Genomic DNA, 121,896 nt, shown 5'->3' on the forward strand with positions numbered 1-121,896 from the left:
GGCACTGTCCCCGACCGCCACGCGATGTTACAGAGACGTGTCACTGGCACAACTCCCTGTTAACCTTAACATGGACCTTTCAAGGCTTTGTGTTCTAAAGTAACTCGAAGCAGAAGTTCAACTTTGTCGGTTTTCCCGTCTTTTCACAAGTGATTTTCTTTCTTTTCTCAGTGGTGCTAATGTTTTCAGCGAGCTGCTGCTTCTTTAAACATGGCCTGCTCCAGGTGTTCTTCTTCTTCTTCTGCCTTCAGGGAGTAAACTCGCGGCGCCACACCAGGCCAGGCATAGGCACTTCATCGTTTTCAGTCCTTCCCAGCGTAACCGTGTAAACAGGAATGTCTTTGAATACAGCTTTGGGTAAACAAGTTTTTTTTCGAGTGCGGTTTCGAAAAAAAAAAATCCAACTCCGTGTAAACGGCCCCTCACTTACAGGACTGAAATAGCGAGACATACATTCACCCCTGTAGGGAAATTTTAGACTTGCCAGTTAGCTTGTAGTGTTTGACTGTGAGAACCTGGACAGAACCAAACTCCACAGGTTGAGGCTGTTTTGAGGAGCCAGTGCTGACAACTGCACCAAGAAACAACTCAACCTATTGAATGCAAAGGTATACATCCCAAGGAAGAGGCACCTTTACTTGTGCCTGCCCATTGTTTGGCAAAAAAACAACAACCCCCCTCATCTCCCATCCCAAATAATGCAATGTTTTTTATTTTCTCGAAATAACAATAATGAATTTGGTTTATTTATTTATTTATTTATTTTTTTTAACAACAATTCAGGTTCTCATTGCTTCAAGTGCCAATATTTTTCAGAGGGAGTGTGAGTGTGTCAGCATGAGTCGGTGTCTGTGTGTGAAAGAGAGAGACAGGGTGTGTGTGTGTGTGTGAGAGAGAGAGGTTGAGTGTGTTCACACGGACACCACTGAAGAATCTGACTGCAGTGAGAAAAATAAAAAAATAAAAGGGAAGCACATCATCACGGTGAGAACTATGGTTTGCCCGGCGTGTCAATGCAACCTGTTCCTGTTTGCTGCTGCAGGAGACAGACGCTGTGATGTGCAGGATGCTGCCGGGAACACACACATATGGATCCGTCCACTGACGGTGTGCAGCACTGGGTTCCCACCATGACAGCGTGTTCTCCTCACTCTGGTCTAACTAATGCTCCCTCATCCTCTCCATCATGGCTGGTGTTGAAGCCCGATGAGTCCGCTGATGATGGCACATTTTTTTTTTTTTTTTTGACAGCAAGTGCGAGTTCACTTTCTCTGGAGGCTGGAATTTAAGTTTTTCAAACCTGGGGTCCAGGGAAGCAGGGACAAGCAGACTGTGGCACTATGATGATATTTTTGTTGCATTTTGTTCAGGCCGTCTTGTCTTTGGTGTCATGTCCGGTGCTATTTTTTGAGCCTTTTCTGTTAGGTTCTATTCACTTTGTTTTTCGTCAAGTGTGTTTATCTTATTGTAAGTCATTTAAGTCTGGTCTCGTCGTGCACGTCCTGATTGATGTTCCTGTCATGGTTTTGAGAGGTCTGTCAAGTGTTGTCTTGTCTTGTCTTGACTTCTGGTTGCAGTCTGTACCTACCTTCTTCCTCTTGTTTCAGACTCTGAGTTCCCCCCTTTGTTTGATTTCCACCTGCGTCCTGTTGTCTGATTAGTCTCACCTGTGGTCCCCCACCTTCATGTATAAATAGTCCTCGTCTCCCTTTGTCTGGATTCAGGTCATTGTCTTAAATGATCTCAGTCAGCCTCTTGTTTGTTTCAATGTCATGTATTTTTGTGAGCCTGATTCATGATTTTGGAGATTTTGAGCCAATTTTTATTTTGTCTTTTTCACATCAAGTCAAGATTTAAAGGCCCAGTGTGTGAAATTTGGCCTGAGTTACATTTGTTATATTGTTAAAAGCTTACAAACACGATAAATACGGTACACCCACAAATACTGAAATAATGAAAGTGTGTACACACAGTAAAATAATAGTAATTTGGTTTTTCTACCCGTAGAATGATTCTTATTTATATGTAAGATTATACATATACAGTAGCAAGGGTCTTGCTCCGAGTTAACTGCCATCTTACGGAGCCATATTTTTTAGGCAAGCTGGTGCGCTTTTTATATTTAGGGTGAACGTTCACGTCTGCAAATAAACTAATAAAGAACAAGGTTTGTGTGCGCAGGCCACCGTAGTTCACTGGCAAGCTCGGGAGAGGGAGGGTGAGCACTGCAATCTAAAATGTAACCACTTGATGTCGCTGTTTCTTCTGAAATACTCCAAATATTACACACTTAACATTTACATTTGGGAATAAACCGCTCATTATTGCACCTGTCGTCATGATTTCAGCCTTGGGGTCTGTTGACTCACCTAGATGTGACAATTGCAGCCTAGCAGTCGGCTTGGTACGACAGGACCGGTTGAGCCTTAAAAGCTGAACCCTGTATTGACTTTTTGAAGCCTTGCGCCTGTCACGTAGGCGTAGAGGAAACATACGCCCACTCAGCAACACGGCTGCTCTGAGAGCTCAAGGTTTCCTGGTACGGCTCTTCAATCGTGTTTCCACTCCCCAGACTGGAGATGAAGGGAGTGTTTTCCTTGAGGTCTCATCCCAGTGCCATTAGCCTGGACAGCATGCGGTGTGTAATGTTCCCACTAGTACACATACCTTGCACTGGCACGTGTTGCAGTGTGCTCATTTCCCAATGCTTATCTCCGCGTTGGCCCCTCTTCCTCTTGCAGCGTTCCACAGTCACGCTCCTAGATGGCTGTTGGAGGCGCGTGACCTGCACATCTCCACGATGCCAGTCCTTGTTTATTTAGATGACTTATTCAGTGCTGCAGCAATATCTGCGCCCGGGGACGACGACTTCTATCTCGCGTGGAAAAACGTCAGATTTGGCTTTGAGACTCCTTTCAATATTGGCAGCTGTGTGTCTCCTGTCAAGGGCCACAGCTGTCAGGTTGTAGGACTCCTCATTTCGCAGTTCTCCGCAAGGAAGTGGGTCTGTCGTGACGCACGAGCACAGAGCATTTGTGAGCGCAGTGCTGGCAGTCTCTTTCAGGAGGTCCTTCAACTTGCCTGGGATCTTAGTAATAAAGACGCATTTCGGATTCAAAGTGGATATTCAATTTTTTGTTTTGTAGGCACGTCTACATTTTTTTTAAAAAAAATGATTGCAACATTTTCTATGAAAATAGCTCTCCTACCATGTGACCCTGTGACCGACTGAGATTTTTCCGTCATTTATTACCAGTCATTTATAGAAAACATTTTCCTCCTTTAACTTGTGTGAGTGGCAAACAACATTTTAAATGACGTGTCATTTTAATTTGTGTGATGTCACTGTTTTCTCACGATGCCACAGCGATGACTTTGGCTTGCTGTCCCCAGAGAGAATGATGTGCGATTACCTTCTAGATTTTCCTCTCTAATCTTTGCTATTTCAGGCCAATGCTGTTGAAACACAACCTCGGTTACCCCGCTGTGATTGCTCTGCAATGAATATGTTGAAGGCTTCACTCCATATTTGTGTGCCAATGTTGTGCCATTGTAGGTGTGCTGTCATTTTGCAACTATGTTTTAGTTCCGAGTTTGTAACACTTCCACACTATTAACATTTTTTGTGGTTACATTTGGTTTGTCCAGTGTTGCCATCTCCTTCCTGTATTTTTTTTAACCGAGCTTCATGTCTGTTTCTAGGATGCAGTGAACTCACTATGCACAGCAGAAACAACTTGTGTTCCTCCTTCTCCCACCACACCCACCAACTACCCTGCAGCAATTAGATGAGGAAAGTCCATAAAATCCAGTCAGCTGACTGTGCAAGAGCCGCTCTCCCTTCACCCCCTGTCCAAGCCTCTTTTGAATATGCTGCTCAGGAGTCAATCTGTGTTGACTTTCATTTGAATTTGATTTGTTTACCTTTGTGAACTCTAGTCGGATCCAGGTACAAGACACTTTTGTCCTCTTACTCAAAACAAAAATTGTTTTTCTGGGTTGTAAGGGACGCTTTCAGTTTGTATTTATGCTTTCACCACATCATTTAGAGCAGTCGGGGAGGCTTTATTTTCCTGTTTGTTTTGTTTTATGTTTTATTTTTGGGGATTTGGCAGCGCCCCGGCGCCTGTTTTGCTGTAGTTTCGCCTCACTCCTTTGTATTGTATAACTCACAACAAAAAATAACTTTCCTTTGACCATGTCCACCTCCCGGACAAGTTCGTAATAGGTTTTAACAGACAGGCTTTAGCAAAGCTTTCTTTTCCTTTTTTTTTTTTTAATCAAACTATTTGTGGTGCGTGTGAATGGGTTGAATGGGTTCTGGAATCGTTCAGGCAAACAATGCAGCGGTGCCTTGCAAATGGAGTAAACAGGAATAGTGTTGCCTCTTGCAACGACTTCTGCCATGAGCTGTAGCCACTGCGTTCAACTTGCAGATAAATGATGCTCCTTTCAACGGGATCTTGACCAGATAAATGTATAAAGTGAATCCAACAGACTTTGAAAACATTCCTACAGATGTGGCAGGTTAAGGTAATTGTTAAAGGGAGAGATGAAGTAACCTTTTTAATCATAGTAGAAGTAACATTTGCAATCATGCAGTTCGAGGTGATCGAGCCACAAATCTTGCCAAAACTGGGTCTGCATTGCATTTCTGCGGCTGCCCACAGCACTTTCACACGAGACAGCATCCCTGCTTCTGTGAGAATTTGTTTGGTGTTTGGTGCAGACTTATTAGCTGCTGTTTCCTGCAAACGGCTGAAAATGTCTTCCCAGCATATGGCTGGCAATTATGAGAACTAATTTGGAGAAAAGCAATTACTGGCTGTAAATACAGTGAAGGGCTAATGGTATGGAAACACCGACCGTAAACAGAACTAAGAATCAGGCTCAGTGTGAGGACAAGATGATAGTGTAGAGTGCGTGTCCTTAATTACACAGGGCCCTGGTCGCCAAGCACTGGCGTGTTTTGAGCGAGGAGGGCTGCAGATGAGGCTTTCATGTTCTTGTCCACGGTTGACAGTGGCTGTATCCATTACTCACCTGTCACAGCAGATGCTTGCCTCCTGTACCTGTTTGTCTGTTTCCCTCCTCGGTCCAGCCACCATATGCTTCCTGTCCTCCCCCACCGTTGCCCTTAATTCCTAATGACAAGAACAGGAAGGTTAAAAGCAGCGCGAGTGGAGGCAAAGTGAGTGGAGACAGCTCTCGCCCCACAGCAGCAACTGGACTTGAAAGGAGCAAGCCGAACTTTAGTCTCCATCTATCAGGAGAAATATGAGGGATTTTTTCCCCCTCCCTCTTCCCTCTGGTCCGTGATGGCTCAGGTTGCTGGGAGCAACCGATAAGGAAGTAAGTGCAAGGTGGATGGATGTTGAAAAAAAATATCCTGCAATACTTTAAATGGGCAATAAGAAAAAAGAAAGTGAATCTAACATGCTTATTGATGTCATCCTATTGTATAATCCAATTAAGTGTATTTTTTTATGGTTGTAAATTATGTTAAATGTGATTCAGAGATAAAAAAAAAAAAAACAACAATAAAAAACATGAATTCGACAAGAAAATATTTTCACTTTTACGTTATACTAAATGGGTTTTAATTACTGTCCATGTTGTGTGTATGTTGTTTTTACTCTTTATATTGTATTTCATTTATTGATAAACATTAGACTGCTGAGTTGGAAAAGCAAAAATAGGCTTATCTCATCTCATCTCATCTCATGTCTCTCAGGAGATCTACAACACACAACAAATTGGACATTTTTTGAGAAGCTTCGATAGGCCAGGACATCCATTTAATTGCAGCCACTACAAAGACTCAAATATCTGTGTGTCTCTGTGTGGTGTGCTCTCGGTGCTCTATGCAGACACACTGTGCACCCAGACAGCTAGCGAAGGTTGTGTGAATTGAATTGAGATGAATTGTATATGAAATGACAGTAACTCCACCTGCAGAACGAAGAGGTGTCGCATCTTTACAGGTGGGGGAGGGCATAAATGGAAAAAGTAAACAGAGAGACGTTTAGAGCCATCCAATATGGGTGAAATATCTCACGTTGCCCCTGTGGCCACCCACTGGAGCCACCAAATTGCTTTCTCCTCTGAACCCAAATATGCTTGGACAACAATGTCTGACTTCAGCTGGTTCTGTGGCAGCTGAAGGAAAAGCCTCCAAATGGGGAAAAAGACATTGAGACACAGACGAAGAAAATCAGCAAAACCTGACCAAAAGAGGTCAAGGTAGCTGGAGCGAGGCAGGCAAAGCACGCTGCTTGCTGAAGGGCCTGTCACTTGGACAGAGGCAACACTCGTCGTTTCATCATTGTGCTCAGAAGCTGACGAAAACAGCGGGCAAAAAGAAAGAACGGCGGACGCCACCGGCACGGAAAGAAAACACAGGTATCCGCTCGCCCATATCTTCCCCTTTCCCGCCATACAAATTGAGAGTTGTAAGAGTCTGAAATTGGTAAGAAATCTCAGCGGCATCATTGTGCAGGCCATCAGAGTAATAGACTGTCTGGATGCATTATCTGCTTGCATTATCTCCCCCCGCCGGCTGCGGCCAGGGCTTGGACCCGGTCCCGGAGCGAAATGATTGAGAGCGGGAGGAATGAGGCGAGAGGAGAGCGAATCAAACCAGTAAATGTCCGATAAAATACTGCAGTTTGCCCTGCATTTGGAAATCAAGCGGTGCGAAGGGAAGGGATGGGGAGAGAAAAAAAAAAAGATTCTCGAGGAGTCGAAGGCAGAGCGGTTCTGAGAGAGATACGATTTGGCCGCTTGATATAATAAGTTATTCATTAAACGACAGTTTGCGATGGTGGCAGAGTGGTTCCGCTGTCAATGCAGACACCCCCCACCCACACCCCCAACACATGCACCACCCTCAAGGCAGCAGGAACCCACAGTGTGCCCTAGCCATGGTGCAACTTCCAAAATAATATGAGGGAGCGAGAGAAGGTGGAAAAAAAAACCCACTCCTTAACAACGCTTCTTTTGTGAATAAGTTGCACCGCTTTTATAATAACCTGTGTCTACGGCAGGGAAAGTAATAGGACGGAGCCTGTGGACTGAGACAAGCAGCCATTTTATAATGAGGGATGGAGTCGCTCAGCCATACAGCGGCGCTCTTCCTGTTAGGATCCTTAAATTAAAGAAGCAAACGATGCGTGCAGCAAATTCTCCAACCTAAATCTCCTGGGCTACCTTTTTTTTTTTCTTCTGAGCGGAATCCAACTCAGGCTTCTCTCCCTCTCCGTCTCTATACCGGCACGACTCTCATCTGCTCCACTGAACTCCTCCCGGGCGCACGGTCGTCGCTTGTATCATCCAGTTGGAACTGTGTTTATCTTCGCCGAGCGTTTGTCGGCGGCGGCGCGGGAGAAAGAGGCGGTTACTTGTGCGTTTCATCACTCCGGACTTGCAGTGGCGCTCGCAGCGAGTGTTTACCCCCCCGACTGGAGGTTGTCGGCTTTGCCTGTCTAGGATGCGGTAAAATTTGGCTTCGGACGCCCGAGAAAAACAAACAAACAATAAAGCAACAACGCTGTAAACGCAAGGCAGTCGAGTCCCGAGGAGGAGCTGAAAGTGCGGCAATTAGTTAGCATGATAAGAGTTTTAGCTCGGCCATGCAAAGTTCTGAGAGGGCAACACTGATCCCGTCGCTGTGCAAATTAGACGAGTAAGTTGAGATTTTTAGGTAATTACAAACTCAGACAACATTCTGTAGAAGTTAGAAGCCTCACTTTAATTGCTGCTCCAGAGTGTTTGCTGCTGCAAAGAGGCAACACATGTCAAAATTTGAAATTCATGGAACCGTAGTGCTGCTTTGATTTTCATTCCCATCCATCCATCCATCCATCCATCCATCTGTCCATCCATCCATCCATCCATCCATCTGTCCATCCATCCTTCCGTCCGTCCGCCCGTCCGTCCGTCCGTCCATCCATCCATCCATCCATCCATCCATCCTCAATACCCACTTCTTCCTGAACTCAGGGTTGCGGGGTTTCATTCCCATATATTGACATTTTATTTCCAAACCTTGTATTTCTTTTCTCTGTGAGGGTGCTCCTTTTCACCACTGTGACAGAAAGGTGTAGCCCTAACATCCACCGCTTCATTCTGTATCACCGCTGACTCTGCTCTCTGAGTTATCACAGCCTATCACAGCTGTCTCCTGGTGAAGGCGGGTTTACACACTCGACAAGCGATCCGTTCAACACCCACGCAGAACCCTCGCAGACACAAGGAGAGCATGCAAACGGCAAACAGAAAAGCCCCTGCTCAGGAATCAAATCCAGGTTCTTCCTGCTGTGAGTTGACATCGCTGCCGTGCAGCTGCAAACCTCAGTCCGTTTTATCAAAACAGAGTAACCTTCTGCCGGGAAAGTAATTTGAAACTGCCAAAAAGGTGTTTTCTTCTCCTTATTTTTTCAGTCCATGTGGCAATCGCTATGACGGAAATCATTTTGAGTGTAACCAATAGTTAATAGAAATGTTGCTGCAGTTGCCTATCTGCTCTGTACAACATTTTAAATACTTTGCTAAAATGATATCCTTCAAAAGTCCAAGTAAAAGGACTTTTACCTCAGAATTTGATTTCTTTCCTGGGAAGAGACAGTGGAAATTTAATTATGGTTCTTGTAGTTTTGTGTCTCTGCTTTCAAGATACACGCAAAGATGGAAAAATACACTTTTTAAGGCTTGGCTGTTCTGGAGCTGTATTCTGCCATCCAAACCAGACCAGGCCAGCTGAGACAGTCCAAACATTTAGTTCAATTCAAACAAGTAAGAAGGAATGAGGTGAGCACAGAGCAACCAAAGGGAGGAAGAAACCATTTACTTGACAAATGATCAGCCAGGACCAAGCAGGATAGGCTCAGGTGAACAGCAGCTAAACTGAACAACTGAAGTGAATGCACACCTTGTTTTCTTTTCTTAAAAGACCAACACAGCAGGAGGTCAATTACAGCTGAATCTGAAGAAGTGCAGGAATGCACTCTTTATAATTAGCTTAATGGTGAAGTCAGACAAATTTTTGGATTCAACCTTAAACAGCTCTGAAAGGAGCAGCAAAGTGACTTCACCCACTCTGCTTTGAGCCAAGAGGTTGAATGGTAGGCGTGACGGATTTTTCACTCTCACCTGCACTTAATCCACACCCCCTTTGCGCCTCGTAATAAGGGGGAAAAGCTACTTTTCACAAACACAAACTGGCTGCGCTCCAACTCGAGTGGGATAAACCCACAGGCAGTGTGGACTAATAGAAAATCTCCCGGCCATGCATCATAAACTCTGAAAGCTCAAACTGTTGAGAAGGAGGAGAGAATGAAAATAAATGAGGTGTAAACACACCCTGGATAAATGTGTGCCTTCAAATCAGCGTAAACACTAGTTATTCATTATCAAACGGGCAGTTTAATTGGTGGCACAGTATACGCCCGCGCCGTGGCTCCCCGGAGTCATGTGACAAGCTCTGACAGAGGGTCGACTCCTCCGCGATTTTCTTTACAGGACTGAGTTGTGTTGCTGTGAATCGTCAACCCGGGGAGGCCGACTTCCAGCAGGAGCTTGGGGGAGAAAAAAAATAATAAAACAAAAACAACAACAAAAAAATAACAGACGGGCACAACGCGAACATATGGATTATGGGGAATTTGCATCTGTTAATAAAGCTTGTCGGAAATTATATATAAATAACAATTGGCAATGTCTGCGGATGAAACTAATTATCCACCTTCTTTATTAAGCGCTCTTTGGTAATCCCTCCAAAGATTCTCCACGGTGGCATCCCTGCTGCAGTCAGCTCGTCGCAGGAGAGAAGAAATTATTTATAATGCATTCTTCATGAAATCCTGATGGTGCTGGTTGGCTCAGCCGCTCAGTCTGTTTACTGAGCGCGTTTGTGTGTGCGGTGGGGTGGTTTGGTTAAAGAAGGGTTTCAAGGAGAGCAGTAATCAGCTCCATACTCCCGGTGGATTGTTCCACACGGAGTTAAGGCAAAGTGGGTTTAATCTCACCCCCTTTGATGGAAATAAATGTAAGAGGCAGCCACAAGTAACAGTGAAAGTAGACCATCAGGAGAGTGCTATCATTTCAAACTGTAATATATAAACTATATGATTTTAATTGAGAAAAAACATGCCAACAAAATGACAAAAAAGTTCCTCTATTATGTTCTAATAATAACAACAACAATAACTATCAGCAAATGGGATTTTTTTTTCCTATTATCCAAATGGCCACACACAAAACTCTTCCACTGCTGGTTTTGCTTTAGGTGTGGACCAAAACAAACCGGTTCCCTGCACCTCTTCAGCTGCCTCCTGTGTAGCGAGTACTGAGCCTCCACTCAGCAAACAGCATGTCGTGGATATCATGAGGCAAGACAACATTGCAAGTTGGAATACACAGCTGTAGGTATTCTCTTCTGAATCATTTTGTCTTCCTGTAACTTTAAAATGTTTGTCTGTTCATGGCCTTTTGGCTATTTCTCGGGTGTGTGATGTCGCTTTTTTTCGTGTCATGATACTGGTACTTCTGTAGACATCAAAATTTGATTTTCATCTCGGTGGAATAAACGGAATGTCTCATATTGCCCCTTTAATAATGACCTTGGGGATTTGCCCATCCAAACTAGTTGTTTGTCCTGAAATCAACTCTGCCATCAATCTGGTCAACTATCCAATTTATTTGTATCTCACCTGCCCCCACTGTGAGGCTCACACTGAGTCTGACGTTGCGCTGACGCTCGGCGGTGATTCTCATGGAATAAATATGAGAGGCCGCGCTGAGACGCCAACCCTTGCTGTTTGCCGTCTCGCATTTGGTGTCGGATAGCGACGAGTGAGTAGCAGCTCAACTTTCGGCAGCGAACGAGTTTGTGGCGACAGTTGTCATCAGTCACATTGACAACCACTGCGGCGGGACCGCGGGGGTCCCGCTGGAAATGAAGGGCAAACAATGTGTTTCTGCGCGGTGGGAATGTAGCTGAATAAAAGGATGGAATTAATATGTCACTCTTGGTTTCACTACAGACACAAATACTTGATGAAAAATATTTACAATGTCGACTGCTCTCTGCACTAGAAGTAGAGTTGCGCATCATAGATTTTTATTATTTTGATTTATTTATGTTTACATTTTTATCATGTACTTATAATTAATTGCCATTCATTTAAAAACTGCAATGCTTGCAGTCAGCTAGACATCTTAGGTTATAAAAGTTATACAAATATAATACAGCAACATTTTTGGCTGGTAAGTTTGGCCAGCGAGCGCCTGCCAGTCGTCTAATCCAACCACAAATTACTGCGTTCCCACCTCCAGCGGGTGATTGAAATCAAACAAGCAAGGGGGGACGTATACAAACAATGAGTGTCTGCAAGGAGCAGGGAGACCCTTTGACAGAAAGTGAGGGGAGTTGTTAACACAGCAGCACTTAGGCAGCCGCTTTGTGGTTCACTCATTTCCCCGTCGATCATCATGAAAAACATCTCACCCGTGTCGCCTCTCAATGAACGCTGCAAGAGCGATGGCACACAAAACCAAGGAAGAGTGAGCAAAGCTGTTTTCTTCCTCTTCCTCTTCATAAAATGCACTCCGAGGCGTTTGTGTGCCACGGGAACCTCCCTCCGCAACTACCGCGCAGAAAAGACGCACGTGTGTTGACAATTTCGGCCATTCTGAGAAGAAGCCACCGGGCGGCTGACGAGCTGCTGAGAAAAGCTTCGACAAAAGTGAGCCTCCAAGGACATTAAACAATCCCGGCTAACAAGGCTCCTCCTTGGACAAGCACAAAAGCTCCCCGTGCAGGAGGCCGTTAGCGAGACGCGCGGCCACCGTCTCAACGCGTGCACACGCGTACGTCGCGGGAGTTCGAGTGCGCCTTCTCTTGATGAGAGGGGGGCTGCAGAGTCTCAGGCATGCCTGCAATCATATAATCAACGCCACATTCTTTCGCCCTCGTGAGTCACGCGGGAGGATTCGGAGGCTCTGTGTCGTTTGCCTGCCATCCATATGCTGCACCTCTTGGCAAAACCCCTCCGAGTCATTCACAGCCCGATCAATTAAACCCCGTCAAGCCGCTCGCTGGCTGGCGACAAGAAGCAGGGTGGGGAGGACATTCCCTCTCCAAAAAAGGGTCTTGATTCGCCATGATTGGGGCTCACAATGTAGTCAAAGGAGGGAGTTGGAAAAAAAGCGAAATCTTAGGGTTTGTCGCGTCGCAGAGTCAAAAAGGAAAATAAACGTTAGCCAGAAAGTCAAGGCGTCTCTCCACTGGAGAGGCAGGCGAGCGGCACTCTTTGGTGAAGATTGTCCAATTGGTGAGCCGTCGTGCCTTTTACCCATGAGTGTTAGATTTGCATAGCTCTGCAAGCCACCAGGGACAAAATACGATTTCCATTATCTGCGAAAACTTTCCTTAGCAATTCAGCAGACAGATTCAAACAGAATTTGGAATTTCTAATCAAAATAAAACAACACAGAAAACAGAAATAAAAAAAACTTGGGCAAACTACGTCCTGGGGGCCATATGCGGCCCGTTAAGCTTTTTAATATGGCCCTTCCAAACTTGAAGAAATTATATTAATAGTAAGTAAGTAACAAAATAGCTGTATTTCAGTTAAATACCATGGGGCTTCAAAGACAGGTATCTTGTTCTAACACTTTTGTTCAATTTGACATTAAAGCACGTTTTCAACATTTCGCATGGTACATATTTTCTCCTATGAGGTGGGTCAACAAAACACTCCATCCATCTGGTCCTGGTCCGGCCCCTCTGTCAAATTTTAGAACCCATTGCGGCCCACCAGTCAAAAAGTTTGTGCACCGCTGGCCTAATAAGACAACCTGGAGTTCCCTGTGGTAGAGACTAATCAGCAGCTCAGTCATTCTTCCTTGCCTCTGGTTGGGAAGCACACCACCTTTTTACCTTTGAGGTTCTTTACATCAATTACATTGCATTATATCCTCCAATCTCAAGTGAATTCTTTAATTACTGAGGGCCCTCCGGCACTGCGCTAGACCCCTCATGCATCTGGTAAGAGTTGCCGGACACAGCGCTCATGCAGTACTGCCCTGGAAACCATGGTTCAGGGTCCTCTCTGAAGGGAAGCTGCTGTCGCCTCGGTGCTCAGTGGATGGTTGAGAGTTGGATCTCCCCCCCATCAAAACAGCAGCTGTCATCGCGATTAGCATCATACAGAATCTCCCTCCTGCTTCCGGTTCGACCCGGAGCGGAGGTCCCCTCCCCACCGCCTGCGTTTCAGACTCATGCATTTTTCACACCTTGCACAATGACGTGTTCCAACCATCTGCTACCTGTGGGTGTTTTCTTGGGCCCACACACCACCGCGTAGCATCCCTACAGGGACACTCGAGCAAACCAAACTCGATTCCCTCTTCTTATCCTGCCGGGAAGGTCAAAGTGGAAGTTTCAAGGCCGTGTGAGTAACTAGCTGGGAGCGACTTCTTCTGATGCTCGCCAGGAGAGAGGTTCCTCTCGCCGCTTTAATATACCTCCAAGCATGAGCGGGAACAGATGGCGGGGTTTGGCAACGTTTGTTGGCCTGAAAAAGAGTCTTTTGATTGAGATGCAAGTTCGTTCATTTAAATGTTTGGAAAAAAAAATAACGTGAAGAGAGTAAACAGTGAGGAAGAAAGGGCGTGAGCGAAGCCAAATCATATCTTGCTATGTATGCAATGTCTTAAGGACCATCTGGAAGGCACAGTTCAGGGTTCGACTGCACGCAGAAAAACACTGTGATGAGTCAGACGCAGTTTTCTCCATTCATATGGCATATATTTAACATTGAACTTTAGGACCAAGCACAAGTAAATGTGTGTGAAAGTGTGTGTGTGTGTGTGTGTGTGTGTGTGTGTGTGTGTGTGTGTTCTTGTCTGTGTATGTGTTTTAACAGCGTTTCCGCAATTTAGCAGCAAGACTAGGCCTATTTTGCTGAAGTAAGGGGCGGGTTCTTTTTTTGCTGAACAGCTTGTGGAAGTGGTTTTTCACAAAGTCGTGCAGCTTCAGTAGCACCGTGTCTGTGATATTGTGACGGCTGGGAATCTCATACCTCGGCTCTAGTATGCAGATAAGATGTCGGAGGCCAGACCATCGCCTGAGTCTGCCGCTAAGTTGCCGGTGCCACTTGTGAACGCCTGGTATTCTGCGTTGTGTGGAGATTTCAAGAATTGTTTGTGTTGTAAATGGTAGATTTGGTCGCTTCTCTAGACAGTTTTGCTGAGTTTCGTAGTATCGGTATGTAATTTACGAGTGCTTAACCCTGGTATCAGTACCGATGTCCGATACTAGTTATCAATGTAAAAAAATAAAAAATAGAGAGATGTGTAAATGTTCTGCTGAATTAGTCAGGATATGGCATTGGGCCTGGGGCCTTTCTGAATGAGGTTCTCATGTTCTTCTTGTGTCTGCGCTGGTTCTCTCACGGTACTCCGGCTTCCTCCCACAGTCCACTAACAAATGCACGTGAGGCGATCTGAGAACACTAAATTGGCCGTAGGAGTGAGAGTGAGGGTGAGTGGTCGTTTGTCTTTCTACGTGATAAACTGGCGAGAGTGTAACCCCGCCTGCTCCCGAAGACAACTGGGACATGCTCCAGAAACTCCCACTGACCCTGAGAGCTGGAAAACGAATAGAAATAGAAAAGTAAATGAGATGAAATGAGATGAGATGAGCTAATATGTTTTCCACCTTGTGACAACAACCGCATACTCCGTTTATCTCCTCCCAGCTCGCATGTTTGGGTTGGCAGTGGTGGCAAACTCAAATCCTCAGATGACATCATGGAATGGAAGTGCTCCAACAAGGCCATCATCCTGGCTGAGGTGCTGGAGGAGTAAAGCACCCGTCTGGCTTCTGACAGCTGACTGACAGCAGACAGGATATGTTTTCACATGTGAAGGCTGCAGAATTAGTGGTTCCAGAGAGCAGAAGTGGCAGGCAGTGATTGGGTGGCGTAGGTATGACGAGAGGGGGAATCTAAGAATAGCGGGAGACGGTGGCTCCACGGGTCGAGAGGGCAGCGATAGCTTGAATGGCGACTGGATGAAAGCTCACATGGCCACCTTTTCACACTCGCCTCATTTCCACTATTAAAGAGGGTCACACAGAATTGAAATTGTTCACTTCTCACCCGTTCACCTCTCTCGCCGACTGTGGTGACATTTTCTGATACACATGACCATGAGATAAGGAATTCCACCCAGCGGACGCTCACTGCGACCAAGGACCAAGGACTCGTCGACTGTCCTGTTTGACTAACAGTAGCAATGCCAAGTAACTTAAGTAATGGACAGATTGGACTGATGAGTCTTTCAAGTCTCTTGTATGAAATTACTCTCGCGTCATCCTCGACCTGTCAGAAACTTTTCCTCTGTTGCCTCAGATTGGATGGAATTCTCCTCCATCTGTGAAACTCTAGTGTGGTTACATGGAATAGAACATGGTAGCGTAGCTCCATCAGCACCAAGCTATGAGCGTGTGAACTCTAAGCGAACTTCCGCTTGAATGATAAAGCATCGACAACTTTTAAGTCCAAACATAGATTTTTTTTTTTTATTTGCATGCCGCCGTTCAGCCTTAAGCATAATGCACAATTAAAGGCGTGACGGCGCTCAAGAGACAAATCGCCCTGAGCTGTCTGCGAGGCTCAAGCTAATTCTACCATAGATCATTCAGTTCCACCCAGAAACCCACCTCTTTGGCCAACTAATTGATTACACTTGGGTGAGTCCGAGTCGTTGCCAAGAGGCAGACAGTGGGAGCATCCACGACGAGCTTCGCCGCAGCCACTGCAACACAGAGAGAGCGCTCCCACCCTCCCCCACTCCCATCCTCCCATTCATCACCCTAGCGCACCAAGAGAATCATTTATATGCTTTGGTTAAACTGTAGCGCATCAGTCAGTGAGAACTGTTAAACAAACAAACAAACAAACAAAAAAGGGGGGAAATAAATAAAACGAAACTGGACGTCGTTTTTCCCCGTGAATCATAGCGGCCAGTGCAAGAGTAAATCTGGGGAGCGGATGAAGCTCTTTATGTGTCGGCTGCTTTATATAAAGTGCAGTAATCAGCTAATGGCCAACTTTGCTCGCAAAACACGGGGCTCTTGCAGCCTGTGTTACAGCCGCCATTAGCCTTATATTGGTAGTGACAGCGCATGTTCGCCGGGGTTTCTAAGTGACTCCTGGTAGTGCGCCTTCTAATCCCGTAATTGGTAGAGCGAACGAGTGGGAGAGAGGGGGAGAGAGAGTCCGCCGGCACACTCTCTCTCACACACACGCAGAGGATTGACCCTCTTCTCACACACACACACACACACACACACACAGACGCATGCGCGCACGTGCATGCACACACACTGAGGATTGACCCTCTTCTCTCTCTCTCTAATTAGCAGTATTAGACAAAGAGCCCTGGGAGAAGACAGATTGCATCCCATCTACAGTGTGAGATCACTCATGTTGGAGTGGCCCTCCGAGTAAACTCGGCGCAATGTACCACCGTCTGAAATAAAGATGCGAGAACCCCCCTCCCCCCGCCCCCGACACATCTCCATCTCCCGTGGCTGGGTGAGGAAATGACGGGGAGGGGTGGCGGGGGTGGGGTTGGGTGGTAGAACCTTGGGAGACGTATCGACGTCGGCAGCATCCTAGCAGGATGGATGGGAGATGAAACGAGTGGGAAACACTCCTTGTTTCCCTGCAAAAGTGGGGGGGTGTTCACACGGCTGATGGATTTGACGATGGAGTGAGAACTGCAATAGACGGGAAATAATCACTGTCACCTCACGGTAATGCAGTTGTGGAGATTCTATGTTCTCCCTGTGTCCGCATGGATTGGGTCCCGGTATCCTGGCTTCCTCCCACAGACCGACGACAACGACTCATTAGGCTAACCAGCAAATCTAAATGATCTTTCGGTGTGACAGCAGATGATTGTTTATTTCTATGTGGCCCTGCAGGAACCTGCTGATTGTCCATTGTGTTGTGACATCTTCACACCAGGATGGCTGCAATAGGATCCAGCAACACCCGTAGTGAGCCTGAGTGCAGCATAAAGAGCGATTGAAAATGGATGGTTGGATGTGAGTATAACAGCTATTGGTTAGATCAGTATTCTGATGGACGTTCCACTACATTTAAAATACTTATAACCTGGCTCACCTGATGGATGGTTTCCTAAATTGCTCGAATCCATCTCACGTATCCATCTGGCACTTAGCCCGAAGAAAGTTTTGGTAAAGAGGTAAATGAACTGAAACCGAATCAGTCTCTCACATTTAAGTGAATCAATCAGATTTTTTACTTAGCCACGCGCCACCGCCTGTGGCTAGCCGCCATGCACCATGTGTTTAATTAAACTCTTGCTAACTCCAGTTGGGAGAAAAGTGAAAGCGGTGTTGCCTGCTGCCTTCAGTCCTGATTTTTTCCATATTATTTTTTGAACGTGAAAATGCCTGCAGTTTTGATCAAACTGCCACTACAGTATAACCTCCATGCTAATCTCTTAAGGAGCAGCCACTGTTGAAAACATTTTGTAGTCTTTCCTTACTGGTCCTCTAAGAAGATTAATTCCAATTGCTATTATCAAAATGCACTCTTTTGGATTTTGGCAAGACGGATAAGTAAACTTTTTAAGTCAACACAACTTGAATTTGAGAGTGTTCTTAAAATCTAAAGTCAGATTAGGTCAGATTTCAAGTCTTAAATCCAGCTCATCCATCTTGCCAATCTCCCACAGAAACCAATTTAGCCATTTTTAAAATTTCATTTGGCACCATAGTCCAGTCACAAGATGGAGAGCCGGACATTGCAAGGGTGAGAAGAACCAAGCTACTCTGAAAAACCTTGGAAAGTGAAATGACAATGTTGAGATGTGAGTGAGATTTTACCATCTATTCCTTTTTTATGTCCTACAAAACAGGAAGTTATTGTCTAACAAAGAGAGGGAAGAGGCTGTGAAAGGACTGTGACCCTGTAGGAGGAGACGGAAGAGAACAGCTGGTTCTGCTGTAAACAGTTGCCGGTAAACTTGTGGGCAGGACAATGTTGTTCATATTTCACCACTGTGATTCATCCAAATATTTTGTTTACACCTAAGTTGTGTGCGACACAGCTGGTCTTTTAGTTTGTGGTCTTGCAGGGAAAAGCGGCGGTCTTTCCTAAAGAGTGCTGCTGCTGCTTTCAAGCGCACACATCGTGACAATCACTGAGCTCGCTCGTGTTGTTTTATTCTGCTGCTTTTGCTTTGAACATCTTCCAGCACATGCCCTGTTGAGCCAGAGATCCAAAGATAGAAAAAGCACTGTTGACTGCAGGATTATGAATTGAAGCTGGCAAAATGGATTTCCTCACAACCATCCGAGTTCATTTTTTTTTTTTAACTTGGGTTCGTGGGTGAGCACAGTGGAGGCAAACAATCCACTGTCAGTTGTTCTGGTTGTCAAGTACAGTCCACCTATGGGCATATCCCATAAATTGAGACTTATCTTTAATTTATGTAAATTAAACCCTCCGTTGGATTTATTCAATATGCTGTGAGTGTGAAAATGACAGAAAACTGCAGCAACCATGTTGAAAACACACACTGATAAAATATTGACAATTATTCCTGCGACAGCGCCACAATCACTCGTCTGCGTACATGAACAGATAAAAGCAGCACAGTCAGTCACCCAGTGGCCGTCACTTTTTATTTTCGCTTTGCTCCAACGAGCTAAAAGCACATCTGCGTAGCCAGCTGCAAAATGCCCCCCCGCCACCCCCAACACCTCATCCTTTTATTTTACAATATCCTGACAGCCAGTATTCAACAGCTTTTTGCTGCCGGGCAGGAAGTGTGCGACGCTCTGACACTGCAAACAGCTGGCCACATGTGAAAATGCGACCCATGAGACGGAACGCGGCGATCTCGGGATGGGCTAAAAGCGCGGCGCAGCCGTGGATCGTTTTCGTACCGCCGTGCTTCCTGACGAACCTGACGATTGATGTGCGGCAAAAGGAAAATCGGTGTTCGCTGCGTTTGTAACGGGAAGTATGATTTGGTTTTTCTTTAAATGTAGACACGGCAAAAGGATTTAAACATCTCCCCAACTCTTAATCGCGGGCTTTACATCAAAATTCCATAACAAACACCTCCGCTCGCTGAATATGCAAAGAAAAAGGGAAGACACATAGCTTCCCCTCTGCAATGAATTTGTTTTCCAGATTAGCTCATTTATTCTGCTTATGTGTAGCCAAGACACCCAGGGCAATTTCCCACAATGCGCAATGCTTTGCACACACACATACACACGCACACGCATATACGTGCGTGCGTATACACACACACACACCTACACACACACACACACACAAAATATCCTCCTCCTCCTCCAAGTCCTGTGTCATAGCTTTTAGCTGGATGGCTTTAGAGGGAGGGTGCCGTTGATGCAAGGGCGAGATATCTGCTGAAGGTGCCCTCGCCTCTGTGGAAAAAAAAAAAGAAGAGAGAAACAACCGCACTGTTCCAAGACTTGGAAACATCCGAGCCTCCTATTACCATGACAATCAGCGCTTTAAGTAAAAGACTGAAGAGGCGAGATGAAATCATGCGGAATCGCTCTCCGTCCCACACTGCATGAGCAAATGCAGTAATTAAAAGGGAAATGTGGGATTGTTTCTTTTCCCTTTCTGATGATTCTGCATTGAAGAGGCGCAGAAGACGAGGCCTGGGGGGGCGTGGGGTCTGTGTGTGTGTGTGTGTGTGTGTGTGTGTGTGTGTGTGTGTGTGTGTGTGTGTGTGTGTGTGTGGGTCTTTACGGAGGGATCGGCATCCCATACATACCAATAACGCTGATCCATGAGCCGGCCTGCTGAGACGGTGGCGTGCATATATCATTTATTTTTTCTGTCTCTCTCTCTCTCTCCATATTGTCATAAGAAAAGAACTTGATGCTTCAACATTAAAATCGTCTCAAGGCTTTTCTGATGAGCCGGGCCATTTTCTGTGCCCTTCAGCTCTGTAAATGGCAGCGGACCAAGCCGTGGCACCGGAGAAAAGCTCCTTTTATTCTGCGATGTTGCAGTGATCCGCAAAAAAAGAAAAAAAAAAAATAGGGACCCTTTGCAGGACCTTCCCCCAAGGACCCCCTGATTGCAATATTCTGGCTGGGCCTTGAATCACAATGCGTCGTCGCGCTGGCTACCAGAGGGCCTGCTGGGCTCCGAATGCTGCCAGCTTTATTCTAATACACTCTCACGCTTTCATGTATGGCCTTACAAGTGCGTGAGCAGGCTGTTAATATTTCATCACGTTGTATTATCAACCTGATGCAACATTTAGTAGGTGTACACGTTGTTACGGGGTACTTCTTTTTTCTCCCCACAGTCCAGTCTGAGCACATTTGTGGTGATCGGAGAGTAAGATGCAATACCTATGCAAGTGGCGGTGCGGCGGTAAATGTGTTTAAAGGATGTTAACTCTTAAGCGATGTTTGTAGTACACGCTTTCATTGTGCTCCCATCGCATTAGGAGGCACGATAGGAGAGGAGGAGGAAGAGGACGAAGAATAATCCGATATGTATCGGCTGTTTAAGAATTATTTAGTAAACATTATATACACCGTTGAAGTGTACTTCCATTTCCTGTCATTACCACAAACCACATTGGAAAAGTTACATTAGTGCTCATTTGAAAGTCATCGAAATGAAACACAAATCTGCCATCGCTGTTAAAATAGTTCAATCCCCATTTTGTCAAAACATTGCCATAATCATCAGCATCAGCGTTTTTTTTTTTTTTATTGAAGAAGCCATTCTGAACAAAAAGTCTGACACAAATTAAGTGCAAATCCTACAAAGGAAGGACAGGAAGTACAGGTTTACACCAGTTCCATTACTGTATACAAGGGCTGAATGTGATTTAGCCACTCTCTTTTTTTGGAACGTGAAAGCTGCTATACAGCCACTGTGGAAGGGAGAGTAACAAAGAGCGGCAACAACAAACAGCATTTGCAGTAGTTTTTCTACACTAATGCCTTTTCCAATTGAGAAAATGAATCCAGTCCCACCGACATCAAAGTTGAGTTCTTTTGATGAACTGCTTTTTGATAATATCAGTATAATTAGCCACATCCCTGAAGAACTGACACAGAAAGTGCTAAAAGCAGCTTGGTTTGTCTTCCCCCCCCCCTCTCGTCCTCTCCTGTTAGTGCTTAAAAAACTGCATTCTTAAAAGCTGAGGGAAGAGACGCGCTGATGTAACGTCTGCAGAGTGTTATCACACTAGCGGCGGTGGACCAAGTGCAGTGCAGCGGTTGCAACTGTTGCCTTCACTGCACTGTTTCCCCACTGGGGGCCGTGTGAGCGGATCGACGGCCTTTTGGCACAGACTGATGGGCAGCCTCTGCAGAAAAGCTAATGTTAGCACGGCATGCTTCAAGCGCGCACAGACACACAGACACACAGACACACAGACACACACACACACACACACACACACACACTTCCAAAAACATACCTACAAATGTGCAAAAATAAAGGACGACTACAGGCGCTACGGTGCGTCTGCGTGCACACATGCAGACATGTAAACAGAGCCAGTGACACAGCGCCAGCTCAGCACAGCTGTGGCTCCAGTCTGATGTGAGCTCGGCCATCCAGGCAGAAGAGGTCGTTCCCCCGGCATCACGTGGGAACCAAACTCTTTGTTGTCTCCGCCCAGCCGCTGTCCCCTGTCCTGTCTCTCTGCGTCCACGTCACTGCGTGTCACTTTGAATCCGTCCCCGTCTCACTCCCCGTCTCTCTCTCTCTCTCTCCGCATCTCACTCCTCCACTCATTCTGTGTCACTCCCTCGCAGCTGCCGTGTCACCTTGTCTGTCGCAGGCTGCCGTTCAGGCTCATAGTTGTTATTTTACACACTTTGGAATATTGTGCTGGAAACGGATGAAGAGAACAATGTTTTAACAATTAGGTGATCTTGCTATGTCGCTCAGTGCCCACTTTTTTTAAAAAAAGCTGTTTTGTGTATGACTGGTACGTGGAAACCCAAAATGAGGTGACTTTAAGGTTGAGGGTGTAATATTTGGAGATTTTAAGAAGAAACAGCAACATCAAGTGGTTATATTTTAGATTGCACCCTCTCACCTTCCCTCTCCCGAGCTTGCCAGTGAACTACGGTGGCCTGTGCACACAAACCTGGACCTTCTTCTTCGTTGGTTTATTTGAGGACGTTACCAGTCACTCTAAATATGAAACATGCTGGATTGGGGCTGGATTGTCGGGCTGAATTGTCCACACCAGTCTTCCTGAGAAATATGGCAGTGTAAGATGGCAGCTAACCGGGAGCAAGACCCTTGATCTATGTATATTCTCAAATATAAATAAGAATGTGTTCTATGGGTAGGAAAACCAAATTACTTCTATTGCTTCTATTGTGCTGTGAATATACACTTTATTAGTGTGTTTATGGGCAGTAAATTGAGGTTTTAACCAATACAACAATTGTAAATCAGGCCATATATTACACACTGGACCGTTAAGCAAGTGTTACCACCACGGGCTTTCCATTGTGGAGTTTTCATGTCAGTCCCATGTCTGTCTGTGTCTGTGCAGGTTCCCTAAAGGGAAATCCTGCTTTCTCTTTCTGTACAAAGACATGCACATAATTGAAACTGCAACTCTAACTGTCCGTAGGGGTAAATGTGAGTGTGAGACAGAGTCTCTATGCAGCCCTGTGATCAATTGATGACTTATCCAGGGTGCAACCCGTCGTCACCCGAAGACAGCTGGGATAGGCTGCAGCACACACAGGAATGGATGGATGGAATACCAACAAAAAGACACCCAAATATTCCTTGTTCTTATCCATTGAAATAATATCACTAATCCATCCATCCATCCATCCATCTGAGGTGTGTTTGAGGTGGCAGTCGACTTTGCAGGGTTTTCCTGACCTCTTTCTCAGCAGTGACAATTCCAACCCTTCATTGGGATCTCAAGACTCTCAGGCCAGTTTGACTGGTCAGCTGGCCAAACCACCTCAGGTGTTGAAGAGCAGCACTTTGCTCTGACTGAGCCCAGCTACCCTTCAGAGAAGACTTAATTTTTTGACTGCTTGTATCTGTGAACTCCTTCTGGTCCTCTTCCAAAGCTCATGAGCAGAGATGAGGTACAGAACAGACAGCTAAGGCAACAGCTTCCCCTTTTGGCTTCACAACAAGAACAGGGAAGTGGAGCCAGTGGTGGCTGTTAGCAGAAATGATCTATTACCCCCTGAGTCTCCACATGGTTATGCCAGTCTGGGAGGTCTTAACTGACACCGTGTTCCATCACGTTCCAAGACTGAGCACCCTGTGCGGTTGAAGCACGCTCCTTGTCCCGGACTCTGCAAAATTCACTCCACCAGTGTTTTCTATCAATGGTCTCCATGCTGTCTGTGAATTGTCCCGCATTAGAAAAGCCCAACGTGTACTTATTCTACATGCTTCCACCATCTTGAAATTAGCCTATTGTGACACCACAATCTGTACTACGTCAGTGGAAACAAACCCCCCGCCAGGTGTTGATTTCCCCCTCTGAGACCATCCTGCGGCCACCTTGTTTTTGTTCCCCTTCATACATGGGAAAGATCCAACAAAACAACCTTCTTTTTTTTTTTTTTTTTGCTGGAGGCAGTGAACAGAGGGGTAAATATGCAGTTTTGTGGAGATGGTGGCAGCTTTTGGTCATTGAATCTTCTTTTCTATTTTGGTTGGTTTAATAATTAACTTTAGAGCATGAAACAGCCACTCTGCAGTGCAGTGATCGTTCCTTCAGTGTAATTATCTGTAGCTAAATGCTCATGCCTCATAATAATCCCATTACATTGAAGCAACCTGTATTTGTGTTAAGAATGTATCTGATATTTCTTTTTAAACAAAATAAGATAATATAGAATAAATAGGTCACAGTTTATAACTTTTCTGTGTCAAATGAATAGCAAAGTAGTGGAAAGGGTTTTGTCTTTCTATCTGTGTCTTCCCTCTATGGTGTGATTCCTTTTCAAGTAGTCATAAATTAAATACAATTAATACACAGTACGTTCAGTATATGGGCTGTCGTAATACAAAATGTTGACAGTCATGAGAGAAGTATACGGAACACATGTCTGTACGCAGCTATTTGTCTGTGATTTCACAAATCACAAAGCCTTAATTTTAGACCGAGCCTGTCTCATTTACAATTTAGCTAACAGCTTTAGATTGCGGCTGGGGAGAACAACAACAAAACAAGAGAAAAACAGGCAAATTAATATCGATGGATCACAGCGTACGAGCAAGGGATGGAGGGGCTTTGTTTTCATGACAGGCCTCAGGCAGCTTTCAATCCCCACAACGTAGCACAGAAGCGGTCTATGGCAAACACAGCCGCTGAGGTGGTTTACAATCATGTGAATACAGACCCGGACATATGGATGATGCAGAGAAAGAGCCCCGGGTGCTCATTAGTGGCCTCCAAACACACTACACATAAAGGCTTGTCTGCTCTGAGCATCATCTACTGTTTGTGCACTCTCTGGTCAATTATCAATGTCCACTGTGTTGCTAAATTCATGTGTTGTCTATGCCCCCCCCCCACCCCCACCACCCACACACCCCTACTACATTAAAGCTCACGGGAGGCTAGAATTGAGGGAACGCTGGGTAACGAGCTGGAAAACGGCGATGATAATGTGATGTGAACGTGTCAAGTTGGACATGTAATATTGCAGTTGCATTCATGGTATTGCAGAAAGTCGCTCTTGCTTCAGTCCAAGTCCCGCAGAGAGCGTTTAATTATGCAAGAAGCAGACTGTTGTCGTCCCCACAAGGGCATATTTTACTTAAATGTTGTTTTGTTGAATGACATGAGAAAAAAAAAATCAAAGGCTTTAAAAATCAAAAAACAACAACCTCCAAAAATATCCCAGTTTGCAGCCAAACATGAGGCCAATGCTCAGTGAGGCAGCCCCGTTTCCCACAGACTCAAACTGATCAGGCAAATTAATTCATCACGGCGACCTGCTGCCATTTATGTTTTCTCCGAATGCAATAATCAGAAGCTTTTAATTGAAAAATCTTCCATTAAAACCTCATTCTGGAGCAACACTGTTAAAGGGGAATCCGAGAAAAGGGCGTGTAAATGGTATTTGGGTCGATTAAGTCAACGGCAGATATTACATTCCCTGTTCTTGTCTTCTTCTGATCTTGTATATCAGATAGAAGATATTGTTTTTTTCTAATTATGTTATTATTTAAAAAAAATCCAAATCCTAATTTTGATGAAATATTTTGTCAAGCCGACCATTTGTTTTGTTTCTGGCTGGGATTATCTATTTACTCTCCATTTCAATACAGCCATGTCATTGCATAAAGGCGGTGTGTACGTTATACCGCCATCAACGGTCAAAACTCTACCTAAACTAAAGCTTTGACCTTTAATTATTTTTGGGAACTGGAAAATTTCAAACAGACGATGGAAACTGGCTCAAATAGCAGAATCTGAAGTTTGAATCGGAATTTCCTAGATCAAGACATGCGTTTCTTTCAGCCTGTTGGTTTCCTCACAGGCTAAAACTTGGTGTGTTGAATACTGGTCTGGTACAATATTATACTAACTAACTTCATTTATTTCAGTGAAGCAGCACCTTGCATAGTTAATTAAAAACAAATGCAAACACAAATGCTAAATGCATCTTGGCTTATAGCTAAAGCTAACGCGTTGGAAAAGGAAGAAAAATATGATGTTTGAGTCTATGAGGGTGGACTGAACACTTGTGACAGACATTTTAAAAAACGGCATTTAGGTTAACTCTGAAATATATGGAGCCTCTGGTTTTTCTGGAGAGCTGGCGTGCACACTGATACGAATTTAAAAGTTATGTCGACAAAACTAACTGCCTGATTTATCTGGCAACATCTGGGGGAAGTAGATCTTCTCACTCATGTATCTCTGGGACCAGATCATCTCAGCTTGTTCATCCTGCTGTGCTCACACACTTTTAATGGACTTTGCAATGGGTCTTTTGAGTGCAGCCATTAAGTGTGTACAGTGAGAAATAACTGCATGTGAATACATTCTGCAATGTGTAATGCAATAAAAGAGGCTTTCCGTTTTGGGTTTAAATGTGGTAATTATATACACACACATATTGCGTATATACTGTATAGAAATATTTTTGTCTTGACAAATGTCCCATCAGATGCACATTAGAGAACTTTTAAGTGAGTATGTCGAGGGGAGAACAGGAGGAACTATTGAAGGGGCTGTTGGTTGTTTTTCTGTAATGAAGTTTAATCTTCCAGATGTAGACAGAAAATGTCTGATAAACGCACACGCACACACACGCACGCACGCACGTACACACGCACGCACACATGCACACACACACACACACACACACACACACACACACACACACACACACACACTTTGGCTTATTATCAGGGGTGTATCTGAAAACAAAAACACACTCTTGCTAATATTTGATGACATTGGGATATTGTTCAGGAAACAGGCTCAGCTGCAGCAATCTGTCCCAGAAATTGGAAATGCGACGCTCAAAAACAGATTTCTCGACGACACGTGAAAAGAGTAGGAGTACAAGCTTGGCCAGAGTTTTGGGCGATGAAAAAAAAAAAAATTGGGGGGTGCTGGCTGTGAGAAGACGAGAGGCAAGGAAACACGCAATGAGCTTCTGCCTTTTCTTCCGATGAAAGCGACTCCGGACAAGACGGCAGAAGGGACAAGGTTGATTGTGGGTTCAAGAGGTGGGGGTGGGGGGGGGTGGCGGAGGGATGCAGGGTGGAAGAGAAGCACTCGCTTTGATAAATCAACGCTCCTATTTTGGCAGCTGTGACCCACTTTCGCGCCCTCGCTCTGGAGGAGCAAGGGCTTGCGCACGCCCACGCACGCCGCCGTAACGCATCAGTGAAGAGGAAAACAGAGGCATCTGGAAAAGTCGTCCTCCGGGAGCCATTGACATGATTTGAAGGGGGGAGGCCTTGCTACTCCCCCCTCTCTCCCCCTCCCACCCCCGCCGGCGTGGGCGGCTCTCCGCTAGGTGACTTCCTCCGGGTGCGTCAGCCGTGTGCAACCGATCGGCTGGCCGGCTAATTGGCCGAGCGCACGCGCACGGACGCCTCGCTCAAGGAGCGCGCCGTGCCATAACGCAAGGAGGCGTGTGAAACTACACAATGTATAAATGATTGCACATTAATGTTTAACTCCAGCTAAAGTGTCTCCTCCGGGGTGAGCGGAGGGGGAGGGGTGTTGCGTTGGAGCTCCTCCAGGGCCGAATCGACGGACGCCTTCTCAGCTGCTCCAGCTCCAGCACACATGTTGTAAGCTAATGCTTTTGTTATGTAAGGATTGAGGAAGGAAAACGCGCCTCACGGGACGCATTTGTGACGTTTCCCCCAATGTGTCAGATTTCAAAATCCGGCACTCGAGCTCTTGCAAGACATGACACTGGCACATTTTCAAGACGCTCAAGGAAAAAGGAGCGGAGTGATTTGCATGCGTCAAGCAAGTGCAGCTTGCAGCTGTCATCAGCGTCAAGTCAGTTTAATTCAACATCGCCATTCAAATTTGTTTTCATTGTTTGGTTAAGTTTCAAGATTCAAGACTTTTATTGTCATAATACAGTTCCCTGTCCAACCAAACTAAGAGGGCAAGGCCACGAAGGTGCAGTCAAGGGAATCAGTATTAAGTACAGTATATATCTATATCTATATCTATATCTATATCTATATCTATATATGTGAAAGTCCTGTCACTATGCCTCCAATTGATCATGCGCCCTGGCTATTCGGCCAAAGGGATATCCTATATAGTTAAGCGTGCATGGCTATTCCCAGGGAGTCTGGGGTTCGAAGCCCGCCCGGGCCCTCTGCGCCTTGCCACATATATGTATATATATATATATGTATATATATATATATATATATATATATATATATATATATATATATATATATATATATATATATATATATATGTATATATGTATATATATATATATATATATATATATATATATGTATATAAAGTATAATATTAAAAGAGAAAGGGGAGGGAGAATATACACAAGGGACAATACAGCATTGCAAAAGTAATACCATAAACAAATAATAGAAGTAAAAGAGCCATGCACAGTGGATTAGTCATTGTCGTATTTCCAAACGTGATATTGCAGTGTAATTATTAGCAGCGGTGAGGTAGTTAAATACATAGATTTATACACACGCAGAGATGAAGCATGGAACACCAGGGGTGACAGGAGTCAAGTGTTTGTTGTTGTTACGAACCCAGGTGTGTTCTGTTGTGTTAATAGCTGTTCTTTAGTCTGTTGGTTTTACTCCTGATTGACCTGAACCTTCTTCCTGAGGGCTGCATGCTGAACAGGTGCTGACTGGGGTGATGGAAGTCTTTTATGATCGCCATGGCTCTGGTGAGACACCTTGAGTTGGCGATTGAGTCCAGAGAGGGGAGCGGGCAGCCGATGACCTTCTCTGCTGTTCTGGGGACTCTCTGTAGGCTCTTCCTCTGCCACAGGGATGACGTGAACCAGTACACTTTCAATTGTGGCCAGATAGAAGGAGACTGGTAGATCAGTTTGCAGCTTGATCCATCTCAGGACTCTCGGGCGTTGCTGGGCTTTTTTAACCAGGGCAGATGTGTTAGCTGCCCAGGACAGATCCTCTGTGATGTGGGTTCCGTGGAACTCGAAGGATGAACCAGCTTCATTAAATAACCTACTGGAATGCTCTAAGAACGTTAAAAAAAAATCAGTAAAGAAGTTGTATGTGTTGTGTTGAGAGTTGTTTGCCTTGAATATCTGATTGAATGTGATTTTAGAGAATGAATATCAAGTGTGCAACATGCAGCAATAATTACAGCAGTTGAAAACGTTGAAATTGCTAAAAAAAAAAAAAAAAAAAAAATCAACATTTCTACAATAAATCTATGTATTATACTTGCACACTTGCTTGTCTGTGCTCAACTATAAAATAGTAAACAAGCATTGTAGTTTATATTTCAGGCTCTTTAAAACAGCCTGCTGTCATTGTGTTTACACAGAATTTTGCAGACTTGGAATTCTCTCAGTCATTTTTAATTAGACATTGGGAATGGTTTTCATTAAACACTAAAATGCTCTCATACTTGTTTAGCACATCTTGACTGATTTTCGTGCCCTCATAATGATTGTAGAGCATTTAAGATCATTATTTCATAAAACTGGTTATAATGGAGTTTAATGCTGAAATCATTCAGTGACCCCAAACTAATGAATGCATGTTTTTGTGTGTGTGTGTGTGTGTGTGTGTGTGTGTGTGAGAGAGAGAGAGAGAGAGGGAGAGAGAGAGAGAGAAAGAGAGTAAAACCGCATAAAATGCACATTGATTCAAAAGTGTTGAGTGCAGAGGTATTGTTGATTTTTTTTTGGTTCTGTTTTGAATAAGGACTTGATGAAAACGTCCAAGTTACCATTTTGCCCTGCAGCTTGAGGCTCTTGAAATGTCAATCTTACTCAACTCAATTGTTGAATTAAAATGAATTTGGTGGCCTTATATCAGTGGAATCAACGTCAGTGTTGCACTAGCATTAACACCAGTAGCTGTTGACCACAGGCTGTCAGTCTTAGATGAGAGTTTCGTATCCATCTATGAGTGGATTCAGTCCAGAATTACAAATTCACACTTTGTTGACTTTATTTACTCTCCATTGAATTTAGTGCCAGTTGATTCTCTAGCAGCAACTTTGACGTCCCTGTGGCACATTGCTGTCCACGTTCCCTTCCCACCACAGCTGTGGAAGATCCCGGGAAGACTGTGCAGATCACGCTGGTGTCTTACGGGGACTCTGGTGGCTGTGGAAAAAAAGAGGGTCCAGATGCATGTACAAGTGCAGTGATGTTCTGAAATACATTTCAGTTTAATGTTTTTCCCAAACATGTTATGAAAAGAATACCAACACAGAACTAAATTGAAGCTCTGGTTTGTGCAGAGGAAATCTAGAGTTCCCTCAAGGGTGCCTGGTTCCTGGGTACCGTTCCTTGTGGTGGAGAAGTGCCTGAGGCCGTCCCTGTGATAATGTGGTGGCTTCTTCACCGTGCACACACCTTGTTTGAGTGATAAAAGCCGAGATACGCTGAGTGGAGGCTGGAATAATGAATGAATGGATGGATGGATGGATGGATGGATGGATGTTCAGAGGTGCTTTTCATAAAATATATATGGATTTTCTTCCTCCACTGTGACTTGTGACGACCAAAACACTTTCACAGTGAAGAACCGTAACAACCCGCGATTCCCCATCGAACATTGTAACAGATGATAATACTCAGTGGTTACATAAAAGCCTCCAGTTCCTATATATGGACCCTGTTCCCCCGACACACACTTCCCCATTAAGTTCTATTCATTTTATTCTACAAGGCAGCACCACAGTAATAGTCATTTAAGGCACCAACCACTGTGCTTTGTGAATATATGGCTGTGATCAGAAGCCAACAATGGACATCTGCAGAAGTCGCTGGGTTCTGAGTCTGGTATACGTCTGGAAGATGTACAATGTTTTAGATGAGGGCACAGGGATGGGGAACATTCCTTGTTAGAGAGTTTCAACCTGTTTTTGGCCCCGTTTGAGCCACGAGACTCATTTTCGAGTTTTATCGAATTTTGGTTTCATTGGGCATTGTTATCTGTGCGATGCACAGTGGGGCGTGAGGCCGCTTATATGCTCAAAATTGGTCATTGGATGGTTGGATGAATTCCTGACGGTCAGAAATGTTGGTCGGCTGACTAACTCAAAGCTTTTACAGAGTTGAACAAGAACCCTCATCAGACTTGCCACTTTTTCTTCTTTTCCTCCTGATGTGCTCGCGCTGGGTGACAATTAGTGCCTTTGAACATTTTGTAAGACGGCAAATTGTAACGCGGCACTAATAGGTGATTGGCGATAGGCTGACATCAATTGCACAAAGAGGATCTTCACTGTTGCAGCCTGTCATAGCTGAGGCCTATCAGCCTAAGAAGGAAGAAGGTTGAACCCACAACAGCATGACACTGTTCAGTGTGAGCAAAGTCATTGAGGGCCTTGGCTTCCGTTTGGAAACAACTGACTCGCACATTAGGATTTGCAAAAAAAAAAAAAGATTTCTAAGACTGTGTGTGGCCAGAAGACGGCTTCTTGTCAAGCTGCTGCGTCTCATAAAGTATTGGTCTCAGGCCCAAAATGTTTCTCTACTCTAAACATAATGTACCGAATCTAGAAAAAAAGAATTCAGTAGCATGCCACACCATGAAAATGATAGGAAAAAAAAAGAAAAGCAGCACCCTCATCTTGTCCTATTTCAAAAATATTCTACTTCTGTGTTTGAAAAAGAAAAGAAACTGTCAGGATTTTAACTCTCCGCCCGGCTTGACACTTCACTGACCCCAAAGCTTGAAGTCCTGTGGGGGCGGGAGAAAAGTGGGGGTGGGGGGGAATAAAAAACCGGTGCATTATCAGAAATTCTTGACAAAGCAGTTTCTGCAGAAGGACTTAGGAGCACGCATAGTTAAACTCAAGGGGACAGTTTCTCTTAAAAGCTCTTGTACCGGCCCGGCCTCTTTCCGCAATTTGGGAAACAGTTTTCAAAAGGAATTGGGTCATAGTAATGGCAGAAGAACATGGGCAGTATAAAAGATTGTCCCCTCGAGAGCCAGAGCAAGAGGAGTCAAGAACAATTGTGGCCCGCGCTTCATTGCCTCATCACTGCTGCAGCAGCAGCAATATCCTGTCAGCTGAAAAACTGCTGCTGCTCGGCCTGCCCTTCTATTTCCCACGTTTAGGTAAATGTGCATAATCCGAGGGCAGCGATGGGCCACGCCGCTGATCCCGGGTCACTTCATAAACAAATAAGAAGCTTAAAGTGTCTCTGAGCATCTAATAATTGTGAAGTTGGGAGCTTTGCCGGATAAAAGGAAGGTCCTGCGGTGGTCATGTGGAAAAAAAGAAGAAGAAGAAGAAGTGGAAGAAGAAGAAATCCCCGGCTCTCTGACCGTGTCTGAAGCCTTTATTCTGCTTGGCCAGCCATAATTGCAAGCTTAAAATTATAGAGGAAGGAAGGGAAAAAAATCCAGGGAACTCAAAAATAGTTCAAAAGTCTTTATTCTGCTCAGCTGCTCACCGCGACATTCAAATCTTGGACTTCTGATGAAAAAAAACAGTTCCTCCTGAGGTTTTTAAGTGACATTTGCAAGGCCTTGTTAGTCACTATAACCACTTCTTTTTTCTTTTGACAAGTCTCAGTTTCTGACAGCCTAGAAACCGTACAATCTGTTAAGACGAGGATTGTTAACCTCTAGTATTTTCATTTTTTTTCTTGAACCAACCTGTTTTACCTTGATGGCAACAGACCCACTCACACAGAATGGTGCAGCAGCTCATCCCGGTACTGCATTGTTTGGCATAAATTGACTTTTGTTCATGTGGCTTTAAACACCAGTTTATTTACACCGTTTCAGTGCTTTTTAGTAAATTATTTGTATTCATCATCATGGTGTTTAGTTTTTTGTTTTTTTTTTTTTAGTGTTTGTATCATCAGGAGCAATTACCTCCTCACACTATCTGTTGTTGTTTTTTCTCTCTCACTGGCAGGATCGCTGTGCCACAAACCGCATCCTCGTGTTAGCGTTTTTCACTGCAGCACATAAATTCAGCACTCTGGTTGCTGATGAACTATTGCTATCATGTGTAGCGTTTTCCCCCAGTTGAGAGTTTCTATTTTGAATTCACCAGGAGGGACAATGTTTTGGAAACGACTTCTTATTACACTTGCACAACTTTTCTAATTACAACCAGAAATTCTGAAAATAGCTCTTACCGTTGACTCAATATGTTTGTCTGTCAGGTTTTCCTGCGTTTAACCCAGCGGATGTCTCCCCATTGTTGTTGTTTTTATGACATGAAATGAACATTACTAAACCAACCAACAACCTGATGCGTCGGCACTCAGGTCCCAAATCCCCCCACTGCCGGTTGCCTTTATTCACTCACACTGAGTGCAGTCACGATCATTTGCATTGTAACGATCCACTTGGACCTCACAACACTTCCGTTTCGAACCGTCGCGTGTGCGTTCGTGCGGACACCTGTGCCAGTTTCTCTGACCGTATTAAAAAGGAAGAGGAAGTAAAACGTTGCCAAGGCGACCAACCGGAAGTTGGGAAGTCGGCAGCTACCGCCACGCAGAGAAAGAAGTCCGCTGCCAACTTCGGACCAGCGATCTAGTTGTGCCAGTCGGGGTCGGTCTTAGCCCTCGACGACCAACGTTTCTCTACTGGAGCCTTCCGATTGGGATTCACTTCCTGGATCAGTCAGTCACCCTGGACTACGCCACGCCGACAGTACGGAGACAAACCACCCACTCACTCACCTACTCACTCACGCTGGGGAGCTGCAGGGACGCCTGGTCGTGAGTACAAGACGACGTCGGGAGATGGAGTGGAACCTCCTCTTTTTTCCCCCCTTCTCAGAATAAAACGTCAAAAAAAAAAAAAAAAAAAAAAAAAAAAGACAACTTGAAAATATTAAATTTACGTGCTGAACCAATTTTTTTTTTTTTTTCAACAAAGAAGAAAGCAGAACTGAGCTGACTTTATTTTATTTTTTGGTGAACAAAAAACTAAATAACTTTTTTTTCCTCCTTACTCTTTGTGTGCTGAAGAACTGAAAATTGAACTGAAAACTCCTTGGTTGTGTTTTGTGTTTTACATTATTATTATTTTTTTTGAAAGACTTAATTATATTTTGGTTATTGTTGAAAACTAACGTCCTCCCTTGGTTACTTTTGGTTTAATATATTATATTGGTAGAGTCTGAAAACGTGTCTGGGTTTCATTAATTTTTAATCTTGGTTGTTAAGTTTTAAACTTGCCATCCTTTGTGGGGGTTTGTAATTATATACTAAATGTTTTGATTTAAACACCAGAACCAAAAACTACATAGAACTAATGATAATAATAATAAGTAAAACAGATTTGTCAGGTGCAACCTGACTGGCACCCCAGATATAAAATAAACTCATGGTGATTAAGTCTTTAACTTAATATAGCTATAAATAGAAACCACTACAACATGCTGAGGCTGTGCTTCACTGATTCTGTAACCTTTCCGTCCAACTGCGGCCAAGGTCATGCTGTGGCTAATAGCAGCTCATAATGATGGCACACATTTATTTAGTGATACTAAGAGGTAAACATTGTGTTTAGGCTCTGCAGGTCTGTCTTTTCTCGTGAAGGCTGTGGCTGTTTAAATGCTTTTCAGGTTGTGTTTTTTTTTTCAAGTTTGCTTCAGAAACTTATTGCACCTAATCAATTTCCATCTTGGCTTTCCTAAGGCTTTGCATTGCTTCATCTGGCACTGCATCAAATATCCTGCTGTCTGATGCATTATTATATTATATTTATTTTCATTATTCATTGGCGAGGGGGAACATCTGGGACATTTCTTTTTCTTTTTGCTTGTGATGCAACTTGATTTCAATATCAGATAACACCTTAAAACACACTGCAGTCTCAACTGAGCTTGAATTATTTTCGCAGTCAGCATTTGCCACGTTCAAAACATGCACCATTATTCCAATTACACTGGCAGAAATTTGGGCCGCATGTCTTGCCTGTGCACTGGTACCTTCAGAAGATAAAGTTGCATCATTATGAGATTTTCCGTGATGAAATATGCATATGAAATACCTGTACAAAGTTGCTTCACTCACCATACATGATTATGTAAAAGTGTGTAACAAGGCAGTGAGTTGGTGGCCATTTGAAATGCATCGACACCCATCCACATACATGAATTTACAAGTTTTACAGGAAGGAAACTGAAAAATAAGAAAACAAAACAAACACATTTGGAAAACTTCAGTTGAACCTCCTGCAAAAAACCAAAAAGACTGTAGTTAGCAACATCTCTATCAGATTTCATGTTTATGATATATATACTGCAAACTCTGATGTCCAGCTGTCTCATACCAGTTGTGATGCTGGAGTAAAAACAATTAAATCCTGAGTAGATCCAAGATCTGGACTGGATAAAGAATTGTTTGTGTCACATTGTGACTGCCTCCTACAAGTGGACCTGCACTCATCAGCAAATACAAACGCAAGTTAATTGTCATTTAGTGACTTTATCAAACAAAAAAAAAACACTTTTTTTTCTATTTAATGCAAATCACCCCCTTCAAATATAGCACACATGGTCTAAGTGATGTCAGAGTAAATGTTTAAATGTATGTATCGTACGTGAAAATGACTTTACCAATGTTTTCTAACAGTAAGATGATCGCTGACTGATGCAACTCCCAGGTAAGTCACAACACAGCATCAAAGCCGGAAGCCACATCCAAGTGTTTTGTTGAGAGGCTGTAGACAAAGTGCTTTCTGAAGGTCTCTAGAGTGTCAGGAGAATTTACCATACAAGAATGAAAAGCAGGGTTTAAAATGGCATCAGAATAATATACAATAATAATAATAATGATGGGGTATCGCTCCAATCTTCTCTGAATGTTGAGTGCAACTGCAAACATGGGCGCCCACAAACATTCAGCGATCATCATTTATTTAGTTAGTTCATTCATTTAATAAGCTATGTGATTTTTACTATGCCGGTGTGGATTGATTTTTCACGGGGAATAGACTTATTTCAGCCGTCACGTTCGACCGCTTTACAATGTGTTTAAAAGCTTTTTGTTTAGCTTCTTTCCTTCCAATTGCATCAAGTCGAAGTCCTGGCAGAGAGGGGAACTTGGACAAGACGTAAAGACACTCACAGGCTCGGCTGTCAATCAAAGGCTTAAAGACTGAACGACTAATCAGACCTTGCTTACACTAAACTCTTTGAGGGGCAAGAGTTCAGCTCATAGTTAGCAGTGTTGGGGAGTACCGAGTTACATCCAACATTGTTCTATAATTTAATTACAACATAAAGATAACTGTAATCAGTTACATTACTGGAAAAAATGTTATTAAATGATAGTTACTTGTGGAATCTGGCCAACTTTTATTTATATACATATATATATATATATATATATATATATATATATAAAGCTGAGGTTTATGTCTAATTATATTTTTCTTGCTTTGCATGATTTTCTCACGCACTGATTTGGCACGAGCACCGTCCTTATCTGTTTCCGTCCACTGATGAAAGTTTGATACTATTCTGACACTTTCTGATTGGTTCTCCTTTCAAGTTTGGAATTGCAGCGCCCCCTACCACTCGCCTGCCAGTTGAATTGTCTCTCTCTGTTTTGAGCACTTCTGAAAGCTGAACATCGTCATGTCTGAACAGTTGAGAGTGTGTAATCAGTTACATTTCCTTGATAAAATAATTGAAATAGTTACACTATATAACCCAACTGTTGAACATAAAATGTGTAAATCACACAATCCAGTGGGGGATGAATTAAAAATAAACAATGAGAAAAATTGGGGCGAGAAAAAATAAATATGAACCCCTTCGCTCATAGCAGCAGCAGTGAAACCCTGGAAAGATTAAAAAAAAAAAAAAAAAAAAAAAAAAAGCAGCGAGTGCGGCCGTTGCACAACTCGCAGCCTCATGAAGGTTTCATTCCGTACCGTGTTTATTGCAGACGCAGAAATGGATCTGAAACATTCATGGAAACGCCATCCCATTTGGCTACAAGCCACAGAACACAGATGTGTGAAAAAAAAAAGTTCTGGGCCCAAAATGTTTGCGCCTATTGACGTCCGAGCGCTCAGCAGACGCGCAAGCAGGGATGAAACACGAGGTTCAAGACAAAACCCAGCGGTGCCGCCTTTGATGTTCGCCCCTCCAGCCCCCCCCCGACAACCTTACGTCTCGGCACACATCTATATCTCATGCTGCTGCCTTTCCCGGAGAACAGTTCACAAGTGAGTTTAAATTTTTCATCACAACAAGTATGGATGGCATCGTCCAACGTCGTTACCAGGCAACTGCTTCCCAGCCTCCCAATCAGCGCCGCCGCTACTTCCTTCGAAATTCAGGCACAAATAACAGCACGCTGTCGTCCCCAATTGAGGGTTCCCATGTTGAATTCACCAGGAGGGACGATGTTTTGCAAACTGCACCGTATTGAACATATTGCAAATTTACTAATGGCAAATTACAAACCGAAATTTGGAAAACGGCATATACAATTTCCTCAATATGTCTGCCAGTCTGCTTTTTCCTGCGTTTAACCCATGGATGTATTATAAGAACTGGATACCGGACTGGCAACATGGCGGCGGGCTGATTTTTTTTCAGTGGTCACTCGAGGTACTGCAGCTAATAGAAAATCCCATGGGCTGTGTCTCAGCTCCTTCTGATCGGCTGTGTCCTGACGTGTCTGTAAGTGACGTCCTCCAGGATCGGTATGATTGGCCAAATAGATCATTTGAGTTACAGAGGCACGATGGAAAGCGGCACTACTCCGCATGCTCTATTGATCCATTAATGCGGAAGTCAAAATCTCTTTTGGGACATGCGCTGGGTGAGCAACTTCATTGAAATGAATGGGCCACCATGTTGGAGTCTGGGGGCTTGGTTTAACCCAGCGGATGTCTCCCCATCCCGAAAGCCGTTGTTGTTGGTTTTTATGACATGAAATGAACTTTGCCAAACACAACCTTATTAGGCTGACGCGTCGGCACTCAGGTCCCAAATCCCCCTCTACCTGTTGCCTGAATTCACTCACACTGAGTGCAGTCACGATCATATTTCCTCAACACATCCTGTGGACGCGTTTCACTGATTCTATCACCTGTGGCCAAAGGGATTTTGCCATGCTGTGGCTAATAGCAGCTCATAATGATGGGACACATACATTCAGTAATATTAAGAGGTAAAAAAAATTGTGTTTAGGCTCTGCAGGTCTCCTCCAAATAAATAACGTCACGCTCGCCCTTCCTTCACTGCGCTGAATGGATTCATTTGCTGCGTGCCTAATGGGGGAACAAAGCGGTCTGGATGTCCAGTTATATCTACTGGTGGTGGTGGTGGTGAGGGGGGTGGGGGATTGGGGTGTCAGTCAGACAGTCGATGCTTTGGTGCCTCAACCTGCTGGCAGTCTCACCCCTGGTGATAATGAAAAAGATGCTTATGCTAAGCATGCGCACCCCACCCCCACCCACCCCAACCCCGCGACCACCACCACCGCCGCCACTGCCACTGCCACCACTGCCGCTCCTGTCAGGGCTGCTTTTGAAATTCCCCAGTCTAATGAGGGCTGGCATTCCACCTTCCCTCAGTGTTTCTTCCGCGGGAGGGAAGCGGGGAGGGCGTGAGCGGCGGCGGAGGCGACATCAGTCAGAGCGGCGCAGTCGGGAGAAATCTCCCTCTTCCCCCTCTGCGGACGTCAGATGAGGCTCTCCGATTTGTCCGTTTCATAAACAATGTCATATGATTTGCGCGGCGGCGGTCAGACGTCTGACCTCCGTCGGCGGCGGCAGATATCAGATCTGGCACCGCTGGCCGCCTCCTCTGACACTCTCGCGGGCTGTGCGAGAAGTGAAGGACTCAGGCAACTGTTTTAATATCCTTCTTTTTTTCCCCCTTCTTTTTTCTAATCCCTCCATCCTGCCTGTTCAATCTTGAATCAGCTATTTTTCTATTTTGGTTAAGATACAAAGTTAATCTCAAGAAAATGCACAGTCGATTTACGGAACCCTGTTGGAAGAGGTTTGTTTCTCTGTACCGCTTTAAAAGAATAAAGTCATTTGCTCTGTAACCCACATAACAGAGCCGTCATAACAAGATTTAGGTCACATTTCGTAGAACAGAGGTGTCAAACTCAATTACACAATGGGCAAAAATTTTAAACTTGGACAAAGTTGCAGGCCAACTTTGATATTAATTGAAAAAAAAAAAAAAATCTTCCTCCAGATATAAGAGTGGACCTGTTTATATGGACCCAAAAAGTTTAGCTTCCCCCTGAATACAGAAGAAACAAAGCATAACGCTGTACAATAAATAACTTCATATCACACACATGCAAAATAGAATTTCAAAGTGTCCTGCCAACATACAGTGCCTCCCCGTGACAGTCAGTGTCACATAATCACGTTTCCATCACAGAGGGAGTGTTCTCAGGGCAAACATCCGCCTCTTTCACTGAAACTGTGTTTTGGAGGCAACAAAGGTCAATATTTTCAGAGCTGTCAGGTCTTGAAATCATTTTGCTCACCTTTTGAGGACCAGTTTGGGATGTTTGGAAGCTTTTTACAATTTCAAATTCCCAACGTGTGACACTTAAAGGCATCTCCTGGCACAAATTCTTTTCAGCGAGCAAAAGTTGTGTCATTGTTGCATTTTCATACAACATTGTTGCATATTCATACGACAATAAACTTGTATATTCATATTTATACACAAAGCAGCTTTCCATACTAGACCACAGTGTGTAGCCAAGGCATGAATCTGATCAGAGTTTTTCTCCACTTTGTCTGACATCACAGTTGGTATGAGGAAATAATTAGATAAAGTGGGACATCAGAACACACGGATTGACACTTATATTGTTTGCTTATGTGCTCCCCTACTATAATATAATATAGTGGAAAATCTTTCACATTTGGTCCTTTAAATCTGCAAATAGGAGGAGGTGGAAAACACAGTGTTGTGCTCATTTCAGAGCTGCAGAGCGTGTGCAGAGCTCTGGCTCACTGTGACATCAGCATCTGAATTTGTGATAAAACGTATGTGTGTGTGTGTGTGTGTGTGTGTGTGTGTGTGTGTGTGTGTGTGTGTGTGTGTGTGTGTGTGTGTGTGTGTGTGTGTGTGTGTGCGAGAGGGAAATTTCAGCCGTTACCGTGACAGTCAGCAAAAGTTAGCTTGAAGGAAATAAAGTCTATCCATTCTGAAGTGCTGAATTACATCAGCTCCTTTTTAGCATTTCACTATGTCTCTGTTCTTCTGTGGGCTCAGTCCCAACAGTTTGGAAAACATTTTTGCCACACTATTTAAAGTGGGTAAACAAATGGATCCAAATGTTTATGAATAAATTCTTGAATTTTATCTTAAACTTGTTCCTTTTGAGGTTGCTTGAATCTCCGACCTTGCTTACAATTTTACATTATGTTCCAACTTTGGGTTTTATGTGGCATACTCTTCGAACAGGCTTTACATGCTCGTCATCCAGATTAAATCTTAAATTTGTTGATACTGATGAATCCTCTCCACCATCCCACCAGCTACTGGTCCATTCTGATTCCTCTGCACTGAGACCCTTGGGGTCTCATCAGCCAGCAGCACCACCGCCACTAGTGACTTGACTCTCTATGGGGGACGACCTACCTTGCTGGCAGGCAGCCCTCAATCAAAAAAAAGAAAAACGGAAAAAAAAAAAAAATGCCCCAAAAACACTTGCACCAAAGAGTGTTTGATTTTCACGTTTCACCTGCTGGAACAAGCATGACTTCATCCTTTTGGTCCTCTTGATTGAAATGTCATGTCTGCTTCTCAAACTGTAAACATTTTCCACCCTCGCCAATCAGTTTTCTTGTTGTCAAAAGCTCCAACAAATGGGATTTGATGGAAACTGGCAGCCTGTCAGCGGTGCAGTCCACATATAACCTAAAACTTGCTGCCACGAAGGACCATGGCCGCGCTCGAGTCTCAACGATCTTGAGTTTCCGAGGAAAAGAAAACTAAAGTAGATAACTTGGAGGGCTTTCCCTTGAACCAAACTACCTGCATGGGCTCAATGTGGTGCTTTGTCGTGATTGGCTGACCGGAGGTCAACACTCCAGGCTGGGGACACAATGTGTGAGCAAAAGTTTGATGGTAATCCCGACTTGGCTGCAGCCGTTTTCAGTGAGAGCCGGCTCTTATTGTGCAGCGACCAGGAAAGGTCATTGTGGACAGTTGGCGCGTAGCTACTTTAATTAGTGTGTTCTCACCTCCTGACCTGCACTGGGCTGGCTTCCCTCTTCAAATACCGCACATCGGCCTCACCAAGAGGGTTTTTAGAAACATTTGGACACGGATGCTGTTTATATTCAACCAATGTTGTGGTGCTTTTGAAGCACCATTAGTTCTAATATGGGCCCAGGGTATTGATGGGTCTAAAAATATTCATCTAACTGGTCAGCTACTGTGTTTATATAGATTTAAGTATCTTGGCTGCGAGCCTAGCGATATCATAGTTTTGGGGTTTTCTATAGAGAAACCCTCATTATCGCTTTATATGTATTAAATATATGAGCAGCACAGTTTGTGCTCAGTAATAGCCTCAGTCTACACAGAGACCACTTCAGCAGTATCTGCAAAATAAGATTTTGTTTTTTCCAACCTATATAGACCGTCCATCCCCTGCCCTCCCACCACACCCAAGCCTCACCTTTCGCCGGGGCTCAGTCCCGAATGATGCATTTCACGGCAATTACATGTTGATCAACATGATGATATTTCACCTGGACAGTGATCTGTATTTCTTTACACTTTTAACATTGTTTTTAATTAATTAATTATTTTATTATTATTATTATTATTATTATTATTGTTATTATTATATTGTTTATTTCATGGAAAGTCTCAACCCATCTCTTCCTTTCTACCTTTAAGTTTCAGATGCAGTGCCACATATTTCTTCTTTAAAAGAAAAACCCACGTTGTACAGTCACTTTAGCCTGTGGATGAACTCCCCTCAAAATTTGAATTTGTTTAGTTGGCGCTTCAAAAAATGTTTGTCTAAAAAAAGGTACTGAAAACAATAGGAGGGTCCTGGCATCTCACGAATACCTCTCCACAGTTTAAGGACACATGTTTGTTCTGCCCTCTCAGTACACCTTGTTGTTCGTATTGAGTTCTAAACATGTTAAGGATCCAACAAAACAACTGTTTCTGTAGGAGGTTGTAAACAGAGGGCTAAATATGCTGATAGTTGTAAAACAAGGTGTACACTAATAAGTGCAAAAGTGCATTTATTTAGACACAGGATTTTTTTCAGGAAAAAGAGAATGTATGCAACAGTTTATATATGTTATTTGGGCTGAAATGCCTCTTTACAAATTGCCTCAGAGCATTGAGAGTGTTTCATAGTAGGGTTGTAAAACAGAACATTACAGTGGATATGCTCCTAAAGCTCCATGCAGACGTGACCTTTACTGAAAATGTTGCAAATTATTTCACAGCGCAGCATCAGACACACATCAACAAACTTGGTGTCAGTTTTGTGACTTGACATTTTCCCTGCCTTGCAGTGCTGCCTCTCCAGGGCTGAGCCTCCAAGATTCCCTCATCTGGGCAAAAATGAACTTAGAGCTCTCTCTGCTGAGTGCCCGGATCACTCTGCACAACTCTCTGAAACATCTCTGACTCATTGCACTTTCTTCTCACACATGCTCCCCGACCCCGATCGGCTTTTTTTTTTTTTTTTTTTTCATACAAGCTACAACATGAAATCCCAGCTGGGGTCCACATTTTGTTTTACTATGTGAGGAAAACACATTCCAACAAGCATGAGTGCATCGCCAAAATGGCCTCTGGCTTTCGTCCACCTCCTCGGTTTTTTCCCCCCTCTCCGTGTATTTTATACGTGCAACGGAAAAATAATGGCTCTGCAGTTTCTGTTGATAAAGGCACGTGATTGCATTTAAATTTAGCAACGACCGCGCGCACATATTTATGTGTACATGAGAGGCGTTCCTCTGACTGCATTCCCCTTCGGACTGCCTCTCAAGGGTCTCGCGACACTCGCTTTGATCCTTGGCAAGATCCTTTTTGGCCCACATCATTACAGCCTCCTGCCTGCCAGAGACAATGTGCTGTGCTCTCACCTCGCCGCATGTATTCCAAACTAAGGCATAGAGGACTGAGTCAAGGTCCCACTCCCACCCTGCAGCGGCTCCCACACCCCTCTGCCGCCTCTGATCTCAAGACACTCGCTGATCAGAGGGTGTTGAGAGGCAGATCTGCTGTGCGCTGCAGCCCGCTGCTCTGTGGGAGCACTTTCCCCCTCTTTCCGACGCTGATTTATCTGCCCCACTGGGTCAGAGGTGTGTTAATTAGCGCAATTCTTAATGTTGGACATCGCGGGGAAAAGGGACAAATCTATCTTGGGTGTAGTATATTTGGTCCATTTACGCATTAAAACACGCTGGTTTTGTCGCCGTTATCGATTCTTTATAATCCCCCGTTACGATTGCTTGGATAAAACCCAACACGAAGGAACCGTGGCGGATATATATATATATATATATATATATATATATATATAAAAGCATATTGAGCGGGACCAGTCACTGTTTCATCCTGACCGGGGTGCGCGCTGCCGCAGCCAGATGCGCATCGGGGGGTCGATGAACTACGGCTGCAAATAAACATGGAAGTGTGGAGAAAGCGAGCGTGTCGTACGGACAGAGGTCCGCGCAGACATTTAATTTCCAAGTGTTAAATGCCCTTAACGAGACTCGCCTCCTTTGCTTTAATTTGCTTGGATGAGGATGAGGACGAGGACGGGGGAGGAGGAGAAGGGGAGGGGGGAAGGTGGGGGTTGGGTAGGCTTCAATTTACCGATACTTGGCTGAGTTCTGACGCCAGAGCTGAAGTGATGTAAGAGACAGAGGGAGGGAGAAAGCCGGAGAAACTGGGAAGAAGGAGAGAGGGAGGCTCAGAGCGCCGAGACTCTCCTCACTTTCGGAGACCCAGACAGGCAGCGAGTCCCCAGCGGGCAGCCCAACAGAGGTAGGCTTGCTTTTGACACTCGCGTCGTAGCACTTTATAGAGACATGTATATATAGGAGGCTACGCTTTGATTAAAATGCCCTGCAGTGCACACTCATTGGGTGGTAAGGCGTATTTTTTTTTTTTTGCTCAACACCCTCTCTGGCTGTCGCTGCCTCCCCAACTTGAACGCAAACTGTGAGAGAGCAACCTCGAACAGGATCCTTTCTCCTCCCTCCCTTCCTCCCTCCCTCCCCCCACGAGTTAAAAATATGCCTAGTTGAATATATAGAAGCCCTGGTAGTTAATGAGTGACGCGGCTCTGACGTGAGGATAATAGCTAATGAGCTGCTGTCTCATATGTGTTCCTCCAGCCTAAAACTTGGACAGAAGCGGCGCTGAACTGGCGCTCCGAGAATCAGCACCTCGGACAGCGACGCAGCAGCAGCAGCAGCAGCAGCAGCGGGACTTCGGCTGCGCTCCGGCCGGGGAAGAGCGCGCAGCGCCCAGCCACTCTTCCGCGCCTTCCCTCGGTCGGGCGGTATGGTGCCGTCCTGTCACCCTTCCCCGGCGGGTCGCGATGGGCTGTAGCCCGCTCATTGCGTAACGAAATCAAGGCCAAATGCCCTTGACAGAGTTGTGCTGAGAATGACGGCGGCGAAGGAGACCGAGCGAGTAGGGGAAGACTGGCTGGCGAAACTTGAACAAGTCTAGATTCACCGCCAGAGTTGACCGCGGCATCGTTCCGACACAAGACGCGAAGAGTCTCCCAGAGCCACCATGGGTAAAAGGCACCTTCTGCTTCTCCTCATCTACCTGGACCCGCTCAGCGTACTCAGCGCCGCCACGGGACCCAAGAAAGCCAAGGCGGGCACGAAGAAGCTCGTCAAAGCCACGGCAGTCCCCACGGTGGTCTCCCCGCCGAAGACCCCGCCGCCCGTCAGCAACCACGACACCTGCCTGGGCTACTACGACGTGAGCGGACAGTATGACAAAATGTTCGAGTGCAACAACACGGACCACCGGTACTGCTGCGGGACGTGCTTCCTGCGCTTCTGCTGCGAGTACAAGAAGGACCGGCTGGAACAGAAACTCTGCACGAACTATCAGACGCCCCGGTGGGTGGTGACAGCCGCCCCGTCGCCCACCCCCACCGATGAAACCTACGACCCGTCCATGGACCAGACCAACACGGCGGTCTATATCACCTGTGGAATCATAGCCTTCATCATAGTGGTTGGAGTGTCGGCGAAAGTTGCCTATGACAAAGCCACAGAGCCGCCTCAGGAGATGAACATACACAGGTGAGTGGGTGGCAGCGTTTGGAGAGCTCCTCCATATGTGTTCACTCGGTGTCTGGTTGGTTCTCAGTCAGGGAAAGAATTGACGTTCTTCTATTAAAACCCTTAAAAAAGACACATGACTGAGGAATCCATAAGTGCTCAGCATGTTTTCCACATTGGTGCAAAGTATATTGCAGTGTTTAGTTGACATATGGCTCTTTTGCATTGGAAAAGAGATTAGCCTCCAGTGCATGTATGACGTATTAAAATCATGCTTTGCAAGCCCTACCTCTGTGAAACCAGATTCTCAATTAAGGCTGAGAACATTGAGACCAGCACTTCCCAGTTTGGGAATGTGAGCATGTTTGTGCATCATTCTGCTCAGTGAGGCTCACCAGAAATGAGAAAAGGAGCACAGTTTTGCCCCCAGGATTGAAAACCAAGTACATTGAACGTGTTTGCTACATTGGCTCTGTGTTTGTATTAAATGACTGCCCTCAGAGAAAAAGAAACAAAACAAAACAAAAAAAATACAAGGTGAACATCACATTTTTACTGAGAGTTAAATATAGAGGCGGTAACAGAGAGACGCACAGTGCTCCAAGCTCACTGCTCAGGCGTGTGAGAAACAAATCCGCGGGCAGCTGTATCAAATGTCCAAGAAAGCAAAAAAATATATTTCTCGTAACCCTGCATCAGAGCCTCCTCCCCCTCCTCCCTTGGGAGGGAGAGGGGGGGCTGCTGGTGTGTTGGAATTAATTACCAGATGCTTATCTGAAGCACTTTCCCGATCAGATTGTGTCATTTTTTTGGGCAGATGTTAAACGTGCAAGCCCAAAAATAATTGCGGGGAATCAGAAAAGGAGAGAGAGCTGCTGCCGCTGCTGCTGCTGCCGCTGCTGCTGCTGCTGCTGCTGCTGCTGCTGTTGTTGCGGCGGCGGCGGCAGCGACTGTGGGAGTGTGGCATTCGCAGAGTTTGTGTGTGAATCTGTCATGCGTGGGCGGGAGAAGGATGGATGCCCAACATTTATATTCAGGTTCGTTAGTTTGTTTTGCAGGCATCGTGCTAAAACCAGGGGCAAAATTGAAATTAGAAGACGAAAAAAAAAAAAAAAGGAACACGCCTGATGTGTGAACGTACAGAGCAGAGCAGCCCAGGCTTCTTTTGCTCATGAGGCGGCCGTGTCAAGGCAGTCAGCTGTCAAACACCGTGTAACCACCTCAACCCCCCCTCCACAAGCGCTGCTGGTGAACATGGGCTACACCGAGGCCAAATGATTGCCTCTTACCTCCTCAGCCGGCTGCTGTGCTGCTTTCCCTTCTCCCGAGGCTGCCGAGTGTGGGCCACACGTCGTAAGGCAACAGCAGCCCGCGCCGGCGAGCGAATGCTGACACACATTGTTTCGCCAAGATTGAATGGCTCTTTTTTTTCTCCTTTTTTTTTTTTTATTGGATGCATTATTCAACACTTGAGCGACCTTAAGACGGTGAATAATGGATAGTGTTAACGTTGAAGCCGTATCAAGGTCGTGCGACATGCATGCACCGCTGCACATTCAATAAGAGGCAGAAGGGTGGGGGGGATGGGGGGGGGTGTTTAGGCTAAAACCTCCAAAAAAAGCAAAGGTTCTGCGTTTTCAGCCGAGGCGGTGCTGCAGAGGTGCTGCGACCCCGCCCCCTCCCCCCCCCTATCATTGACGGCTGAGGCAAACAAACACTTTTTGAACTTTCTTTCATCGTGAGTGCTTCTTCTCCCCCGTTTCCCTCCACCCCTCCGTCTCCATGGAGGGCCCCATCCCTCCATACGCACCTGGCGCGTTTTGGGAGAGGAAAAAAGAAAAAAAAAGAAAAACAGCATTCAAAGATTCGACCCAATTAGATGACATCGCTCGCTCTCTCACTTGCTTGCTAACGCTGTCAGCGTTGTTTCTCTCGCAAATGAACGTTCGTCATGTTCCCAGACGGTTTCAAGAAATAAATAAAAAAAAAAAAAAACAAGAGGAGGAGGAAGAAGGAGAAACGGAGCAGCCATGAATTACCCGTAATAGCACAACAGTGCCTTTTACAATCATCCGCTATTTGTGAGTGCAGAAAACAGACGTGGAACCACTTATTTTTTTTGTCTGCGCCGGTGGAGGTTGGGGAGAGGAAGATGGTGTCGGCAGTCGGTCATTAACAGCCTTTCCTTCTTTTTTTTTCTCCAGGGCCCTGGCGGACATCCTGAGGCAGCAGGGGCCCATCCCCATATCGCAATACGACTGTGAGAATTTTGCAGCCATGAACGGCTCGCCCAAAGACAACACCCCAGTCAGAACCTCATCCAAGAACCACTACACCCCTGTGCACGCCTCCAAATCCAACCACGGTGAGAGCCCCTCCGCACTCTCCCTCTCGCCCTCTTCTCTTCTCTCATCTTCTCTACTCTTCCCCTCTCCGAAAGCCACGCAATTTCCAACGTGTCACTTGTGCCGGTCAAATTTAGCTCCACCGCAGATTTCAGCAGTTTAGCCCTTCGCCCACGGTGCATCTCAGCGTGTGCCTCTGCACAACATTCTGTGGTGTGTGTGTGTGTGTGTGTGTGTGAGTGTGTGTGAGTGTGTGTGAGTGTGTGTGAGTGTGTGTGTGTGTGTGTGTGTGTGTGTGTGTGTGTGTGTGTGTGTGACTTGCATGTACAAGTTGGCGGTCGCCTAAAAAAAAAAAAAAAAAAAAGCAGACTCCCCCTTTTGCAAGCGGGGTAATCTCCCGTGTTAACATCCAGCAATCATCCGATTTGGGCAAGAGGCAGAGCGACGGAGTAGAAGAAGGGCCTGCCAGCGGAGGTAATTACAGGCTGGCAAAGGTAGAGCGGCCCCGCCGAGCTTGACAGGCTGGGAGTGATGACCTCTCAGTCACTCAGTGGGTCGGTCGCACGGGCCGCGATTTAACTCGCGATGCGGAGAACAGACAGCGAGGATAAATGGGTAATATGGCTGCGAGACGGGCCGGGCCTGGCATGCGCGTGGGGGTGGTGGGCGGTTCAAGTAAAACAGGTGTTCCCCTCAGACAGAGAGGGAGACGGAGGCTCTCAGGTGGCGGCACGTTGGCGATAAATGCCGGGAGACATGAAATAAATTGCTAAAGGCCGGAGAGTAAGTAAGAAGGAGGAGCGGATCATCCGCCATGTGCAGCCAGATGAAATATTTTTCCCACGTCGGCTGCAGCGGCGAAAAGCTTGATACGTGAAGCGCCTGCTTCAACTACTGAAGGGCGCTGCTGGCATGAAAAGGAAGCCATAATACACATATGTATATGTATACCAACATAAAGATAGATAGATAGATAGATAGATGTACTTTATAAATCCCAAATTGGGAAACTACACCATATATACATATATGTTTGTAGTTAAATACAGTCGCTGCTCAGGTTTTCAAAACTTCACTCTGACGTCACGACCGGTGTGAGATTGATGTGAAAACAACATCCGGACTCAATGAGTGACGTCGACACTCTTTGCAGTGTGCGTTCTGACCAGTAGGTGTCACTATGCCTTTCACACCTTGCCTTGACATAAATGGGGTCTGCTGCTATTTAACCAAGGGGGCAGAAGTGTTTACATTCTGTACTTAAGTAAAAGTATGAATACTTGTGTAAAAAGATACTCTGGTAAGTACTGATTCAACTCCTTTGCTCAAGTAAGAGTAAGAAGGTACAGGTTGTGGAATGTACTTAAGTTTTATCATTAATGAAACAATACATTTGTTGATCATTTTGAAAAAAAAAAGAAAAAAGAATAAGTTGTGACAGATAATGTGGACTAATCTGACCAGAGTGACCCCAAAACCGAGGTACTAAAATAATGCCCTTTTAAAATATGATCCACATTTCTATTTAACCACACAACAGCAAAGTTCAAATAGCTCCACTTCACGCAACAACCACAAATTGCTTTTAACAGAATTTTAAACACAATACTTTTGTGTTCAAAAGAACAAAATGTACGTACAGATATGGGTGTGCAAATGTAGGCAGTAAAAGTAAAAAAAAAAAAAAAAAAGTCATCAGAGAAAGAAATACTCTAGTAAAGAACAGATACCTAAAAAGAAATCAACTTAAGTAGAGTAATAAAGTATTTGGACTTTGCCCCTTCCCTCCTCTGCTGTTTAATGCAGACCATAACAGACACATTTCTGAGTGGTGGTCTGACAGCTTGCGGCTGCGTCTCCGAGTCGACCAGTCGCTGCCGCCGGCCGACGTTCCTGAAGATCCTGAAGGCGAACGCCACCTGACCCAGTACAGTGGAATCCCAGAGCCACGGGACAGCGGAAATCCCCCCCCCCCCGTTTCCCCCTCCCGTAAATAATGGATAGCGCCCGCTCGCAGCTGTTGTTGCCTTTACACACTCCTCATGTAAACTTGGCCTCTTTCTGCCACATCTCTATCTATCACGCGCGTCCCGCAGCTCAGGGCTTGTTTCTGCGACCGCAGCCTGCCGCTCATTCACTTAGTGTCCCCGTTGCTCAGATGCTGCATCCGTCTCAAGCTAATGGTCACTAGCCCGGCCATGCAGGGGGTTTGTGGGTGGTGGTGGGTGGGGGAGGGTGGTGGGGTGAAACATAGCTGAGCACTGCAGACTTGCCTGCAGCGCAACCTTCCGCGCATTCATACTCGCAAAAGGTTGGCCTGGGCTTTATCCAGTGCTCTATTTAACCCCCCGCCACTACCCTCCCAACACACACACACACACACACACACACACACACACACACACACACACACACACACACCCTCTCTCCATCCTTTTAAACATAATCGCTGCAACTCAAGCGGATTCGGCACAGTCTATCCCAGTAAATATATATATAAAAAAAAACTCTCTCGTGCACGCCACCCCCCCACCCTCCTCCTTCTCATTGGGGGGGAACCACGGCAAGTCCTGATGGGTAGGGCTTGGACATGAAAGGCAGTGACAGGGTGAGAGCGTGCTTAATGCAAGCTCCACTCGATGCCCTAACAGGCTCGGAGAGGCTGCCGAGGGGGAGGCCATGCATATTCATGCGCACCCAAATGGACATTTGGCGCGGGGAGGCAGACCTCTTGAATGGAGGGTCTTCTGGAGCTGCAAAACACCAGCGCCGAGTCTCTTTTCAGAAACGCCAGTAGAGAGATCTGCATCAAACAGGTGGTTGAGGTTGTTTTCACAACCCAACAGACTCGGTTGTGATTGGAGGCTTGAATTCGACCGGAGTAGCAACATTGCAGCCGCTGCCAGTTGGCTTTCGCGCTGCAACCAACCAAACCGTTTAAGTAATGGACCCCCCCCCCCCCGGCACGTGCTGGCGCTGTGTCACGGGCCATTATTTTTAGCTAGCGATTTAGACCAACAAAACTTGGTATACATTTGGGACTACTTTCCATATTCACTGCCAGCCAAACCATATAATACAAGTTTTTGGTTGGCCTCCTTTTTGAAACCAAAAGCTCCATCCATACAGCTAAATGTCCATATAACGAATACAGCTACAGGTTTTCAGTCTGCCTCCAGCTTTTTTGTTCACTTGAAGTGGACGTTTTTAGGGGGACCAGAGTTTGATCCTTCGTTTGATCTGCATCAACGTTCGATTGTCTGTTCTCACCTCCCCAAACAAACCGCCCTCTCCGAGCAAACTAACTGGAGTCTGATCAAACAGGGCTGGTGTGAATTCACCCTTAAAGTGGCCGGTCAGCTCACGTCAAGAGCAGGGATAAAGAGCCGCCTCCCTCTGGGATGCTAAACATGCCCTCTTGTTCTCACCACCTTGAGTATAAGTTTTGTCAGCTCTACAGCTCTACAAGAAGAAAAAACTGAAAAAAAAAGCATGTAGATTGTTTTTTTTCCTTTCACTTATGCCTTCCCTGGTGACACGACCCCCTCTGCACACTGCATTTTTTAGAATGATATATTGCTTTAAAAGGAAAAAATAACAGGGCCCAGAGCAGAAACAGTGCGGCAGGCATAATTTGATACCAGCCGCTATATTTATTCTCACCCACTGCGCATTGTGGCGCCGTTGCTCAGATCCTCTTGGAGGGCACGGTTTAAACGCAGCGCGCCCCACAGCCACAACAAGGAGCTCAGCGTGAGAGGGGAGGAGGAGATACCTTCATAGGAGTTCACCCTTGGTCAAAGTAAACAATAACTGCATCTGTGAGTAATGCAGTTTGGCCCCGAGCGCTCTTCGGATGCAGTCGATTTATTTACCCCCCACACCGAAGGCAAAGATTTGCCTATTTTTCTCTCTTGTTTTCCAAAAGTGCTGCTTGGTTTCCTCCCTGACACGTTCTTAATAGGCTGAATGATGAAATACAGTTTTAAAGCCGGCGCAGGGGAGACGGTGACCCCCCCCCCCCCACCACTCGTGAAACAAAAGTGAAAAAAGGAACAATTTACTTTTGTGCAGCGGCTCTGAAGGATGGAATTGCTACACTGGATTTTCAGCTCCATGCCCCATGAATTCAGCGACGGCGGATGTTCGTTCTGATGCCCTTCAGCTGGCCGCGAGGCCGGGGCAGCGGCTGAATGCAGCCCGAGATGAGCAGCCTCCAGAGCTTAAAGGTCAACTGCTGTGGACAATTAGAGGTCCTGATGATAGAGTAACATTTCCGGCTATTTAGCAGCTTTGACATGACCTTCAGATATTTTCAGACACACACACACACACACACAGGCACACAGAAGCGCACAGCCCGCAGCTGCGTGTCTTTGTTTGTGTGTGTGTGTGTACGTGTGTGTGTGTGTGTGTGTGTCTGGGTTAGGAGAGGAACCCAAACAAAAAAAACAAATAAGTTTGGCCTTAAAAAAAAAGAGACAGTGATTTAATTCCTCCGATTATTGGCTGGAGACCCCATTTATAATCATATTCAGCGAACCCCCTCCCATCCCAACATGCTCGCACACACACCTACACTCACGCACTTGAGAGCCCCCTCCCCCCCCCCTCCAATTAATCCTAAAAGCCCGCTGCAATAACATCTCCACTCTGACCTCGCCGGCTCCCTGTTGGCTGGATAATCATCACCCACGTGTGAAAAACAACATTTCCATGCTGACTGCATCAACATGTTTAATAGAAGCTTCCTCTCGAGTGCACCTGCGTTAGTGTTGGAGAGACCCCGACCCCCCCGCCCTCCTCCCTCCCCTCTTGCTTAATTGTCTCCTCCTCTGGATCTCATTATTGGCCCAAATTATGCAGCTGGACCTATGGCTCCTCTCGTGCACGAGCACGTGCACGCCCCAGAGCTTCCAGGTGTTGAGGCGGGGGAACCAGCAGCCTCCGCTTTAAGACGCAGCACCTGTTAATTGTGCAGCGGTATGGGAGGAACCTCCTGTCTGACACTGTTGGTTTTTTTCACAGGAGGGCAGGGGCGGGGTTAAAGGAGCGGGGCGTGCATTTGGCAAGATGGCATTCTAAGAGCTCATTTCTTTTTCTGCTTTTTCATTTGCATGCGGACATCTCTGTTATTGTGAGCATAGAATTTAAGAATCTTCACATGATTGGAAAGACGGAGTGGCTTAATTTTGTTTGAGGTCTCATTGGCCAATAATAAACCTTAAAAAGAAAAAGCCACAAGAGGAATAACAATATTATACAATAATACAATAACAACAATGTGCGCCGTTGGGGAGGGGAGTCACATGTGGGCAGCGACCGTTGCATGTCTGGAGTCCTGCTAGAAAGGTTAAGACAAGCACTGCTGTGGTCCCGCCTGCCATTTCCCCACTGTTGCAAAGGAAATAAAAAAGATGGCATTAATCAAAGGGGACAAGCCAAAAGGTGACTTCTGTGGTCACGTTGGCCAGTCAGAAACCTAAAAAAAACAAACCAAAAAAACCCACAAAAAATGAAATCCTGTTAGCGATGGAGGAGTCACCAAAAGCTTTTCCTTTTATCCCGAGCCTTTTATTCAAACCTGCTCTATTTTGGTTACAGTGTCATAAACAAAATTAAAAACTTTAATTGAAGGGAATAGAAGCCAGAAAACTCTATTTTCTGAAATCCTTAAGTCTGGAAGGAGTCTCCCAAAAGCTGAGCTCACCCAATGTAATTAAATACAAAAAATACATATATATATATATATATATATATATATATATACATATATATATTTATATATATATTTAGGGCTGTCAACATTAACGCATTAATCACAAATTAGTTCAATACAATCCATAAGGCGTTAATTTTTTTTTTAATCGCTTTTCAAACATAAGGCCGGGTTCATACCGGAAGTGGAATTTCCTCGGAATGGAGTCCGTTTCCTTTCGCCGCCCTTGTGAACTGATGGCGTCGGTCAGACCAGACCCGAAGCCGTACAGCGTCGTTGTCAGGTCAAGATGGACGATGTGAAATTGATCTTGATGAAAAAAACAGCTCTGAATGGGAGGAAACAACAGCTGAGCAGAAGAGCTTGTCAACCATCGCGGAGAAACGTACGTCTAGTGTGAACAGGAGGGCTGCGGCTCGCGTGCAATTTTCCTGGGCGCGGCACTTCCGCATTCGGTGTGAACCCGGCATAAACCTTTTTGTCCCTTTTACTCACCCGTAGTCGGCCCCTCAGGCCGATTTCTGAAAAGAAATACTTTACATGATGGGGTTAAAATTGCTTAGAAATGCAAAATAACAGAATTTGACACATGCAATTCAAACCACGATTAAGGGCAGTTAACTATGAAGATTCTGCGATTAATCGCGATTAAAAAAAAATGAATCGTTTGACAGCCCTAATATTTTTTAACTCCGACACCCGTAGATGAAGCTGTGTGAGAGCGCACGTCTGCGTGCATCTAACCTTGCGGAGACGATGCTCACAGCTCCACGGCCCCTGGTACTATACCGTCGAAGCATGTAAAAGCCCGTGTTAAAGATTAATCGACCTTTGTGTGCGATAACCCCCCTGCCATGGCGGCACGGCGTCACGTTCGCCCCGCAATGTAATAATCCAATTAATCACACTTCCTCGCCCTTAGCGGTAATTCAGGGGGTGCAGGTGCTCGGCAAAGTCGAGGTGAATGTCACGATTTCTGGCACCACGGGCCATAAATTCAAGATGCGAAAATCCACCTACCCCAACCACCACCACCACCACCACCACCCCTTCTACAGGCTCTTCATGCTACCTTACCTTAATGAGTGGGGAGAGGCAGCCAGAGAAGAGGAGGGGGATTGCGTTTGAAGGGTCTTTTTCACATTCAAGGGTTGTCGCAGTGGCTTGTGGAGTCGCCTACCAATGACAAAGGTGACAAAAGAAGGCAGCAGGCGAAGGCGGGGTCCGCGTGACGGCCGCAAATGATGAGACAGGAGGGCAAGGAGGTGGACGATTGAGGGTGGTGGTGACGGAGGGGGGAGCAGGGGGAGGAAAAAAAAAATCCCCCGCAGATTCTCTGTCTGCAGCCATGAAAGCGGAGCGTACAAGGAGGTGTGATTGAGTTCAAAGTGCATCGATACGTAGGCGTTTGAAACATATTGCTTTTGTTTTTCCCGAGGATCGTCGCTCACTGCTTGCTTCTGCGATTTTTTTTTTTTTTTTTTTTTTTTTTTTTCGCCGAACATTTCGCAGCTATCAGCGCCTGAGGGCGGAACACAGTCAGTAAGTTCAGCGTTTCAAGCCATCATTGGGGAGAAAAAAACACACACACATATACAGCTGGGGCCACTGTGAACATGATTGGACAAGGCCAAATGTAATTTTGTTATTTTCAACAATTTCCTTCCTTTGTCTTTGACCAGCGTGTGTTCATGTCCCAGTCGCCACCAGGGACAGGAAATTGCCTACTGGATGTATATACTGTGTACACTGGGTGTGTAACCACAGGCAAGGAGAATTAAAGAAGTATCATTTCAAATAGGAACAAACCAAAATATAATATATATTCCCCCAGATGTGAGTCACTCAAAATCTTCATACTGGACATGTCAAACACACGTCAGGCATGTCAAATACTTCACTCAGCTCCTCCTGGGTGTGTTTATGACTGGAGATGCTCTGAGAAGTGTTCAAAGTTTCAATCACTGTGCACACTAGTTTACCGTGAGATAATGTCAGATGTGCCGTGAAAAATTATCCACTTTTACTTAATTGGTACTTAATTGGTTATAATAACTTTCCAACGTGTAGTGACTGTGCTTTAAAAATAATGTAAGACTGTTTTCCTCCCAGGAAATCAGCTTTAGCATCTAAACAGGCCCAGATGTCACACTGAGTATAAATACATGAAGAGACTGTATTGTCATTATCAGGCTAAAAGTGTCATCCTGTCGTGGGTTTGGTTGGTCGTGTGCCATGGAACATTTTCTATATAAAAATGGTTGAAAAACACTGGCTTAGAGGAACCATTTGCAAGACTTGGCAGCACCTGATTGTGAGAAAGCTTGTTAGTAATGTTACATTCACTTCATTTTTTCTGATGATTTAAAAGATAAAAAAATCCGATAAAAACGTGTTAAGAAATGAGAAAAACAAAAATAAATGTACCAGAATTTCCTTTCAACGTGAAACACAGGATCCCTGCTGTGTCCGTGCGCTCGCGCGCGCGTGTGTGTGTGTGTGTGTGTGTGTGTGTGTGTGTGTGTGTGTGTGTGTGTGTGTGTGTGTGTGTGTGTGTGTGTGTGTGTGTGTGTGTGTGTGTGTGTGTGAGAGAGAGAGAGAGAGAGCGTGCGTCTTGCTGATGATGTCATCACTGCCGATCCCAAGGCTGGACACACAAGACGTTACACAACTGGTTGTTGTCCGGCGTGTGACGCGGGCGCCTCACTTACCCTGATCTGTGAAAATGGCCGGACCGCAGCATTAAAATCAAGCCATGTTTGACCTTCAGTGACGCAACAGTGATGTGGCAGTGGCGTTTGATTCAAACTAATTAAACTGTCTTTGGTTTTAGACGACTACTCTGCAGCTAAATGAATGAACATGTGTGTGTGTGCGTCTCTGTTGTGTGTCCACCTGTGTGTGTGTGTGTGTGTAAACAGGCCTCCACTACGGGAAGGAGAGCGTCCGGAGCAGCAGCGGCGCCGAGCATCACAACTTCATCTCCTCCGGCTTCGTGACGCTGGGCCGGGGCCACCCCAAAGGTAACTCACCTCCTCTCCGCATCGTCTGTTTTTATTTTTTTATTTCCTTCCTCCCCCTCGCAGGAGATTGAATTAACTCTTATCTAATCTGCGCTCGAGCGCCGCTGCCGCTGCCGCCGCCACTGCCGCCGCGTACCGGCTGAATGCTAAAGCGCAATGTTCCGCCGGTGATCAACGGCAGGACAGCGGCGGAGGGGAACCGCTTCCAGATTCAATTTCCCTCCAGAGCAATGCGCACACAACCCCCCCAGCCTCTGCCTGGTGCAATTAAATACTGGGCAAAACACACAAACACACACACACACACACACGAGAGGCGGAAGGTGACTCCCAGACTGAACACACACACACACACACACACACACACACACACACACACACACACACATGCATTCATTTCTTTTCCCACGGGCACCAGGCTGATTAGTATGCAGCCATGTCGGCCAGGCCCTCGTGATTTATTCCCATCCATTTAAAATTAACAAAGCAGAGCCTGTGAATGTGTTTGGCGTGTGTGTGTGTGTGTGTGTGTGTGAGAGTGTGTCTCACCTTGCGGGGGCAGTATGAGGGAAGGGACTCTTTTACTTAATTCTGCTTTCGAATGCTTAATTGAAAGAGGCGACGCTAAACGGCTGGCACGAGCCACCAGCTTTGCGGGCTGAAACGTTGCCGCGTTCGTGGCTGCGGCCCTTCGTCATCCTAATTGCACAAACTGGTCGCTCTGCTGCTGCTGCGGCTTTGATAAAGACCAGTTGGGATTAACGCGTCGCCCGGCTGCGAGGCTTCGTACCCGTGTTTCGCCCCTCGGAAGGCTGCACTTTAAAGGTACAGTGTGTAAAATTCCGCCATCAAGTGGTCAGATTTTAGATTGCAACGCTCTTTCGCTCACCCTCCCTCTCCGCAGCTTGCCAGTGAGCTACGGTGGCCTGCGCACACAAACCTGGATACCTCGTCCACCTTCTTCTTTGCTGGTGTATTTGAGGATGTCACGTAAATACGAAATGTGCTGTCAGGTAGCTGGATTGTCCAGACCAGGCTTCCTTGGAAATATGGCGGCTAACTGGGAGCAAGAGCCTTGCTATTTGTACATTCTCAGTCTTTGAGTAGGAAAACCAAATTACTTTTATTGTTTTGTGAGTATACACTTTTAAAAATATATTTAGGGCAGTATATTGAGCTTTTACCAATACAAAAATCATAAATCGGGCCAAATTTTACACACTGGATCTTTAAACTCATTCCCAAGGAGGAGCCTTTGTGTCGGTGTTTACGCAGCATTAGCTCCTTGCATTTCACATTATTTGTATTCATGCCCAGAGGGAGTCCACTCATAATGCCATTCATAGGAATCCAGCAGAGAGAGAGAAAGAGAGAGAGAAAAAAAGCTGCAACCAATATTCCCTGCAAAAAAACACAAAACAACAAAAATCATCTTTATTCTCTTATGTGGCTCGCGAGATGCTCGCTCTCGGATGGCCGCTCCTCCCTCCCTCGCTTGCTCCCTCCCTCTGCGGCTCCGTGCGTTTCCGAGTGCGTTTCAAGCGTAGCGGCAATCTGTGCGGTCAGAGCGGCGTTTCTCTCGTCGCAGCGCCGCAGCCTTTGATTCCGCCGACGCAAAAAACGAATGAAACGTGACAGATTGAGATCTTGGAAAGGTCCGCCGACGCAAAAATAATCATGTGAAAAAAAAAAAAAAGAAGAAGTCTGGCATTAAAAGCGGGCGGGGCTTGTGGAGGGGAGAAGCTAAAACATGCGAGATGCCTTCGTCCTCCCGCAGTCGTCGTCCTTTCAAACGACTGAATCCCGAAATCACGGCGGAAACATTGGCCTGGAGTTTCACTGCCGCTGCTCTGTATTATCTTTTCACAATTTTTTACAATCACTCCAGGGTGAGCGAACAGTTTAAAGCGAGCCTCCCCCGCTCTCTCGTCCTCTCTTCACAAGCGCACTTCACGTCCTGGAACTCCAGGAAAAAAAAAAGAAAGATAGAAAGGAAAAAAAGGCTGCGGCTACAGTAAATTCTAATTCGTCCTGACTGACAGATGCAGGCGGCTGCATGAGATGCAACATTTCTGACAACACGCCGCCTTAATGAATTGCAGATAGCTGGCAAATCACTCGAACCTGTGCTGGCGAGTTTTTCAGTTTTCCCTTTTGTTTTGTTTTTTAAAAAGTAAAAGTGTGGATGGATTTCTTTTTTTTTTTGAGCCTCCCGAGAGGAGAACCTGTGGGCTGATGTGAACTTGCGGCCGTGAGATGGCGCCGGCACCGACAGCTGGTAAACAGTCCGGCCGGATTTAAATCATCACCGGCCTTTCGCTGTGTTCTGAAGAGGTTTACACAGCTTGGTTTGCTCTGGCCCTGTGAAGAGCGACGCAAATAGAACTAGAAATGGATGTAGTTCCACGTGAACCTCTGAGCAGATGTCATCTTCTGTGCAGCGTCTGTTCGTCTATTTTATAATTTTTTTTGCAACTTTAAAAAAAAAAAAAAAAGAACTGCAGACAGAACCAGGGCATGGCGATGGTGCAGTCTGACTCGGGCATCGGGAGTTCCTGAAATTGCTTATTCCTACAAGCAGAAGGTGTGTCTGGCTGCTGTTAATTACATGGTAGTGTGTTTGTGCGCGCGCGCATGTGTGTGTGCTGCGGCAGCGCAGCCCTCGGGGAGGAGACGTGAGGTCACAGCAGCTGGATGGCTCACATCTGCGAGGTGGGGTACAAAACAAGCCGTGCTGAACTGAAAATGAGTTCCGCCCCGGGAGCGGCCGAGCTGGGGAACCGAGAGAACTTCCCCAGCAACAGCGACAGTTTGTTTATTGCCGCTGCACCTCTGCGGCGCTGACCTCCCCCTCAGCTTCACCCGCAGCACCTCTCTAGCGCCAGCTACTGGTGTCCTACTTCCTCCTTCGGCGACCCGCAGCCAACCTCGCAGGCGGGTCACACACTCGCTCTGTTTCCAGGGTCGCAGTCCTCGTCCCCGTGACCAGGCCTAGTAGCTGTTGTTCTGCTCGTCTCCCTGGTTGCCAGTTCTGGTCAGCGAGCTGTCACAGCACGAGTGCAACCCGGGTGTTATCACTTCCCAACATGACGAGCTATTAGTGTGAGAAGGATCGTGCTTCATATGTCCTCTCATGTTAATTGCAGGCCGATAACGGTGAGTGGACATTATGTAGCCGCTAAAGATTGACTCGTCCAGGGTGCAACCTGTCTTTGAAGACCAACGATATTTAGATCTTTATTGAAATGACCCTTAAGACATTGATGAAATCCATCTATTTTGTTACTTACTTACTAGTAATTAATTTCTTCAAGTTCAGTGGGCTGGAATAGAAACCATAACGGGCCACATATGGCCCTCAGGCCATAGTTTGCCCATGCCTGTCCAAGCTACTCAAAGCTACCAATAATAATAATAATGATAATAATAATGTGACATCAGTCTTTTTTAATTTTGTGCTTTTATTTTGAAATCTTGACGCCAAAGCTGTGAGGTACATGGAGGGTATCGTTCATGGGATAGATATCTGGAGCCACCGAAGATGAAATGGGCCCTCCAGGGCTTCTGGGCCCAGGTTGGGTCTGGTCTGGTTTTGTCGATTCCTACTGAGGTGCAGCGATTCAGGGCAGCCAACACCAACTACCAGATTTCTTTCTTTCTTTTTTTTTTTAATGTCATGCACGATTGCACTGATTTTATATGGCTGATGCTACACTGAGGATTTCTGGCTTCACTGCATAAAGTACACTACCTCTGGAAGAAAATTATTATTTTCTCGTTTCCTCTTCCATTTCTTGTCAGGGAAAGGGAAAAGTCGGCCTGACACATTGGTGTTACACAGTTCACTGCAATAGAAGTGGCAAAAAAAAAAAGATGGTGATACAGCATAGAAACTAACACTGGCTAATAAATGGAAACAACTGTCACCGCTCCGAGAACGTAGCTAGTTATATCTAGCTAATTGACTGGCCCGATCAAATTCTACCATACGATAAGAGCAACTCACCTTGACATTGAGTCACTACGACGCCTTTAACTCATCAATCTACCCAAATTACTGCTCTGTGCTTGTGCCTTTTGCTTGGTTCCCCCTGCAGAACTGATGCTTTAAAAAAAAAGCTTTTAAGTGTGTGTGTGTGTGTGTGTGTGTGTGTGTGTGTGTGTGTGTGTGTGTGTGTGTGTGTGTGTGTGTGTGTGTGTGTGTGTGTGAGAGCGAGGGAGAGAGACAAAGCTGGTGTCTGGTGATGACAACGGGTTTGGAAATGCTCTCTATTTGTCTCCAAGATTAGGAAAGCTTTCTCAGCAGATTGGAACGGCAGAGAAACAATCAGCCGCAGTCGACTGATACAGCGAGAGCTGCAGGTGTCACTGTTATTTGTCGGAAGGAGTCTCGGCTCTGGGAGGGGCAGGGGGGGGGGCAACAATGTGCCAACCCTTGTACTGTGTGTGTCATAACTTAGCATTCTCGTGTTCAGCTTGTTTGCCCAAGTTGGAACAGCACTTGCGCTCCCCCGCCCGCCCAACTAATTAGCAAGAGCTGTCGACGTTGAGATCGCAATTGTTTCACATTTTCACATTTTTTTTTCACAGTAATTTTCCCCTGCGAATAAAGAAGCTGAAATGAATGAAACACCAAGGATAAGAAACTGACAGTCATGCTTTTAGAATAGAATTGTGATTTATAAGAGTTGGTTCGTTGAGGTTTGAGCCTTTAGTTCTATTGACGATGTCATGCCTCATTGAGCATTATGACCAATAAAAATGCAAAATGTTTAGAAATTTAGAAATTTGTTCTAATTTTGTTCAAAATTTACCTTCGTATCGCGCAAAGAGTCCACGAAGAGGATATACTGGGTCAAATACATTAACTGTTGCCGCCCCGTAATCAATAGCCACACTGTGTGCAATAGGTACACTTGTTCAATAGCTTGTTAACACAAATACCTTTATCAGCCAATCACATGGAGGCAACTCAATGCATGTAGGCATCTCTGGGGTTTACAGAGAACGCTCCCGAAAAGAGAAAATGTTTATTGACAGGCAGTTGTGAGGAGGGAAATGCGTTGTTGATGTCAGGGGTCAGGGGTCACAATGGACAGACTAGTTGGATAGTTGGAGGCAAAAGAAAAGCAACAGCAACTCAAACAATCACTTGTTACAACCAAGATATCAGAATAGCCCCTCTGAATACTCTCCTGCTGGGTGTAGCGCCTCATAAAGTAGCCATTGAGAATATTGTCAGACTCAAAAAAAAAGCCTTGAATCTGAAAAACCACAACACATTTTGATACTAATTAATGAAGTACGCAATTTTCACTCAATCAGAGCCGATTAAAAGCTGATTGCGTTTTCAGTCGGGCGCCAAACGCGACACCGGCTGCGTTTGTTCGCGCAGCGGGAACTCACCTCGGAGGTTGCAGAAGGGAGGAGAGCGAGTCGGGCTGGGTGGGTGGGGGGGCTACTAGCCCATTCCAGTCAGGTGCCAGTGTCCTGTGTGTCCACTTCACACCAACTCGCAGCCCTGCCTGATGATTTTTTTTCTGCCTTGCATTTAAGGCGGCAGCAGCTCTTAGTGTGTGACAATCTTTCATTGCTCACAGACGTGCTCCTCTGAGGCCGTCCTGCACACACCAGGGTGTGTTGAAGAGGGTGGGTGGCCATCTGCTCTCTGCGTGACCCCCCCCCCCCCAAACCACTACCACCTCCACCACCACCACCACCACCTTGCTTAAAGTCGTTCTCGGCGGTGAAGACCAGCAAGAACACTGAGCTGTTGCAGGACTTTAAAGCAAAGCTGCTTCCTCTTTCAATTTTTAGGGAAGAATAATGGTGTGTGTGTGTGTGTGTGTGTGTGTGTGTGTGTGTGTGTGATGGGGGGTGGGGTGGGGTGGGGAGGGTGGGGGGGTGTCACCTTTGGCTCTCATGTTTATTCCGCCGCCCTAAAAAAAAAAAGGTAGAAAGCCAGCGTCGCTGACAGTGTCTGAGCGGCGCCGAACTTTATTTAGCGCCCAGCTGCTTACCTCAGTCCCCCTCCACCCGCCGCCATCTGTCCGTGCAGACGCGCCGCCTCCCTGCGCCAGATCTGCTGCGGCGCCCCCTTGTTGTCCTCTCATCTGAAATTTAGGAGGCGGCAAGGTTGAGGCTCCCTGTCAGAGCGTCCCTGACTAATGACGACGACTCCCCGATAACCCCGCCGTGTGTGTGTGTGTGTGTGTGTGTGCGTGTGTGTGTGCGTGCCAACAGGACAGCCGCTGTGGGCGTCCAAACTGCAGAGGTCAGGTTTTTATTTATTTTTTTATTTTTTTGCCGAGAACGTCGGGGTGTTTGTGTAAAAGAGGGAGGGGCAGAATCTCTAAAGGTAGATTCTTGCTGCTGCTGGTGGAGCTGCAACGCTTTCTGACGCCTGATCGTAGCTCCTGGCTGCTGCTGCTGCTGCTGCTGCTGCTGCTGCTGCTGCTGCTGCTGCTTCCTAGAGGAGGGAAGTAACCAAGCACAAATACTTCCTTACTGTAGTTCAGTAGGTTTTTGCGTTTTACTTCAGCATTTCTGGTTTTGTTTGTTTTGTCCCAACAACCCTACGTTTGTGCACTAATATTTGTACTTTTTACTCCTTGCATTGGGAAAACACACTGGTTACTTTTGTGTTTAAAAGGTAAAAAAATTCTGTTCAAAGTGATTCACTCATTATTATTACAGTTGTTGTTTGAAGTGCAGCTATTTGTTGCTAGCTGTTGTGGAGTTCAATATAGAACTTGATCTTACTTTAGAGTGAACACTTTGGCTTATCAATAAATGCATTGTTTCCTAAACTTTTTACTTTCTTCTTTTACACAAGTCCGTGCTTTTACTAAAGCACAGAATGTGAATATGTGAATACTTTTGCTCCTCTGCCGCTGCTCCTGGCCTAACAGCCAGAGCTCGTATTAATCATTCTTCCAATATTCCACTGAGCGTCACTGTCATCGTGTCTCTTTTCCACCCTCGGAAAAGAATATATATGTCTATATATATATATGTATATATATATATATATATATATATATATATACATATATATATATATATATATATATATATATATACATATATATATATATATATATATATATATATATATATATGGCGGCATGCAAATGTGACGCCATATTAAAAAAAAAAAAAAAAACGAGTGTAGTTTGCCTGCTGTTATTGGTTGAATGCGTCCTTTTTAATTATTTCCCATATGTCACTCTTGTTGATATGAAACGCAGCCAAAAGCCGCAGCATCGGCAGAAACGATTACCCCCACGCCCTGACACTCCCACCCAAGACAAAGGCTCCATCCTTGACTTAGCGTGTTGCCGTACTTCATTACCTTGCTAAGCCCAACTTTTAATTCCGCCCGACGGAGGAAGTCAAATTGGTTTTCATGGCAGGCAATTATTGTTTCTTTTTTTTCTCGCTTAATGGATATTATGCGTCTGGAAATGGCGGATACGGCGACGGAGCGGCGGAATTAGCGGACAGGGGGCGTTGTCACAGAACTTTTTAGAAATAATTTATATTTACAGTGCAATTTCAGCGCATTAAAAGGGCACGAGAGCCGCTAATTGCCGCGGCCTCCTTGCGCTGCGCGAGTTAGCAGCAGGAGTAGCGCCAGGAGACAGAGGGGGCGGGACCCAGGAAGTTGGTTCTGCTGCGGATTAACAGCTGTTTGCCTCTTGTGCCCCCCCCCCAACCTCCGCCTTTTTTTGTTAACTTTTTGTGAGCAACTTGATCCTTGTGATGGTTTTTCAGGCAGCCATGATGTGTAGATGATGAAGGGATCCTTGTTGATACAGACTTGATTATATAGGAAGTTTACTCCAAAAGAAGTCTTGCATCGATCAGGCAGCAGTTCACCTGAGGCAAACGCCACTGATATATGTGCATTGATCCAATGAATAGTGAAGGAATCGTCACTGTCCCAGAGTGAACGGGGTTCTTCACAGACCATGAAAGGGGAATGTTGAACATCTCATATCATATGAGATGGAACTCCCTTTAAAATGGACATGTCCACTTAGCAATAGGGGAGTAACTCAATTAAGTTGACCCATCTGCTGCCCCTGAGGCAGAGTAGCCTGACTGTTATTTTAAATTTACTGCATGTTCTTCCTGTTTCCTTATACAAAGGCTCTTAACACATAGCACAGGATGTTTCCGACACTACAGTAGCGAAGACCCTCTCTCTCTCTCTCCGCGTCTCTCCTCGCCCCCCCCCCCCTTTGATTGCGGAACGGTCGTCTCCTGCTACTCAGAGTGAATCACATGTCGTGGAACAACGAGCCCGCCGGCGCCGTCATCACTCCGTGTAATCAAGACTGGAGGCTGACGACGACGAGGCAGAGGGTGAAAACATCCGCCTGTGTGAAGAAGAAGAAAAAAAACATTTTGGGTGTTGTTTAGGTTAACCAGCAGGAACTGATTCACGGGTGGAAAAAAATTCATAGAAAGAGTGAGATGTGATGCAGAAAGTGCACAATTCCCCCCCGCCCCCACGGCTCAGCAGCCATGTCCGTCTTGTTGTGCGTCGTCAACTCGGTGACTCAGCGGCGCTTTTGTGCACTTGGCAGCGGCGGCCGCAAAGAGACGCATCACATTTTTTTTTCCCACTGCCGCCGCACCTCCAAAAGCTGTTGCTTTTTGACAGATTTCTGACGGAGACACTCTGCGATGGAACGCCGTGGTGCGTGTTACATACGTGGGTGTGGCCTCAGCCCAGCCCAAAGCCTCTTTGCACCGTAAACAACTCGACACTCTGATCTCTTCACTGCGGAGAGCAGCTAGCAGCTAGCCGAGCAACTAGCCGAGCAGCTAGCGGAGCACCTAGCTGAGCAGTTGGGCGAACAGCTAGCAGAGCAGCTTGCAGAGTAGCTAGCCGGAACCCAATGCCAATGCTTTGGCAATGGTCCCTTAAGAAAGAAAAAAAGAGACTGTCTTTAACATTTGTGATCCGTTATGTAGACGACGCTTGGGGGTGAGAGACACGGAGCTGAGCAGCTACTGTGGTTGGTACAGTACAGCAGCTTTGGAAAAAAACAAAAACAACCCAGATCTGAATAACAAGAGAATTACATTTGTATTTGTATGATACAAAATCTTTTTAATGAAGTTACACTGAAATGATTTTGTTCTACTTTTGACTAAGAAGTAGCATTTTGCCGGCAGGAGAGAGGTGAGGGTTGATAGGAAATGAATGGCTGGAGGAATGAATGGAGCCTCGATAATGACGCCCATTCCATTTTTAAATTGACAAAACCACCATTCACTCACCACTCACTTTGAGGTGGAAAGTATAATAATGGACGGAGCATGGTCACCTAAATGCAACATTAGTCGATCATCTCTGGCAGCACTACGGGGAAATGTGTCCAAATCTGGTTTAGAGCCTTTTTCTCTGTGAGCCTTTCAGACACGATGTGTTTCTCACGGGGACCACAGCGGGGCGCACACTTTATAGAAAAAAAAACCAACATAAAAATCAGGCAAGCTCGAGCTCCACCTTTTGATTGACAGCGCCTCTATCAGACCCCGGTGGCGCCGCTCATACAAATTGAGGGTTATGGGTTCACGGGGAGAGGGCAGGGCTGACCTGCTTGAAAAGCACTCTGCAGAATAAGCAATAAAAAAGGTGTTAATAAGGTCCTGCAGAGAGCAGGGCTGAGGCCGCGGCACTCATTAGCTGGAAGAGATCAAGACAGATTTCCACTACATACAACACACAGAGGTGACCAAACGGCTTCATCCTTTGGCCCTCCGTGTGTGGACCCTCCTTTACTCAATATGCAGGCACCGCTGGGATAGGGACAGAGGTGAGGAGCCCGAATGGAAAAGCAATAAGAGGAAAACTTATCGCCTGACGTGTTGCCGGTTAAAGGTCTTGCATTTTACCCAAATCTTTTTTATTATCGTGATTATCCTGGAGTCCAGGGAGGCAAGTTCATAATCCCCCCAACAGTCTTTAGCTCTAGTTTATAGTCTCTCCAGAAAACAGCATATTTACCCCTCTGTTTACAGCCTACAAAAGAAAAGAAAGAAAGAAACAAACAAAAAAATGTGGCTTCTACATGCTTGGGAGGAGACAAAGAGGCGGTGGAAGGAACACCTGACCTGGCTGGAAGCGTTATAACAAAGCTGTTGTAATGAGGCTCAATGTGACGTCACAAAGGATCAATTTCAAGATCAGACTGCGCCGGAGTGCACATTTGGAGTAGAACGAGCAGCGCAAGCAAAGGATGGATGTTTTTCAGAGCACTAACAGGCTTAATGGTGTCATTGTTGGAAAGCCCTGGCAAAGAGATATTATTAGCAGATAAAGGAGCAACACGCCGGTTTCGTAATCGCAACAGAGCTCCGGGAACGGGAGCGAGCGGCACGTGGCCTTTTGCATCCTCGTGTACTGCATTTATCTCGTGATTACATTAACCCACACTGCACAAGAACAAACCGTGACAAACACCCTGCAGCATTTGTCCAAAAAAACAAACAAAAACCCACCTCTCCCTCCAACACGTTGAAGGTCAGCGCATGACGAGGCCGAGACTACCGGCGAGCTCCCAGAGGAGCGCGGCACTCCTAGAAAACACCACAGTCCATTACAGCGAGGCGAGATTCCGGGGTCCAGATGAGGGAAATGACAGTTTGGGAGACCGGCTCTCTTATCAACGTCCTGCTGCTGCTGCTGCGGCCACTTTGAAACAAGTAAACAAGTGGAGCGATTTGTCTGGCGGCAAAGAGGACGAGGGGGCTCTCGCCATCACGTGGAGGGGCGGTGGCGCGGCAGCAGGTGGGAGGAGTTAGAAAGGCAAGGCAGCAAGAAACGGGCTCCCCGCGGACCGACGCGAAAATGTGAGGTAACGGGGTGGGGGGGGGGGGTCGGCGGGAGAAGGGTGGTGGTGGTGGTGGTGACGCTACCGCGGTGTTTGCTCGCGTGCACTTAATGCGCCGCATCAATCAAGACGCACGCTGCCCGCCGCGTCTTGAGCGCCGCTCATTAAAGTAAGTGCAGATATTTTATGCATCAGCTGGAATGCGAGGACTTCTTCATGCTAATTTCCTTCGCTTGGATTCATTATTCATCACCTTTGATCACCGGGGTTTCTGCGCACAAATAAAGCGCACAAGAAGGCTGGCGTGGCCGGGATGTGCCACGTGCCCTCAGTGGGTCCCGGCCGGTGTGTGTAGGCAGCTGTAGGGGCTTCATGTGTAAATTAGCGCTCCCCTCAGCGCTGAACCGGACCTTTTCCCCTTTCCTTTTCGCCCACTTTGTTCATGCTGAGAGAGAAGAGGTGACGCCGGAGCCAAAGTCAAATGGCTCGGGTCGGCCATGTTTATCAACTCTGCATAATGGAAACATTGCCGGATGATATTTTCAGCAAGCGTGTAACAAAATGCTACTGATCTGAAGATTTGCCCAAGGGCAATGGTTCTTCTCTGAGGTTCAGATTGACCCCCCCCCCCCACCACCACCACCACCACCACCACCACCACCCAGCCTGATGCCTGTTCGTCCCTCAGAGATCCACCACATCCTACCTACCTTGTTTTTGTCCCCTTCCAAATGTAGATGCTCAAACTAACCGTAAGCAGAGGTCTAAATAGGCTAATGCCAAACCTCATACATACCCGCTGAGACTTTATTCCCTTTAAAACATAAAATGACGGGTAAAAACCAAGCACTTTTTGGAGTGTTAGTAGTTTTTGGAGGACTAGTGCGAGATTCCTCCTCCAATGGAGTCCATCATGAAAGCAACCATCTGAAAATGGGTATGAAATAGGATGTTTGATCTGGACTGAATGTATGCTTCTCCAGTTCAATGCCAGGATCCAGATCCCAACCCAAAGGCCACCCTACCTCTTGGGGAGCATCTGTCGAATGTTCTTTCTTTCTGCCTCCATACAAACGAGCGAAGGGTGGCTGGGGATGGGGGGGACAACGTCCTCGACACACCAACAAGAGGGAGGCGGAGGCTGCGGAACGTGTCACGTGTTGTAGCCTCCCATCTGCGGAGCGCCGCTTTGAAAAGCAGCGTCTTTATTAAAGCCCTCGCCGCTTCCTTCAGCCGCTTAACAAGACGCTTCCTTGGAACCAAATTAAAGAAGAGCTGCACGCGCTTCTGCTCCCGGGGGAGCGTTCATCATTCTTAAACACGGAGAACAAACAGTCTGAAAAAAAAGGAAAAGAGTGGGGTGTGGGGGAAGAAAAGGAAAATCAGGGCTTCTGTCCTCCAACTTTTCCCCCAGGAGCCGTTCCCAGATGAAAAGAACATTTAACAACTTCCAAATCCGCCCCCTCCTCCCCTTTTCCCCGCCACCTTCACAGCTCCTGCCGCTCCGTCCGACGCCGATAAGATTACTTTTAAATGCCGCGGAAATGAAATCAACTTGTGAACCCTCGGCCCAAATATCTCTCCGTGTGGGCCATTCGGCCTCCCCCCCGGCGGGACGCGTTAGCGGATGAAAGGAGGTCTCGGCGTGAGCGGCTCGATTGTGTTTTTGGGTCCAGGCCCAGACTTTGAATTCCGGGGCTTCGCCACACTGGGACATCGTCTGTCCTCGTTTTTCTTTGCATCGCAGCGTGCACCACGGGATTTTAACCCCAACGCCTCGTTTAAATTGTCCCCTCGCACCATCTTTTCTCGACCCGAACGTGAGCAGCGAACATTAGACATTAGAGACGGAGCTGCAGATCTGAGAATCGTTAATCCGCCGCGAAAAGATGTGTCAAGCTTCTCCCCATCGGTCCAGTTTGAAAAAATTTTCTCTGCATCTTTAGTATTATATAAATAAAAAAAAAATCAGCAACCATTGCAAAGTGGCTGTTGTGTTGCTTGCTGCCCGTCCCCACCAGCTCAGAACATCATAAGCCCAGAGGAGGCAAAATTTAAAACAGGAGGGATACAAAGAGCCAAGTTCCAGGCCAAAGCCTCATTCAGGTGGAACAAGTTTGTCCCCATCAAACAAAGCACTTTTTCTGCTCTCCGCCTTTTATTTCACAGTGAATTGGTGAAATGGAACGGCAGACTTTTGAACACACAGCCCGCAAACCAGCTGTGTAAACTGGAAAAGTGCGGAGCCTGTGAGCTGGAGGTGGAAACCCGATCTGTGTCCAACAGTGGCTGCCGGAACAAGATGAGTTGCACCAGGTCCCAAAAAGTCTTTTAAACTATAGTTGGAATTTTGATGGAAAGAGCACATTGCAAAACAACTTTGTCTAATATGTTTCAGAATGTGGATGCCCACTTGAGGTGGTGATAGTCTTCTTCATATCAGAGCCTGCAAAATACACTATGTTAAAGAAACTTGTCTGCCAAAAATAACTCTAACAAAGAGCCAGTAGAAAGACAGTATTTAGTGACATCATCTCTGTTCTCACACTGGTTTTGTACACCTCTTCCAATTGACAGCCCCGTGCTAACTATGGAGCTATGCTCTATGTAGCCGCGTTAATTCGCACTCAATCAGTTAATGGAAACGTGACATTTTTATTTGTGCACTTCTAAAGCAAATTCTCAAAAGTTTGCTCCAGTTAAACTCATGTTATGGAAAAGGTGGGGGAAACGATAGGGCTATTGTAGCTGTGTTCAATAACCTAGCGAACCTTAAGCTAGCTCCCTCAGCTCGGAGCAGTTAGCAGTTAGCAGCAGCTGCAGGAAGGCAGAGTTTTGTCTGGAGGAAGTGCCCTTGTGCCCACTCCTTTTTCTAACTCCATGCACGGAGGTTTTACTGGATCTGAACACTATGTCAGTTCAGCTCAAAATGGAGTCGGTCTTGGTTCAATTTTAGATAAAATAAACACTGATTGTGGAGTCACGGGCCATGCTTGGTTACCGCTGTCTAAGACTTTGTCGCGTTTGGACAGAAACACGCAGCTGCGTTGGTGTCGTGGCTGTCGTACGGCTGGCAGGCAGTGTCTGTTCCGGCTCCTGCTCCGAGGGTATGCCAACTGCAGAAGCACTCCGCACCCCACGGATGTGAGAGACGCAAAAGAAAAGACCTCTCCATTTATAGTAGCTCACATTTAAAATGTGTCCAAACATTTAGGGCCAGGAATAGCTGCGCCGCTCCGTTTGACGCACTAAAAGCGTGACATTGAACAGCCGACCGCCGCGTCCTTCACGGAGCAGCTCTGAGCGCCAAAATAATCAGTATAAATAGTAATGCTGAGGGCATTTTCAGGATACTTCACGGAGCTTTTTTTTTTTTTTTTACGAGGGGACTGCCACCAGACTGATCTTGTCTGTGCCGCGGTGACCTCGAGCAGTTTTATACCCACCTCCCTGCGAGGCAAACTCCAACGCTCGTCTGTAATCTATTATTCATGGCGAGGAGGCAGGGAAACAGAGACTGGGAAAGGCAGATAACTTGGTCGCGTTTTCCTCCAACCACCACCACCACCACCACCATCGCCACCTCCCCCATATTATCCAGGGGCCATTGTGTAGGAAAACAAATGGAATGATTGCCTTTTGTTGTACAGGAGGGCGGTGTGTGTGTGTGTACGGCGTGGTGGGGCTGCTGGATGAATTTTGTATTCCGTGCAGAATTTGAATGTAGCCTTACTATTCAGAGCACACAAGCCCATGACTGCCGCCGGTCGCATTGTGCAAATAATGATGCATGGGAGGGATCAAATTAAAATTTATCAGCTCCGGGTCGGGATCCATCTCTAAATCTATTTCCGACAGATGAAAAATTGAAAAGGCAAAAGGGGGAGCGCGTGGCTCCAGTTGGCTGTTAATTTGCTCCGTCGCTCCAGCCGCGGCTCCAGTTAAGCCAGCAGTGAGCCGGCTGGCACAGAGGTTGTCCCTCCGGGGATTTTATCTCTTTTGTCCAGATATACCACTCGCACATTTGGTTCTGTGTTTATTATTAGTATTTGGTTTATTGATCCGAGTTCTATCTCTCACGCTCTTGATCAATCCAATGACTCACTTATTCAAAGATCCCACATGATACCTCTTCCTCGGGTTTCCCTTTCATCCTCGACGCCAGTGGAGCAGCCTCACCCAATATTCAAAACAATCTACTGGTCGCAGGAAAACAGCGAATCCGAACCCTCTGTTTCAAAGCCTTCTGCAAAAAATAGTCAAGATTTGGCTAAAACAGATGCTTTGTTGAACCTTCAACATTTTTGGGCTGAACAGACATCTGGCTGCGGTGGCACCGCCGGCATGAGATAAGAAAGATATTCACTGACAGGCTCGAGACACATAATATTATGTAAAGCATTCTGTGGCCATTGTAACTCTCTTCTGAAACAAATGCCCAGCCACCCGGTCGTCTTTTAAGATGCATCGTCACAAACGTTGCATCTCAACCTCTTCATCATCAGCTGGCTGAGAAGATAGTTCCGGCAACGGAGAAACTGCTGTATAGTACAAAAGGCAGTCCATCACAGCAGTATTTGTCCACCCAGAGTAATGAGGTCAGTCAGGCAGTGACACACGAGGTCTGATTAATGACTAGTCTTCTGTTGTGCGGCATCTCGATTGCTGGGATTTCAACTCGGAAAACAATCGCTCGCACGTCTTCAGTCCTTCGACAAGAGTCCACGATCCGAGATAACGTTTCCGTGAAATTAATAACCAGTTGGCTTCCCTCAGACAGAAAGAAATAGAACAGTAACACATCAGTGCTATGACTAAAAAAAAATATGGCTGCTGCTAAAACAATTAGCATTAATGCCGAGGTACATGGCTCTGTCTATCTCACACTGGAAGTAAACCAAAAACAACACTGAAGGCTTTTTCTCTGCGTTCAAAATGTTTTCACTTTAATTCGGCAGCCGTCACGTAAAACACAGTGGGGAATAGCGGCTCGCTGCAACGGTAGTGACACGTTGCTCCTGTTGTCCAGAAACAAATCAGACAATCAGACATTTCATCAACCTAATCAGACATCTCAAACTTTGCCTCCCCTTTCCAAACACCTTGCCTTCAAAGAGGCACATTCGGTAAACTCTAAATCAATCTGGCTGCTAAGCAGGCAGAGTAAATTCATGACGTAAAAAAAAAACAACGAGGTGAGAAGAGGCGAAAAGTTTTTGTTTGGCTAGATTTTTTTCATGTGCTTGTTTTGTAATTCGTCGCGAGCGCCGCTTCCTCACCCTGACAACACTGCATCAGGGCGGACGGGGAGGGAGGTGACAAATCATTAGTGTCTGACTCGCAGCGATAGCAACAGTTTTGCAGGAGTACAGTAACAATAACAACGGCAGACAAAGCCTCTTTTTTTTTCCCCCCCGGAGCGCCTCCGAATCCCCTCACTGTCTTCCCGTGTAATTGCTGCGTTTTGTGTTTCTCTGTGATTCGCCGAGCTCACAGGGCACCATTCCTGCCCGCGCTCCTGCTAACGTGCGAGCTCTTTTTGTCTCCAGATGGGGAACGAATCCCCGCGATGTAGCTGTAAGAACAGATTTTGTCCCCGCAGCGTGTGAAACGCGAGCGCAAGGCGACGTGTTCGCCGGCAGAGAAGCGCTGACACCCCTCCAAATTACCCGGCAAGCAAGCGAAGCCGCCCAGTTAGAAGCTGATAAATGTCGTCTGCTGCCGCACTAATCGGGAAATCATTATCGATGTACAGTGGGTAATTGTTTACTGAGCACCTAAAGAATTTGCTAATTCCTCATTCACAGATGATGAACTGCTACGATGCACCTTCCCGCTCGCTGCGCATCCTCGAATTAGAGATGGGCGACAATCCAATTGGCCGAACCCGGGCGCCTACCCAACCTTTAAACGGACCTTATTATGTCAGTATTTAACGGCAACGCGAGTCCATACGCCTCCTCAGAGTACAGCAGAGGTGGCAAAAGTATTGGCATTCTGTACTTGAGTAAAGGTAGGGTTACTTGTGTTAAACAATACTATGGGGGAAGTACAAGTACTGATTCGAGGTTCAGAAATGTACTTGAGTAACAAGGGATTTCTTTTGCCATTTATGCACTATACTCTTTGTATAATATAATATCATAGTTATGACCAGTGAGCCATTATTGGATGTTTACAGTTTTAGTAACAAGAACCAGTGTTATTTTATACAATTAATTTTTCTCTGCTCTGACTGAAAACGTACTGAACAGTGACTCCAAAGTCGAGGTACTCTAAAATAATCTCCCTCTTAAGTAGCATCCACTTTTATATTGAACTACATACACAACAGCAGAGTTCAAATAGCTCCACTTCAGGCAACAACAACGTAATAGGTGAATTGCTCTGAACACAATCTGTGTCTTTTAAAGACTACAAAAGTAACACAGGCGTTTTAGAAAGTACAGATATTTGTGTACAAATGTTGGGAGTAAATGTAAAAAGCAGTCCAAAAAAAAAAAAAGAAATACTCAAGTCAAGTACAGATACCTGAAGTATTAATAATGAGTACTGACTCTTTGTGCTACGCTACTTCCCAACTCTGCGTTGCAGCAGGTGGCTGTTTTCAGGGAGAGCGTTCCTGCGGCAGCACGCTGGGCCGTAGGGACGAGGGATCAGCGAGCTAGCGAGCTCGGCATTAGCCTCCGGTATGAGGTGAGGGGGAAACAACACAGGAATCACACGAGACGCGAGCGGCGCGGCGCGCTGATAGGAAACGTGTTGGCTTGATAAAGCCGCCCCGAGAACTGTAGACCGCAAACGGAGCCATGTCAACATCTCTTAGCTGTCAGCGACTCCATTCCAACCCCTAACCCCCCCCCTGACCCCCCACCCACCGCCATCAACACCACACATAATGGCCCTCTGTGGAAAATTGCCTCGGCGTTGCCACCGGTGCAGGTTCAGTGAACTCTCCCACGTGCGCCGGGGCCACTTGAGTGATGGCTGACGGGGCCCGCAGGTATTCAATCTAAAGCGGCCAGGACCGCGGGGGTAAGAGGCGGGGCTCGGAGGTATTATAATTGAAAGGGCCTCCTGAATAGCAATAAATAATGACGTTTCCCTGGGGTCCATTAGGGGGGCTTGGGCGGAGGCACTGAGTAGTGGGTGGGTGTTCTCACATACATCCAGGCCCGGCTGTTAGCCCCATTCTGAGTGAGGCATGCTGGGAGGTATCATACGGGTGTGAAAACGCAGGAGGAGCCTTAACATGGCTTCATTATGTCGGCGCGTGATGTAACTGGCAGCGCCGGTGCCCGAGGTGTTATTTACTGGCGTTCTGCTAAGTACTATAAGTGGAGGCTGGAGGGAGATATCAAAAAGAACACAAGCGTCACATCCCACCTATTGCATTTACACTTCTCAACACTGAACACAACGTACTTGAGGTTATTTTGTTGGAAATTAAAATTCAATTGGTTGATTTTTTTTTTGATTTTTTTTAACCCACATTTAAAATGCTACACAGCTTTGCAGTGGATTACGTTTCTCATGAAAAATATTAAAAGGACCCATATGTGACATTTTAAAAGGGACCCATCTGTATGAAATGGAATAAAAACACAATAACAACAACTATATAAATATATTTATTGCTACAATCTAGTTAGAAACTGCTATTTTTATTTTTATTTTATTAACACATACATATACATAAAGCAGCGGTCCTCATTAGCCATATTGCACCACACCATAACAGAGCATGGATCTGCTGAGGTTTCACTCTGAGCTTAGCTGAGCTCTCGGCTTTGCTTTTTTGCAACAGGCTTTCCTACAAGTTGATAGTTGTAATTCTTCCACACTATCTTTAAAACAGTTTTAGGTGTATGTAAAAAACACTTTAGGTGATTTAGTCAGAGCGCACTGTACTTCCAGGGTTTATCTTTTCAATGCTAATGCTGCAAGCATCAACTCAGAAAGACACCAAGAATTAGTGACTTGAAAGTTCTTCAGAAAATGAAAATAGTTTTTGCACTGTATCTAAAGCACAGAAAATACCCCAAACATCAGCATTTGTAATTACAACTGAACACCACTGGATCATCAGGTCGGGTTCTGATGGTTTAACTGCGTCTCTCGGGCAAACGGGCGGCTTTTAACCAAATACGCTTCTTTCGCATCTTTCCAGGTCTTTCCACATTGCTGCTGTCAGACCAGCCAGAGATACAGTAGATTCCCGATTAATAAAATATAAACACCATGACTGCTCTGAGATTTCCACCCCACGCTGAGTATCACAACTGTCATGTGATGATTTAATGGAAAGTTGCACATCCACCCAGAACCCCTGTGTGCGCGCAGAGCTCCTCAACATCCAAAGCCAATGTTGTTTTTTTTTTCCCTTTCTTTTTTTTGATTTCCTCTTGCCTGCCACGCGAGTCACATGCCACCGCCTGTACTATATGCACATAGTAATTGGCACAGCCTCTGAGCGTTTTCAAACCGGGGCAAAAAAATAGCAGCACGCCGCCGCCGCTGCCGCCTCTGACAGATACGAGCTTCTCAATCCTCTTCCCCCGACCGAGTGGAGGAGTTCTCTGCGTCTTAATTACCTCGCGTTTGGCACAGAGCACCGCAGCGAGGGGCCGGGAGCCGCTGGGGGTGGGTTGGGGCGGTGGAGGGCGTTGGGTTGGGGTGGGGGAGGAGGAGGAGGAGGAGGAGGAGGAGGAGGAGGAGGAGGAGGAGGAGGAGGGCGGGGGTGTCTCTGCAGAGACTCTCAGACAGCGGTTGGTGACAGAAGCCAGAAGCCAGGGGAGGAGGAGAGACTTGAGGGAGAGGAGAAGCTCTCAGCTGGTGGAGAAGGCCGGAGGAGGACCCCCCCCCCCCGGTTTGCTTTCCAGCCCAGGGGGAGAAATCCCCCCCGGGGCGCACACACGCGGCAGAATTGAAACATCCGTGAAAAAAGAAAGAAAAGGGGAAAAAAAAAAAAACAAACGAAAAGAGACGAGTGCCCAGGCGCCGTGTTATTGGCTGCCGCGTTTTATTTTGCTCACCGACCCACACCCCCCCCCACCGCTTCACATCCAGCCCCCCCCCCCCCCACTCCCCTCCCAAGGAGAGGAGTGCTCGCAGAGGCGCTCATGTGTCAGAAGACGCAGACTGGGAATACAGGCGTCACGGTCAGTGTATGTGTGTGTGTGTGTGTGTGTGTGTGTGTGTGGATGGAGCCTCGCCATGCAGAAAACACACACGGCAAACACACACACACACACTCACACACACACAGTATGGATTTCTTTATGTACGGCTCTCTCCACACTCTCCGCACCGCACGGCGGATATTTGCACTCGTTCTCCTCACTGATGCAGCGCCTCTCTCTCTCTCGCTCTCTCTTTCAGTGGGGGGAGGGGTCGGGGTGGGGGGTGGAATTTTTTTTTCCGGAGAGACGGATGATGTCGGTATTGAAATTTAATTGGCAGGATGTCCCCGTGGGCTGGCACTAAAAAAAAAAAATAATGAAAAAAATGTTTCTTTATGACACGTCGCTTCCGCTGCCAGTGTTGTTCCTGAACTTCCCACCCCCTCAACTTTTTTTTCAACCCCCCACCCGAACTTTATGCACTGCAAACCGACACACCAGCCCGTCACAATAGTTGCGTGGAACATTTGTCGAATCTTTCTCTCTCTGCGACAACATCCGCAGCAACAATGGCTGTCAGGCTGGTCGTCTGTGTCTCTCAGCAGCAGCAGCAGCAGCAGCAGCGTCTATTATTTTGACAAATACAAACTACATTGAACTCCTGGACTGTCCCACCAGCATCCCAAAATAAGAATTTGTTGGAGGGGGTGTTTCCAGAAATGCCTCCTTCTTTTCAGGACAAGAGCTTCGCTTCCTGTCTTTGGTGTCTTGTCAAAACTTCATGGCAGCGTTTTCCTGCTGCTTCCTGCCCTAAATGCCAGTTCTGTTATGTATTCTTTTCTACTGATGTTTAGCCCATTCATTGGCTAGACAGCCATCTAAACCAGCTGTCTGTTAACAGCTTCCAGCTATCCAATTCTTAAGAATGTGTTTTGGAAATATGACAGCCACTGACATATTTTTTTACAAACTCTCAGTTTGCAATTTCAGTTGTTAAGATATTAACTTCTGCTATTTATTTTCACATTGCACTTTGCATTTGTTTGACTTACAGTCAGACCAACGCACAATCAAGTCCCTTTGATTGGCGTGTTGCTGTGTTTCCAAAAGAGAGACACAGCAACGGGCGGTAGTAGCCGTGGAGAAAACCTTAATGAACAAGGTTGGACAATGGTTGCGTGATCACACACACACAGACACACACACACACACACACACACACACACACACACACAGACACAGACACAGACACACTGCAAACTTTTTCATTTTAACACCGTGATTAAAACAAAAAAAAAGGGCCGTGCTGTCGTCGTGGTGACGCCACAGGCCTCCGATCACTTCGGGTCACATCAGCAGTATTTCAGGGTCTATATCAGCACTTCCAATTAATATGTCTCATTAAAATACCCTCCATTAAACTTAATAAGTCAATTTCAAGTGAAACTTGAAAAAGAAAAAAGGCACAAAAAAAGAAACCCCCCCCCACCGCTCCCCCGACGCGAATACCCTTTAGCTGCTGTTTTCTCAGATTCAGTTAATAGTAGAGAAGAAGAAGCAGAGAAAATCGACTCCTGCTGCCGAGGGCAATGGAGCGCAGCGGCTGACAGCGGAGCTTTCGAGATGGTAGCGTTAAAAAAAAAAAGAGAGAAATAATTCTCTTCCTGCATCCCCCTCGAAACACTGTGCCACCCAAACTTCTTACCTCGCCTTTTAATTATAGCAGTTAGCTGCGGCGTGACACTGACGTCCGCATTAGAAACGCCGCAGAGGAGTCGTCCGCCCTCGACGAGCCGACTTGCCGGCAGCGGTGCCTCCTCAGCCGCGTCGCAGCGGCCTTTATATTTATTTATTTTTCTTTTCTCACAGCCGCCGCCGGGCTTCACGTCGTCGCCCGCAGTGTCTCACTCGCCGCCCATTTGAAAGCGCGTAAAGCAGCTGAGCCTGCAGCGCGGTTGTGCTCCCCGCGCTAAACTGCCTTCATTCCCTCGACGTGGCATTGATCCATCCGCTCAGAGCCTTGTCTGCGCCGGGCCCGACCAGCGCCATCGATATTAGATCAGGTTGAGCCTAAACAGCCCAGAACTCTTTTGCAGTCCATCTTGGCAGGAGAGGTAATAAAATTCACGCCTGTCTTTGGGGGGGGAGGTCACATTGGAGCCAATCTCCTCCTGCAGCCAGTGGCTGAAAACACTTCTTCTGTCTTCAGTTGAGACACAAGGTTTGTTCGGTACCACCGGGTCACTGCGTCTTTTGCAATGTCAATTGCCTCAGATAAAAATTTATGATCCCTGCTAATAAAAGTTTTGGTCCTCTCGCGCAGCGGAAATCAGCTGTTGTGACAAAATGACAAATTGCTTCTGAATGCCCAAACCCACCTGCGTTGTGTCAGGGGGGTTGATGCCATCCAGCGCCTTATCCTGGATGAAATTAAGAAAAATATTTATTTTTCCACTGGTTTTGGCCCAAACTGAGTCCCTGTTGTCCCCTGCACCGTCCCTCCCAAGACCGCGGCAGTTTATCTGCCAGCCGCAGCAATCTCGGCAAGCATGATGATATTAAATTAAACTGGGAGGAATCAGCCATGCAGCTGCCACACCACAAAGCCTTTTGGGAAATCTAGCAAAAAAAATATGGGAAGTCTTTCCAGAGTCGGGGGGGCGATGGTGACGGCCACAGCAGTACACACTCATTGACTTCAGGGGGTTGTCGCGAGCTAGCTCATTAGCCTCTTAGCTCGGACTGATCCTCGATGAAGTCGCGCTGATCTCGCTCCTAACAAGTGACCCAAAAAAGAGGGAAACGCGTTGGCACAAAATGGAGCTTGATAGTGACTCACGCACAATTAGCATCACGTGACAAACCAAATTGGTCATTTTGGTCAAGCGGAGGGACCGACTCTGTGGGTGACCCATTTCTGAGGGCACGCCAACCAAGTTTGCTAATGATCCCGTCCAATGTGCTCACCTCAGGCTGCCATGGTTCTATTTTAGGGAAGTGGCAAGATGCGAATCTCCGCAGCTTGATGGTGAAAACCAAAATGGGGGCAGTAGTGGCGTAAACAGGAAGAAAGCACAAGCAAAAATAAATAATGTGAGTGTTCTGTGAAAGAATTCACTCTATTAATTTAATAGGCCATCACTAATTGACTCTAATTTGTTCTAATTGAACTTCCGTGCCTAATTTGACCAGAGCAGATGTGTTTGTGCAGGGGAAACTATTTTTCTTTCTCCGTGTCTCATATCAAAACACCGCCCAGAAAAAGCCGTGTGCGGAACTAAGATCTGGAGGATGAAAAGAGGCTGCACATCGTTGAGCTTCAGTCTTCGCCACCAACCTCAAACTTCCCTTTTATGCACTTACGTAGATGCAACCTATTATGTGTAACCATCCTCCTATATGCAGTATATTTTTGTATTTATTCATTGCTCCTTGACAAAATGACATGAAGTAGGAACAACAAAACTCCAGTTTAGAGGGAAGCTAAAGCTTTTTTTTTTTTGCAGACGCTGTAAAATCCACCTTTTCTAGACAAATGAGGCATCTTTAACAATGAAATCAATCACAATCACACCAATCAGTTCAATACCGGTGCAACCATTACTGACTATGCCCCCAACAACAGCAGCAGCACCTCATGGGCTCTGATCTGCTTACACTTGATTCCTTCTTGAAGACGTGACAACACCATCGGCCTGAACCTGGCAGAAGCAGCTGGCGTCGGCCGGGGCCGTCACCTCATCGGAGAGGGTCAGGCCGACACTCTGTCAACATTTGACTCTGACGCCTGTCAGAGGGGAGCCAAGGTCGACGCCCACCGCCCTCCCCCCAAAAACAGACCTCTGGCAGGGCAACACAACGGGCCATATTTCTCAAAGCAGATCCTCCGCCAGCCGGCCGTCCGTCCGTTCGTCCTCGACCGCGGCCGTCCGCCGCCCAGGCCTGATGGATAGAAATGCGGCTAATCCATTATTTTTGGGTCCAATCGATCGGGGTCCCGGCGATCAGAGATCGGCGCCACGGCCCCGGCCAGCGGGGCGGTGGGGGTGGGGGTTTAGGAAGGGGGGGCCCTGCTACAAGACGGCGGCCGAGCCGGAGGTGTCAGCGGCAGGCCGACTAATCACCCTGGAGCTGTGAGTGATGGCGGTGGAAGCAATCACACAGGGGAATGCATCATCTCCGCCCAGCTCCCATCCGTCAGCCTGACTCGCTCTCATTTGACTGAGACGCATGCCAACGTGAAATATGACACTTTGTCAAAAGCGGGAAGGAACCGGGGTGAAGGCACACCGGGCGGCGGCGGCTAATAATAATAATTAAACATGCGATGTTGTGCGTCCGCCGCACGATTACAATTGCGACGACGACAATGCGCAGCCGTTTCCCACTTGCGCCCGTGTTTCAATTTGGTCGCCCATCTGCAGCATAATGGCAAGAGAGAGAGAGAGAGAGAGAGTGAAAGAAAGGGGGAATGTCTCACACACACGCAACACCCGAAAAGCTGCGGCGGCCAGACAAAAGTGACGAAGCCTCCAGCTGGAGAAGCCACGAGTAAAATATTGCGGTGAAAATTGAGCGAGGATGACTTGGGTTTTCCCCCCAAGCAGGCGACCAAGGAGGAACGTGAATGCCCAGCGACAGCAGCAGGGGGCGCAGGCTGGCTTTGTTTATGTTTATTTCATTTGATATGTAAGTCACAAATACATTAACACTGTCGCAGCGCACATATCAGATGATTTGCTTTGGCCTTGTGAGCATACAAGCTTATTTTCGACACCAGTCCATAGGCGGCCTTTCATTCAGAAGGCTCGTTTGCTTGTTTGGCTGCAGCTCCAACGTCTTTCTTTCTTTTTTTTTTTTTTAACCAGTGCCAAAAAACAGTGGGGAGACACGATTGTGCAAACATTTAAAAAAACAATTTTAATATTACAGTAGATAATAAAATTTCAAAATGTAAGAAGGTTGCGTATGCCACAGCGGTGCCATCACATTGGCTTTTGCATTTTAGCAGAGCGAAATGACCCTCAATGTCAAGCAGGCTCTTTGACACCATAATGAATTCGGAAAATGATTAATGCCGTCTTGTTTTTTTTGTTTGTTTTGTTTTTCGTTGCGTATGTCTAAACGAACGCTGCGTTTGTCATTTTCGAAAACAAATTGCCGCCGCGTCTCGTGGAAATGAATTCTATAGATTTTCCTCCCGCCTTGTTGGGGTTTTTCTCCCGGGGAGGGTTATTTCTTAATTAGATGGGAGGGAAGATGCGTCAGATCGCTGCAGACCGAGACTCGCCTCCCCTCAGCCGCTCGCTTGGAATACCGATCGCTCGGGAGGACGCCTCAGCCAATTATGGTGCATTGACAAAATGTGACACATGCATGGATGCTTGCTCCCGCCACCTTGTTTTTCTGGAGAAAGTCAACACTCGGAGATTAGGTGGAAGCCCCTTAAAGACTCACCAGCACTTGAATATTAAGTAATTAAATCCTGATCAAATAAAGGTGGTCTTTTTAACTTTATTGACTTTTCCTTGCTTTTAGACGTTCTCCGGAAATGCAACTCATTTTGCAGAACAGAGTGACTTAGAATGTCCTTCCTGCTCTAGCCAGGCACCTGATCTGAATTGATTGATTGATTGATTGCTTTGTTGAAGAAACTTATTGCTGTGGACAAATTAATTTCCTCATTTCTCTCTTAAGGTCCTCCAACAAATAGGAGCGTCCCAATTTTCCATTTTTGCCAAGCACTTTTCTATTGGAACTGACTAGAACCAGACTCTGCAGTCAGTCTGCACTCCAGATGCCTGCGGTGTCTGGGAGCCTTCGTCCATCTCTGTCTGTTGGCATCTGGCCTCGGCTGCCTCCTGCTTTCATCTGACCTGAACAGAAGCTGATTGGTTGGGGAATCCTACTCCTGTCTGAAACGCTCACCGCCCACATTCACAAGTACGGACAACTGAAAGCTGCCAATTAGTCTGATTGGTCTTTGGTCTGTGGGAGGAAGCCAGGCTCAACCTGGAATCCAACCAGCAACCTTCTTGCTCCTATGTATTGTTCTTTTTAAAATTTAAAACCTGCGGCTTTGGGAAAAACGTTACACGTCGAGCTCAGCGTGGGAACGAAATAATTGCGGAAGAAAATAACCCATCACGATGAAATATCAAAACGCCAACATCTGTTGCCATAAACCTCATTTTGAGTTACGCCGCCGCACCTTTCTGTCCCCAGTTTGATGTTCCAGGGCTGCAGAATTAATCACAATCGGCGAGATCAGTGCGGCTGATGTCACTCCTGGCGTCTTGTTGTTTTTTTTTCCCCCTTCCTCTCTTTCGCTTTCTCCCTTCAAGCGCTAATAAAGCTATATTGAACACCGCGCCGTTCTCGGCAGGAAGTCCGTAGCCTGTGGCTGCTCACTAAATCTCGACGACTTCATTAACTCATTACCGTGAGTCACGGCGCGGCGTGCCAGCAGCAATTAAGGCGCGGCGGAGAAGAGGCGCGTCGTCCTTGGGCCGCGGGACCGATTCGCTTTACTAGATTTAGTCCGATGATTGGCACATCAATGGGAGGCAAGGTGGATTAAACACACTTAGTCGATATTCAGATTTGTCCCGCTTGCACCTCACTGTCCTGGAGCTCAGTGTATGCGCACGCACGCACACACACACACACACACACACACACACACACACACACACACACACACGCGCCTCATCAAGTGTCGGCTTGGGAACGGTCGTCTCTGTTATTGATATCCTACGCAACACAGCCAAGAATATTAGAGTAAAGGGTTTGGATTGAATTTTCTGGATAGATGGATAGATAGACAGATAGATAGATAGATAGATAGACAGATAGATAGATATATAGGCTTGAGCTGTTTTCCAGAAACTCTTAGGAACTAAAATAACGTCAAGTGCAGGAGGCTGGAAGATGATTGAAGTGAAGGCAGCCAATCCCCGCAATACTGTTTGCTTTGCTGCGAACCCGGTCCTATCCCCATAATTGCGTTTCAGGGTCCGTAACTCAGCCCCCGACCGTTTCGTCGCTGTTGCTGCCGTCTTTCGCGCACGCTTCGAAAGCACTTCCACTTCAGCGGCTGAAAAAAGAAAAGAAAAAGACACGGATGGCACTTTCAGTAAAAGGTGCTGAGCATCTTTCCACGTGTGTGTCTCCACTTAAACTGGCTGCAAGGAGGGAGAAGAACGTTTCGCTGTGTTTGGCCGTAATTGGAAAAAAAAAACCAAAATCAAGAACGGTTGAGGAAAAAAAAATGCTGCGCGGCGTGAAAAGGTCACAAACGTTTTCTCCCAGTTTGCAGGCAGCGCTGGTTAATATTCATCCCGTCCTTTTGTCTTTTTATTATGATTATTTCTTATTCGAGCAGGAGGCCGGCGGAGACACGGCAAAGGAAAAAAAAACAGTACATTTCAATGAATGTGTCAAGGCGTTAATTCAACTCTCCCCTCTGCCTTTTGTAGAAACACATTTCTATTCATGAGGCCAATCCTCCGTAGTCATGACGCTGCATACTTATGTTTTTTCTCTGTGAAAACTCCAGGAGGGTAAAAAAAAAAAAAAAAATGCTAATTAAATTGCAGCTGCGGGCTTGTGTCCCCTTATATGAAGACTTAAAGAAGCCTTTATCTTAGCAAATGACTGACAGTTGATTATGAAAAAGGAAGCCAATATTCTCCTTCCTGTGTGAAGACGGTCCACCCACACCTTCTGCCTGGGTGCGTGTGTGTGTGTGTGTGTGTGTGTGTTCGTGCATGTGTGCCATTGTTATGACTCTGTTCTTAATGAGTTTAGAATGAAGTTATTTTAATGAGTGGAGAGCGGCGGCCTCTCGCTGAGCCTGATTGTGCTGCTGAATGAGTCATGGGCAGGCGGATGTGCACATTCATGTGACGCGGTTTAAAATAAAAAAAATTAAAAATAATTCCATGCTCTTGGCTGGGAATAGGAGGGTCGTCCTGAGGACGGTTCCGCCTTGATGCTCGCCGCCTGACATCAGGTGTGGTCCTGCGGTCCTTCATCTGCTCCAGGGCACGGCTTGATTGTGATTCTTTTTTTTTTTTTTTTTTTTTTTTGATGTCAGGTGGTCTTCAGATGGAAAACGGAAAAGCTGGGGCCAGCTAGAAGCAGCCCAAATGTGTTTAATAGGTAGTTTGTAAAAGTTCTGGGAAAAAGTTGCCACGTTTATCTAAGTGATTCAAATCTTGTGAGGGACGACTGACAAAATCAGGATGTATTTTCCTCCTGGCTGGAGGCTGAAGGAAAGTGAGTGAGGAGGGGGAGTTAGAATCAGGATGAATCTCCAAGACGCCTGGAGATTAAATGTCTCAGACTTGTTGTTTTTAGTTACGTCCTTGATTCTAGTAGAGCTGCCTCTTGGATCACCTTCTTATGTGAACGTTCCACCAACTCTTTCACCTCCTCTGCGAGGTGGCTGTTAATTGGAGAGTCGAAAGCTGACTTGGACAAACAATAAACAGATATTTGTTTCAGGTCCATGTAATTGCTGGCGTCCCGTTTGTTATCAGTGTGGGAGAAGAAGCAATGACCTTGAGGTCTCACCTTTGCTGTTCTTCATCAAAGCTGCAGTGCACCTAGGGGGCGCTCACGGTTCACCATTCACAGCAATCACCATTATGGCATCACAACTGCGGAGGCATTTTGTGTGTTTCTACACACTTTCAAGGCTTCCAGAAGTGATGGAAACAATTCAAACTACTATATTGATAGAGCTGCAGGTCCGTCAGCGAATGGGAATGTGCCTAATCCGGTGTACATCCGCTGACCAATCAGAATGCAACTAAAAAGAAAACAGAAAGTCACTCATGTTTTTTTTTTCACTTCACTCACGATCACACCGCTGCACCGTGGAATCACTTTCCTGACCTCCTGACGCTCAGGACACATTTGAATTTTTGACTCCATTAGGTTTTAGGTTGCCGTTTCATTTCTTCCACGTGGAAACCGAGCAGCGAGGTGACGGCTGAAGCGACTTGCGTCACCTTCCGGCACAACACGCACGTGTCAGCCGCTGAGGCTGGATTTTGTGGTATTTTCCAGCCTGCCACGTCTGCTTCCTCTTCCTTTCTCCTCTCCCCTCTCCTGTCCTGCAGCATAATTCTTTATAATGAGCTTGTGGACAGGAGATGAGATATGATTCTTGGAATTAAAACAGCATTTTCGACTTTGATCATGCCGCAGTGTGTGAAGCGCTGAAAATAAGACTCTGCCCTTCTTTATCAAATCTTTTTCACTCTCACCCTCTCTCCCTTAATCTTCCCCCTTGCTTGTGCGCCCTGCTCTATCTGAGCTTGGGGGACAGCTCTGTGAGATGGAGAGTTAATGAAGAATGGCTTTTTTTTTTTCTTCTTCTTCTTTTTTTTTTTTTTTAACTCTCTTTTACCCCCGTCCCTGTCTAAAAAGACTGTCTAAACTCCGGCAACTTTGTACCCGGCTTTTGTTAATCGCATCGTGATCAGCTTTCAGGCCAAACAACCCCTGAACCAGTTCTGCATAAATATTTAATGCTGTTATTCCCAAACCCCTCTCCTCACCTCCAGAAAATGTTTAGTACGATTGCAAAAGCAGCAGCAGAAAAAAAAAATAATAATAACCCTGACGTTTTTCTTCAATGGCCCTAATTTGGTTCCAAAGCAGCTTTCCCGTCTTTTACAGTCGCATGGTAAGCCCCCCTGTTTGGTTTAGTTGTTGTTGTTTTATTGCGCGCGTGCACTGATGAGTGGGTTAGGGAGACTGCAAGTGAGACGCAACATTGTCAAAAAGCCATTTACGATGCTATCATGAAATGAAAGCGGCTGATGTGGGCTGTTGCTGGGAGCGCAGTCGTGTAAGCAGCTATCTCAGGGACTGATGGCAATTCAACACAGCCAGCGAGGGGAGCGGTCGCGCACGTGTGCACGCATGTCTGTATGTATGCGCGTCGTGCGTGTGCAAAACTGTCAGAAGGCTGTGATTATTGTGTGTTTTGCCACTGGTACAGAGAGAAGAAAAACCTTTTGTGTCACCTGATTTGTTAATATGCTAATGTGCTATGATTAGCAGAGGCATGCGAGCGGCGGCGTCTCCGCTCAGTTAGGTGTTGATTGAGAAGACACCAACGACCCAGGTGGCAGATGAGGGAGGAAAACATATTTTGGAACTTTTGGAACTCAAAACTATTTTGTTGCTTACGGGCTAAAGTGGGCGGGGCAGGTGGAGAGCGCAAGAGCTGGCTACATTGCGAGTGTGTCAGTGTTATTATGCCTTTGGTATGCATTTACATTGATAAATAATGAGGCATTTTATTTAGACAGCTTTTGAAAGAAGCAACATTGGCAAAGGAACTCTCAACATTTGGTCAGATTGCAATATGATTCGACTACAGTGGAGCTACAATTTTGATTACCTTGTGTCCTCATCTGGTGGGCCAAAAACGCTAAGCCATGTAGAGTAACATGTTTTGGTTTTGTTATTTACACTGCAGACTGATTCAGAAATCCCCACTGTTCTTTTTTTTTTTTTTTTTTTTTTAATCCAAATACTTGTATATTTGCAAGATTGCAAATTGCTAACACATATTAGGTTGTTGAGAAGGGTTTTCAAAGCATTCATTTTGCTAGCTCTTTAGGTTGACTGTATTTTAATACAATGTAACACCATTAAAAAGAAAGTGTAAGTGGCCAGAGCTATGACCAAACGCTTGCCGGGACTCCACATCAGCCAATGACGTGGCTTAAACCTCCTGCATTCTCCACAAGAAGAGAAACGTGGCCAACATACTTCATACTTCAAATGCAGAGTCCTCCCACTGCAGCAGCGAGCACTGCGGAATGAAACATTTTCACTTTCCGCATTATCCAGTGCCCGCTTCGAATTTCTGACTAGTCGCACAATGAACCGCAAGGAAGAAAGTTCAGCCCAGAAGATGTGCTGAGAGCAAACTGCAAGAACTCCCAAACCGGAAGACATAATGACGGCATTCGTTGTTTTTTTTTGCAGCCCAGCGAGAGAGACAAATGTCTCTGTTGTCGCAGAGCATGTAGCGGGTTTATAGCAGTCGCGGCAGAACTGCTCGGCGCTGTGCTACACTGCCAACAACTTTAAAATTCCACCAGTGAATCCAACAGCGGCTCTTGTAATTTCTCAAGCGTCAAGACGTGCTTTGATCCGCCCCACACTGTGTTGCAACCAGGCGGCCGAGCGGCTGCACGTTAGTGCTAATTCCGTGCAGGATATTGGAAGACCTGAGCTGGCGCGTTACAATGCAACATTTGTGTTGATTTATTAACGATCGCCTACCCTGCTTCCAGGCGTTCCCGGGCCCCGGCTCTCGAACACGCTTTATGAGATACCACATGCGCTACATTGTGTTTTACAATGCTAAAAAGTGTGTGAAGTCTCACAGTCATGGCAATAAAAAAACATTTAGCTCTATTGCCGCATACATCACGGCGTGGCAGCAGCCTCTGGTGCCGCTGCTCCCGTCGTGGTGCGTTTAATGCCAGAGAATTGCGCTCGTTTTAAGTGAAACTCACAGTGATAATTGTGGCTTTAATGTATTGTTCATTGAATGATTACTGTGCAATAAAGATTAGAGTTAAACATTGTCCCCGTGTGTGTGTGTGTGTGTGTGTGTGTGTGTGTGTGTGTGTGTGTGTGTGTTCCCGCTTAGCTTCGCTGTCTGCAACATTGCTGGCCTCAGAACACTGTGTGTGTTTGTGTGTGTGTGTGTGTGTGTGTGTGTGAAAATGTGGTGAAGCTCATTCAAAACTAGTGTCTTTGGCCAGAAAGAACATGCAAAACATTGATCCGTTCTTCCCGCGGTGAGCGAGTGAGATTCTTCTCCGAGCTGCTGACTTTTCGCTCTCATGGTTGTGCGGGTTCCCCCCCTCTTCGTGCCGCAGCTTGGGAAAATCGGCGGATGTCTGCTTGTTGCCGGCGGCCACCTCCCCCCCGCTGACTGCATGTAGGTGTAGCCGTTGACTGTAAAAACACGGCCTCCAATTAAGTGTTGTTTACTGCAGAGCTGCCAGCTGCACTTATGCCATTTGTATCCTACGCTTTAAACCAACCCAGCCCCACCCCCCCACCCCTCCACCAGCTTTAGCGTCTTAATTCCTGCACGGCCCTCTCGATACACGCCCGCCCATAGCATTACAAGGAAACTGCATTAAAAACCTCTGACGTGACATGGCTCCGCGTCAGCACCGCCGCTAGGTTTCCCTCCACATGCGGCGTTCCCTGGAAATCTCCAAAGATTCTGTTGCACACAGGACGTAACGTGCACGTAGCAGAGGGCCGAGCAAAATCCTACCCGCAAACCACCTGCGTTTTTCCAACCAAATCCCAGTCAACTGCCTGCAACCTCCACACTGTGGGGCCATGTCTTCAGTTCAGCAGGTTCACAGAATCAATCTGTGGCGCCGCCATTACCTTGCTCTCGCCCCGCATCAGGCCACAGACATGCACCAAAAAAACAAAACAAACAGAGGAAAAAAAAAAAAAGAAGAAGGGGGAATTCAGAAGATGAAAGCCCGCCCTCTGGGGAAATGATCATCAATATGTCAGCCGAGCATTACATGTCTAAAGGATTTATCAAGCCATCAATAAGTTATTGACAGCAATAATGCTCAAGGTCAGTGAGGAGGAATCTCATATCGGCCCGTTTAACATAGAGTTGGAGGGGGTTCGTGCCAGTGGCTCTTCCTCATCCTCTGAGGTGCAATGAGGACAGCTTAGTGCCTTCTGGGCCTGGGGGGGGGGCGGCATTGATCATTCTGTGATCTGTGGGGGTTAACACGTCGTCAGTCACAGCATGAATCTCTTGTTTAATATATATATATATATGTATCCTTGTATCCTCTTAGCGTCTTGGTCCACTTCTGCAACCAGATTCTGTATATTAGCTTGATTTTAGTACAATGACATCGACAAAATTTGTTAGAAAATTGTGAAACACATGTTGTATATTTTGTATGTTGAAAATAATGTTTAGATATTGTATTGCCTTTATACATACAGTATATATGTGCGCACATGTGCCTTATTTTATGATATGCCAAGTTTCCCACTGTTGTTTGTCTCCATAAAGTGCTATTGTTTATATAAATATTCTTAAAAAACAGTCAAAGGCCCTGTGTGTAGGATTTAGCGGCATCTGGTGGTAAGAAGAATATTGCACAACAATGCTCTCACGTCTTTCAAATATGGTCTCTTTTCAAGTGGACCTGATCTGCATGTAAACACGTGCAACTCAAAACATGCAAATGCTTTTTTTTCCATTCCAATGTCCCTTTAAATGTTACACAGCGGGCCATTAACCTACACGCTGTGTGCATATCTAAGCTCTGACAATGTTTAACAGTGGATTTTGAATTCTTTATAGAATTGAACCTTTAAACTGTAACATATTGCACGATGCATTTTCTTTTCAAAGGTTATCCAAGCTAATTGCAATGAAGTTTAAACCCATAAGACCCGGTGTTTGCATTAATAAAGTATCAGCGCTTTAAGAGGGGGGGCTTATCTGAAAGGAAAACGGCGCAGCGCCGTGGATTTGCCCTGCTAGCGCCCAACGCACGTCTGCCGTGTGTGCTCTGTGCTCCGCTGGTTCTAATGTTATGTGTACTTTAGTGTTCCAGCACAGGGATGTGCGCTGTTTGCATATTTCTCTCACGGGCTGTGGGTTTATGTAAACCTCCTGCTGTTATCAGCACGCCGACGTGAGGCGGGAAAAAAAAAAAAAAGATAAAATAAAAAATCTCCGCCTCGTGCCTATCAGCACATCTGCGTTCCTGCCTCTTTATCTCTGCTGCGACTCCAGGAAGGTTCATTTGGTCGCCGGGCATGAGGTCAAAAACTGGCCAGCGCGCGCGTTAATTTTATTCTGTGTTGCGTTGCGCTCGGGATGCCGGCGAGTGCATCCTTGTAGCTGCCACCTGCGTGGAAGGCAGGGGCTGATGGTGAATCGATAGTGATGGATCAAAGAGCCTCACGGCTGCAGCCCTGAGTGTCAGAGTGCAGAGAACAACGGCAACTTTTTACACCGCCTTCCCTTTTTATTAATGCCCCCCCCCCCACCCCCGACCCCACCCCCCGGTCTGCAGTGCACTTATTCTTCTGTTTCATCTCGAAAATTCCACATTCTCTTTGTCTTCGATTTTGCGCGGTGGCATTTTGAGACAGCGAGAGAGAGAGAGAGACGGGTGACATGACCCTTCCTGCCATGGTGTTTGCTAGCGTCAGTCAGCGGTTGATTTGGAAATTTATGAAATGTTGCGATTGACGACCAGGCAGTAAAACAGTTTGATTAGTGGCCGCAGCAACGTTTGGCTTTTACAAGACATTTGCTTATTGCCTGCGAGCCGTTGTAAAGTTTCATTTGCCAACATGCGAGTGTGACAAAGATGCAAGCTGTGAATTTTTTCCTTGTTTTTTTGTTTTTTCCACTGCTGATGTAATAACTCCTTATTTGTTGTTGTCTAATGTGAGAAGCACAATCTAATAAAAAACCACTTGGCTCTGTTTTCTAGGAGAAAAACATTGGCCGGTCCGCTCCCAGAGTCACCATGGTAGGGCTGGATGTTCTTTCTTAAAGGGTTAAAAGTTGCCTCTAAACACTTCTTAATGACTTTTTGTTTTTTGTTTTTTTGCCCCCCATTTTTGATGTGTGTGCTAATGGCCAAAGAACAGTAAACACAAGCAGCATCTGGCTTTGGTGGGCTCAAGTGTTTGGAGGCAGCTTGTACCTGGAGTCTGACTGTAGTGAAGTGCCTTCCTGTTTACCTCCATCTATCTTGATATCTAACCTGTCTATTTTCCCCTTTCACGTTTTAGCTCTTCCTGTCTGTGTGATGAGTGTGTGTGCAGTCTGGTCTGTGTGTGCTGGTTGGTTTCAGGGGTGGAACGGTACACCACATTCAAGTTACACGGGCCAACAAGAAAAAGCAAGTCAATTTAAAACAAGCGCAGAAGAGATATTATTATGCTATCTTCTGTATTGCCGAGATAATTGACTCGAAAAGCAATTAGCTTTAGCAGGGCTCTGTGCAGGACGGCATAATTAAAGCCCAACGATACATGCAGAGGCAGCTGCAGTTGCTTTCTCACAGGTAACATGTATTGGAAGTGAATTCTTAGGAAGTCAACATAGCCAGAAAATCATTTTTTAAACAAGTTAATGAGCAGTAATCGGGATGCAGTATTGTGTCCATGATGTCATTTGGAGCCACACGTGATGTGTTGTTGAAAACAACTTGTTAGCGAGACTTAGTTGTCAGTAATAATGCTTTGCCCCATCCTCTCATGACAACCTTTCGAAACTGAAAACAATCAAGAGAATAGCAAAGCTTCATTAGTGTGAACTACATGACAAACATTTGTTGATGTATTATTTTATGCAGCGCTGAACCCTGCCCTAATGTTTACCACACCAACAGCTGTTAAGCCCTTTGCTGCTGGTACGTTCCAATGGAAGTTTTCCAAGCTTTTTTCACATTTTCAGCAACTAGTATGTTTATACAAATGGTATTGTTTCATTTTCCATATATCATATTTCTGAAAAAGACTTCAATAATGTCAGAGACGTAGGCGGAGAGGTCTGTATCGAACATAACCGCATACTCGACTATTGTCAGTGAGGACAATGTAAAACTACAGCGAGAAAAGCTCACTGGTTCTTTTGTATATCTCAACATGGAAATAGAATGGAAAAACAGTGTTTTCCCTGTACAAAGAGCTCAGTCAGTATATTGTTAAAATGTAAGGTCATGCAGTGGATTTTTTCAGTGAAATACAACAGTTTGAAAATCTACAGACAACATTTTATTTCGTAGAGCGGGCCCTCGTTTTCAGATCAGTACATGAACGCCTGCCCTCTCGCTCCCTTCACGACTAAATCCCACTGTTGATTTCTAAATCCAAATCACACTGTTGATTTTAATCACAATCTGGCCACTGAAAGTGCAAAACGTATCCAAATTCACATTTCCCCCATTCCAAAAGCCTCGACCGAGTTGGTCGATTTACAGTGTTGGACAACCATTTGTACCGTTACACCCCTGATTGGTACTGCTTAATTAATGGTGTATTGGTGTGGGCTTGACTTCCAAGGAAACATTGTAAAGAGGATTTTTTTTTTTTTTCTGATTGCCAAAAGTTTGTCCGATGTGTGAAGTTTGGGTGTAATTAATGAAAAGACTAACGGAAGTAGGACATTCTCTGCGGAGGAGGAATATTCTCTACCTCTTGATGTTTGCTGCAGCTGGCCCACATTCTCCTTTGTTTGCTGTTGTTTGTTTTGTTGTTTGTTTGTTTGTTTTTTTATTGTGATGTGCCTTAAAACCCTACTGGTCCCATTTCACTGTGTTTTAATCCCTGCCTCCTGTTTATGAAATTGTATGTTTTCAAGTGTTTCACTGATGCCTTTCTTTTTCCATGTGTTGCTGTCTTCTTTGGAAGTGAATGTTCTAACCTGTTATGGGTGTGCGCTCGCTCCACGACTCTGTCCGTCTCGGTGGAGAGGAGGGCTGGTCTATGAAAGGCACGGATAAAGGCAGTTTTGATGATGTTACTTCTTTTATTTTAAGAAGACATCAGAAAAATCTGTGCTTATCCTTGCTTAAAATATACGGACCCTCCTCTTCGCTCCTCTCCCTTCGCCCTCCGCCTCCTCTCAAAGGAAGTCCGCCTCTCGACAGCCCGACAAACGGAGCCGGTTGGTATGCCACGCTGTTAACTGTTAAGAACAAAGGGGTGGGGGGGAAAGTGTGATATTTCTAAAGTTTAACATGAAATGAAAATATCTGGGTTTTGATTTCCAGAAGAGATTGCCTCCTTTAAAGCCGTCAAATGCCCTCTTTTTTTTTCCTTTTTTTTTTCTCTATATCGAGGGCTTTGAGACGAGCTTTGTAGGAACATCATGGAGCGCCGCTTCAATAAAATGGATTTCTCATTGCCTCTTAACACACGGGGGTCACAATAGTCCTTGGTGGGTTCACTGTCTATCACATTTCAAAATGAACTGGATATGAAGTCCGCGTGAACCTGCTGCCCTCCCACATCCCTGCTGTGCCTATCACGGCACATTTGTCAAGCCGCACCGGCACTGACATGTCAAGTAACCGCTTGGCCTCTGGTGTCTTGGGGGTGATCGTGACTTATGAGATAAGAGCCGTACTTACCGGCACTGTGCTTTTGGGGGAGGCGGGAGGGGAAATAGCGTGGGCTGGTATTCTACACTCGTACTCAAAAGGAACAATGCAACCTCGTAATCTGCATCCCTTATTACCGCATAATGATATCACCAGTACTCTGAGTCACTGATAGTGTTATTTTTTTTTTTTTCCTTTCTCCCTTTCCAATTTAAACCGCTGCCTTGATTGGTTTTCACTTATTAAACATGAGATGCAGATTAGGAGACAAGCGCAGCCACTTAGCAACGTCCCTGTGTTTGCTGACTTGGTGCACCAGCGTTTAGCCTTATCGGAGTTTGAGCTGAGTATCTGTAATGTTTGTCTTCATTTGAGCGAGAAGTATTTGATTGTACACCAGAAGCGACTGCTGGCAGCAGGAAGGGGATGTACCAGCGTTAGTCAGCGCTTAAGGATTTTCTGAAAAACAAGAGAAACATTTTTGGCCAGGATCGCATCTTAAACCCCATTTTTGTAATAGCTTTTCAAAACCCTATGGTTTTCTACTCGAACAGAGGCCCATCTCCAGAAAGTTATCCCTCTATTTGCGGTATTCTGCAAAAACGCATAGACATTGCTTCCCACTAAGCTTTAGCTTTTTAGCGCCCCCCCCACATTTTTCAGAGGGGACACAAATAAATCGCCTCTCGAGGTGGTCTCAGAGGATGGAACAAATCTGCCAGTGGTTGGAGAGATGGCAGTGTCCTTTGTGACATCATAAAGAGCTTTTACTTTGAGCAAACCTTTTTCTGATAGTGGAGCAAGCAAAACATGTACAACTGACCTTTGTCATTTCTGATTCTGACGAGTTCACTGGGGGATGGAGACACAAGCAGTAAACAACAAAACATTATATATATGATAGACAAAAAAAAAACGGATGTGATTTATATTTCTAGATGACTGTGATGCCCTGACTCAGAAAGGTTCAGTGAACAACCAACATCAATTTCAAACCGCCCAGCACTAAGTAAACACGTTACTCTCAACGGGCCATCAAAAGTCATTATTTATTCGTCAAGTCAGTGTCAACACAATCCAGCAGGAGCTCAAATATTTTACACAACACTGCACAAAGAGACCAAATGTGCCTGCAACAACACAACTGGTAAATACTTCTGATTTTCGTTTGACAAGCCACTGATACTGCAGTGGTTTCACAGCCCCTGACGAGAAGAACTGCGACGGCCGCTCATACTCAGCCTCCCCCTGAACTTCATCTTTTATGGCCGTAGATTGAAATGACTCGTCTCTGCTCGGAGAGAAAGATGTTCATCACGTGTGGTTGCCATTAACTCTGCATGTACAGGAGCTGCAACATGTTTTTTTTTGACGTGGAATTCAAAGTCACTCGTTGAGGAAAAAAAAGAAGCATAAAAACCAAGTAAATAACCTGGTTATTGCATCTGTTACTTATTCTCCCAAAAGATTATCACGGTTATGGTCATTACAAAGTGGATTACATTACGTTAACTCATTAGAACAAGTACTGTTTGACTGCTGCATTTTACCTTCAGCCTGAACTGCTGAGGCTTCAATCTGTGACACGGTAATTGTGTAAAAAGGCTGTATTGGACATATTGTGTGTTTTGGAGGGCTGTCAAGCCTCAGTTCATGAATAATTCAGGTGGTGACGTAGGAAGCAGCAACAAGCTGCTGCTTTTATCAGAGTAGAGGAGGCTCTGAACTGGAACCAGAAAAAAACTTCATATTTAATTAAAAATCATTCTACATGAATTCACCTTCTCCGTACCCGCTGAATCCTTAAAATTATTCTGATTAAATGTTGGCTGTAATTAGCTGATTAGGAAATCCTGCCTTTTTTTTTTAGTTTGTTTATTTATATTATGGCGGATGGAGGGAGGGTGTGTTGGGGGAGGGGAGGTTATTATGTTAAAGTGTTAGTGACACCATGGTGTATGAATTAACACCGGTCACCCTGAGGGTTGGGCACCTCAAAGGCACAGTCAGGGCCAGACGGCCAGTCTGAAGTCAATGGAGCCTGGGGTCCATTCTTCCAAACTACTTCAGAGCTTTTAACTGTGTTTTTAATTCATCTGTATCCACACTTGTATCACACCGGGATACGTCACAGCCATAAGCTGAACAAACTGTTGCAAATATGAGCTCTTCGCACCAACTGGAACAACAAACAGAGGTCCAGTTGAAAGGCAGGAATTCTGGAGCAGTTTGTCACTGTTGCAAATGCTCCTCACACAAATCACAAGACATCTGGTGTTTACAGATCACTTTCTTTGTCGGTGGCTGTAGGGAAAACCAAAGTGTAGCCAACAAACGGGCTGCAGAGGATCAGCGTGGCGCTGTGACTAAACCTAAATTACGCCAGTTGCTTCTACACATCGTGGAAGCTCCGGGTGATCTCCACAGGCTGGACTTCTATTCTCTATTCTCTCATTCTATTCTATTTTGGCCAAACGTACACATTAAGCACAGATATATAAAACTAAACATCAAACTTGCATCTGGTTTGTACCAAGATAGCAATCAGGTGTGAACAGGGCCTGAAACGCTGTTGTTACTACTGTGGAGTCTTAGTTTGGAGTTACGGTTGTAATCTGTCTGGTAACAAAGCTGGTGTCCTCAGAGAGAGTCAGACAATATGTTGACTTCAGTAAATGAGTGAAGATGCCTTTAGGGCCTCCAGGCTCACAGTTCTTCTCCGGATGATGGAGGAGCCGAGGCCTCTCTTGATTTATTTTTGTGCTCTCGGAATACATCCAAACTTTGATTTGTATGTCGGCGAGAGCTGACAGCAACGTTACAGTGTAATATTTCATTTCACATTATTGACAGCCTTGGTCACAGTGAGTCGCTGCAATGCTACAGTAGTTTTGTATTACACTGGCGACAGAACTCGTCAAACCTTGTTCTCGCTGCTGTTTTTCAATTTCAGCTTTGCCATGCTGGCACTGCAACAAAACAACCAAAAAAAGAAAACCCAGTATCGACGATGAAGGGTTAGACGGGTTGAAGGTGTCAACAAGGGTCCATTCAAAGCTGGACCTCGGTTCGGTATTAGATAACTTACACCTCATCAATTTGCATACGTCCCAATGAGAGCAGTTCTGTGTTCACACTGCTGGACCAAAGCCCACCTTGGAGTTGCGTCACTTCCTCTACGTGTTCTAGTTGCACTTTGCACTGTTGGACAGCGTCTGCTATTATTGAAAAAAAAAAAAAAAAAAAGTTCAATTGGTGCAATGAGAAGATTAAATGCCGGCGACGCATTTGGGCACCTCAGGTGTTCGACACGTCACAGAAACCGTTGGAGTGAAAGCAGACCAGTTCTTCATTGGGCAGCACAGAGAGACAAAAAAAAAAACCCATCCAGATTTACACAGATCAACAATTTACAGGTGCCAGTTTGCCAAATGGCAGTGAAGTCGTCAGTGAATAACTGAGAAAGAAGGGTTGAGCATTAACGAAGACAGCAGTGCATAACCGTGTAATATCACAATCGCGGTACTTGAGAGCCGTCTTCTGGCTGCCAGATGGTTGGTGTATCTTTGGGTCAATGCGAGTATCTTTTTAACAAGCCAAGCTTTCAGCCAGAGGACCTTCCGAAGCTTCCGAATAATCACTGGCAATGTACTTTTCATGTCCTGGTGCCTTTTCCTTGCCATGCGAACCTACCAGTTTGTCGACACATTCTAGTCCACAGTCAGATCAGCTGAGACCTCCGAGACGTTTTGCAGCCGGGAGAATCCACTTTCACGGGGTGCGCTGATTATCACCGACCACCGAGTCGGGGATGAGCAGGAGGCTAAAATTAGCCGGGGAGCCTGAAGTGCTCTACATACAAGTTGGAGGCATTATCGGGCCGGAGTTAAGCCTCCTGCTCTTCCGGCCAAATCAATGCGGAGGTGGCAGCTACTTGTGTCCGGGCCGCCCAAAAGCTTTGTCCCTGACTTGCCGAGTGAAGTGGGGCCATTATGGCAGTTAACATTTAGCGATAAAATGTGAACACCCTCCGTCACTAGCGAAATGTCAAGTCCACGGTGGCTCCCGCCGCCCCCCCCCCCCCCCCATCCGCTTCCTCCTCGGCCTCGCTCGGTGGGGGGGATGGGGGAGAGGAGGAGGGCAGGGAGCTGCTGGTAGAGCCGAGCTGTCAACGGAGCCAGTGGGACAGAGACGTCGGCATTCATAACTTGTCACACACATTTCACCCCCCACACACACACACACACACACACACGCACACACACACACACACACACACACACGTTCCCAAAGCTGAGCCTCCCCTCTCAAACAGCCTCCACCTCTCCTGGCCCTTGCAGACGTCCAGGAGCTGCACTTGGCAGGACTAATGGGACGGAGGGATGTCATGAGGACAGTGGAGCAGAGAGCCCAGGGTGGCTCCTTAATAGATTCTGCCGGCTGATGGTGGTGGAGGGCTGCCTCGTGGTCACTGGCCCATGCTGCTTTCTCCTCTCTCTCCCCTTTTTTTTAATCCCCACTGCCCGGCCTGCCCTCCCCACCCCTCCTTTCATACTTTCCCTCCTCTTATCTTGCTCTCCGTCTCGGTTTGTCTTGGTCTGTATTTCTGTCTCGCCGGCCTTTTACTTACTGCCATCCCACCTCACAGTTGTTGAGACAGCGGGCCTGTAGGGTTTTCCATTATGTTCCTGTCACTCTGTATTGTTGCTGTTTTGAACGATGTCTGTGTCCACCATGACTATTCTTTGTGCATTCCTGGTTTTTTAAAGCAGCTCCAATGCTCTCTTGCCTCCGAGTGTTTCATTGCAACTGCTGCTGCTGTCGCCTTCGGCTAAAATCAGATTAAATACTGTAGGTATGTGGTACAAAGCCAGCACTCTCTTTTTTTTAATCATTCCAAAAAAGTTGATACTGAGATTGCTCTAGTTTCTTCAAGGATAAGACTCTTGTGTCGAAACAAAGCAGCAGTTAGATTGCTGTAAAGACACTAAAACTGGCACCGCACAAGGAATATTTTCCTTTACCTTGTAAAGAGCCCATAGAGGGTGTTTGTAAAAGGGAGCCAAAACTTCGGAGGCAATTGGGCAGTTGTCCGTGTATCACATTCAGGCAGACCAGTCACATTTGTTTTTGCGCGATATGACCCTCACTGCCTTCGAAAATACTTCACTACAGTCTAACTGCTGCACTAAATTTGTTGCGCTAAATTCTTGCCAAAGACAGCCAGGGAGCGCAACAATCTCGTCCAGTGACAAAAGCTTCCACTGCCCGTTATTGTTCTTCTTTCAAGGCGAAAAAGCCTCCGGTGTTGATAAAACTGCGTCTTTGGATAAAATCTTTGTGTTTCGGAACAGCGAAGGGCAGTCAGTCAGGAAGCTGATTGTTGATGGAATCTGTGAAAAATAAAGGCAGACTAAAAAACTCTTCTGTTGAAGGCTGCCAAGATGGATGAGCTAGTTTTCAGAATTGAAGTTTGATTGATTTCGCTGCCACACAAGGTTACAAAGGAACAGAGACGAGTGCTTGGCCAGTGTTTGACCTCGTCGGTCTTTCGCCGAGCTTCACCTGCCCCCAACCCAACAGGGGGCCTGACTCTAAAGACCTACCAGTCAAAACAAAAACCCATTGCAGAGATTTCCTTTCTAAGATCAGCATTGGAAGTGTTGTTGGGATTACTCCATGGAAGTAATCCAACTACTGATCATTGATTACTCCTTTAAAAGTAATCAAATTACTTCTTTAACTATTTTGTTTCATAAGTAATAAATTACTAATTACTTTAGTTTTAAAAAGATAAAGTAACAGTTGAGAACATCTTGTTTCCTGCACATAACGTACAACGAACCACAATCTTCATTTAGACGAGATGAACTCAAAATAATGATTGTATTTCTAGCTTGAAAACGCAATTGCTGTTTTTTCTTTTACCGTCGCCATGCTTGTTTTAGTGCGTTGTCGCATATCAATGATGTTGCATGCACGGCCGCATCGTCATTTTGCGACATTGTTTTTGAATGTTTTCTAAATTGCCGACATGTTGCGGATAATAAGACATTTTTAGCTTGCATAATTTTTCAGAAAAGTAATAGAATTGTTACTTGATAAAGTAATTATGATATAATTACCAATTTTGCCAGTGTAATCCTGTTACATTACTGTATTACTAAAGAGTAGTTGAATAACAGTAGTGGATTACTTAGTAATAGATTACTCGCCAACACTGTTGGGCAGTCAAGTCTAATAACCAGTAGTATTACAGACTAACACCTGTAAGGGTTGTGCTTAGCGAAACTGCTGCAAGTTCTTACCACTAGTTCTTAAAAAGCTTAAGCTCAACATGAGGTACACAGTATTCCCTACATTGATTTTCAGGTCTGATATTTAGTTCCTCGCCCTCAGAGGATTCATCCAAACAAATGGTATCTGCTCATGTTTACTCACTTTTTTTTTTTTAGCACTTTCCATGCAGATTCCATTTTGCCTCATTCCTGTTCTCTTTGTGCAATCTTCCTGCTAATGGAAATACAATGGATTTTTTTGGGGGGAAAAAAATGCATGCGCACCCTTATCTTCTGACGGTGTATCATCTCGTGGCTGTGCAAGCGGCTGGACGGAATGCAAATTCGCAGAAATCAATCTTGAGATGGTTTTCCCAGATACCTCTTAGCATGTGGCCGCAATCAATTGTGCAAATGCTTATTTAACCTTGCCGTTGGTGTTCAAGGTGGGCTTCCCTCTTTATTTGAGGCTACCTGAGTTCAGGCAGTGTGCCTGAATTGCCGGATGCAACATCTCAAGAGGGCGGTGCGAGACAAAATGCCAGATATTTGAGTCACATCCAGGCCATCTGGAAGCTATTATGCAAAGAAAATGAAAAAAAAGAAAACCCCTTCAAGGAGGTATTCTCCACACTTCCATTAGGGGCCGGGGAATTTCAAACACGAGCAGTCTTCTGGCCCAGGTGAGGTTGGCTGTGTGTGGAAGTGAGCACGGCCAAGCTCAGCCGTCCCTCGCGCTGTGGATGAATGTGTGACTGCGTCACCGACACTGACAGCGGAGAAAAAAAACATCCATTTAGCAATTTAGATGCGGACCCCTGCTTCACCTGACAATCTGGAGAGCATGTCAATCATAAATAATCAACCTTCCGTGTGATTAAGCAGAAGCAGCAGCAGCAGCAGCAGCAGCAGCAGCAGCAGCAGCACTGGCTTTGCATACATTTTAAAAGAGATGGAGGCCAAAGAACGGCAGGACATCCAGAGGGTCTCGCCCTCACGACTTAAGCCCTCACACCCCCACCCTCCACCCTACTGCTTCATCCCCGCAGCTTGCCTCACAGTAGCTCAGTGCGTGAAGGGTTATTTCTGCCATGTCAGCTGAAAGAGGGCGGTGCTGCAGAGTGTTCACGGCCGATAAGCAACCTCGTGGCACCGAGGAGGTCGAGGGGAATGCTGCTTGCGCTTCCAGTCTTTTTCTTGAATATGGCTAATTGGTCCCCAGATTACGGGCTGAATCACTGAACAGCCAGGTTCTTAATGAGCCTCAGGCTGCTGCGTCCTCTCCACTGTGCAGCCGCCTCGACTTTGAAATGGGGGCGGGGAGTAAAGTTCTTGGACATCAAAATCAATGAGGGCGCAATATCGACCTATGTCTGGAAATTTTCATGAATACAAGAATAATAGCAGACATTATGGTCAGATTTTGACTATATGCAGGGCCACCTTTATTTTCTCCTTTTTCATATATAAAGAAAAGTAATTTGAATACATTTTCCCACTATTATGCCTTTTATACATTCGCATTACGTGGCTTTGTTGATCTGTACTGTCGATGTTGTTGGGTTCTCACTGGGCCAAAGCCTCTCGCCTTCAATATATTACATGTGGCTAACAACAAAGCCATTGTCAGGCATTGTCAGAGCTGGCAGCCCTTCAGTCAAAAAGTGGCAAAGTATGTTGAATGTTAAAAGGACTGTTTTGCATTGAATTCATCTCAGCGAGCCATTTTAAATGCATTCCCTTTTTATTTATAGTGCAGAGGAATGGAAATGATGTCCACTTCCTTTATTCTAATCAAATGTTTCAGGCCGCTAGCTGGCTGGTGTGGTGACGTTGCCCTTTTATATGCCCCAATTTAAACAAAGATGTTCAGATTGTGTTGCTGCAAAGGCAATTCACATCGGCATGTTCGATGGAGGAGAGTATCCTAAATTCCAAGGTAGTAAGTCACCACCAGTGGGGGGGGGGAAGATGAATTGCAATGCTGCATGTTGCAGGTTAATGTGCTCTGACGTGGTGCGACGGCGAGAAAAGTTATTTCATGACCAGATATTGCAAATTGGGCCAAGCGAGCGGTTTTGAAGGAATCGTGCACTGTGCCAGATATTACAGTGACACAGATTTTCTGGGAGAGTGGACTGCGCCTCTTTCATGAATTGTTAATCACTGGCAGCAGTTGGAGAGAAGAAAATTTGAGTCAGGGGTTTTTTTTTCTTTACAAAAAGAAATTATGAAAATGGCAGAAGTGCTAAATAAGTCATGATGAAATCAAACTTTGTCTGGTTTTCTCGGGGTTGTCTGGCATGTGAAAACTTTTTTGAAGTCATTAGTATCTGTTACAATAGAATTATCCCTATTATCCCCTGATGCAGAACTGTGTAGAGTCACAGTTTCTTACATGATCAAACTCAGTCGCACCTTTCACACAGGCAGAGGCGGCTTTCGCACTCCTCACTGTTCTGTGCGAAAGTGACTGCTGTGGGTTTTGTTAACAAAAAAAGCAAAACTTTTTTTCTTGAGTTGACATTTTTCTTTGATACCGAGTCAGATGATGCCATTGATGTGATCATGAACTGCACTCTGGGAAGACGGCTGTGTGAAAACAAACGCTGGTACTACTTTATTGGGTTCTCTGTGAAGGCAGGTTAGTGGCAAATCAACTTTCTTCTCTACATGTGCAGCTTTCAGGTTTCAATGAGACTTTTAAAAACCTTAAGATTTTCTGGTAAAAGAAAAACAAAGTGCGTTAGTTGACCCTCTATTGGCTCTATCGCTCTCTTTCGGCTGACAGGCAGTGACTGAGGTACCGTAGGTGGCAAGGTTACATCACATCACTGTGTCTATACACAGTCATACATAAAAAAAAAAAAGATTTTAGTTTCACTTTTGGACCATAACAATTATAGAACCAGTCCTTGTGAGTAGATACTGGCAGCTGAAGCTCTACCGCTGCAGCCATGACCTTTTTGCAGAGTAAAGACATTTTGCAGAATGATTAAGACACAAACAAGCAATGAAAATAAACCTGTATCCATGTCACAGAAGAGGGTTGCCTGCTAGAGTGCAGTTCCCACGATGGCCTGATGAAGTGTCTCACAGTCCCGCCCTCCGTTCCTGCCATTCGTTTGGTTCGAGCACACGAAGAGCAAGGAGCCTTAAGATTTAGAGTGCGTTGCCTCGCAGGTTTATATATTTTCTTATATTGAGAGCAGTCACAGTTGAGTCATGACTGAATCTCTCTTAGGCATCACGAGGGAAAGAAAGAGACACACACCATCCATCTCCATAGCTCAGGCAAATATCGAAGCCCATGATGTCGGCGGTCCCCCCCCACCCCACCCACTCCCTCACTGCAGTGACTGATGTAAGTGGACGTTTCACCAGTTGGCTCCAATGCATTTTTAAACAGGCACAGCGGCAGACAGCAAATGAACGTGTCGCGGCGGCTACACTTCTTCCCCCTCCTGCCGCGTGCAAAAAAAAATCTTTAAGAACTCCACACTCAGACAGACGCACGCGCTGGGCGCACGCCCACGTTTGGACACGGCGCTCAGAATAGCTGTCATTCATCAACTTTGCCGCGGCAATGGACTCAGTAAAGGTCCCATCCTTCAACTGAAGCACCTCCACGGCGCCGGCGCCCAGCCGAGCGCCCGGCCGCTGCATCACAATCTCTGTCAGGTGCTTGCGCCGCGCCGCCGCGGGGACGAGCCGGACGATTGGCTGAGGCCGTTGTTTACTCTGGAAGGTGTCGCCGAGGAAGGCGGCAGAGTGTTTCCGCTGATTAGATCGCACTGTTGTACCGGGAGGCGGGATGGCAGGGTGACCGCAAACCTATTAGTGTCCATGTTAGTGCTCCTGAGTGGTCCGATAAAGTTTTACTGTGCAGCTTAGAGCTCCCATTTTGTGCAAAAATCACTTTCACCGGCAACACGTGTCCACTGCCCTGCCAGTCAACTTCCCAGAAGAGACAATTGTCCATCATGTGTTCTGTTGTTTGCGCCACTTCTGCACAAAAACCCACAGATCTGGAAATCAGCCAGCCGGGATGGAAATGGCACTGGTAGAAATTGAATTCTTTCTTTGGATCTGTCAGCGTGCAAGGTGACTTCAACTCAGGTCTTGGATGAAAATTGAAGATCCAAAGACATATTAGTATAATTTGGGACCTTGAATAAAACAAACATTTCACATGTTGTTTGAAGGACTTCTTTTGGTTGGACAGTAACGTCCTGGAGAAATCCATTCTGACTGTCTGAGTCTACCTTGAACATGGTCAGACTTTAGCCACTGTTTGTCTCTGTCTGCCAACCACATTACCTTAACTCTCGGTCAACACAGCGCTTTAGAGGAACTTTGACCCCAGACATTATGGTCTAATTGAGGTGTTTCAGCCCAGTTAAGGCATGGAGGCGTCCGTAAAGTGTTTAAATGTCATGCCGAGGTTCAAATACGAGCTGCCCTTATGAGGACCGTGTGGTTGAAATCTTTTGCGGGGATTAATTTGTGGATCTGCCGCTCCGAAAGGTCACCGATGATTTTGCGAAAACAGAGGCGTTCAGAGTTGCGATCCTCTCGACCGTCAGAAACTAAGTTCCACCATTACACGGCTCGAAATGTCAGGTGTCACGAAGTAACTGTTGCTTGTGAATTGGTGCCACATACAAACACTTATTACAAACATTTATTCTCGCTTGGTCAAGGTGAGTGTCACCAGGTCGAACTTAATGGGGGGGGGGACCTGTTTTGTACGCGACCGAAACTTAGCAGAAGATAAATATTTGAAAACCGTTCAAGATCAGATGACCCAGTGCATGTCGGGTTTCATCGAGGTGGGTCTGCCTTGACAGGTCACGTGACCTGTGGTCGTTTGCCATCTCTAATTGCATCCAGCCGCTCGGCGAATGGCTGGAATGTTAACTTCTTGGTCCTGCACATTCCCTGGGTCGAATGTTCTGCACGTGGATGAAGAATACAAATCCAATGTGTGTAAGACAGCCCTGAATTTTAACATGGCTCTGTTAAAACGTCAACGACCTCCATCTCAGGCGACTCACATGCTTCAACTCAGGGAAGTGACATCGATCAGCGCAATTGTCAGTTGAACTCTGAGTGGAGACGAAGGACAAAACTTTGCATGTGATGTGATTATTGTATGATTATGGTGGCAGGGGGAGAGGGGGGGATGTGAGACACAGCAGTTTTAAAGCAATGTTTGATTCATTGGTTTACACATTCTTAGAATGTACTTTTCCTTTTGAATGCATTTACTTTTTTTTCATCATTGTTGCTTTTGGTAAAAGCAGCAGATTTAGGCTGCTTTTCAGACGCTCTTTCAGACGCTCTTTGTATGCTGACTGGGAACAAACTTTCACTGAGATTTGGAACACATTTAAAAAAACAACAAAAAACAAGGTGTAGTCGTAAGCGGTGCCTGCTTGGCTTTGTGCGTGTGGAAAGTGCGAGGGTACTGCGTGAAGGAAACACTCCCAGCACTTCCACCACGACCCACATTACAGCTGGAATTGGGAGCCCGCTCATGTTTGAGGATGTTCCTCTTCTGCTTAAATTGTATCAGCTTGGGGCGATTTCTCTCTGCGATGCCCATGTTGTGAACAAAAAGTGTTTTGTCTGTTTTTTTAACGTTCCAGTCTTTGAATAATTTTGGCTCCAACAGCATTTCCACTTCTGAGACCTCAGTGATGTATGCTGCGGAGGACTGTAGCCTCTGTGGCTTAAATTATGCAATTTGCTCAAGAATATAAAGGCCCTGCGTGTTCCAGGACAGGATGTGATAAATATTGTATGCAGCCTTGTGTTCTTGTTTAGTTTTTTTTCCAACTTTTGTTTTGTATTTCAGAAAACAAAAGTTGTATTATTTGTGGACATGTGCAAGTACTGCTGTAGCCTCTGATTTTGTGGATTCCATCTGATGTTAACTGTGGGGGTTGCAGCTGGCTCCGCCCCTCCCCACTGCAGTCTCACTCATCCCATCACCTCATCTCTCTTTGTCTCTGGTGATAAAATTAAAGGGATATTTCACCATCTAATGGGGCTTTTTGCAAGCCGACAACATTGACTCGACCTTGCGATTGGTGCGCACTTGAAGTTGTATTAAATTTCTTACTAATTTAATACAAAGGATAAATCAAATGCCACTATGCAAAACCAAAAAACAACAAAACAAAACAGAACAAAGCTTTTTGGTGAATTATTTCATCGATCACCCCCTGATCCCCCACCCTCCCCCCTCCTCCCACCATGCAGCTTCCAGTCTACGAGAGAGCTGATGCTTCATGGATCTTTCATTGCTTTTGTCATTGCAGGTACCCATCAGCACAGCTATAACCATGCGGCTCTAGGTAGCCCCACACGCACACCTAAGAATGGTAAGGAAAACAAAAACAAGCACAAAAAGTGAACATTCAAGCGAGGGCTTAACGTCTCAGTTCAGTGTTTTTGACGAAGCGCGACCCTTACTGGGGAATTAGCCGGAACATAGCCGTAGGACCATGATGTATGACAGAAAAAAAAAGCCTTGACACGGTTCTCACTTTTTCAAATCTGCCCCCGCCGACCACAAATCCATTCTCTTATTGAAAATGAGCCCCCCCACCCTCTTTTATGGCAGATTGAATCACAGAAGTGTCACATCCCATCCCCATGAACATTTTTCTGTAAGCAGAATCACTCGCCGTCCATCTTTTCTCCTTCTTCTTCCTCGTCCACCCCCCCATCATGGGAACACAATTGGCTGAGGATCAAGCTAATGTTCTGTCGAGGTCATCCCGTTCCCCCCGGTTGACAGCGCATGTGAAACCTGCCAACCCCTCCCCCTCCCGCCCCCATCACCCTCTCTGCCGTTATCTCACCGGCAAAAAGTTATCACCCCCAACCTGCCGCTGCCAGCCAAGAGCATCACGGGCCGATTGCTTCTCATTGCTGATGTCACGCGGCTGTTTGCTAGCAAAGGGCGTGCCGGGTCAGAACCCCGGGTGAGGGTGGGGGGGGGATCACACAATGACAGGGATGAAGATTCCTGGCGTACATGCGCAAGGTGTAGCTGGAGAAGGAGCGAGCGTAGCTGAACTGACTGCTTTCTTAAATCACTCTGATCCACCAATATGATTTATATTCTCCACAAACACACATGAAAAGGCAAATTTTCTCTCTGGTGTGTAAAGACTCGGCCACAATACGCACAACACTTGCGGACATGAAACGCTCCCCAAAAATGAAACCACAGCTATGAGAATGCCTCAGAGATCTATGGAAAACATGAAAAATCCGTTTCAACATCACAACAGGCGCGGACACTTTGATCACGGGCTCTCGGATGGAGTTCAAATGTGAGCACCCTGTGTATTTTCTTGATAAAACCATCCGCCGCGTCAGCCAGACCCCCACTCATACAAGCCAGAAACGTAGCTGCGGGAAATAAGCAATCATGCGCACAAGTGTACAGGACACGTCTCCGGAGGGAGGAAGAAAAAAACAATGACACTGATTTGATTGAAATTGTTTTGTTTTTCTTGTTAAAATGGGATTGGGCGCTAGTCTGGCAGATTATGGGGAGTTTTGCCTTGTTGGTCCTGTTTGTCTCACTATCAACCTGCTTGTAAATCTATACTGAATGCTTGTTTGTTTTTTGTTTTGTGTTTTTACTTGGGTTTGGTAGCTCACCGATCATTAAGGCGTGGTAAGTGGAACCTGCATCTGATGTAGTGTAAAAGCTCATTTTACATCCCAGCACACGTATGTGTCACACCCCCTGAACCTGTCTGTAGTCCCTTCTATATCTACACTGAGTTACTGTGCTCCCAGGCCTGACTTCAATGGAATTTGCTGAAACAGCTCCAGGTTCAGCACTCTTGAGCTTTGCAGTGTCAATGTCCTGACACCTATAGAAGTGCAGGGAATGTTTCATCTGTGCTGCTTCTCTTCTTTTTTTTAACAAATCACGTCAACATATCCAACTATCTTTTGTCCACCTGCCTGTTGCAGGAAACAGATTCTCGCTGCGGTTGGCTTGTTGTTTTCTAAATCCGTGTCTATTCCATATATTAAACAAGCCACAAGACTGCTGAGTACGCGTTTGAGAGAGAGTGAAAAATCATCCGTCAGTCGTCTCCCATAGAGAAGAAAAGAAATAGAAGCTGAGTGTCCTCTTCATCCGTGTCTCTTATAACTGCCTCTTACGTCGTTTAGGTTTAGTCAATGGTCAAATTTATGGCCCAATAATATTTTTTTCCACAAGGTTTCTTTTGGCTGCAGAACTATATTGCACAGCTTGATGCATTACCAACTTTATGGTCAAGACCAAAGCCAAGACAACCACTTTTGTTTTGGACAGCTTAAAACAATCCACACATTCACTGTCTTCCAGTAAACTTCTTGTCAACTGGATAACATGTGCGATTGTTAGCTAAGCCTTCATGACACACAGACTCTTCCAGGCATGTGAGGACCTGGACCCGGACCTTTGAATCAAAACAGCCAGTCAATAGTTGTGCAGCTGTAGAAACATCCACTTGACCTTCCGTCATGGCTGGGAACCACATCTTTGTCCAAGAAATGCACCTTCACATTTGTATTCATGTACAGACTGTTAACAGCTGTAAAAATAACTGCATGTGTAAATGTGGACGTCTTCTTTGTTGTCTCCAACAATGACAGATGTCAAATAGGAGGTATTTTTTCCCTCAGCCTTCAGATCGCACACGTCGAAATAGTGACTAGAAACCAAAATGAATGAAAACATTCCATGTACAGTATCCACAGTTCAAATTGGAAGAGTAGACTACCACGTCCCAGATATTTCTCATAGTTGCCTACTTGCATGTAGTCGAAAGGCTTGCCTTTCTAAGCATAGCTCCAAAGCAGTGGCTGTGTATAAATATGGACAGAGCTTCTGATTTCAAAAAGGAGGCCAACGCAGAAGTGCCATCAACCCATTTTTGGTTTGGCCAGCAGGGGCCGGCAAAAATGGTTGCAAAGAGAGCAGAAATGATTGGCTATCAGTAGCTATCAGTTCAACTGAATTCATACCTTCACAAACTGGTTTGAAATTTTTGGAATGACCATAAAGTTGTGGGTCTGCCGACATCTTAGTTGCCAAGTGATATTGGTATACCAGCATGTGGGCAGGCATTGCGGTCATGCTCCAATAATTACCTACCTCCGGTACCACCCACACATCCAAATAGGGAATCTTCCAGTTTCAAAACCAACTGGACACTCTGGATGGAGCTGACAGTGAAACCAATCTCTCGGCTTCAGGAGGGGTATTCGCAAACCTATGGGTGACGTCAGGATGACTCCGTCCATCTTTGCGTACAGTCAGTGCTCCAAAATAACATGACGTCATTCAGTGGAAATTCTGTCGTTTATGTGTCATGGTGAAATATAACTTTGCATATTTCCACACATTTCAGACAGAATATTGACTGCCGAGCTCCCTGTACAGCCTCCATGTGTATGTCTGCAATAGGGCACTCGGGACAACTGAGGCTGTGGCAGAAGGAAACAAGATAACCCAACAACAAATTGGGTCGACCTCCCCAACATGTCAGGGAGAGTAAATGTGGCGAAGCGAGACGGCAGCTCCGTCACGCTCTTGGGACATCTGAGGCTCCGTCCGAAGAAACTCGGATCTAGGAGTCGTGCTTTCTTCGGTGGACACAGTTGGATTTGACCATTTGTTGAAAACAAGAAGTCCAGCAGAGTCCACGCTAGCTGATCCTCCACAGAAACAAACAAAAGCCCAGTCAGGTCCACAGTGATGACGCACTGTTCAACAGCGAGGTAGCTAACGGCGTGTCACGGTCTGAGTGCCTTCCTCTTTGAGCGGCACACTGAGGCAGGCAGTCCTCTCACAGATCCTTCACGTCTTCCCTCCTTCTCCTCCTCCTCCTCCTCCTCCTCCTCCTCCTCCTCCTCCTCCAGAGCTTAGGACCCCTCCAGCAATCCTACAGTCATCAACCTCATCTCTGCCTCCTTTGATTTCCGTCTCCACTTCCCTCTTAGATTCTCCTCTCTGCACCTTTTCTCTCCCTTCTCTATATCCAGCCGCTAACCCCCTCCACCACCTCCTTTATCAATCCGGCGGAGGTTGTTCCAAAGCCGCACCTCCAACCCCCCCTTCCCTTTTCTGCCGCTCCTCCACCTCTGCTCCGCGCTGCATGACAGACCACACTGTGACAGAGCCACTGGGGCAAAAGGCGAGATAGGAGCTGAAAGGAGAAGCGAGGGTCGGGATTGCGAGGGGACGGACGAGAAAGAATTAAGGAATGAACGGAAAAGTGGGCGGCAGCATGGCAGGACAGATAAGATTGACGGAGCAAGGGACGATGAATGGGATGCTTGTGCACGCAGGCGTGTACGTGTGAGGAGCAAAGATAAAGAAGAGGAAGAAGAAGAAAAACAAGAAGAACATGAAGAAGAAGGGCTGGGAGGAAAGAAGGCTTTGGTCCAGACACCACCACCACCACCACCACCACCACCACCCCTGTCTGTCTTCCTGGCATCATACCCTGTCACATGGGCGACAGCCAGTCGAGGCAGGCCCGTCCCACATCACATCACATCACGTCACATCACAGCACTTGTCACAGGCGGAGGGTCACTCCCCTGCGCACATCTGGTGTCTGCTGTGTTGTCACCACGTCTCCCTCTCCTCCTCCTCCTCCTCCCCCCGCTTTCTTTTTTATTCCTCCTCCTCTGTCCTCTTTCTTATTTGAGCCACTGTTCTTGTCCTGTCAAACCACGACTGCCTGTTCTGTCCAGTGCCACCACACACACTCACCGAGTGCCTGACGACGTGACCGCCTTTATCTCGCACCAGCAAGTTGGAGTTTTGAAACGAGCAACTGTTCTTCAAAGCCTCGTACACATAAGTTATCAAACTTTTCTTTGAATTGTTTTTGTTTTCCTTTTTTTTAAGTTAGGAAGTCGACTCAGTATAACAAGCTCATGCAAAAGGAAATTACCAATTGGATATCATTTTGGCTGTGGTACAAATGTGACAGGAAGTATTTTCCACCTTTTTTCACGTCATATACAGCAATTCGAAATGTGTCTTTACAGACTGAATTGTGATGGAATAACGGAAACTTGACAGTCTAAATATTTTGATCGCTGGCACTGGTTTTCAATACTGTCTGCCAGCAGGCACCAGTTCCACTGGAAAGAAATGTTATATTTTCTGCTGTAGGCACTAAATATCAGTTCCAACAGTGACACAGCTAAGACTGGCTACACACTGGGTTTTGCTAACAAAATATAACCACTGTGTGTGTGTGTGTGTGTGTGAGAGAGAGAGAGAGAGAGAGAGAGAGAGAGAGAGAGAGAGAGAGCAGACTGTTTCTTTGTTTAGAGTTAAGGATGACTAATGCTCTGGTCTAAACAGACTCACAGTTTGTTAATGCAACTTAGCTTAACCAACCAACCAACCAACCGGTGTCACTGCACACATTTTCTACACATTGACAAGCCATGTCCATCATTGGCTGCACACAACAAACGTCATAATGGACATACCTTTGTGAGGTCTAGGTGGTAACGTGTAGCTTGACGAGAACTTCAGGATTGTCAAGCTCACAAAGTGTGTAGTCGGCAGTGCCGCTTTTTTCACCAAAAAACTTAATTTACCTGCAGGGTGAATCAGGCTGTTGTTGCACCTGGTGGGAACGTAAAATCCCTTCCTAATTTAGTTTTTGGCTTAAAGAAAATTGGCAAAATTAAACAACTTGGCTCTTAGATTGGAATCGATTAACCAGTCCCATTTTGGATATGGTTCCAAGCTAAAAAACTATTATTAAAACAAAAAAATCTTTAATCAAGGCTTTATCTCTCCTTCCAGAATAATCAGGAAGCAGGCTTTTAAGCACAGATTGTTCTGTTGGGATAAAGCAACCAGCACACAGGGCGATGGATTAGTTGATATTTCTTTGTTTTTGCTGTTATTTTGTCACTCTAAAGTGCATGATGAATGACTGATGAATGAGTCAAAACATTAAACATGACACACACCAAAGCAAATTTCACTGTTGGAACGAACCAATCTGCAGCTTTACTATGAAAGCAGAGAGCATTTAAGGATGATTCCTAACAGACTTATCAGCTGTAGCTGAGACACATTCCAAAATGCAAGAATGTCTCCAGAAAGCAGCATGAACAATCTGATTACTAGCTCTCTCATGTTTTGAACTGACAGAACTTGCACACAATAAAAAAAGCCTTGTTGAGCCTTTGTAAGAACTCCAAAACTCCAGCTTGCCAGCAGGTCAGCCTTCCTTCCTCTATCCCAGCAGGTGGTCCTCTCTCGGTGATCTGATCCTGGCTAGCCTTTCTTTCTAACACTGGGGCGGGTGGGATATGACAAGTCACGTCTGCCCATTTTTTTTCTTCTCCCCTTTTTCTGTGTCTTTATATGTATGTATGTGTCTCCAGAAAACAATCGGATAAGCAGCATCCTGACCTCACAGACGGAGCCCTACGACCTGTCTTTCTCGCGCTCCTTCCAGAGCCTGTCACACCTGCCGCCCTCCTATGAGGCGGCCGTCAAAGCCGACCTCAACCGATTCTCGTCCCTGAAGAAACTCAGTAGGTCCAAGTTCACTGCACTAATGCAAGAGTCGGCTCCCAGCCTGGATGCCCTGCATGAAAACAGTTTCCCAGCAGATGACTGGTCTGAGGAGCGTTGGGTAGTGTCCCTGCCAGCAAAAAAACAAATTCTTCAACCTCTCTGCCATTTCTATATGATCCACATGATGACCAACATTCCTTAAAATTAAATGGCATTTGATATGAAAAGGAGTAGCAGACCGCAAACGATGGTTATTTCTATATAACAGAACGTGAGCGTAAACAGCGTTGGAGAATATTTCACAACACTGAGCAGGCAGTTTTGCCATGCTGAAGAAGTTGCGGTGACCAGATAGTGAAGCTTTTGGATTGACTGGTGCATAGCTTAAAACCACTTACCGCTAGGTCTAACCCTGACCCTGACACATCCAGGCTTTAGGATGTGCATGTCCCCAAAAAGTGACAGTGGTGCCTATCCTGTATGGACACGTCCCTTATTACCAAGGACTTTATTATTGTCCATTCAACCATTTTAGCTCAAGTACCTCTGCTGCTAAACTACTCCATCAGCACTCCACCAAATGTCTCAATAAGTAAGACCGAGAAAGGAATGATTCAAATTCAGTTATATTTCTTATAGCAAGAAAAAGTATAGAAATACGATAAAAAAAAAGTGATGGATTACTTCTTCAAAAAATGTTGCAGAATTACTGACTGCATTGGATGTTGTGGAAGGTGATAGTTTGCAACACGCTACACCCAGCATCGGCTCTTGATGAGAAACAGTCAATTTTTCTTCAAATTAGCCCTGTCATCTCAGGAATATCTGTGAGTCATTGAAATTCCCTGCTCCTCTTGCCTCCACTTAAAAGGTTGTGGCCACTGTTTCTCTCGGAGCGGATCAGAACATTAAGCTGCTTCTTGTCCCCGGCCCGGCTTGATATTGATTTAGCAGAGCTACAGTGGATTTCTGCTGCGTAATGAGGTCTCATCTCACGATATTTTCCAAATGGAACGCAAATATTCCTTGAGGCCTGTGTAATTTCATCACGACCGCCACTTCCCCGCTGGCTCGCGGTCGAAAGAGACGGATGACGATCTGAAAAAAAAAAAAAAAAAAAAAAAAAAAAAACCCTCATCCCGTCAGGGCTCACTCCACACTGGCTGCCGCTCGTCGCTGCGAGGCACCATTTCAAACTAACGGGGGTTTAAAGGATGCCTCTGACTGATTCCCGATAAATTAAAAGGAAGAAAACTTCCCTTAAGCGGGGCAGCTCTTTTGCGAAGGGAGCGCTTGCAAAAAATTACCATAATGTTTCCTGAAAGGGAGTGAAACACAACTAGATACATTCAAATCTTGTCAAAGACTGAGGCGCACAAAAGAGACACACTGTTCAAATGAAAAGATATCCTTAGGCAGTGTCCTTCAGTCTTTGCCACTTTCTTTTTGCTTCCAAAGCAAATTATTTGTTGCGGCAAATAGCCGAAAGGCTCCCTGGTTTCTTCTTTTTTTTTTTTCTCCTTGTTACTCCACTAGTGTCTGCACGCTGATAGATCGCACCGGATTGTGCCGCAGGGAAGATAGAGCAGACTCTTCATTGTTGGAACAGTGAAACGAGAAGAATGCTATTGCTTATTAATGCAAATTGGTATCAAACAGGAAGTAAAGTGCTGGACACAGTCGCGCAGGACGGTATATATTCCCAGTTATTCATTCAGTCTGTGGTAATACAGCCGATGAGTTTGCAGCGCCCTGCCCACATCTTGAGCGCCATTATGCCCCAGAAAGGAACATCTTGTTTTTATTATCTCTCATAATGAATCAATTCACGGCGAGTGTCCGTGGCTCGCCGCTGAGGGGGATTCTTGGCCGGCCGCGATCTCGACAGGTGGTGCGAAACACTGAGGAAGGTTCTGAGTCATCCCTGAATTCCTAATTCCTGGTCCGCTCTCCATAAATTACTCCCACCATCTATATGACGTGAGCTGCCTAACCTGGTAGTTAAACATTCATACTGGACTTAAAAGCACAAGTGTCTGTTTAAAGGTGCTTCCACTTTTAATGTTTCCCAAGTGTCTATTTGTCCGACAGTTCTTGTAAATGTACATAACCGTGTGTGTGTGTGTGTGTGTGTGTGTGTGTGTGTGTGTGTGTGTGTGTGAGAGAGAGAGAGAGAGAGAGAGGGGGAGAGAGAGAGCCAACAATGAGTGCTTATGCATGGTTTGTGTCATGTGGCATGAAGTCCATGCTATATCTGCTTCAGAAATGTTTCAAACAATGTTACTGGTTTTTTTTGTTTGTTTGTTTGTTTTGTTTTTTTACTGTCATTTGTATCTGCTTCAATATGCATGTTGTACTTGTCTCAGTGCTCACATGAATACGGATTAAAACACCCACCCAGAAAACACTTTGCTATTCTCAGTGCGGAGTGATGTTGCAGCTAGCTTTTTTTCAGCATGTAAATGAGGTGCCTGCCTACTCCCCTCAATATCTGTATTATATGTTTTGTCTGTACACTTTCACATGACCTTTCGAAAAGTTTGCTCCCACAGCCGGCTGGTGCCTGTAGAATCCCCGATGAACCTTTGGATGTTGTATGCCGAGCATGTAATGTGGTTTGAATGTGATTCCTCAGACTCTCTCTGTTCTCTATTCCCCTCCATGAGCTTGGAAAGGTGAAGCACAGATGGTTCCGCCAACACTAGTCTCTGCATTTTGCGCAATGTGCTCGGATCCCACTTTATCCAATTTAGACCCTTGCAGTCCAAACACCTACCCGTCTTTTCATTCGCTCTTTGCTCCCTGTGCCTCCTCTTCACCTCTTGCATCCTTTTTTTTTTTATTTTATTTTTTTTTATCTCCAATGCAGCAGATAAAGACGTGGAGGAGTACTACACTCGTAAGCGGCATTTGCCCGACTTGGCAGCAAGAAGCACTCTTCCTTTGCATGTGCTCAAGCTCAGTCAAGAGCAGGTGGGTACATAGAGCGCTTATTTGAGGTGCAAAATAAGTACATGTCTTCGCCTTTGATATCTCTAATGGCTTTGCTAAAAAGACACTTGTGTAAAAAATGTGTGTCACTATCTTAATACCAATCTGCTAACCTCACTACCTCACCAGGCTGACACAATAACCCTTTCCAATCCAATTCTACCATGTTTGGCATGTTTGTTGTGTACACACCTACCTCCGGTCCAACCCATTTGTGGGTTGGACCGGAGGTAGGTGTGGAATTTAAACCACTAGTACCTACCCAGCTCAACTCTACTCCATTTTTTCCACTAAGTGGTAGTACCTGGTACCAACTACGATTTTAGCACCTGCTCAGCTGCGGTTCAAAAAGAGCTGAGTCGAATCAAGAATGTCAGCAGTCAGCAGAGTGCAGGCCACTCGTTGGACTAAGAGGGATGACACAGAATGGATCATGAGAGCGACCCTTTCAAAAAAAAATCCATTGCACATTTTTAAAAGCAACTGTGCATAATTATCTTCAGTGAAGGAGGTGGGTAAACGCTAGCTTGCCAGTGCTGTGGTCAAATCACGAGGTACGTTTCTGTGTTTGGTGATCACATCTTGGAGTTGATGAAAGTTCACGGTTGTGTGAGCAGACATTAAAACAGTGTAGAGAGAAGCTGAGAAAACTTAAAAGTGATTAATGTAATACAAATACGGCATTGGAACACGTGATTCTAAAGGACTTTCGGGGGAAGTCTTGCACTGATGAATCCGCCCACAGTGAGGCGGTACTCCACTGTAACGAAAAAGCGCCATCAGTGAATTGGACCCTGTGGGTCTCCAGATTTCAGTTGGTTAGAGGCTTACGACCTGTGTAGCCAGTGGTGGTGGAGGGTTCTACCTCTTTAGCCAGTCAGTAAACTCACCTCATTTATTTTTTTTTGCACAATAGCACCGAGAGCAGCAGCCACACCAGAGCCAGCCCCCACAGTCCCAGGCCCCATCCCAGTCGCAGTCCTCGCAGTCGCAGTCCCAGAGGCAGAGGCCCCGTCGAGTCCAGAGGGCCATGTCCCAGGATCGCGTCCTGTCCCCGCAGCGGGCTCCGCAGCAGGACTACAGCATGTCTTCTAATGGCATGTCGCCGTACGGAGGCAGGATCCTCTCTGACGAGCAGCTCCTGTCCGCCGAGCGTCTGCGCTCCCAGGAGCATCTTCTTCCGCAGGACCGCCACACTTCCCAAGATCGCCTGTACTCCAAGGACCGCATGTACTCCAAGGAGCGACTGTTTTCGCAGGAGCACCTCTATTCTAAAGACCGCCACTACTCTCAAGACCGCCTCTATTCACAAGATCGCCTCTACTCACAAGACCGCCTGCTGTCCCAGGATCCCCTGCTGTCGCCGGACAAGCTAATGATGTCGCTGAAGCGCGGCATGGTCAGCAGCATCTCGGGCGGCTTCCGGGGCAGCGACATGTCCATGTCCCGTGCCATCTCGCACACAGACGTGTTCATACCAACCACACCTCTCATGGATCGCTACAAGATGACCAAAATGCACTCCCATCCCAGTGCCTCTAACAATGGCAACAGCGGCAGCGGCGGTGGAGGCGGCGGTGGAGGCGGAGGTGGCGGCGGCGGCGGCGGCGGCGCCGCTGCGCAAGGATCTGGAAGCACAGCGCACTCCAATAGTTTAGCTATGAACCAGACGACAAACAAGAGGCAAGCGTTTGCCTCCAGACGGACTCACACTGTGGAACAGCTCCACTACATCCCACAGCATCACCAGCAGCAACAGCAGCAACCGCAGCACTACCGCACGGGTAGCAAGACTGAGGTAACTGTGTGATGGCAGCCGAGGATACCTGACACGGCTCTGTGCCAGCCGGGGGGGGGGAGGGACGGGGGGGGGGGGGGGGGGGACAGGTTCATTCAAAGTACTTTGGCCTTCTTTTAGAGTAGGTAGCCAATTTGACCTTCTTTAACTGAGGTTCCTGCAGCATCAGAGACATACCAGGACCAAGATCATCCACTAAACTTTACTGTGAGAGACCGGAAAAACAAGCTACACTGTACACTTCATTACACAGGCCCAGCTAGATCTGGAGCCAGAGAGGGTCACACCAGGAAGAGAAGGGTGGGTGGGGGGGGTTTTATCAAACTAACTTGCCTAGTTTTAGTTTAACTCCCGATTAACCCCTGTTCATTCAGCGCGGTGGATCAGGATTCTGTGTTTTTTTTTTTAGTGAGACAACAACGATTGTGTGTCTGTGTGTGTGTGTGTGTGTGTGTGTGTCTGTGTGTGTCTGTGTGTGTGTGTGTGTGTCGTTCACCCCTTCTTTTGCCCAAAATATCTCTCCTGTGACCTTTTCTGGCAACTCTTCAAAGGGCTTTGCATGGTTAAACACATAGACCGAGTGCTCCATGACACAGGTGATGAACTAGGATGAACCTGTGATAACTTTATAAATATATAAATAAATGCATTTAAACACACACACACACACACACACACACACACAAACACACACAAAACCATTTGTACACCCTGTCCTACTCATAGCTCTAGAGAATCTCGAAGGGAGAAACAGAAATGGATGTTAATCGCACCGTATCTGGCGCCTCCATTTCTACAGACAAACTGGTTTTGTGGGTTACGAAGCACAATCAATAAAAAATAAAAAAAAGACTTACCTTCTGTTTTTTTTTTTATTTTGTTTTTTGAATAGTGATACTAGCTTGTTATGTTCTCAAAGCAATTGCAGGTTATTTATTTATCTTTTTTTTTTTCTGGCTTCCAGTAGATGACTGTAAATAAGCTACTCTAGGAACAGTATTATGGACAAGTCTGTACTGGTTGGACTTTGTATTAGACTGTCTGTATTTTCAATAGATTCTTAAAAACAGAAAAAAAGACAAATATAATTCATCACTGTTTTGTGAGTTCAGAATAGAGAAACCCACTTAACCAAGTATTTGACAGAAGCAATTACTACTTTACTGTGTGTGTCTTCTACCGTTTGTAGGACGAGAAGTGAATGAATGTGTCGTTGCAAACTGGTAATACCGCTGTTCATATTTGGATGTAGACCGTGCTCCATCGACATCAGACCAGTCTGGCACCGTGGAAAATGGATTCTATTGCTTGTTATAGTAGGGTCAAATAAACCATCCATATTTTTCTAAACATTTAACGCTGTTCCTTGTTGTCTGTGTCTGTTTTGTGCTCGGTTCCAGAAAGAAACATCTTTCTATATCTGCTGCGCTTTTTTACCTGTTTCCCTTGATGTGACATTCACTCAGCAGCTTTGGCCCCTCCCATCACCGAACGAAACACTTGGACCTGCAGATGTTAGTTGAATGAATAGCTCCAAACTCACTTGCATGTCAGCAGTAATGCAAAGGATCTTTTTTATCTAAACAAATTCAACTTCTCTTCTTGACATGGTTTATCACAAATTTTTAATTTAGAGACTGTTCCTAAAAACTTGCTCTGTGATTCCCTTTTGTATATTGTGTTTTAAGACATAGAGTCTAACCTTAGACATGAGATGAAGCTTTAGTGTAAGCAAAGAAGGAGGTCATATCCCTGTATTTTCCTACCATTCTCTTTCACATTTCCTGGAAATGACTATTGAATCGCTGGAGTCATTCAGCATCTTTTGTGCTTTCACACCTGGACTGTTTAGCTTCTTTTTCCTCAAAATAGTAATATAGAATAGAAATTGAAATAGACGTGTTCCCAATTGGGTCATTTTGTGTTCACGCTGCATTGTTGTAAAGTCACTTAAAGTACACAAGCCTTTACGTCACTGCATCGCTGTGGGACAGAGTCATTACAGGAACAATAAAATAAGGCATAGGTAAACTTGTAGAACAGAAGTGAAAGGTCTCATTTGTCATATGCTCACGCGGAAAAAACAGCAAAGTTGTGTGCAAAGAAATAAAAGACAGGGACTGAGCACTTGTATAGCATTATTGTGTTTGCACAAAGCAACATTGCTGCTGAACAAAACATTAAACCATGTCTGTCCAACAGTCATCCTCCAATCCCTGCGTCCGTATTACGGCAAAACCGTTGTTCATTTAAGTTTTCTATGTGTTTTGAAATATAGTCTCAAAGGCTCAGTTTCAATTATTGATCTTGCCTTTAATTCTAATCACAATCTGCAGCCACTACTAACTGTGTTTAAGGTTTGGGCTTTCATTCAAGACATTTTTTCAAGCTGTCTAGCTGTTGCGCCACAGAGCCAGGTCAGCGTCGGCTTGGGCAGAATTTTATTAAATTGCTTATAACTCCAATCGACGAAACGTAAATATAGGTTTGCACTCGGTGGGGGTCTCGGGCCCATCGCATTAACTGGCAGTGTCACCGTGATATATAGCACCAGCGTTGATCGGGACAGTACTTCAACCTGACATTTAAATTAATATGCTTGACTTTAATGCTGTTCAGTGCAATTCCAGACCTCCTTTAAATTCATGGCAATCCGTGGGTGCAAAGTACAATTCTCCCAGCAAATAACGCCGCCCAAGATCTCACTCCTCCACAAACACGCCAGGAAATAAGAAGGACAAGAGGGAAAGGGAGTGGGGGGGGGGGTAGAATAAGTTTGGCTTTCCAATTTACACTGATCCTCTCGCCCATCAGCATTTAAATGAAAATATGAATGTGCAATCAAAAAGAATCTATAGACGGCAGAGCAGCTGAAGCGCGAGAGTTAAGAGGGCTACGGTAGCCAGAGATGAGCCTTGAAAATCAAATGGAAGCGAAAGGGGAGGAAACTGGCCAAGAACAGGGCTTTCCATAAAATAATCAGCAGCTTTCAAGCTGTCGCTCCACATCTCATATGGCACACGTTTCCTCAACAATGTATTTCATTACTCGTCTCTTCCACTTTTAATGAAAACACAATCCTGGGCAGAAGGCTTATTTTATTGGTTAAATATTTAGCATGCGCCTGCCGTACTGCTCCATTTGTCCCTTGCTTTTGTGCTCCTCTGCCCAGGCCGTCAGTGACTCCTGTCAGAGATAACGTCATGTCTGGGCTCCAAAACAGAAAGACGTCTTTCATTTTTGATCATCGGAGAGCTCCGCTGTGACATTAACTTGATGTAATTGAAAAAATAGAGGCTACATTGTTTGGCTTCAAGCATGGAGACAGATAAAATAAAGAATTGGACCACCTTTAAAAATAAAAAATAAAAAAACCTCCCATTCACACGTCTGATATATTGAACAGACATACAGAGCGTTGCATTCAGCGACTGCCTGGTTAAGTTTATCTTGACGGGGAAGCGAGAAAATGCAGGGATCGCATTTAGTTAAAATCTCTGTCAAGTACAGAGGGTTCAGGCCAACAATGGTATTTAAAGACAAACAACTGAAGTTTAAAATCAATTCTTAACTGAACTGAAAGCCAGTGGTTTGACGACAGCACAAAAACAATTGAAAAGAAAATAATGAAAAATCAGACAGCAGCATTCTGTGCAAGACATGAAAAGGAAAACTGTCAGAGGTTGAAATCAAGGTAATTATTGTAGTTTATGTATTCGTCAGGCCAAAAGACAGTGCCACAAAATATATGATTAAGCGATGAACAAAATACACACAGCTTCCATTCAAATGTAGAACGTTATGTGCTTTCCGTCACTGATACAATCCATTCATTTGCGAAGCACAGTGGTGCAGCTAACATTGTATTCCATTGCTAAATATATCTGCACATCTGCATAGAAATTACAAATGAAACATACAATGAAAAGAGAATGAGGCCAACATGGAATCCTGTTGCACCTGAGGTCACCACAGACGAGCTCTTATTGGCCACGTGTGACCTAAACCATTGAAGATTGTTTCCCTGGATGCCCACGTGCTGCTCTTGGCGAAATACGAGGACGGCGTGGTCGACTCTATCAGAGGGTGCTGTGAGGTCCAGCAGCACCAGCACAGCTCGATGCCCAGCGTCCACAGACAAAGCAATAAATATCACTGCAACACAGCGAACTTGGTGCTATGTTGGGATCTGGAACCAGCATTGAAATGTCTTTGGTTAGTGGTAAAAAATAAAAATAAAAAAATTGTCTCAGACTGCTCAAAACTCAAAAACAGCATACTGAGCATCACCAGGAGACATACAGTAGGTACATTACTGACCCTCTGCCTGACATCAGGGAACAATAAGAAACAAACTCTTCACAGGTTGTCGTGTAGGACTGTGGTGAATAGGTTACTAAGAGAGTCTAGAGTATTAAATAACACTCCTGGATAAGGAGAGATATGATAGAGGACATGTATTTGGACTTCTGCTCCTGCAGAGATCTCTGGTACAGGTCATTTGTCCTTCCTCTACAGCCGTTCAGCCTGTCCGCATTGTTGCATTAGTGTGCAGTTAGAATCGCTCAGCCAAGGCTCTAGCTTGAGTTTGGTGCTGTTTTTTTTTTTTTTTTTTCCAAAAAAGGGGGGGAACAGGATCCACAGTGAAGAACAGAAAGCAGAACGCTGGCTATCTGGTCAAAGGGGAGAAACCAGCCCGCTGTCTCACTCTCCAGCCGCTGAAGAGGTAAAAGATTGCAAAATAACAGCATCAGTGAAAAAGGTCACCAAAAACGCAGACGTCTCGCAGGCAAAGCACATCCATCCTGTTCTGCTGAAAGAGTAAACAAAGAGGAAACTTTTATTTCAAAGATTTTTTGGGAAATAAAACTGATTGAACCACCCTGACAACTACAAGTCTGAAAAAAATGAGCGCGGCCCTTTTATTTTCTATTGCAGCATTTGATAGATTCAATGCAATAGGATGTGATAGGATAGGATACTATACAGTATCTAACTAAAA

The 121,896-nt window shown here is 45.7% G+C and overlaps 1 protein-coding gene across 6 annotated transcripts; it reads left to right on the plus strand.

The window, feature by feature from the left end:
- The first annotated feature begins 43,583 nt into the window (after positions 1-43,583).
- On the plus strand, positions 43,584-116,951 carry LOC142893278 (protein shisa-6-like). 6 transcript variants are annotated; one of them, XM_076033691.1, is made up of 10 exons: positions 43,584-43,755; positions 44,109-45,038; positions 47,222-47,382; positions 56,003-56,104; positions 90,623-90,661; positions 105,846-105,908; positions 107,198-107,218; positions 111,970-112,122; positions 114,975-115,078; positions 116,013-116,951. In XM_076033691.1, the coding sequence occupies exons 2-10, from the start codon at positions 44,515-44,517 to the stop codon at positions 116,904-116,906; spliced, it is 2,061 nt and encodes a 686-aa protein (XP_075889806.1). In that variant the 5' UTR covers positions 43,584-43,755; positions 44,109-44,514; the 3' UTR covers positions 116,907-116,951. The 6 variants fall into 6 exon arrangements, with proteins under 6 accessions (XP_075889806.1, XP_075889808.1, XP_075889809.1 ...); XM_076033693.1 differs by lacking the exon at positions 90,623-90,661 and having other exon boundaries at positions 43,585-43,755; XM_076033694.1 differs by lacking the exons at positions 107,198-107,218; positions 111,970-112,122 and having other exon boundaries at positions 43,586-43,755.
- Positions 116,952-121,896: the final 4,945 nt, after the last annotated feature.

The sequence above is a fragment of the Nelusetta ayraudi genome, unplaced genomic scaffold, assembly GCF_046127955.1.
Source record: "Nelusetta ayraudi isolate G7.1 ecotype Tasmania unplaced genomic scaffold, CSIRO-AGI_Nayr_v1 ptg000042l, whole genome shotgun sequence".
NCBI classification, from domain to species: domain Eukaryota; kingdom Metazoa; phylum Chordata; class Actinopteri; order Tetraodontiformes; family Monacanthidae; genus Nelusetta; species Nelusetta ayraudi.

Excerpts from the sequence above, each read along its gene's own strand:
- LOC142893278 (XM_076033691.1), top strand. The coding sequence starts at position 44,515 with ATGGGTAAAAGGCACCTTCTGCTTCTCCTCATCTACCTGGACCCGCTC. Across the intron at positions 90,662-105,845 it reads CCGCTCCCAGAGTCACCATG|GTACCCATCAGCACAGCTAT; the intron begins GTAGGGCTGGAT and ends TTGTCATTGCAG. Across the intron at positions 115,079-116,012 it reads TCAAGCTCAGTCAAGAGCAG|CACCGAGAGCAGCAGCCACA; the intron begins GTGGGTACATAG and ends TTTGCACAATAG.